We start from the raw sequence: 121,896 nt of genomic DNA, 5'->3' as shown, positions 1-121,896 counted from the left end.
GCTTTTTTTTCTAAACTGCTTGGTACAAAATCTTTCAGAGATACATGCCTGGTGTTCAGTTTTTCTAATTCAATACAAAGGACAATGCTGAGTGCAAAAACCAATAACCAATAACAACTAGGGTTCAAGGTACTGTAGTTAGATCAGTGTAGGATTTATGATTGGTTGCTGTAGGTTACTAGATTTTGCACATTAGTATTTGCATTATTAGATAAGATAACATGCTCCACAAAGAATATATCTTTCATAATGTTTAAACAATCTTCATATTTTAGAGAGATACAGTGATAACATTCACTTTTCCCTTTATTTACTCTATATAGGCTTTAGTTAGTTATCATACATACATTTAATATGGTCCAAAACAAATTCAGTATAAATAATGTATCGGGAAAGGGTATTATACAACTTAATGCAACTCTTTATACAACTGCTCTATGTAATTGGTACATGTGTTTGAATTTCTTATGTTAAAATCATATAGTGTCAGTACAGAAAATGACAGCTTGAATTAGGTATTTGATAAAAATAAGCTCAGAGTGAGAAATCTAACAATGATCTTTGTTTCTTTTCACGTAAGAGTCTTCAAGAAACAAAGATCTTGCTTGTTTCATATGACATTATATAACGTTAATCTTCTCTGATCTAGAGCTGATCTTTAAAATCCACAGCCTACAAGAAAGTTTCATGAGCACTGTTAACTAACACTGGAGAATCAATTTATTCCAAATCGAATTTATGAATCAGAACAAAGCTCAGTGTCTTCAATAAAGCTAGCACAGCAAGAACCGCTCAGAGAAACTAGCCAGTAGGACTGTTGTGAGATTGCTGGATCATCATGGCCACAGTTTCTCTCCTTATGTATCACTGTTCAGTTTTTATATGGTATTTTTTCCTCGCCTATTTACTTTTTTCTGTTAGTCCAAAAGATCCGCCAGCTGGAGTTTTTCTGTATGGTGGGCAGTGGAAATACTTGACAGTACTTAATGTGGTAAGGATTTACTTTCATTCAATGTCTTTTTTAATTCATATAATATTTTGCAATGTAGAAGTGATATTTGCATTGATACATGCTGTGGATGAACTGTAACTGTGTGAAAAGACTTGTTTTTATTGGCTAATAATTTTTACCTCAAGAAATAAGTAGATAGTGGAAAAGGAGTGATTAGTGCAGCCTTTATCAAGCAGAGTTCTGTGAATCCTAGGGTTCCTCCAGAGTTTGCAAGGGGTCTTTGAGCAATAAGCAATTTCTGCCTTTTAGATTAGTAACTGTTGACAATAGTGATCTTTTTAGATATCTGTAAGGAGGGGATTCCACCCAATGATCAAAAATATAAGAAGCAGCCCTTCCATTGACTATGACATCAATTTACCATGGACTGTAGAGAGAGACTGGATTACTGTCTCTGCTTCTTATACTTTTACTGACCTTTTATGTCAATTTATTAACCACTTCAGCCCCGGAAGATTTTACCACCTTCCTGACCAGAGCACTTTTTAAAATTTGACACTGCGTCGCTTTAACTGACAATTGCGCGGTTGTTTGACGCTGTATTTGATCCCCTCTGTGGTTTTTATTTTTTGCGCTATAAACAAAAAGAGAGACAATTTTGAAAAAAAAAAAACAATATTTTTTACTTTTTGCTATAATAAATATCCCCCAAATTTTTTTTAGAAAAACGAATTTCTTCACCAGTTTAGGCCAATATATATTCTTCTACATATTTTTGGTAAAAAAAAAAATCGCAAAAGCGTATATTGATTGGTTTGCACAAAAGTTATAGCGTCTGCAAACTATGGGAAAGATTTATGGCATTTTTATCTTTTACTAGTAATGGCAGCGATCTGCAATTTTTTGCAGTATTGCAACATTGAGTAGGACAGATCAGAGACTTTTGATACTTTTTTGGGACCATTGGCATTTATACAGCGATCAGTGCTATAAAAATGCACTGATTACTGTGTAAATGTCACTGGCAGGGAGGGGGTTAACACTAGGGGGCAATCAAGGGGTTAATTGTGTGTTCCTTAGGTGTGTTCTAACTGTATGGGGATGTGAGTGACTAGGAGAGGAGCCATATCATTTTTCCTACTTAGTAGGAACAAACGATATGGCTCCTCTCCTCTGACAGCACAGGGATATGTGTGTTTACACACACAATTCCCCATGCTGGCGCTTGTGCAGGCGATCGCTTGTGTCTGACGGCGATCGTGCCCACTGGCCACGTGCCACAGGTCCCCCACCGTCTACCATTTTTTGGCCCTCTGGTTGCTGAAAAAGGGTAGGACGTACCCGTACGTGATTTCACCCAGGAGAGCCATTGTGTTGCAGTATATCTGCATGACATGGTCGAGAGTCGCTTAAACACATACTGATTCTCTTTTTCAGAAAAGTATACAGATCTAGACATCTACAAGTTATTAAAGACTCATTCTACCCATGGTATTCTACCTATGTTATTAGGTTCTAGGTGGAGCTAGGTGGGCATTGTCCACCCCTGGCTTCTTATTTCTCCATTCCCCTAACAGCAAGAGCTTTATCTGTTTCAGCCTGGGAAATTTGAGTACATCCACTAACCTTCTGTGTTTTAGCACATCCCATTGTGTTTTACCTAAATAAAAACCCAACAGTGAAAGTAGGACCCCTAATTATTGCTGAAGCAGACATACAGACCAAGGAATTCTTTATTGCTCATTGCATTCTTCAACTTGTGGTCACTCCATTTATTTACTGGTATCTGCACGTAAAATCCTCTGGGTGTACAGTGAACGTCAGCCATGCACAGTGTTACACCCAGTAGCCACAAAAGAGACGCAATGCTTGTTGGTACTGTATGTCTATAGGACCTTTATGTTAACTCTGCCCAAACAAAATCTGATTTACAAAAGGCTTTAGATACAAAATAGGGTGAACTATTAATGAGAAAAGCCTTGGGTGATTTGTACGATAAAGCAAATGCTGAAATATATGCATGGGAATCAATTTTGTTTTATTTATTAATTTTCTGGCTTACAATTTCATCTAAAATGTGAAAACATTCAATTTATAAGAGATCTGCTGACAGGTGTAAATATTCTTTTCACTATTTAGGTGTATTAAAAATGCAATGAGAAAAATACAATGCAATGAACTAATACTAAAATAAAGCCTTTTAAATACAGCTAGTGCAAACACTTTAAATTCATGTTTATATTAGCTACTTGCAGTCTTTTGCATGTCAGAAATCAGACATTCAGAGTTTTTCTGCAGTGCACAGTGCTGTTAATCTAACACTGTGGACATGCTCACATGAAGGGAGAACACATAGATGTGCATTGTGTGCTGCTCTTTTATTGTGTAATTGACAGACTAGCTATGGGTAGATGGCACAGTTGTAGTTCTTAACTGTGACAAAGTAAGTGGTGCCTCCTCTTGGCTGTTTAGTGTGACAGAGGTGTTACAAATATTTCTCTTGCATTCATTGATTGATACAGCTCTTCTCTTCTTGACCATAGCTGGTATAAACCTCATCTCTGATATGGGCGAGTCAGTTATTTCTGACTAGTGTTTCGGGAGTGAGGACCTAGTTCCCTGGAACCTGTTGATCCATAGTTTTTTTCCTGTTTTTCTTTGTTCCTAGGATTTTTTCCTGTGGAGATCTTAATCAACAGACAGGCTGGGTGACAGGCTGGATAATCTAGATCCAGTAGTTATGGCCAATGAGTGCATGCAGACCTTTAGCTAAATGCTGGGTTGGCTGCGACAGCCCCATCCTGGACTGGGGTGGCCAGCAAGTAAAGCGTCTCATGGGGACACTAATGACTGGGAACCTGCTGTCTGTGTCACAGTGCTACCCTGGCCAACAGCCCCCATCCTGGTGGGAGGCAGATCTGTCATGTGAGCATTACCCTCAGTCCTCTTGGATCGGTAAGTAGATGCCTCCCTCCCTCTGGAGGTGCAGTGCAGGGCCTGGTTACTTCTTGGAGTGGTCAACATTGTGGGGTTTTCCTCCTCCCCTTCAGGCCTTTCTGGCTGCAGGCGCTGCCCCCCCCAAAGCCGTCACCATCCGCAGGCTTTGCTATCTGGGGTGCGGTGCAGGTACCTGCAGGTTAAGGGATTCTCACCCTGGGCTCTGGGTTGTAGCTCCAGAAAGTGGGGGATGGCAGCCTGACTTTTGGGCCCATGTGCTCTGGGTGGCTAGCAGCCATTTTCCCCAGAGTGTGGTGGCTATTTTTGCTGTGCCCATGTATGTGTACTGTGGTGGCAATTTTCCTGTGGTTTGGCAGCAGCCATTTTCCTGGGGACTGGTGAGCAGCCATTTTGCCATGGTCCTTTCCACATGGGTCATGGGCCTGGGTTACTGTATGGGTGGCCATTTTCCTGTAGCCATAGGCAGCAAGCATCTTACTCAGTGCTTCATTTGAATTACAATGGGTGGTTTTCCTGTTACCTCAGGACCGATTGGTGCACTTTACATATGGTCTACAGCCTCAGGACAGTGCAGACAGCTCACAGTGCTCCTCCTCAACAGCTGGGCTCTTGGACGGTGGGGAGTTCTTCTGGGGTACCCGCTCTCTCTCTGCTGTGACTGCCCAGGGGTGTTTGTGGTGTCCCTCTTTTTAGTGGACATCCCTCAGCAATGCCAGGTTCCCTATGGAGTCTTATATGCAAGCTTTCCCTCCTGGAGGTGATGGGTTCCTCTGGGGCTTCTTTCCCATTAGATGCACTGTCTGCGGTCCTTGAGTTGTCTCTCAGGTGGAGGTGGTATTTGGGTGCAAGGTAAGCAAGAAGCATGCCCTGCCCTCACCTTCCGTTTTGGAGGCAACTGAGTCAGGCTCTGTAGCCATGGGCTCATCTTTCCCTGCGGGCCCGGATGACGCGATCCCTGATATCTCAAATAGCGAGAATGAGTCCTTAGTTGCCATGCAAGAAAAGGCGCTTGTGGCCCCACTGATTACCTCTGCGTGGCAGCCGTTGAAATCTAAGGATACTTCTGGGGCTGCCAATGAGGTGGCCATCCCCTTTGGTATGCACAAGCCAGCTAGGTCCACAAAGGTTTTTCCTTACCCTGCATATTTTGATAAATTAATTTACAAATATTGGGAATGTCCAAAATACCCTTTGTGTTTCCAAAGTGTTTTCCGGCACAATATCTCTTTAAGGAGGTCCTTCTAAAAAAAATGGACCTCTCTCCCTGTTGTGGATCTCCCCATATCTCAGTTGAATAAAGCAAGCATGATACTAGTGGAGGAGTCTTCCACCTGTAATGATCCCGTGGACCGTAAGGCAGAATCGGTCAGCGCTCATGTCTCCGATGATTACTGAGCGGGCCAAGCTATTATGACAAGGTGTGGATACAGGACAGGTGTCCTTAGTGTATGTGGAACTGGCAGACCAGTTGGTCCAGGGCCTTAAATACAGTACATACAGTATGTATTGCATCCCTGGATGCAGCCCCTCTACTCTCCAAGCTCAGGCTCAGTCTTGGTGGTGGTGCTTCAGCAAAATCTTTGTCCTAAGTGTTGGTTCGCTGACCAGAATTACCCTTCCAGGGTGAACATCTCTTCGATGCTACCACGGATGACATTATCAAGAACCTTATCGGTGGCAGGAGTATCTTCCTCCCACAGTCCAAGCAGGAGATGAAACCACTTTGTAAGCCCAATCCTTCATTCTCTACACACAAGAGGCATTTTTATTGTCCTGGCTCCTCAGGCAAGGACTCCTAGCCCTTCAGTGCCCCAGAGGATGGTTCCAAGCGCTTCTGGCCTCACAAGGCCCCGAAACAAGTGGACAAGTCCTCCTCAGCAAGAAGGCTCATTTCCTGGGTGGGGGGGGGTTGCCTTCACTGGTTCGCTGGCCTGTGGACATCCCTCATCTCCAACAACTGGGTACATGAACTGATTGTGTCCGGCAAAAACATCACCTTCCCCATCTTGCCTGTGGGCTTTGTACAGGGTGGTGCAGGATTTGCTAATCCAGAGAGTGATTGCCCCATTCCCGGAGCTGAAGAGGTTTAGGGGGGTTTTACTCCAGCCTGTTTATAGTACCAAAAAATGGCGGCATGTGACTGATCCAGGACATCCAAGGCCCTGAATTGCTTTGTATGGGTGCAGAATTTCAAGATGGAATCCATCTGGTTAGTAGTGGCCTCCCTTCATCAGGGAATTTCCTAACCTCCATAGACATAATAGATGCATACCTGCACGTCCCCATCTGTATTTGGCATCAACGCTTCTTGCATTTTGCAGTTCAGGATGTGCACTATCAGTTTGTGGCACTTTCCTTCAGCCTGGCCTCTTCTCCTTGGGTTTTTTTCCAAGGTGCTGGCCCTGGTGTTGGCTTTGCTGAGACAACGGGGGATCATTGTGATTGGCTACCTTGATGACCTTCTCCTGCAAGCAGAGACTTATTCTGCATCAATGGACAACATGAAGAACACTATGCACACTCTGCAGGAATTTGGATATGTCCTGAATCTCAAAAAGTCTGCCTTTACCCCTACCAGGAGGCTGGAGGGGTCTGATTCTCAACTCAGTGCAGACCAAGGTGTTCCTCTCAAAGGACAAGCTCCAGAAACTTTGGACTGCTCCTGCCCCACAGACAGTCTTTCCTGCAGTCTTGCATGCAGGTCCTGGGTCTTATGGTGTCCACCTTTGAGGTGGTCTTGTATATGCAGTTCCATAGGAGGGTTCTGCAGAGAAATCCCAGACAAGTGGGACAAATCTCCCGCTTCCCTGGACAGCCAGATCCATCTGGGTGTGTCGGCCAAGGCCTCTCTTCTTTGGTGGCTTTGGTTTCCCTATCCCTCAGTCCAGAAAGTCCATTTCCCCCCTCCACTGGACAGTGGTCATATGGTCACCAGTCAGTCTGGCTGGGGAGGGGCCTTGGGATCAAGGTCGGCTCAGGGTCATTGGATGCCAGTGGAGGATCGGCTGCCCATCAATGTCCTGCAGCTACAAGCAATCATGCTGTGTCTATATCAGAGAACAGATTTTCTCTGAGGGCACAAAGTCAGGACCCAGTTGGACAATGCCACTGTGGTGGCCGATGTCAACCACTAGGGCAACAGTGCAGAAACAGTGCTGGGTACCTCACGCATTCTTCAGTGCATGGAGTTTTATGTGCCAACTCTCTCTGATGTGCACATTCCAAGTGTCAAGAACTGGCATGCAGACTACCTCAGTCATCAGACTCTTGATTAGGGAGAGTGGTACCTACACCTGAACGTGTTATGTCAGATCTGTCTACATTGGGGCACCCTGGATGTGGATCTCCTGGTGTCCCACCTCAACAGGAAGGTGTGGAGGGTTGTGGCAAGGGATCCCCTGATGCATTCAAAGGATGCGCTGGTGGTGCCATGGGGTCAGTATTGTCTCATTTATACATTTCCTCCTCTCAAGCCCCTTCCTTACCTGTTGCACAGGATAGAGACTGAAGGGTCTATCTGGTCACCCCAAACTGGCCTCAACAACCCTGGTATGCTGAGGGGTGTGGCTAGTCACAGAAGCCCCCTGGCGGCTGCCTTTTTGGAAGATCTTCTGTCCCAAGGGTTGATTTTCCCCCCTGCTTTACCATCATTGGTTTTGATGGCATGACTATTAAAAGCCAGGTTCTGAGAGACCACTATTTCCTAATGGATTTGGTAGACTATTGTTCAGGCATATGCCATTAAAGGTTGGACTTCCATCTTCACTGTCATGGCACACTCTCCCATGGGGACAAGTCCCTTTTGGGCATTCCAACATCAGGCGTCTGTGTCTCAGATTTGACAGGCAGCTACCTGGTTGTGTGTGCAGACTTTTACCAAACTTTACAAAGTTGATGTGTTCGGATCTTTGGAAGTTTGTTTTGGCTGCAAGGTATTGCAGGCTGCTGTTTAAGGTTCTTTGTTTTCCCTTGGGGGGTGGGGTGTCAGCCATGTTTGCCTGGTTGCTACAGCTTTTGTTTGCCCAACCCTCGTTAAGGCACTGCTTTGGGACATTCTGGTGGTCAAGAATGAGAAGAGCTGTGTCTGTCAATGAACTTAAGAAAAAATTTGATTTCCTATTATACACTGTAAAATCCATTTTGCTAAGTTTATTGACAAACACAGTACCCACCCCTCTATTTGGTTCTTTTACTTTTTATACTGCTTTGTGACTAATAGAAGAGGAGTGGTTTATACCAGCTGGAACTGCTCATAGGCAGTGCTGTGTTCTTTTCGGTCGAGTGTCCTATAGTAGGTGACACTCTAAAACCCTATGTTCAAGAATGAGAAGTGTCTGTCATTTAACTCGCAGAAAGGGATTTTATGGTGAGTAACAAAAAAATCTAATTTTTAGCACGTAAAACTATCTACTGTACATGCACATATTTCAGTGACATATTTAGCTGTCTGGCTAGGTCAACTTTAATTCTAATCTAGTTGATTAAAGGGATGAAAACTGATGAAAAAGTAGATTAAAAGTGCTATTGTATTGCAGTATTCACATTTGTTTAATCTTTATCATATTAAATGTTAATACAATATTATGAAATATATACAGTATAATTAATATAAAATATTTAAAGCTGAACTCCAGGTTATGTATTTTTTTAGATCATAATATGTATACAAAAGCTGAATTCCAGGAAAAAAAAAAGAAAAATTGCAGTGCCCCCCCAAATGCTGCAAATGTTACATACTGCTTACATCTAGGGGGTAGAGGAAAAGGCTGTAATGCTCTTATTCCTCGCTCCCTTGGCCACCAATGTTCTTCTCTCCCTTGGCATCCTCACATACTCTGCAGGACTATTGGTCTTGCAATGTAGTTGAGGCTACCTTTGGCTGGAGCACATTAGAGAAGAGACTATGGCGTAGCATTCAAAAAAATAGAGGGAGCCTGCTGGAGCATTTAACCCCTGCAGTGTATTAAGCTGTTTGCCTGGAATTAAGCTTTAAAGTACAGTACCAGCTTTTTTGGCTTAATATGAACCTATACCTTTTAAATACCAGTTTAGCACTTGAATGGTTCATTTTTTTTCTTCTACTTTTTTCTTTTAATCATAAAAAAATGAAAAAGTTAGATTCTATACTATTGACAGTGGATCCCCAGAGAATTATTGCAAGTTGTACTGCAATGATTTTTTCACCTCAGTTGGTACACTTGCAAATAAATGTGCTAATCAAATATGTGATGTACTGTATGTGCAATGAATGCCAAAGAATATTAATCGGTGGTTACTAAACCCTACAGATGTGCATGTCAATCTCACTGCAAAATTTGCTTAATGATACATTGAGTGAATGCCCTCCCCCACTATAAGGGAGAGATCACACAATTACTTATAAGTATACCATTTATAAAAGATAATGACAGATACAGATAAAGATAAAGAAAATATAACAAGAATTAACTAAACTAACTAAACCTAACCTAACTAAAGATGCTGTTTCTGCCATGGGTCTCCCCATTATATGGCATGGCGCCGTGGATCAGGACCAGACACATGCCTTATGGCAGTTCTGGGTGAGACAAGTATTGCAAGCTGTGTTTGTGTTATATAGAGGACTTAAATGTAGGAAACGGTCAACACCCACTGCAAGAAATAAGGCCTTCCAAGGAAAATGGCACATTTCTGAAAGAGAGTGGGCTGGCTTGTCCATATATTCAGTTCACATTCCTATAAGATGAGTCATTTAAAATGACCATCCTTGTCTTGTATAGCCCCTTAACCAGGTTTAGCATTCATTATTAGATATTGTGAGCCAACAATAATAAGGAATTATAAAGTATACGGTTTCCCTCCAGCAACTGCTACCGTGTTTGGTGCAATACCAATATCTATATATACAGTATATTTTAAGGCAAGGTTATATATGCACTTATATTGTATAATTAGTGTCTTAAAGTGTATTTTTAGACCAGACTTTCTCAACCAGATTTCCGTGGAACCTTAGGGTTCCTTCAGTGCTTGTTAGGGGTTCCTTGAGCTGTGAAGAATTTCTACCTCTCAGATAAGTAACCACTGACACCAATGATCTTTTAGCTATCTGTAAGATGGACTTCGTCTTAATGACCAGCAATGTAAGGAGCTGTCCCTCCAGTGACCATCACACTAGTACTGTGAGCTTTAGATATAGAAATTTTTAGCAGGGGTTTCCTGAGCCCAGAAAGTTAGTACAAGGGTTCCTTCATGTAAAAAAGTTTGAGAAAGGCTGCCCTAGACAAAACTTTTTTACTGGCTTTAGATAGAGAATGCAATGGATAGCCCCCTTTTATTTTATATTGCTGTCTGTGTCCCTTTGAAGAGATTTATCTTCACTTTCTGTCCAGGGTACACAACAGACTTTGAGAGAACATCTCTCCAAACTGAGAAAAATTATGTTATTCTCTGTTATACAGTTGTCACCAAAACATGGGTACACAGTGGAGGCTGTCCCTTCTGTTCTTGTGAGAGCTGTAACATTTTGGATTTCCTATCACTTTCTGTTCTGGTGACGATGGAGAGGAAGAAACAACCCAGGAGGGTATAGACAAGCAATTGAAATTTGACAGAGGCTATAACACATACAAACTACAAAAACAACATCATTACATTTTTGTGATGAAGATGATGATGACAGACTATAATAAAGAATATACGTTTATTATGGTGATTTTTAATACTATGAGTATTACTAATCAATGAAATAAGCCAGTTTCATTAATGGTTTAATCAGTCATGCACTAGATACTGATTCTGCTTAACATACAGTAACATTACTTAACTATAATCAGTAGGACTATGAAAAAATTATCTTCAGGTTTTGCACTTACATGTAATATATTTATATGTCTTAGGTTTTGCAGACACTGTTTTATGCTGTCTCCTTTTTGACGGATCTCCTGCTTCCAATAAGAGAAATTAAATTAGTAAAGTTCGTTATCTATTGCAAAGACCTTATCTTCTCTGTTCTGGCTTTTCCAGCATCAACTGTAAGTTTAAATCTTATAATGTGTAAAGTGTTTTCCTGGTGGGATTAGCATCAGTGCCAATCAAAATGCAGTCAACTGTGCTTGTGTACTGATATCTTGATTTGTCACTGAGAACTTCTCGCTTATCGCTCCAAGTCAATAATAAAAGTTACTGCTGAGATTTCTTTCCCCATAGCAGGAAAAATGAAGATGAATGTGTGACAAACACACACTTAAAGTGTACTTGTGGCATTTTCCATCATAGTAAACCGGCCAACAACAGCATAGCAGTGGGTGTATCTTTGGTCAGAAGTCAACTTAATTAATCAACTGAAAGTACATTCATCTGAAAGCCTCTGCATACAGTCTGAGTGTAGTTTACTATGGTGGAAAATGCCTTGAGACAGGGCATTTCACTTACCATAGGTAAGCTGCCTTTCTTGCCTCAGGCTAGTTTTGGTTTAACAAATACCAAAGTTTAGAATTGTTTAAACAATTCTTTAAAACGAATTAGATCTCTCTAGTGGCCTTACTCATCCACAAAAATGGGGATTATTTATGAGAAGTGTGCTAACATGAAAATGTCCTGTTACCACCAGCGACTATATAAAATCCTTGTTTTATATCAAACTTCAATGGGAAACATGAAGTTGCCATTGGAAGTTTTCTTCTTAAAAGTCTTTGCACCTAAGCTCCATTTTTGCATAATTATATGGCTGTAAAATGTTGAATGGAAAAACTCTGAAAACGATACAACCATAATGTAATTTTATTCATAAAATATATTATTTTTGAACCTATGATGATCTATTAAATAGACCACACATATAATTGATCAGCCATACCATTATGATCACCCACTTAATATTAAGTAATTCCCCTTTATGCTGCCAAAACAGGCCTGACCTGTCGAGACATGGACTCCAACAGATCTCTGAAGGTATGCTGTGTTACCCAAGCCACCAAGCCATCAGTAGCACATTCTTTAAACCTCTGCCAGCTTGCCTTTTTCTTTTTTTTTTTTTTATAATTTTTTTTATTGCATTTTCAAGACAAACAATACATATACAACTTAAAGACTAAAAGAAAAAGAAAAACTGTGGTGCTTATACAAAGTATCCTACACATCACATGACAAGATATTATAATTTGTGTTATTTATCTTATGATGAGTTAACCTATGGCTCGCTTCTTCTTGTATCTATTTAGAGGTCACTTAAGACGTCAAGTCCTCTCTCCAATCGTAGCCAATAAATTCTCACTGCTCCCCCCCATCATATTATTTGACGTCTCAACCAGCTGTTTCCACATCCTCCAACCATGTACGCCAGACTCTATCGTATTTCATCGGGCACCCTCTGTTGAAGTATGTGTCTTTATATAAAGGAAGGTTATTATTGACCAGACTTTTCCATTGTGTCAATGAAGGGGGGCCGGCTTCTTCCACCGTATGGCAATGTTTTTTCGGGCATAAAATAGCAATAACCCGACCAGTGTGCGTTTTGCCATTGTTGGTACAAGTGTTTCAATTAACCCCAATAGACAGACTTCCATGGCATGTGGTAATGTAGTCGATGCCACTCTATTTACCGTGTCAAGTACCTCACTCCAATATCGCTGAATTTTAGGGCAGTGCCAAAAAATATGAGAGAAATCTCCTGGGGAGATTCCACATCTCCAACACTCTGATGGACATGTAGGGTTCATTTGATGGAGTCTATGTGGAGTAAAGTATGCTCTATGCACTATTTTAAATTGGATCAGCCGATCCCGCATAGAAACTAAGGAGCGGAAAGGGAAATCCCAAACATCATCCCAATCATCATTGTCCAGCGAGGGTATATCAAGCTGCCAGCGAGACCAGAGCTTATCCAGAGGTGGGAGAGACACATAGACCAAATGCTCATAGAGCTGTGAGGTAGGTTTCTCTGCACATCTAGTTCTAAGCGTCTTCTCCAGTCCTGACTGGACAACGATGCAGGAAGCGCGTGGAAACTGCGCAGCAAAAGCATGTGACAATTGGAGATAGCGAAATTGGTAATGATGAGGTATGTTATACATAGACGAAAGGTGTGAAAGGGGAGATAATGACATTTGTGACACTATGTGAGAAATAATTTTTATACCATACTTAGTCCATGCAAAGGGGTCCGGAAGTTTGTAAATGTGTGGCAAAGTAGGGTTCAGCCAGATCGGGGTGTTAGGAGAGATCTCGGTTGATTTGTATTTTTCTATATCTAGACCTGCCCGCCAAGCCCGCAGGGTGGTACACATAGAGGGTGTCAAATGATATGGGGCTCGAGGGCCTCTGAATATCAGGAATTGCAAGGCTTCGAAAGAGCCCACTATCTTGGCCTCTAGGGCTGTGGAAGAGTTAGTTTTGTCAGGGTGCAGCCACCAGGCCACTGTCACCAGTTGGGTGGCTAAAAAATATTTGTAGCAATCAGGAAATGCCATACCACCCTGCGTTGTCGGCCGCATCAAAGTCGACAGCCGATACCTGGGTGGCGAGGAGCCCCAGATAAAGGATGAGAACAATTGATTCATTGTATTAAAAAACGATTTAGGTATCCACTGAGGGGAGTGGCGGAACAAATACGTGAATTTGGGGATAATTTTCATTTTAAGGAGATTCACTCGTCCCCAAACTGACAGAGGTAAATTACTCCACGTTTTAAGTTTTGTCTTAGTGTCCAAGAGTATAGGGGTAAGGTTAAGTGAGATGAAGTCTGCTGCTTGTGTGGATATATGGACCCCTAGGTACTTAAAAGTTTCCACCCATTTTAGTGAACAGTCTGGGGAGGAAGTAGTTTTGGCCGCCTGGTCTATCGGAAAAAGTGTGGATTTGGACCAGTTGACCTTCAGTCCGGTGACTCCTGCAAAAGTGTCTAACACATTCAGAACACCCTGTAAGGACGGGCCAGCATCATTGAGGAACAGTAGCATGTCATCCGCGTACAGGGCCAGCCTCTCCTCCAGCAAGCCAATACGGAGACCTTTAATATGCGGGGACGTACGGAGCGCCTCCGCCACTGGTTCAATAGCTAAGGCAAATAAAGCTGGAGAGAGAGGACAGCCCTGCCGGGTTCCTCTGGTGAGCCTGAAAGGGGCCGATAGTCCACCCCCCAATCTTACCGATGAAGTGGGGCATTTGTACAATACCTGGAGCCATTGAATAAACAACAAGGGAAACCCCATTCTACGTAATGTTTCCCAAAGAAAAGGCCACTCTACGGTGTCAAAAGCCTTTTCTATGTCAAGTGAGGCTATAGTTCTCGTACCCGTGTTGTGATGTTGGGCATGTATGTTGGTATATAACCTTCTGAGGTTGACATCAGTGGATTTATGGGGCATAAAGCCAGTTTGGTCCGAATCAATGACTGAAGGCAGTAGGGGATATAGTCGTAGAGCAAGTAGTTTGGTCAAAATTTTAAAGTCGTTATTTAGCAATGCAATTGGCCGGTACGAGGCGCAGGAGGTTGGGTCTTTAGAGGGTTTGTGTATTAGAGTCAGATATGCAAGATACATTGAGTCGGGCAGTTTGCCATCCTTCAGGCATATATTATATAGCTGGGCCAACAGGGGTGCCAGAAGGTCTCCATGCGACTTATAAAAGTCAATTGGAAGGCCATCCGGCCCCGGCGCCTTACCAGTGGGGAAGGATTGGATGGCATTTAGAACTTCTAGGGCCGTAAATGGCCTAACTAGTGTCTCACGCTCCTGATCTGACAGCCAGCCCAGCGCCAAGGGATCTAACAGGTCCTGTAGCCGCCCAGGCTGAAAGTCAGAGGGCAGGGTGGAGGTATACAACTTTTCGTAAAAAGCAGTAAACGTTTGCAAAACCTCAGAGGGTGAAGTCACCATGTCCCCATCAGCAGTCTGCAGAGTGGAGACAAGTGTAAGTGGTTGGTCATTCTGCGCCAATAGGGCCAGCAGGCGACCATTTTTGTCACCTTGTTCAAAAGTTCTTTGTCTGCCCCTATGAGTTTCAAGTCGTGTAACCTCTGTCAAGTGAAGATTCAGTTCTCTCTGAGCTGCCATAAGTGAGTCAAAATGAGATGGTGTGGGGTCTGAGCTATAAGTAGAGGTGTGATTTGTCACCGACTGTTGCAGTAGTTGGGTCTCCTTTAACTGTTTCTTTTTAATATGGGCAATAGATGAGATATATTGTCCCCTCGCATATGCTTTAAACGCATCCCAAGTGATTTCAGAAGAGGAGGACCCAGTGTTCCGCTCCCAGAAATCAGCTAGCAGGGGGGGTATACTTTCAGTTAGGTCCGGATGGGAGACCCAATGAGCCCCCAGTCTCCACAGTGCAGCACTCCGGGATGCAGGAGAGTGAAGCGTCACCACCAAAGGGCTGTGATCAGACAATCCACTTGGCAAATAAGATGCCTCCAATACATCCGCCAACAATGGGGGATTAGAAAAGGCCAGGTCTATACGTGATGCAGTTTTGTGGGATGCTGAGAAACACGAATAGGCTCTGGTTGTAGGGTGCTTCCACCTCCAAATCTCTTCTAGGGCTACTGCCTGAGCCCATCCAGAAAGATCTGTGCAATGATGCTTTGGTGGGGCAGGTCTATCTAGATCCGGGGACATGATAGCATTAAAGTCTCCCATAATTAAAATTTTCCCAGGGCAAAAGGGTGCAATCTTTTCCATAACCGCATATAATATTACAGGTGAGAAAGGCGGAGGGATATACATATTAATGACAATGTACCTGTGAGACCATAGTGTAAATACAACAATAACAAATTTACCCTGTGGGTCCGTGCACACCTCTTCAATCACACATGGGAAGCTCTTGTGTATAAGAATCGACACCCCTCTTGCATACGTAGAGTATGTGGCATGTATAGCCCTCTGTATCCACGGTTTTTTCAATGTCAGGATTTTGCTGCCCATTAGACGGGTCTCTTGAAGAAGAATGAGTTGGGGGGAGTGGGACTTCAGGTACTGGAAAAGGAGAGCTCGCTTGAATTTTGATCCAAGGCCCCTGACATTCCAGGAAAGGACCGTAAAGGAATCGGCACGGGGATTAGCCATCTACTTTAAAAGGTGAGAACCAATTGGGATGAATGAGAGAGCGAACCATGAACAGCAAAATCCTTGACACAGCACACCATGTGTTAGCAGCATTTAGATTTATCCAATATCGTGCACCAAAAAGGAAAAAAAGGAAGAAAACCTTTAGAACATTTTTAAACAAACCAAAGCACAATGTGCCTTTCCTACTATGCCCCATCTCTCTTCCAAAATGAGGGAGAAGGATGGGGATAGTTTTACCCCTAAACAAAGAAACCTTATAACTGTAGTGACAACCTAAAACTCAGTGCACAACACTATCATGCCAGTCCAGAAACCCTTTGAACTTGACTCGTATGGTCACGTCCTGGACCAAGGTGAGGCAGGTCGCTGTAACTAGCAAATGTCCTCGTCTGAACCTGAGCGAGGGGGAGGGGGGGGGTGTCAAGGCGAAATAAACAGGGACGGATCACCGTTTAGGAGTCAATGACAAGAAAGTCTGCATGATATTTACTGGAGCTCCTCAGACAGGAGGAACTAGTTTCAATTCCATCCGCAAAAGATGTATAGTAGAAGGTGAGGATGATGACGTGGTGTCGCAGTGCAGAAAGATGTGGTAGCTGATAATGAATTGTGCTGGAAGTCAACATGAGGTAGAAGGAGGATCATTATAGGAATTTGAGGTACTTATCTGAACCCAACAGATCGTATATTCAACACCGGTTCAATTTCCATTATGACACTAACGGGTGTCTAACCATGCCGCAGCGGCCTCAGGGGTATCGAAGAAACGGGTGTTGTCCCCATCCGTGATCCTCAATCTGCTGGGGTATAAAAGGCCAAAACGTATTCCCTTCTCTCGGAGTCGACGTCTGACATCTGTAAAAGATTTGCGGCGCTGCTGCACCCCTTGAGAGTAATCAGGAAAGAAAAATAACCTGGTGTTCTCATATTTGATTTCCGGCATGGTTCGGGCCGCCGCCAAGATGCGGTCTCGATCACGGTAGTTCAGTAAATGTAACAGGAAGGGACGTGGAGGGGCCCCCGGTCTTGGAGGAAGTGGCGGGACCCTGTGAGCTCTTTCCACTACAAAGGTGGGCGACAGATCCCCCAGATTAAACAGGGTGGATAATAACTGCTCAGTGAATTCAGCTGGCTTGGGACCCTCCGCTCTCTCAGGCAAACCAAGGATGCGAATATTGTTGCGCCGGAGGCGGTTCTCTGTGTCTATGGCTCGTTCTTGTAGCGCCTTCACTTGGAGCTGTAGGGCCCTCACCTCTCTGGAATCTGACCGGACCACATCCTCTACCATGGAGACTCTGTCCTCCACCTCAGCGATACGGGAACGGAATTTATCCATATCTTGGCGGATAAGACTGACATCTACAGTTAGGAAGTCTATTTTGGCAGTTAGGGTTTCTTTACATGCCATAATGGCCGCCAGGATCTCTGCTCCCGTGGGGGACTCCGCAGCCCCTGACTCCACCACTGTTTTCGCATTCGCCGCCATTTCTGCCGCCGGTAAGGGCCTGGTCACTGACGGAGCGGTAGGAGAAGCCTTGTTTTTTTTTTGAATGAGAATAACGGGTCTTAGGAGGGCCCATCCGCAGTGTGTTCTGCTCTGGATAAGGGCTGTGTGGTTGGTGAGAGGCAGCAGACAGGCACCAGAACACAGTGGGCAGGGTAGAGGATGCACAGGGTCAGGGCTTGCAGGGCACAAGTTCTGCAGGAATAGTAATTTGGGGAAGGCAGCACAGCACTGTTGGGACACGGTACCTGCATGTGGGGGATGCTTCAAGCACCATAGGCCTGGAAGATGGTAGCAGGCCTTAGCACCAGTCCATGTAGGAGTCTCCTGCGGCCTCCGGGTCTCCACACCGATCGGCAGGCTCCCAGGGACCACCTCCGCAGATGTGGATGTAGCGGCCGCCTCCCGCTCCGCCGATCGCGGAAATCGAGGCCGGGGATGCTGGAGGCTCCGTAGGCCCCAAAACGGTGGCCGGCCGCGGCGCCCGGAAACGAATCCTCCGGCGGTTATCCGGCCTTCCTCCCACCGTAGACACCTCCCAGGGACTGCCGCCACGGATGCTGATGGAGCAGCTGTCCGTTGCTCCTCCGATTGCGGCACTTTAGCCCGGGGATGTTGGAGGCCTAGCAGGCCTCAAGATGGCGGCCGGCTGCTGCTGTGTGGAGCCGGTTGCAGCCCCGTACGCGCTCGATCGGCCGGCCGAGCTCCACAATTTTCCCAAGGGCTGGTACAGAGGATGTCTGGGGGTAGCTGGGATAGGTTTCAAGGCTCCCCAGGTTGTGTGTTTTTCAGGATGGTGTTGGATTTAGTCAGGATCGCGGAGCTCCTCAGTAACGCGTCCTGCCTTCTCTACATCCGGACACGCTCCCCCAGCTTGCCTTTTTCTTATGTTGCATCCTGTTGCTACCTATTCCCCAGGTAAGCGACGCACACACACTTGGTCATCTACCTGATGTAAAAGAAAATGTGATTTGTCAGACTAGGCCACCTTCTTCCATTGCTCTGTGGTCCAGTTATGATGCTCTTGTGCCCATTGTGGGTACTTTTAGCTATGGACACGCGTCAGCATGGGCACCCTGACCGGTCTGCGGCTACGCGACCCCATAACATATAGCAGCAAACTGGGATGCACTGTGTTCTGACACCTTTCTATTGGAGCCAGCATTGGAAATTTAAGCTACAGTAGCTCTTCTAATGGATTGGCCTACACAGGCCAGCCTTTGCTCCCCACATGCACCTATGTGTCTTGGCCACCCATGACCCTGTCACCAGTTTACCAGTTTTCCTTCCTTGGACTACTTTTGGTAGGTCCTGATCACTGCAGACTGGGAACATTCCACAAGAGCTGCAGTTTTGGAGTCCTTTTGAACCATTCATCTAACATTACAGTTTGGCCCTTGTCGAGGTTGCTCAAATCTATATGCTTGCCCAATTTTTTGGCTTCCAACACATCAATTTCATGGCCGACATATAATTACTTGCTGCCTAACATATCCCAGCCACTTTCAGGTGCCATTGTAACAAGATAATCAATATTATTTATTTTACATTTCAATGGCTGATCACTGTAGTTACACAAACTAAACCCCAGTATCCCCATAATATTTACAAATGCTATAATTTAAGCATTTATTTTTGAACATTCAGCATAATCTTGGTCTTCTTTTCCCCCACTGTATGGTGTACTGCTTTTGGAGTTTCATACATTAATAAAGAGGATCTTTATTGGACTGCAGCCATATGGTATTTCTCTCTTACCTGTTAGCAGCATGCAAGCTCGGTGAGCATCCTTCCAAGGCAACTGTGTGAAGTGTATGTAGCATGGACTGACCTGGAGCAGTAACTATCTTCTATAATCTGTAAAGCCTTCCAGAGTATTAAGGATTATTTGCTTCATCCATTTTGTCAGAAAACTTTGTTCTTCAATTTCCCTACCATAGTTACTTCTAGTTATACCCAAATCTGTTATTATTAATTTATGTGGCTGACGTGTTTCAGTGTCTCACCTTCACCCTCTCCAAACTTCAGCAGCATGCCGCCCAAGGAACTCATTGAGAAGTGCAAGTATTGCAAATACAGACATGGATAATTTATATTATACATGTGTTGGGTCCCAGTCACACTTTTTATTTAATACAGAGCTTTTTAGAGGTGTTTTAAATACAGTACCAATCATCCCTGAAAGATGCGTTTCTCAAAAAACTGGAACAAAAATACAGCACTTTTTAAAAACGAGCCACACTTTTGATAAGTATGATACTGCCAGTGTCCATATTTTTCAACTGCAGAAAGAATGTCTTTTCAGTATAACTGTCAATGTAAGGCTGTCAGCGTTTGTCACTGTCAATATATATGCAGGACTTTCATTGTCATTTTAACTGTAATTATTTCTATATATGTCAGATTACATTTTTGGTAAATTAGTATTAATTTCATTGCCAGTTTCTGCCAGATTAAAATATATGTACCAAATATATATATTACTAATTCTGCTAATTATTGTTAGTAAATATTTGTGGACTAATGCCCCGTACACACGGTCGGATTTTCCGACGGAAAATGTGAGATAGGACCTTGTTGTCGGAAATTCCGATCGTGTGTAGGCTTCATCACACATTTTCCATCGGATTTTCCGACACACAAAGTTTGACAGCAGGATATAAAATTTCCCGACAACAAAATCCGTTGTCGGAAATTCCGATCGTGTGTAAACAAATCCGACGGACAAAGTGCCACGCATGCTCAGAATAAATAAAGAGATGAAAGCTATTGGCCACTGCCCCATTTATAGTCCCAACGTACGTGTTTTACGTCACCGCGTTTAGAACGATCGGATTTTCCGACAACTTTGTGTGACCGTGTGTATGCAAGACAAGTTTGAGCCAACATCCGTCGGAAAAAATCCTAGGATTTTGTTGTCGGAATGTCCGAACAAAGTCCGACCGTGTGTACGGGGCATTACACTTATCATAAAATAAAACGATATGAATTATCAACTCAGTTACTCTACACATGTACAGTAATGGACAAACATAGAGACACAAGAGCTATGGCTTCATGCATTTATAATGACATAAAACTATGCAGTGTTTTATAATATACTGATGCTTCGCAGACATAGTTCATGATCCCATATATCTTCAGCTGAGCCTAATCCAACATTGATTCTGGCAAACTCATGTTCTTGAAGGCTGTAATAGCACTGTAATTGCACAGGAGAAATCAATAATTGTGCACTGACTTTTTATTAATTTTTAGTCCAATATGTGACATTGAATAACATTCACATTTGCCAATTTTCAAAGCTCATAAGCTGGTTTATATTGTGAAAGCTGAAAGTATTAACCGTCTGTTTCATACATTATTTTTACTTTGATTGCAGTTTGTGTTTTTATCCTTCTGGGCATTGTATACATATGACAGGCAGTTGGTCTACCCTGAAGGTCTGGATAAAGTCATTCCACTATGGCTGAACCATGCCGTGGTAAGTTAGCTAAAAGCTAAGAGGAAGCTTTGCAGCATGCTAATGTTAATTTATCCTATGTCCATCCAAGGGAATATTACATCAAATAACAACGGATATTTAGTAGATATTTACAGATATTTAGGTAATACTCTGTAATATACAGCCATGGCCAAAAGTTTTGAGAATGACACAAATATAAGTTTTCAGTTTTTTCACAAAGTCTGCTGCCTCAGTTTTTATGATGACAATTTGCATATACTCCAGAATGTTATGAAGTGTGATCAGATGAATTGCAATTAATTGCAAAGTCCTTCTTTGCCACGAAAATGAACTTACCGTATTTTTCACTCATTTGGCACTTTTTTCCCCCCCAAAAATGGGAGGAAATGTCTGTGCGTCTTATGCCGCGTACACACGGTCGGACTTTCCGGCATACTTGGTCCGGCGGACCAGAGTGTGCCGGACAATCCGCCCGTGTGTGGGCGGCGGCGGACTTTTCCGGCGGACTTCTTCCCAAAAGCCCGCCGGACCTAGATTTTAAACATGTTTGAAATCTTTCCGTCGGACTCAGTTTCGGGCGGAAAGTCCGCTCGTGTGTGTGCTGGTCCGACGGAAAGCCCGCTCGTGTGTAGGCTGGTCCGACAGACCAAATACGACACGAGGGGATGGTATTGCATCTCGCGCTCGCTGCAATAGGAAAAACAAATCTTCCTATTGCGGCGAGCGCGGGGCATACCAGGCCCTTAGGTCTGGTATGGATTATAAAGGGGAACCCCGCTACGCCGAAAAAACGGCGTGGGGTCCCCCTAAAATCCATACCAGACCCCGATCCGAGCACGCAGCCTGGCCGGTCAGGAAAGGGGGTGGGGACGAGCGAGCGCCCCCCCCCTCCTGAACCGTACCAGGCCGCATGCCCTCAACATGGGGGGTGGGTGCTTTGGGGGAGGGGGCGCCCTGCGCCCCCCCCCCCAAAGCACCTTGTCCCCATGTTGATGAGGACAAGGGCCTCTTCCCGACAACCCTGGCCGTTGGTTGTCGGGGTCTGCGGGCGGGGGCTTATCGGAATCTGGGAGCCCCCTTTAATAAGGGGGCCCCCAGATCCCGGCCCCCCACCCTATGTAAATGAGTATGGGGTACATGGTACCCCTACCCATTTACCTAGGAAAAAAATGTAAGTAATAAAACACGCTACACAGGTTTTTAAAATATTTTATTAAACAGCTCCGGGGGGGGATCTTCCTCCGGCTTCGGGGGTCTTCTTCCGGCTTCGGGGGTCCCTCCACTTCATCTTCTCCCGGCGTCCGGTTGGTTCTTCTCCGCTCTCCGGCCTCTTCTCCCGGTGTCGCAGGTCTTCGGCCGGCCCCTCCGCTCTCTTCATGTAGCTCTATTGCGAGCGGAGGTCCGGACTTCTGGGCTTCTTGGCTTCTTGGCTTCTCTTCTCTTCTCTTCTCCCAGATGTTGACACGACGCTCTCTCCGGCTGGACTGGTCTCTGAGGGCTGCGTTGTGACTTATATAGGCGGAGACCCCGCCCCCATATGATGTCACAGTCCCTGGGCATGCTGGGACTGTGACGTTTTAGGGGGCGTGGTCCGTCGGAAAGTGTGCCGGACCAAGTAGGATAGAAAGTCCGCTCGTGTGTACGCGGCATTATGGAGCGAATATTGACCAGGCCTCCCCCCCAGACAATCCCAAGTCTCCTGCGAGTGCTGGGCGATCTCCCGGCTGGGCCCATCACTCAACCACAGACAGAAGACAGAGCAGCCTGAGCGGCCGAATAGGGTACCCCTCGGGATGCTCTGTCTTCTATCTGAGTGACAGGTTGATGTGATGATGTCCTTGCCAGGAAATGCCAGTCTGTGCGAGGTGGTGGACTTTAACAAAGTCCCGCCTCCTACATAGATGGAACACTGATCCAATGATACATTAAATCAGTGTGACGTGTATCATAGGAGGCAGGACTTTGTTACAGTGGGTGTCGGGATATTCAAATCTGTGACGTGACAGAGCTCTGTGTGGCAAGGCTGCATTTCATTGGCACAGGTCAGGCTGCATTTCATGGGCACCGGTAAGGCTACATTTAATTGGCACTGGTAAGGCTGCATTTAATTGCCACTGGTCAGGCTGCATTTCATGGGCACTGGTAAGGCTGCATTTTATGGACACTGGTAAGGCTGCATTTAATGGGCACTGGTAAGGCTACATTTCATGGGCACTGGTAAGGCTACATTTCAAGGGCACTGGTAAGGCTGCATTTAATTGGCACTGGTAAGGCTGAATTTAATTGGCACTAGTAAGGCTGAATTTAATTGGCACTAATCAGGCTGCATTTCATGGGCACTGGTAAGGCTGCATTTAAATGGCATTGGTAAGGCTGCATTTAAAGCGGTTGTATACCCACAAAAAAACAAAAAAAAAACTTGTAAGGCAAAGGCATAATAAGCTAGTATGCACCGCATACTAGTTCATTATGAAATACTTACCTTAGAATGAAGCACTGGCATCGTCTCCCGATCACTGCTGAGGAAGCTGACATGTTCCCTCGGCGCTTCTTTCTGGGTTCGCAGCCCCGGCGCTGTGAGTAGCCGGAGCCACAATTACATCACCCCCGCGCATGCACATGGGAGTCCTCTTTCTGGTAAGGAGCTCTGATTTTCCGGCAGGATCCACTGACATCAGCGGCTGCATGCAACATGAATATCTCCTAAACCATACAGGTTTAGAAGATATTTATTTTACCTACAGGCAAGCCTTATTATAGGTTTACCTGTAGGTAAAAATGTGAAAGCGGGGTATACAACCTCTTTTATTGGCACTGGTCAGGCTGCATTTAATTGGCAATGGTAAGGCTGCATTTAATTGGCACTGGTAAGGCTGCATTTAATTGGCACTGGTAAAGCTGCATTTTATGGGCACTGGTAAATATTTTAGTACACCATTTGGTTCAGAATATTTTTTTCTTGTTTTCCTCCTCTAAATCCTAGGTGCCTCTTATAGTCAAGTGCGTCTTATGGGGCAAAAAATATGGCAATCCCCCAAGAAACATTTTCACTGCATTTCAGCCACGGGTGTCAGTGTTGACGAGAACAAGGCTGGAAATCACTCTTTAATGCTGATTGAGTTAGAATAACAGACTGCAAACTTTAAAAGGAGGGTGGTGCTTGAAATCATTGTTCTTCCTCTGTTAACCATGATTGCCTGCACGGAAACACATGCAGTCATGATTGCTTTGCACAAAAAGGGATTCACAGTCAAGGATAATGCTGCTACTAAGATTGCACCTAAATAACTGTAGCACTAACCCCCGCAGGAGCTGCTGATTATATATTATTTCCGTAAATCACGTTTTCCACCTAGCCCATCGCAGCCCATAGAAATAGAAATAGTCCATTTTGTACTTTTTCTCTTGCTTTATTAATACAACACAAACCGGGATAGGAGAAGAGTTTTCTGAGATGCTCTTTTGTTGCTTCGTAATCTTTTCTCTGCCTTCTTATGCAAAGACTTAGAACAATGCGGACTATAAAAAAATCACTTTGAATGATTTCTTCAGTGGGGAAGACGGAAGTAGATTTACAACAGAATAGATGGTAAAGAGTCACTCTGAATAACTTCTTCATTCCATACAAGCGAAACCAAAGCACTGCTCCCGCAGGAGGAATACTCTGTTTACCACAGGCCTTCATCTGTAAGATAGACAGCCATCCCATCTTCAGTATACCTAAAAGAAGACACAAAACATTTCTAACTACTACTAGCTACTACACATGTAGCACTAACTCTCGGTGGAGCTGCTGGTTTAAGCGGGTCTGTTACCTTCACTTTGCTTCCCTCTGTTTCACCGGCACCGGGTCTAGGGGTTCCGTTGAGTTTACTGCTGGACGACACACGCACCAACACTGGAGTACGTTTTCAATGCTTTATTGAACAGTCAAACTTTAGGAAGTAGCAGGAAAGAGACGGAAAAGGAAACCTTCCGGAGAAACTCAAATATCTTCTTACAAAATCTTAGCGACAAATGTCCCGGTAGAATTCAGATAATTATGTGGAATGTGTTCCCCTCATGGGACACACTTTTTGCTTGTCTGGATAGGCCTCTCTCACCAGTCTAGCAGACAGTACGCAGCACGAATCTAAAGTCTCTGCCACAGACTTATTTGGGGGGGTAAATCTGCACGATCCTCTGCCACAGGATGTATCATTTCTTCTGCAGTGAACAGTCAATCACAGTGCCTGAACCTTTAAGCCGCCTTTAAACCGGCGACATTATGCTGTATGGTTGCTTCTTTTGGATACGTCCTCCAGCCGAGTCACCAGGCCCCTCTATAGACCAGCATGCTGCGTGATCTCTCCAAGACGGGTCCTCCCCTGGGATCTCCTCGGCTGTCCAGCTTCGTCACACAGGACCAACAGCTCAGGAACATTCCTCGGCCGCGGTGGTAGGCCCCAGACAAGCCTCTGGACCCACCCCTGCGCCGTAGCATCGTGGGCCTCCCGATCGGAGGACCACGAGGTAGCTCCTTAAGGCATACCTGTTGGCCAGGAGGGCCAGCAGGTGGCTGCAAAAGGAAAAAACCCCCTCAGAACATGGCGTCTGTCCCATAAATACCCCCTTCCCAGAATGCAACTCGGAGGACCACCTCCACCGAGCTTGTCTCCGAGACAGAGGAGCATCTATACACTTCGATACGTTACCCTTCCAACACTGACTAATGGTAACAGCGACACCCACCGGTCAGCATGGAAGCACACACAACGTCAGCCAAGCTGGAACAGAGGCGAACTTTTAACCTTCCTAACACACAATTTACTAAATTTACCTAATTTGCGGTAGATTGTAAATCTACCAGCACTACACACACATTACCAAACAGAGGGGGTTATAATCCTCTATTGGGTAATCAATCAAATATACAATATCTTTTCTTTTATGGCATGTATGTTCCTGTTAGGGTCATCACTCCCTCAAAAGGAGTCTAGCAGACTTCCTGCAGAGCGCACCTTGAACAGACATGCTCAGCAATGCATCCGTCTGCCCGTTGGCAAATAAACTTTCTGTTTGGCTCTTAAACAAGAGTCCTTGTAGAAGTATTTGTAGCAAAGAGACTTAGCAGAGACAGCACATTCTAGTGTCCATAACTTTGTCATTGTTAGGCACCATGAATGTGAGTCTCCTGCTGAATAGTTTATTTGGGGAAAACCCATCCTAACCCATCTGCCATCCTGCAGTCAATATGGGAACTGAAATACACTTGTGACCGCACCTCCAGCAGTCCTGCTTACAAGTAATACCTCGGGTCAGGTAACCTTTTGCGAATGTCCCCTTGTCCTTTCACTGATATGGAGTAACTGCGGGTGTTTTGTACTGCCTTTACCACCAACACTTTGTCTTTGTGGATTGCTCTCCCGAGTCTCCACTCACGATGGATGTCTTTGAATCGGACCCAGACCTCACTGTCAGGTGTCCGCTTGGGTTTAGGAACATGGAGATAGTCCCAAACAAGATCATCTTCCCATGCTTCCCAGGAACTCTCAACAGTCTCCATAATCCATTCAGGAACATAGGGATAATCATGGCCCCACTCCTGAGCTACTTTCCTTTGAACCTCCCTCTGAAACCTTGAAAGTCTGGGCAAATCTTTAGCCTTTCCTCTGTCAGGCAAAACACATGCGTCAGAAGCTTTAGTGACCCATTGTTGGTACGTGGCTGCCCTGGTAGGAAGGACAGTAGTTGAAACATTGAAAGGGGGTACTGGGGTTTTAAATGTGCCAGGTAATTTTTCTGACACTCCTGTAGAAACTTCCACTGAGGTAGAACTCTCCAAAAAACATTCTTCCTCATCACTAGACTCAGTCTCTTCAGGGGATGACCATTCAAATAGATTGTCCATAGATCCATATTTTTGTAAAATCTGCGGCGATCCCCAATCTACAGCCCGGCCTTCATCTACCCTGTCCGGCTCACCCAAGGGATCGCCTACAGAAAGTAGGTGCCCGCTACATAACCATTTATTAGATCATCAAGAACTTCAAGGAGAGAGGTTCAATTGTTGTTCAAGAAAGTTCAGCAAGTGTCAGGACCATCTCCTACAGTTGATTCAGCTGCGGGATCGGGCACCACCAGTGCAGAGCTTGCTCAGGAATGGCATCAGGCAGATGTGAGTGCATCTGCATGCACAGTGAGGCAAGACTTTTGGAAGACTGCCTTTTGTCAAGAAGGGCAGCAAAGAAGCCACTTCTCTCCAAGAAAAACATCAGGGACAGACTGATATTCTGCAAAAGGTACAGGGATTGGACTGCTGAGGAATGGGGGAAAGTAATTTTCTCTGATGAATCCCCTTTCCGATTGTTTGGGGCACTTGAAAAAAACCTTGTCCGGAGAAGAAAAGGTGAGAGTTACCATCAGTCCTGTGTCATGCCAACAGTAAAGCATGCTCAGACCATTCATGTGTGGGGTTGCTTCTCACCCAAGGGAGTTGGCCCACTCACAATTTTGCCTAAGAATGCAGCCATAAATAAAGAATGGTACAAAAAACACCCTTCGAGAGCAACTTCTCCCAACCATCCAAGAACAGTTTGGTGAGGAACAATGCCTTTTCCAGCATGATGGAGCACCTTGCCATAGGGCAAAAGTGATAACTAAGTGGCTTGGGGAACAAAACATCGAAATTATGGGTCCATGGCCAGGAAACTCCCCATACCTTAATCCCATTGAGAACTTGTGGTCAATCCTCAAGAGGCAGGTGAACAAAAAAAACCCACAAATTCTGACAAACTCCAAGCATTGATTATGCAACAATGGGTTGCCATCAGTCAGGACGTGGCCCAGAAGTTGATTAACAGCATGCCACGGCAAATTGCAGAGGTCTTGAAAGAGAAGGGTAAACACTAAAAATATTGACTCTTTGCATAAACTTAATGTAATTGTCAATAAAAGCCTTTTATTTTATTGTTTAAAAAAAATTAAAGCCTTTGACACATATGAAATGCTTGTAATTATACTTCAGTATACCATAGTAACAACTGACAAAAAGATTTAAAAACACTGAAGCAGCCAATTTTGTGAAAACTAATATTTGTGTCATTCTCAAAACTTTTGGCAACAGCTGTACATACAGTATCTCACAAAAATGAGTACACCCCTCACATTTTTGTAAATATTTTAGTATATCTTTTCATGTGACAACACTGAAGAAATTACACTTTGCTATAATGTAAAGTAGTGAGTGTACAGCTTGTATAACAGTGTCAATTTGCTGTCCCCTCAAAATAACGCAACACACTGCCATTAAAGTCTAAAACGCTGGCAAAAAAAGTAAGTACACCCCTAAGTGAAAATGTCCAAAATGGGCCCAATTAGCCATTTTCCCTCCCTGGTGTGAATGGGGAGCAGGTGTGTTAAATTTGGTGTTATCGCTCTCACTCTCTCATAATGGTCACTGGAAGTTCAACATGGCACCTCATGGCAAACAACTCTCAACTGAGGATCTGAAAAAAAAGAATTGTTGCTCTACATAAAGATGGCCTAAGCTATAAGAAGATTGCCAAGACCCTGAAACTGAGCTGCAGTATGGTAGCCAAGACCATACAGCAGTTTAACAGGACAGGTTTCACTCAGAACAAGCCTCGTCATGGTCGACCAAAGGAGTTGAGTGCATATGCTCAGCATCATATTCTAGAGGTTGTCTTTGGGAAATAGACGTATAAGTGCTGCCAGCATTGCTGCAGAGGTTGTAGGGGTGGGGGGGTCAGGCTGTCAGTGCTTAGACCATACGCTGAGGAGGCAGACCATACACTGCATCAAATTAGTCTGCATGGCTGTCATCCCAAAAGGAAGCCTCTTCTAAAGATGATGCACAAGAAAGCCCACAAACAGTTTGCTAAAGAAAAGCAGACTAAGGACATGGATTAGTAGAACCATATCCTGTGGTCTGATGAAGATAAACTTATTTGGTTCAGATGGTGTCAAGCATGTGTGGTGGTAACCAGGTGAGGAGTACAAAGACAAATGTGTCTTGCCTACAGTCAAGCATGGTGGTGGTAGTGTCCTGGTCTGGGGCTGCATGAGTGCTGCCGGCACTGGGAAGCTACAGTTCATTGAGGGAACCATGAATGCCATCATGTACTGTGACATACTGAAGCAGAGCATGCTCCCCTTCCTTTGGAAACTGGGCACCAGGGCATTCCAACATGATAACGACCCCAAACACACCTCCAAGATGACCACTGCCAAAGAAGCTGAGGGTAAAGGTGATGGACTGGACAAGCATGTCTCTAGATCTAAACACTATTGAGCATCTGTGGGGCATCTTCAAAGAGAGGGTGGAGGAGCACTAGGCCTCTAACATCCACCAGCTCCGTGATGTCGTCATGGAGGAGTGGAAGAGGACTCCAGTGGCAACCTGGGAAGCTCTGGTGAACTCCATGCCCAAGAGGTTTAAGGCAATGCTGGAAAATATTGGTGGCCACACAAAATATTGACACTTTGGGCCCAATTTTGTTGCCAGCGATTTAGACATTAATGCCTGTGTGTTGAGTTATTTTGAGGGGACAGCAAATTTACACTGTTATACAAGCTGTACACTCACTACTTTACATTGTAGCAAAGTGTAATTTCTTCAGTGTTGTCACATGAAAAGATATAATAAAATATGTACAAAAATGTGAGGGGTGTACTCACTTTTGTGAGATACTGTGTATAAATATATATGTATATATAGATATAGGAGTTCTGCTCATGGACAACAGAGTACTTGTCCTTGTGATGGCATTTCCAGTTTTAATACAAACAACTTACTGTGTATATATTTTGTAAGGATCTTTTTAGTCTTGTTAAAATGACAAAATAGTTTTACAAGATCCATATCATTTTGACAGACAGCTTTTGTATAGTCTACAGAAATCTAACATGTTTTGAAAGCTTGCATCTTTATTAACAAGTGTATGTAAACCCTAACATGGAATTTTCTTATTCACTCCTTTTTAGTCTGTTAAATATACTACTGAATGGAAGCATTATATTATATCTGTTTGAAAAGTGCTAAAAAAATACCTGTCGATGTTGACAGAGCTAATAACTTACAAAAAACCTCCCCCTATGTTATTCAGAAGAGGAAGGGGGGATTTTGTAGTCCATATACACTCTCTGTTCTATTAGGGCAACACTGCTTTTCCATAGATACAGTACAGTAGGTAAGTATTGTCACCAGGGCTGGACTGGGACAAAAATTTGGCCCTGGACTTCATCCAGACCAGCCCACTTTAATTTTGCAAACACGCACAAAAACAGTATATAAACTATATGCAATTGCACAAAAAAACATAAGTAAACACATTCCACATTTAAAAAACTCTTTATTTAGAGAAAAAGATGCATTCCAACATTACATACGATTTTAGAATGACATGTGTAAGTTGTATAAAAGGTATTGGGCATAGGACAGAACATATATCTGTCCTCCAAGTTTTACAACATTTACAACGTTTTCGGATGAAATACGGACATACATGCATGCCTATGGGATAGCGGGTGTCAGCGGATGTACATCCGCTAACACCCGATGTTGTCCGGCTCCACTCTCGTCCGATTCTGCGGACGGAAGAAAATCCTATTTTTCTATCCGTCTGCAGAGCGGATCGGATGAACACGGACAGACGGTCCGTGTTCCTCCGATCCCCCATAGGGGAGAGCGGAGATCTGACAGGGCGGTCCCTGCACAGTGTGCGGGTCCCGCCCTGTCATCTGCCTGCTCAGCTGGGGAAAACGGAGCGATCCCCGCTGAGCAGCGGATAAACACGGGGCGGATCAACACGGATCCGTCCCGTGTGAAAGGGGCCTAACCAGACATTTGTGTGCTTACCATTAGGTTAGGGATTGGTGTCAGGAGTGTTGTTGATTTCAAAGAACTCAGAAATATGTTTTTTAATGTTAGAAGTGTGAATGCAGTCTGTGAGGAAGGACGAGTCTAATCTCCAGGTTTTAGTGTAGTGAATATGTTCAGGAATGTTAGTGGGAATAATACCAGCTTTAGAGAGGAATGGTAGGTCTTCTTGTGATAGGAATAAATAATCTATTCTGGAGTAGGGATGAGCTTCGTGTTCGAGTCGAACCCATGTTCGACTCGAACATCGTGTGTTCGCCTGTTCGCCGAATTACGAACGATATGGGCCGTTTGTGCCAAATTCGAGTGGCGTGTCACGGCCCATAATTCACTGCGGCATCGCAGTGCATTGCTGGCTGATGATTGGCCAAGCATGCACTATGACCCCCATGCTTGGCCAATCACAGATCCTTCTGTACAGAGAGCCGTAATTGGCCAAAGCCAGGGTGGCTTTGGCCAATTATGGCTCAGGAGATTTAATACACGCCCCACACTATATAAGGCCGCCTGCACAGAGGCCCTGTGTAGTGTGTTCTGGCATTGAGAGAGAGATAGATAGACAGAGAGACAGAGTCATTTGATTTAAGTTAGATAGAGTAGGCAGGTGAGTCAGTTAGCTGCACTTACAGTGTATTGTGTATATACTGTATATACATCCTAGGTGTTGTATATATATATATATATATATATATATATATATATATATATATATATACACACTGTATTCAGTTTAGCTAGATCCGTTCCTGTTATTTTCTCCCTACTACTGACAGGCAGGCAGGTGTTTTTACAGTATTTACAGCTACCTGAAGAAAATTGCTGGTGTTCTTCTGATCCTATTAGTCCTATTAGCTACAGTATTTACAGTTAGTGTAGTGCGTCCTCTGCACAGTGTGCAATTAAAGCTACCTGAAGAAAATTAGTGTTCTTCTGATCCTATTAGTACAGTACCGCAGGCAGCTACAGTATTTACAGTTAGTGTAGTGCGTCCTCTGCACAGTGTGCACCTAAAGCTACCTGAAGAAAATGAGTGTTCTTCTGATCCTATTAGTACAGTACCGCAGGCAGCTACAGTATTTACAATCTAGTGTTGTGCGTCCTCTGCACAGTGTGCACCTAAAGCTACCTGAAGAAAATTAGTGGTGTTCTTCTGATCCTATTAGTACAGTACCGCAGGCAGCTGCAGTATTTACAAGTTAGTTTAGTGCGTCCTCTGCACAGTGTGCACCTAAAGCTACCTAAACAAAATTAGTGGTGTTCTTCTGATCCTATTAATACCACGGGCAGGCAGCTTCAGTATTTACAGTTAGTGTAGTGCGTCCTTTGCACAGTGTGCACCTAAAGCTACATGGAGACAATTGCTGTTGTTCTGCTCCTATTAATACCACAGGCAGTATTGTATGTACAGTATGTACAGTATGTACAGTTAGTGCACTGTGTTCTCTGCACAGTGTGCACCTAAATCTACCTGAAGAAAATTAGTGGTGTTCTTCTGATCCTATTAATACCACAGGCAGGCAGCTACAGTATTTACAGTTAGTGTAGTGCGTCCTCTGCACCGTGTGCACCTAAAGCTACCTGGAGACAATTGCTGTTGTTCTGCTCCTATTAATACCACAGCAGGCAGCTACAGTATTTACAGTTAGTGCACTGTGTCCTCTGCACAGTGTGCACCTAAAGCTACCTGAAGAAAATTAGTGGTGTTCTTCTGATCCTATTAATACCACAGGCAGGCAGCTACAGTATTTGCAGTTAGTGTAGTGCGTCCTCTGCACAGTGTGCACCTAAAGCTACCTGGAGACAATTGCTGTTGTTCTGCTCCTATTAATACCACAGGCAGGCAGCTACAGTATTTACAGTTAGTGCACTGTGTCCTCTGCACAGTGTGCACCTAAAGCTACCTGAAGAAAATTAGTGTTGTTCTTCTGATCCTATTAATACCACAGGCAGGCAGCTACGGTATTTACAGTTAGTGTAGTATGTCCTCTGCACAGTGTGCACCTAAAGCTACATGGAGACAATTGCTGTTGTTCTGCTCCTATTTTTTTTTTATGTAATCTTTATTTTATTTTATATTTTATAAAGAACATACAAACACATAGTCTATAATTGGTCTTTCCACATAACAGTGCATACTATACAATGTAGACCTAGAAGTTTAGACAAAAACAAAATATAAAACAGAGGAGCGAGGGAGGGGAGGGAAGGGGGATGAGGGATTAGGTTATCTCCACGCATTTCAAACCATTAAAAAGTCACAATGAGTCATAAAGGGTGTCCCACCCCAGCGGCCTCGGCCCGGACCTATCTTTCCCCAGCCCCCCATCCATGTACTGGGGTGCACGACTAAGCCTCGGGGCCATCAGAGACCCGTTGGGTGGGTCCCTCAGGAGGGGGGCCAAAAGCCTCCAACTAACCTCCAGCAGGAGGGAAGCACCCCCCGGGCCTCCCACAAGGCCAATTCAGCCGCTAATTTCACTAAGGTGCCGAGGCCACCAGGCGAAACCCCTATCCAATGCAACTAGACGGGTAGCGACACGGTAACAATTAAAGAGAGAGACATAAAAACATGCCTTTAATCACTAGTCAGATTAACCTTCAACTGTAGACCTTATAAACCACGTAAAGGAAAAGGAAGAGTACATACATTGCGCTTACCAATAGGGCAGTGAGACATGGTAATCAGGTACGCACATCACCATTCACAGGCCTCCTTAGCTTCAGGGAAGGCTCTGCTAGCTCCAGCAGTGCGACATCCAGGCTAGATGACACAGGGTTGGCTTCAGCGGTGTACTTCCACCACTGGGCCCAAATACCATTGAAACGCTCACTCCTATCTTTGCACCTCGCCACCCACTCCTCCGCCTCTCTGATATCGCCCACCTTCTGTAGCCATTCTGTTAAAGTAGGGATCTGCGGACGTTTCCAATAGAGAGGTATAAGCCGTTTAGCGGCATTTAGTAGATGAGGAAGGGCGCTTTTTTTGTAATGGCTCAGAGGAAGGGCAGGGAGGTGCAAGAGGAAGTGCGTAGGGGAGAACGGGATCTCGATCTGCAAGGCATTTTTAATGGAAGTATGTATTTCCATCCAAAAAGGCTTGATTACTGGGCATTACCACCAAACATGAAGGAGGGTGCCTTTCTGACCGCAACCCCGCCAGCAATGGTCAGAAACCGAAGGGTAAATACGTGATATGACAGCTGGTACGCGATACCAGCGTGTCAGAAGCTTGTAGTTAGTTTCTTCAATTTTAGACTCTATGGAGCTGGAGTGTACTAGTTTGTACATGTGCAAATGTTGTTCCGGTGTGAACTCTACTCCTAGGTCCCGTTCCCATTCCCGTATAAAAGCCGGCTTGCTGACGGTGGAAACTGATCCCAAGAGCCTATATATCTCAGAAATCAGATGGGGAGTGGGCTCTTCCTCTATGAACAATCTTTCTAGTGTGGTGATAGTGTCCAGCCCCCTCATCAAGGCCCCCTTTGTCGCAATGAAATGTTGAAGTTGCTGGTGCCTCCACCAATCCATGGGAAATCTGCCATGACTATTCCGCAAAGCATCTAGGGGTATCAACTTGCCCTTATCCATAAATTTGCCGCAACTATAATTGCCGTCGTTAACCCAAGTTCCAAAAAAGGTCCTCTGCTCCCCAGGAGGAAACCACCTGAAACCCCCCAGCGGTGCCAGTGGGGAGCCCGGGTGCGCCAGAGCGTACAGAGCATTTGTGCAGTCCCAGACCCGTAGGGTGTGAGTGGTTAACGGGGAAGACGTCTGTGAGAGTCCCCTGTATTCACGGGGTAACCAGGGGGCGTATGACAAGTCGCGGCCGGCTAAGCTCTTCTCTAAGGAGACCCACAATTTTGAACCCCCATGGTGGTGCCAGTTAAGGATGTGTTGGATTGCAATGGCTCTGTAATATCGCCGTATATCTGGGAGGCCCAAGCCTCCCATCTCCTTGGGTCTCTGCAATAGGGACACAGTCAGTCTTGGTTTTTTACCATGCAAATGAAGTTAATCATTAGGCTTTGAAGCTGTGTAAAAAAGCTCCTGGGGAGGGGGATGGGCAACATCTGCAAATAAAAGAGCACTCTAGGGAGGATGTTCATCTTAAGTATGCTAAGTTTGCCCAGCCATGTGAAGGAGGTCTTGGCCCCGTTCTGTAAGTCTCTACGCACCATGCTCAAAAGGGTAGGGAAATTATCAGAGTATATAGTATCAAATTGGTTTGTAAGTTGGATACCCAAATACTTAATAGAGGTTTTAGCCCAGCTAAATGGGAAAGCTTGCTGTAGGTCAGTGGTGATCTTTGCGGGAATGGTGATGGGCAGAATTTCGGATTTTGAAAAGTTTATCTTAAAATTTGACACGTGTCCGAAAATTTTAAGTTCCCTCATAAGGTTTGGCAACAACACCAAAGGCTGGGTCAAATGAAAGAGCACGTCGTCGGCATAGGCCGACAGTTTGTGTTCCGTTGACCCCACCGTCACCCCTCTAATTTCAGCGTTTGCCCGTATTGTTCTAAGCAGGGGCTCCATAGCTAGAGCGAACAAAAGGGGGGAGAGGGGGCACCCCTGTCTCGTGCCATTCCGTATGGGGAACCCCAAGGACAAGTGGCCATTTACCTTGACCTTCGCACTGGGGGTCGTGTAAAGTGCCATGATCCATTGGAGCATATGAGGGCCCAGTCCCAAAGCCTCCAGAACCGCCTTAAGGTATGACCAATTTATTCTGTCAAAAGCCTTTTCGGCATCCGTGGACAGAATGAGGTAGGGGGTGGAATCCCTGTGGGAACAGGCCCACTGTATGAGCTGCATGGCCCGGATGGAATTATCCCTAGCTTCTCTTCCCGAGAAGGGTAAGACATGTTTAAGTCGATTTGCCATAATCTTAGCAAAGATTTTTATATCGACATTAAGTAGCGATATTGGTCGATAGCTTTGTGGGAGAGTGGGATCCTTGCATTCCTTAGGAAGTACAGTGATGTGGGCCAGTAATGCCTCAGTGGGAATCTGGTGGTTTGTGGCTAAAGAGTTAAAATACCTGCACATATGGTTTTGTAGCAAGGGAAGAAATTTTACATAATGCGCTTTGGAATATCCATCCGTGTCAGGACTCTTCCCGTTAGGTAAGGCCTTCACTGTCGCGATGATCTCCTGAGGGGAGATGGGGGAGTCAAGGTCTAGCTGCTGCTCGGGTGTCAAAGAAGGGAGTCCAGCCGAGGCGAGGTAGTCACCAATGGCTTTCAGTTTAGCCGTCCGCCCGGTGTGGGAGATATCTTTATCTAAGTGATATAAGTCTGCATAGTAATCTCTGAAGATGGAAGCAATCCCAGAGGAGTGTAAAGTTGCCGTACCATCGGGGGACCGAAGCGAGTGTACATGAGCTGTCAGTCGTCGCTTCCGAAGCGCTCTAGCGAACATTCTGCCGCACTTATTTCCCTGTTCGTAATATATATGTGATAGGTAGCGTAATTGTCTACGCGCACGACGATCGAGGAGGCGTGAAAACAGCTCCCTCAACTCGGTCAACCGTTCGCGAGCCTTAGCATCTCCCTGACGTTTATGTCTAAGTTCTTCTTCTTGTAAGGCTGTCAGTACCCTCTTGAAGTCCATCTGTCTTTCCTTTTTGAGTTTAGAACCCAGTAAGATCAGTTCTCCCCTGAGTACCGCCTTATGACTTTCCCACACAACTCCGTCTGCCATATCCTCAGACACATTTTCTGCAAAATAGTGCGTGATGGTCTCGGAGACATTAGCTACCACAGAGGCATCGTCCAGGAGGTTTTCATTGAGCCACCAAGACCAAGCCCTCGGCGATCCATCTGGAACCCTCAGCACAGCCCACACTGGGGCATGATCTGAAATAGTGATATTGCCTATTTCAGCTGACTGCAATAGCTCAAGGGTGTCATGATCCACGCACAAGAGATCAATGCGCGTATATACATCATGTACCCCCGAGTAGTAGCTGTAGTCCCTATCCGAAGCATGAAGAGCTCTCCACGTGTCCATAAGGACGTTATTCTGCAGTGACTTACGAAAATGCTTGAGAAAGGCTTGGGAGTGAGTGGGGCGGCCGCGGGACGTGTCCATTAGTGGGTCGGGGCTCACGTTAAAGTCCCCCCCAAGAATTAAGTGGCCCTCCCTAAATTCGTTCAGCTTGTCTAGCACAGAATCTATGAAGGGGAGTTGTTGAGCATTAGGTGTGTAGAGAGTCGCAAATGTAAATTTTGTGTTGGCCAAGACCCCCTTCACGAAGACGTATCTGCCCTGTGGGTCAACCTGACTCTCTGAAAGTTGGAATGGGCATGATTTATGAAATGCAATGGTGGTACCCCGTGATTTGGCCACCGGGGAGTTGCTAAAGAACCATTGGGTGTAAAGGTGTGTGGGTATCTTGGGGAGGGATTGTTGTCTGAAGTGAGTCTCCTGCAGGAAAACCACCTGAGCCCCCAGACGCTTTAACTCTAGCCAGAGCCTGTTGCGCTTGTGTGGAGAGCAGAGCCCCCTGACATTATAAGACAGTACCTTTAGTGACGGCGTACCTGAATTTGATGATAACCAATCGGTCTCACCCCCTCTAGGTCCTCTGCGCATGGTTCAGTTGATCAAGAGGCAACCTGAAGGTCAAAGCAATAAATGTTAGCTCTCAAGAGCGTATAAGGCACAGTAGTGATAAAAAGGGGAGAAATGTGGGAGGGAAGAGAGGGGGTTAAGGTAGGGTAGGGAGGGAGGGGGGATTTAGAAAGGGATAGGAGGGAGGGTAGGGAAGGAAAAGGCGAGAAGGAGGGAAAGAAGAGGAAAATAAAACAACAGCACCACAGGGGCCGGACCTTGTCTAACCGGCCCGGTGTATTGCACCGTGGTGAACTACAGAGCTCAACCCGAAAACCGCCCGGGTGAAAACTCGGAGTTCCTCTAGGGACTATCACCTAGTAAGGGGAGGCCTAAGTGGGGTACGTGGGCAACCACCAAGGGGACGAGTAGCCCATTACAACACATAAACAGGGTGAAAAAATTATGTGCAAAAAAGGAAAAACAGCAACAAAAAGAAAACAGAGAATATGGAACTCGAACTCCCAAAAAGTGCAAAAACAAAAACAAGGCAGCCAGGCAGAGGGCTGAGCAACAGACCCCCCAGTCCATCACGGTGCATAATGTATAGCTCAAAGTTGGGTAGTAGTGCAAAGGACCCAATGCTCAGTGTCCTGCAGGAGGAGGTATAGTGTTAAAGCAGTGCATCCATTGGGCCTAGTGTCCCGGCCGAAATACCGATGATGAAGAGGGTATCATGTCCAGAAATTAGAAAAAAAAAGTTGGCAGTAGCTTGCTCAGTCGCTGGTTGCGGAGGTGCCCGGACGCGGGCCATCTGTCTGCCTGTTGCGACCATGGGAACGCCTGCTTCCAGGTGCCTGGATCCATGGCTGAGGTAGCTGTGGTATCGGGATGTCCGGTGTGGTGCGCTAATCCGCGAAATCCACAGGGTTAAGCTCCAAGGTGTGTAAGAAGCGGGGGAGGTAATTTTCGTGCGCAATATAGCCCAGCGGCCATTTTTTGACGCCTGGAGGCTGAATGGGAAGCCCCAGCGGTATGTGAGGCCTGCCGGTTGGATTCCTGCCAGGAGTGGGCGTAGGGCCCGTTGCTGCATTTAGGTGCGCCTTGATAGGTCTTGATAAAAGGACAGCTGAGCTCCATCAAAGTCAAAGACTGGTCTGTTGTGCATCTTTTGCATTATGCGATCCTTTAGTGTAAATTTGTGCAGCTTGCAAATCACATCTCTGGGGTTGTCGGGATCCTCTGATGGGGGCCTGAGTGCCCTGTGAGCTCTGTATATCTCAATCAGCACCGACGGAGGCAGACTTAGGATTTCATGGAACACTCCCTGCAACGTGGGAACAATATCTTTAGGCGCAGTGGCTTCTGGAAGGCCTCGTATGCGAATATTCGCTCGCCTGCTGCGGTTCTCCATGTCATCTAATTGGCACAGGAGGGCCTCAATTTGGTGACTATGGGTTACGGTCTGTTCTCTGAGCTGGGAGATGGCGGGTATAGTATCATCAAATTTCTGCTCCAAAGTCTCTACCCTGTGACCCAGCTCAGTGGTGTCTGCTTGCAATTGTTCAATATCTTGCTTGAAGGCCCTTTCAATCCTGCTGGTAAAACGCTCTAGGTTCTCTTTAGTGGGGAGAGACCATAGGTGCTGTCTGATATCTCTATCCTCTGTCAAATCTGCCAAATATGTACCCCTGTCTTGTGGTGATGTGGAGCGGGGGGACGCAGGGGGGATGGAGTCGCTTACCAGCCTGGGAGAAGAGATAGGAGACAGTGCTGGAGGTGCAGCCTGAATCTCCTGTTGCTGCAGCATGGCCGCTTATTCCGGCGCCATCTTGGATTTTCCCCTCTGTTGACGGGGGGTATCCGAAAGGAAAGAATCCAACGTGGGAGTGGGCTTTTTTCGGCTGAGATGAAGCCCGCCGCCGCTGTGACATGCCCTGGGTGGAAATCGGGGGGTAATCACCCCTGTAGCTGCTGTTATAGCTGTGGACTGGACAGAGCTCGGGCTCAGCACGTCCTCACTCCTCCATAGTCAGGCCATGCCCCCTGTTCTGCTCCTATTAATACCACAGGCAGGCAGCTACAGTATTTACAGTTAGTGCACTGTGTCCTCTGCACAGTGTGCACCTAAAGCTACCTGAAGAAAATTAGTGGTGTTCTTCTGATCCTATTAATACCACAGGCAGGCAGCTACAGTATTTACAGTTAGTGTAATGCGTCCCCTGCACACTGTGCACCTAAAGCTACCTGGAGACAATTGCTGTTGTTCTGCTCCTATTAATACCACAGGCAGGCAGCTACAGTATTTACAGTTAGTGCACTGTGTCCTCTGCACAGCGTGCACCTAAAGCTACCTGAAGAAAATGAGTGGTGTTCTTCTGATCCTTTTAATATCAAAGGCAGGCAGCTACAGTATTTACAGTTAGTGTAGTGTGTCCTCTGCACAGCGTGCACCTAAAGCTACCTGGAGACAATTGCTGTTGTTCTGCTCCTACTAATACCACGGGCAGGCAGCTACAGTATTTACAGTTAGTGCACTGTGTCCTCTGCACAGTGTGCACCTAAAGCTACCTGAAGAAAATTAGTGGTGTTCTTCTGCTCCTATTAATACCACAGGCAGGCAGTTACAGTATTTACAGTTAGTGTACTGCGTCCTCTGCACAGTGTGCACCTAAAGCTACCTGAAGACAATTGCTGGTGTTCTCATACTAATAATACTACAAGCAGGCAGTTGATTCTGCTAGCTGCAGTATCAGTATATATATACATTCCAGCTTTGTGCAGCTACATCTCACTGCAGGCCATTAGTATGTCTGGAAGGCCAACAAGGAGAGGCAGACAGTCAGAAGCCAATAAAAGAGGGCAAGCAGGCTCTGTGTCTAGAGGCAACAGTGCTGGTCTTGGAGACGGTGCATCCTCATCAGCACGTGGTCGTGGGACACGCTTGTCCTTTTTTTCGGCAGCTGGCCATGTTGAGCCACAACATGCGGAAGACTTGGTAGAGTGGATGACCAAGCCATCCTCATCCTCCTCATCCTCTCTCACCCAGGCTCAGGGTACTTAGTCTGGCAAAGCAGCTGCCAACGCGGCCTCTTCCCTCGGGTCAATGGCATCAGTCACTCCTTCCCTAGCCCCACCATGTCCTCCTGAGGAGTCCCCAGAACTGTTTGACCACAGTGTTGGGTACATGCTCCAGGAGGATGCCCAGCGTTTTGAAGGCTCCGATGATGGTACCCAACTAGAGGAAGGCAGTAACGTGAGCCCAGAGAGAGGGGGTGCCCAAGAAGGACAGCAATCTGGCAGTCATGTTCCTGCCAGCTTTGCTCCAGTGATGAGGAGGGAGGGGATGATGAGGTCACTGACTCCACGTGGGTGCCTGATAGGAGAGAGGAGGAGGAGGAGGAGGAGGGGGAGGCACATCGCCAATGAGGCAGGATGCCCTCCAGGGGCCAGCTTAAGGGCAGCACACTCTGCATCACACTGCAGAGCTCCACATGTACAGGGCACAGCTGTCTCTGCACGTTATTACAAAAGTTCTTTGGTGTGGGCCTTTTTTGAGAGGAGTGCATCAGATCCCACCGCTGCTATTTGCAACATATGTCTCAAGCGTATCTCTCGTGGCCAAAATATCTCCCGCTTGGGCACCACATGCTTGACATATGTTGACCTGCCATGCAGTTCGTTGGCAAGCATACCTAAAAGACCCACACCAAAGAACAAAGAGAACCTCTCCTTGCTCCTCATCAGCTGGGATCTCCAACCCCACTATACCTTCAGTCCTCTCTGAGACCTGCACTGAGAGGAATGAAGGTGTAGAATTAGGTGTGTCACAGCCAAGTACTTGGGGGCAATCTTCTATCTGTACACCGACGTCAGATTGTATCAGGCAAATTTCCCTGCCCCAGCTGCTGCACCGCCGAAAGAAGTTTGCTCCCAGCCATCCACATGCCCAGCGGTTGAATGCTAGCTTGGCTAAATTGCTAGCACTTCAACTGCTGCCTTTTCAGTTGGTAGACTCTGCCCCCCTTCCGTGAGTTTGTGGAATGTGCGGTTCCTCAGTGGCAGGTTCCCAAACACCACTTTTTCTCACGGAAGGCGATTCCAGCTCTCTACCGGCATGTGGAAGGCAATGTCTTGGCCTCGCTGGACGGGGCGGTCAGCGGTAAGGTGCATATTACCGCTGACTCATGGTCCAGCAGGCATGGACAGGGACGTTACCTATCATTCACCACGCACTGGGTGACTCTTCTGGCAGCTGGGAAGGATGCAGGACAGGGTGCAGTAGTGTTGGAGGTTGTTCTGCCACCACGCCTCCAAAATACTACTAATGGTGATTCTGCCACACCTCTCTCCTCCACCCCCTCCTCTTCTTCTTCCTCCATGGCCTCTTCCTGTGCTGATTTGACTTCGAAACCAGCGGTGCTCCTTAAGCGTTCAAGGGGCTACGCAAGCACGCAGGCCAAAAGATGCCATGCAGTGCTTGAGCTGGTGTGCTTGGGGGACAGGAGCCACACTGGGGCAGAGATTCTGTCAGCTCTGCAGGGGCAGGTTCAGAGGTGGTTGACGCCACGCCAGCTTAAAGCAGGTATGGTGGTTTGCGACAATGGCACCAACCTCCTCTCCGCCCTCCGACAGGGACAACTGACCCATGTGCCCTGTTTGGCTCACGTCCTTAAACTGGTGGTGCAGCGGTTCTTGGACAGATACCCGGGCTTACAGGATGTCCTGAGGCAGGTCAGGAAAATCTGTGTGCATTTCCACAGGTCATATAATGCCAGTGCTTGGAATTTAACCTGCCCAAGAACCGCCTAATCTGTGACATGCCCACCAGGTGGAACTCAACGTTGGCCATGCTGCAGCGGCTGCACACGCAGCAGAGAGCCATCAATGAGTACCTGTGCGACTATGGCACCAGGACAGGGTCAGGGGAGCTTGTTTTTTTTCCCCACGCCAGTGGGCCATGATCAGGGATGCATGCACTGTCCTGTCACCATTTGAGGAGGCCACGAGGATGGTGAGCAGTGACAGTGCATGCATCAGTGACACTGTCCCCCTTGTCCACCTGTTGGAGCACACGTTGCGTGGAATAATGGACAGAGCACTTGAGGCAGAACAGAGGCAGGAAGAGGAGGCCTTCCTTAGCTCTCAAGGCCCCCTTTATCCAGACAGTGTTCCTGCGTGCTCGCTGATCACACAGGAAGAGGACGAGGAGGAAGAGGAGGATTGTGTCAGCATGGAGGTGGAGCCTGGCACTCAGCATCAACAGCAATCTTTAAGGGATCATTTACAGTCCCAAGAAACCCATGGACTTGTACGTGGCTGGGAGGAGGTGGCTGCGGATCATGTCGTCCTTAGTGACCCAGTAGACTCTGGACCGAATGCCTCAGCAAACCTACGCTGCATGGCCTCCCTGATCCTGCAAAGCCTGCAGAAGGATCCTCGTATTCGTGGTATCAAGGAGAGGGATCAATACTGGCTGGCAACCCTCCTTGATCAACGTTACAAGGGTAAGGTTGCGGACCTTATCTTGCCATCGCAGAGGGAACAGAGGATGAAACATCTTCAGGAGGCCTTGCAGAAAGGTCTATGCAATGCGTTCCCAGAGACTGGGAGGTTACAAACTCCTGTTCCTGGACAACGTGTTGCTGAGGCTTCGGTCAGTCAAAGAAAAAGAAAGCGGTGGAGAAGGTGGCCGTCTGACTGATGCGTTCAGACATTTTTTTATCAAGATCAAGGTATGATCCGTTCCAGCAACCATCGCCAGCGTCTGTTTTACATGGTGCAGGAATACCTAGGGGCAAGATCTGACTTGGACACCTTTCCCACCGAAAATCCTCTGGGTTACTGGGTCTTGAGGATGGATCACTGGCCAGAGCTTGCACAGTATGCAATTGAGCTACTGGCCTGTCCTGCATCCAGCGTTCTTTCGGAACGCACATTCAGTGCTGCTGGAGGTTTTGTAACCGATCACAGGGTGCGCCTGTCCATCGACTCGGTCGATCGACTGACCTTCATAAAAATGAATCAGTCTTGGATCACCACCAGCTACCAAGCACCTGATCCTGATGTAACTGAATAATTTTTAAAATAAAATAAATAAAATAAAAAATAAAAGGTCAGATCCCTTCAAGACTGCCTATGCTGATGCTGAGTGACTATCCTGGTATGCTGAGTGACTATCCTCTTCCTCCTCAATGATCATGCTGATAGCTTGTAAGAATATTTTTGGTTCTAGGCGCTGCCACCAGTGGCTAAGGCCCAATTTTTCAGTCCCTGTTTAACAGGGGCGTGTAATTACAATTTTTGATGCAATATTTTGCAAGGGGGGTTGGTTGCTGCACTCAACTAGAGTATTTGTGAGGGGTTGCAGTGTTGTGGCACCAGCACCAGTGCATAAGGCCCAATTTTTCAGCCCCTGTTTAACAGGGGCGTGTAATTACAATTTTTGATACAATACTTTGCAGCAGGGCTTGTTCCTGTGCTCCAACTAGAGTATCTGTGAGGGGTTGCAGTGTTGTGGCACCAGCACCACTGCCTAAGGCCCAATTTTTCAGCCCATCTTTAACAGGGGTGTGTAATTACAATTTTTGATGCAATACTTTGCAGGAGGGCTCATTCCTGTGCTCCAACTAGAGTATCTGTGAGGGGTTGCAGTGTTGTGGCACCAGTGCCTAAGGCCCAATTTTTCTGCCCCTGTTCAACAGGGACTCGTAATTACAGTTCTTGATCTAATATCTCACAGCAGGTCCCACCAAGAGTAACTTTGAGGGCTTACAGTGTTGTGGCACCAGCACCACTACCACCAAAGGCCCAATTTTTCTGCCCCTGTTCAACAGGTGCATGTAATTACAATTCTTGATCTAATATTTCACAGCAGGGCACATTCCAGCTCCCACCAAGAGTAACTTTGAGGACTTACAGTGTTGTGGCACCAGCACCACCACCACCAAAGGCACAATTTTTCAGCCCCTGTTCAACAGGTGCATGTAATTACAATTCTTGATCTAATATTTCACAGCAGGGCCCATTCCAGCTCCCACCAAGAGTAACTTTGAGTACTTACAGTGTTGTGGCACCAGCACCACCTCCACTAAAGGCACAATTTTTCTGCCCCTGTTCAACAGGTGCATGTAATTACAATTCTTGATACAATATTTCACAACAGGGCCCGTTCCAGCGCCCACCAAGAGTAACTTTGAGAACTTACAGTGTTGTGGCACCAGCACCACCACCATCACCAAAGGCCTAATTTTTCTGCCCCTGTTCAACAGGGGCATGTAATTACAATTCTTGATCTAATATTTCACAGCAGGGCCCTGTGAGGGCTTACAGTGTTGTGGCAACACCAACACCTAAGGCCACAATTTCTGCAGAGTATATAGGGCAGGCCCCTAATTTAAAACATCCAACTTACAAACCACTCCTACTTGCAAACGGAAGGAGACAACAGGAAGTGAGATGAAATCTACCCCTAGGAAGGAAAATTCTCTCCTGTAAGAGTTAATATGGGAAAAATGTGTCTCCTTTCCACTGATGCTTTATCACCAATCCTTGTCTCACTAAAAAACCCAAATTGTCAAAAAACATTTGTCATTGGGACAGAAAGTGAGGTAAAATCTTCTGAAGAGGTGCACAGACAGCAAAACAAATGTCACAGGGGTGATAACCCTTCCCTATGTTTTCCAAAAAGCTTGAAAACAGATTTTTTGGCTGAAGCCAACTTACACTTTAAAAATGTACCAGTTCAAAATTACAAACAGATTCTACTTAACAACAAACCTACAGTCCCTGTCTTGTTTGCACCGCCTGTATACTGCTGTTCAGAGGGCCTGGGGCCCCACGCCTTTCCTTTTTTTAATTTGGGTGCGGGGTTAACCTTAATATCCATACAAGACCCAAAGGGCCTGGTAATGGACTGGGGTGGGGGGGGGGGGGTACCCATGCCGTTTGTCTCACTGATTTTCATCCATATTACCGGGACCGGACATTACATTAAAGCCGTAAGCAGTTTTAAATGACTTTTATTACTTTAAAAATGTCATTTTGTGCAGGGACTAAGCAGGGAAAACACTCGCCACTTTACAGGCATACTATAGACACCCCCCAAGTATGATATTTAAAGGAATATTTCACTTTTTTTTTCACTTTAAGCATCATAAAAATCACTGCTCCCGAAAAAATGGCCGTTTTTGAAATTTTTTTTTGCATTGATACATGTCCCCTGGGGCAGGACGTGGGTCCCCAAGCCCTTTTTAGGACAATACCATGCAAATTAGCCTGTAAAATTAGCACTTTTGATTTCAAACGTTCGAGTCCCATAGACTTCAATGGGGTTCTAACGTTCATGCGAATTTTCGGTCCGTTCGCAGGTTCTGGTGCGAACCAAACCGGGGGGTGTTCGGTTCATCCCTATTCTGGAGTATTGATTGTGAGGAGTGGAAAAGAAAGTGTAGTCCTTAACATCTGGATGTTGGAAACACCAAGAGTCATGTAGTGAGAGTTCCTGCAATTGAATTTTAATTTGGCGTAGCGCTCAATATGGTAAAGAGGATGTGCCCGAGGAAGTGTCGTCAAGTGGATTAAGGGCTACTTTATATCTCCTTCTAGTATGAGGATTCCGGATTGAAAAGAGGCTAGGGTCGTTGTTAAGTTATGGAAGAAACTGACTTGGGCTGTGTTAGGGCTATAAATATTGGCTATCATGATTGGTCTTCCCCAGAGAATACCTTTTATGAAAACATATCGTCCATCTTCCTCTATTAATGAATCAGAGATAACTAAAGGGGGTGTTTGGAGAGGAGGATGGAGAACCCTTTCGTTTTGGCTAAATTATTGGTCGAATGGTATGCATTGGGGAAGTCTCTATTTGTCAGTTTGAGTATGTTGTCTGATTTGAAGTGAGTCTCCTGAAGGAGAATTATGCCTACTTTTAATTTCCGCATATACAGTGCCTTGCAAAAGTATTTACCCCCCTTGGCTTTTGGTTCAATGTTTTTTTAATCTGAATTATATGTGATGGATCAGAACACAATAGTCTAAGTTGGTGAAGTAAAATTTGAAAATATATACATAAAACTATTTTTCAGAAATAAAAAACTAATAATTGCCATGTGCGTATGTATGCACCCCCTTTGTTATGAAGCCCATAAAAAGCTCTGATGCAACCAATTACCTTCAGAAGTCACATAATTAGTGAAATGATGTCCACCTGTGTGCAATCTAAGTGTCACATGATCTGTCATTATATATACACACACCTTTTTTGAAAGGCCCCAGAGGCTGCAACACCTAAGCAAGAGGCACCACTAACCAAACACTGTCATGAAGACCAAGGAACTCTCCAAACAAGTAAGGGACAATGCTGTTGAGAAGTACAAGTCAGGGTTAGGTTATAAAAAAATATCCAAATCTTTGATGATCCCTAGGAGCACCATCAAATCTATCATAACCAAATGGAAAGAACATGGCACAAAAACAAACCTGCCAAGAGACGGCCACACACCAAAACTCACGGACCGGGCATCAAATAAAACGCTATGTCTGGCGCAAACCCAACACATCACATCACACAAAGAACACCATCACCACAGTGAAACATAGTGGTGGCAGCATCATGCTGTGGGGATGTTTTTCAGCAGTCGGGACTGGAAAACTGGTCAGAGTTGAGGGAAAGATGGATGGTGCTAAATACAGGGATATTCTTGAGTACAAAACCTGTACCACTCTGTGTGTGATTTGAGGCTAGGACGAAGGTTCACCTTCCAGCAGGACAATGACACCAAACACACTGCTAAAGCAACAGCTAAGTGGTTTAAGGGGAAATATGTAAATGCGTTGGAATGGCCTAGTAAAAGCCCAGACCTCAATCCAATAGAAAATCTGTGGTCAGACTTAAAGATTGCTGTTCACAAGTGCCAAAAATCCAACTTGAAGGAGCTGGCACAGTTTTGCAAGGGGGAATGGGCAAAAATCCCAGTGGTAAGATGTGGCAAGCTCATAGAGACTTATCCAAAGTGTCTTGGAGCTGTGATAGCAGCAAAAGGTGGCTCTACAAAGTATTGACTTTAGGGGGGTGAATAGTTATGCACATTGACTTTTTCTGTTATTTTGTCCTATTTGTTGTTTGCTTCACAATAAAAAAAAAAAATCATCAAAGTTGTGGGCATGTTCTGTAAATTAAATTATGCAACTCCTCAAACAATCCATGTTAATTCCAGGTTGTGAGGCAACAAAACACGTAAAATGCAAAGGGAGGTGAATATTTTTTGCAAGACACTGTATAAAAGGAGTTGAGACCTTCTCTGAGGAAGATTAAGGCCTTTAGTGTTGAGGGAGACTATTTTAAAGTTCACTGGTTTGGAGTTTGTGTCTGTGAGAGGCATTGTGATTTTTTACGTATTAAATGGGGAGATAGGAGGGGAGTTAGGGAGGATAGAGTTGGGTTTAAGTGATTGGGATGAACCAACAGCTAGGATATACCAGCTTTCCTGCCTTTAATAAGAAGAAGTGTGTTGGTAAGGGTCAGCACAGTAAGTCAGCTGTGTTGTTTTAGGGGGTGTTAGGACTAAAGAAGGGGCCACTAAGAGGTATTTTTTGAAGAATACTATGGAGTAGTAATACTACGATACTCAATAGGTCCTATAGTGAATGGGAATGAGTTTCCCAAAACTTGAGGGAGAGGGTGGGATTGGAATATTTGGTGGGTATTAGAGGATGGGTTATGCAGCTACAGTAGATGCTTTCGAGAGACGATTTTGCTTTTTCATCAGACAAAAGCTGGATGTGCAGACTATAAAATTTTTGTCGAATGTGAACTCAACGTCTGATTTTCATTTCATCAGTACAGTTTTCATACAAAAAAAAAATCGTAAGAGCAAGACTACGCATGCTCAGAAACGAAAGAGTACATACAAAACTATTCAATACATTACATCACTTCTGACGTTGTATTCTGTCGTACGAAGATGTTCGTATTTCTGAGTAGTCTCTTCACTTTCGACATGAGACTAGCATGCCGCAAAAAACAGATGTTCGGTCGTCCGAAAATCTAAGCGTGTGTATCAGGCTTAAGTGTGCTAACTTGCATTTATCTGTAGGTATGATCTGGTAATGCAATGTTGGTTGATGCAGGAATGAGGATTTAGCATGTGTTAAATAGAGTCACTTTTCTTGGGACCTGGGAAGTTAGACAGTGTATTCTGCTGAGTCTATACCGTTCTTATTGCAGAATATGGGATGGAGTTACCTGCTTTACGTTGATAAGAATTAAAGGGAGTCTCCAACTAGGATGAGTAGGTGTATGTATCATAACAAAAGAAACAAAACAGAAGAACATTACCAGGATAACGTAGAGTCAGACTGGAATGAGATGATAGTTCAACTGGTGAAGGGTGAGAAAACAGAACTATTGAAACTTTGTCCATGAAATACATAGCGATTTTAAACTGAACTTTGAATGTGGAGCTAGTCTTTTCTGGCTTTTCTATGAGCTGGTGATGCCGGAACGCTGCCTCCTCCTGGTGATCGTCATTTGGCAGGAGGTGGTGATGAGGGAGGAGAGGAGCATCATCTTCTATATGATGGTGGACCTCTTTGGTGGTGGACTTCTATCGTTTCTTCCCTGTGATGTGGAGAGGGATGCAGGTCTTGATGCCATTCTGGAATTCCTATTGAAGGGATGCCCAGGTGTTCACAGAAAGACTGTATGTCTTCAGGGTGTCTTAGATGTGCTGTGTGACCGGGTGTACCCATTGAGAGACACAATGGAAACTTCCACCTATAAGGGATATCTTTTTCTCTGAGGGCATCCAATAGAGGACGTAGATCTTTACATTTTTGAAGGGTGATCTGGGAGAGATCCTGGAAAAGTTTGATCTCAGTGCCATGGAAGAGAATTCTTCCTCTATTCCTGGCTCTTCTTAGGATTTCTTCTTTGAGTTTGAAGTTGACGAGGCAGCCTGTTAGATCCCTTGGAGGGTCTGTGTCTCTACCTTTGAGCCACAGGGCTCGGTGTAAATGCTCCATTCCTACCTGAGTGTGCAAACGTCTTCCCCGTAGGTCAATATAAATAGCAAGGGTCGCTTCAGTGAGATGATCGGCTTCCACTGATTCGGGCATACCTCTTATCCTGATGTTGTGCCTGCGCCCTCTATTCTCCACATCTTTTAGGTGTCTATGAAGATCTCTTAATTGGGAGGAGTGGGCATCTAGAGTCTGCTGAGCCTCATGGATAGCAGTATCATTTAGATCAGTTGTTTTTCCACATCCTCTAGTCTAGACATCATAGCCTACATGTTCAGACAGAGGTCTGATATTTTGGCAGAGAGGGTGTCTTTTATATCCGCAGGAACTGCTTTTAGGTCGTCAAGGCAGAGGGACTTGGCGGCTGCAGTGGTAGATTCAAGACGCGGTGTGTGGGCAGTTCTCGGCGGGCTCCTGCTTGCTGCTCTGGATGCGCCTGAGGCCTGTGTAGGAGGTGTCGCCTCTCTGGAACGAGGGTGGAAGATTTCTGCTGACCTGTGTGCCCGTGTGCCCGTCACAGTTATATTTCCCCACATTTGCTGATTAAATCTCCCTCTATAACTGCGAGAAGAACTGAGGAGTATCGGCGTGGAGAGATTAAGCAGCCATCTTCTTCAGAGTCCAGGCCACGCCCCCTTATTTTTCTGTATGAAAATGTGTTAACTGAAAATATACTTTAACTCTGTCCTCATGCACCTCTTTTATTATTTCACTTATTCTCCTCTGTATTTTTCTCCTCCTTCCTTTTTACATCACTGCGTGAAGTGGGAAGGCTAACATCATGCAGGAACATTGCTACAGCCTCATTGGCTGCCTTTCAGCAATGCAGCAGCGCTGAGGCTGAGCCGGGTTTGCACTATGAAGAGAGGTGATGGAGACAGGAGACAGGTCTGTCCCATGCTGGCTGGCCGGACAAACCCGCCCCCCCTCGAACTGTAGCTGCTGACTTTAAATAAACAGACATTCACCTCTCCAGGTATCCAGCATCGCCCTCACCCGAGCTGGTTCTTTCCCAGTCTTCGAGGCACCAGCATCTTAACTTTGGGAAGCCGTGACTCCTTGCGACTTCACAGCCAGCTTCCCACTGCGCATGGGTGAGCCCAGTGAAGTGACTGGCCTCAGGTGGTACATAGAGATGAAACAAATCCTCCTACATAAATTTTCCCTGTTTATCTGCAGTCTTTTCTTCTCTACATCCATTCAAAGTCCAGAATGTATAACACGTATCTGAGCTGTCTAAGAAAAGGGTGCAGGAGCTAAAATCACACTCTGCAGAGCTTAGTGAGGAGAGATCTGAGTGCTGATTGGAGGGAAGAGACACACCCCCTTCACACACACATCACACAGGAACAGAACTGTGGCTGTCAATCAGCTGGAGGTCCCCCCACTGTCTCCTTTTTTTCTTTTGGTGTCAGGAAAACTTGTCAGAAGTCATTTATGCTGATAGCAGAGGAACCGAGAAGCAGACAGAAATGCTCTGGATTGACACAAGAACATAATATAGAGGGGTATGCTTTGTTCGTACTTCATGTCTGAGGTTTACAATCACTTTAACTTTCTCAGCTTAATAACAGCAGAAGCTAAAGTTTAACACTGAGAAAAAAACAGCCAGAGGTGGCAGGGCAGTTGAGACCTTGCAAAGTTTCACACTTGTCACTAGTACCTTCCACATGCAGGTGTTATCATCTGCAATGCCTGCAAGCAGTATATTAGCACAGGGGTGCTACTACCACTACAACCATTAGAACTGAAAGAAAGGGCAGGAGAGGGGTATTGGTAGGTCTAGATGTAGAGGATGGTGCAAAGTGCTGGAATTCCCACATAATAGGATATTTTGTCAGTCTAGGACATGCATTTTGCTTGTCTTGGACTAGAAGCATACAGCTCTGGGGCACTAACCTTGTCGATGTTCACATGCCCTCCCCAAACACAACTCCCACTATATACCAGAAATATACTGTAGTTTGGGAGACACAGCATAAAACAAGCTAATTATGTGCATGTGCTCTCTTTTCTCTGCCTTTGGTCAGAACTGCATACACAATGGATGGGAAAAATTAAATGATCATGATATTTTGAAAATGAAAGGATAGCTATATTTTTTATTTTTCTGTGAAAGCTTCTTCAACTGATCATTAGGCTACTTATCTGATAGACAGCCCAATGGCAACCCGAAGGCACGTGCATGGCAAGCTAACAACGTTGCTGTTAACTGAGAGGCAGTGGCTTAGCAATGCCAGCTTGCAACATGTAGTACTGTTACTGGGAAGATCTCCAGGTAATGACTCTAGTGCTGGATACTGTAAGTGGCGGAATGATGATAAAATGCTTCCACAATAAAAGTAAAATAGGTCAAAATGAACTTACAACTGTTGAGGCTGCAGTTGCCCAGCAAGGGGGAACACATGTGTCCCCCCTTAGTGCGTGGCTAGAGAAAACTCCTGTCTCTTTGCAGGGTCAGTGCAGTTGCTTTCTATGCCTGGGGGGTTCCCATCCCGGGTGCTTTGTGGGGTTCTCAGGTGGGTGAACAATTTGATAAGAGGAGCCAGTGCTAGTAGTTCAATTGTAGTTGAATCGGCAAAGGCGCACAAAGTTATTGTTCAAAGGATTGGCACGAGTAGTCTGCTTTAGTAAAACAAGCAATTCCTTTTTTTCCAGCAAATTAAATGCATTTTGTGACTTTATATTGCAAATTCCTAATTTCAAGGTAATACAATTTGTGCCTAATATTAGCTGGTAGTGTGCTCCACATGTGACATGAGAGTGTCTATATGTTGTGTCCTTTTTTTTTTTTTTTTGAATTGGGAACTTAGCTTTATCAGTACACCTCGAATAAACGCTTCATGCGCATTCTACACCACTCCTGGATTGGACACGAAGCCTGCATTCTTTCTGAAGTATTCTGCTATTTGATTAGTTATTTCTTGGGAGTAATCTGGATGTTGGATAATATAATTATTGGTTCTCCACAGGAAAGAGTATTTTTGGTGCGGGGAGTCTGAAATAGAAATGGTGATGGGGGCATGGTCCGACCAAGTTGTGGTGTGGATCACAGATGCGCTAATCTTTTGCAATCACCATTTGTCCGTGCAGAAGAGGTCAATTCTAGAATAGGTTTTATGGAGTGAAGAGAAGAAAGTATAATCTCTCTCCGCCCCATGTTGACAACGCCATACATCAAACAGGTTGTGCGTATGAAGGAAAGATTTCAATAGGGATTCTCTACGTTTTGCTGCGTCCATTTGTACTTCCGGAACTAGGTTGAAATCTCCACATAAGATTAAGTGACCACGCTGTGTAAGCTGAATTTTTTTTCATGAGCTTACGAAGAAAATGAATTTGGTGCACATTTGAAACATATAGATTGACTAGCGTATAGTCTGTTTTGTTAATGGTGCAGATCAAGATGAGATATCATCCATTGGGATCTGAGATAGTTTGTTTCAATTGGAAAGTGACCGTGTCTTTGATCGATATCAAAACATCTCTTCTCTTTGAGGTGAAGGATGCGGTGTATACATGTGGGAAGCGGATGTGTTTACAGGTCGGAGTAGCTGTGGTAGCAAAATGCATCTCCTGTACACACAGGATGTCATATTTGGTTTCTTGGGCTGTTTTCCAGAGTGAGTGTCTTTTGGCTGGGTGATTAAGCCCATTTGCATTGAGGGATAGAATAGTGACTGTCATTAGTGGTGCGGTGTGTGTGACTCAGGCGGTCACAGGCGCTTACAGCTAGTTGTGATTAGATGGGAGATGCGGCATTGTATCAGGTGATGTCTCCATTGTGTTTCCCATTGGTCTTGGTCTTCTTCGATGATCTCTGAAGGAAGGCAGAGCGAGAGCTGCAAAATAACACAGTTAACAGGAGGAAAACTGAACAAGGTCAAACTGAACTTGTAGAGGAATAGATGAGGGTGAACTTATCACTATTGTGATGAACAGGTGGAGTAGTGAAACTTGTGGTTCAACTAAACCACTATGGGGGTAACAAAAGTCTAGAGCTTATCAACAAAGAGTCTTATAACTGGTAGCCGGGGAGAGGCTCATCTGAGTGTGGATATGGGCCCATTTTTGATCAGAGCTTGTGGGCCTTATCAAGTGGGGTGCTTCCCATTAGTACGGCTGGAAGAATTGTTGGAGCCATGTAGATCCAACGTTGGGTTGGAGTCGTGCGGGAATTCTGGTATTATTCCCCAGGTATGAAGACGTCTCAGGCCACTCTTAAGATTGTTGATCGTGTGTGTGGCGATCCATTGTGTGTAACTAGTAGTGTTGCTGGGTATCTCCATTTGTATAGTATCTTGTGGTTGTGGAGGCCTTTAGTAACTGTATTCAGTTGTTTCCGCAATTGTAAGGTATATTTAGGTCAGGAAAGAGCAGGATGTTTTCATAAGGCGCGGGAAGCCGTGGGCCATTTCTGGCTGTTGTTATTATTTTCTCCTTAATATGGAAAAAATGTACTCTCATCAGCACATCCCTGGGGACAGAGGCAGCAAGATGTGAGGGCTTGGCAATCCTGTAAATTCGATATATTATAAGGTCTCTTGGTGAGGTGTCAGGAAGGATCATGTGGATCAGCTCCTTTGCAAAATTAGGGAGATCAGGTGGCGAACTGGATTCAGGAATACCTCTCAATTTTATATTGTTCCTCCTGGATCTGTCCTCTAAATCTGCCAATTTGGCCCGTACCTAGGATTGTTCTTCTTTTATTTCATCGTATGTGTCGATGATAGCGTTAACAGCTGTGGTGTATTCCTCCATACTGTTCTCAATGTGTGATACTCTTCCATCCATAACATGCATATCTGTAGTTATTTTGGTGAATAAGGATGAAATATCAGTCATTAGAGAGGACTAGAGGGAGAGCAGCATCTCTTTTAGGGTAGTATCTAACACAGGTTGCCCTGTAGTAGGGAAGGAGGCCATGGAGGATTGTAAGGCCTGGTTAGATTGGAGGGGGAGAAAAAGCCTGGGCCTCAATTTGCGGGTCTGGCGGCTGTGAGCTCAGCCTCATGCGGGCTTTTGCGGGGCTGCCTGTGACAGGATTGGCCTCTGATCTGTGGCTAGATGTCTGGGATGTAGGCTGTGGTTCTTGATCTCCCGGAATCTCGTCAGGGAGATCAGTGTATACCTCGGGAGTCGCGGTCTCAGCCGTGCCGGCGCCATCTTTAAGCTGATTAATCTTAGAGGGAGGCTTGATAAGGAAGGCCGTCAGTTTCTGAGGGCGATATTCATTTATCCTCTTGCAGGACATGGCTCCTTGTGTTCGTCGGATGGTGAGGAGGAAGGATGGCTGTAGATGGATGTTCGGATCGGGCCTGTGTCGCTCTGGTAATCTCCCCGGGCTGATGAGCTCAGCGTCTAGGCATCCATCATCGGTGCTGACAGACCACGCCCCCTTTGGAAAATATTCTTTATTGGCCACAAGAGTAGGGTAGAGTGTAGAGTTTGGGCCAGTAATATCATGTAAGTGGATCGCATCACAAATGCCATAACATGGTTCCTTTCTCAAACTACATCATCCACAGTTCAATACTGCCAGCATACAAGTCTCTTAAGCTCCCTCTGCTTGTCAGCTCCCCCTGCTGGGTGGAGGTGATTAATGTTAACCTATTCAGCCTGATAGTTTGAAAGGAACACAGAGAGCAATTGCAATTGCAGTCTTAAAATGTAATACTGAGACCCTAACTATACCACAGGCCAATGGAAAGTCTAACACACAGTATGCCAGCATTTGGGCCTGTGATCTCCCATTGGAGTTCTCTCTTCCCACAAGGTAGCAAAAACTCTTCAGAAACAGCAGCAGGGTAATTATTATTTCGGGTGGCCAAGAGGCCTTTCACCACTAGTGTAGGTCAAGGTCTGTCCCCTTAAGACCAAGTGAGAGGTCACACCACACAGGAGGCTCCTGTCTCAAGCTGGCATTGCTGAATCGGTGGACTGCTCCTACTCTGGAATTACCTCTGCAGCACAGTAGATTGAAACGCTCTTGCTTGTCTCAGCATCCAGATGCGGCATTGCAACTTAGTCCTCTCTTCAGCTTGGTTCAGCAACCCAGCACAGCTCAGTCCTCTCCTCACTGGAGTCAGCTGTCCTGTGCCAGAGAAGCAACTGATGATCAGGTCAGGTACAAAAGCATTAGAAGAAGCAAAGTCAGGGTTCTGCACAGAGTTGGTAATGGATGAGCAGGTCAGGAACAGAAGGAGTGGGTCAGGTGCAAGCTAGGGTCAGTGCAGGTGGATTTTAAGAGCAGGTCAAGCAAAGTCAGGTTGGTAAAAGATAGTCAGGCAAGAAGTCACAGATCATAGATTCACAAGTAGTGCTGGAGTAAGTCAGCACTGGCTATGCGCAGCTGACTAGTTTTAATAGCCCATTTGGTGCCAGCATCAGCAACAGGCTCACACACACTTTCCTGCACACATGCACTTACCCCTGCATGACCTTTCTGACAGTACTAAACAATGCATGGGCAGTATCCATAGAAATAGCTACAAAATTGACCGGCAAAAGATTTGGGATTACCCGTGACCTGAATTTAACTTTTTCCCAATCGTACTCTATCCAGAACCCCGCCTCCCTCGCGCCCCATGGGGAGCGCATCCGATGCGCTCTGTGACTGCTGTGTCCTGTGGGTTAAGGGCCAATCACAGCAGTCTTTTACTATGTGATCAGCTGGTCACATGTAAACAGACCTGACGGTCATTGGCAGTTTTTTCCTCCCATGCTGTGTCTGTGTGAGGAAAGGAGAGCCGTTAACAGGCAAGACTGTCAGAACATTGTTTACCCTGATAAGTGGCCTGATGATCAGTGCAGCCCCAACAATGTCAATCAGTGCCCATTAGTGCCGCCTAATCAGTGCCTCCTCATCAGTGCCCATCAGTGCCACTGCACCAGTGCCGCCTCATCAGTAGAGCCTCATCAGTGCAGCCTATCAGTGTTGATCACTGCAGCATCATCAGCACACATCAGTGAAGAAGAAAAATTAAAATTTTATAACAGAAACAAAGAAAACCTAATTTTTTCCAAATTGTTTCGGTCTTTTTTCATTTGTTTAGAAAAAAATAAAAAATCCAGTGGTGATTAAACATCACCAAAAGAAAGCTCGATTTGTCTCAAATAAAAGTTAAAACTTTCATTTGGGTACATTGTTGCATGACCGCGCAATTGTCATTCAGCCCTGGTTCACATTGATGCGATTTGACATGTCAAATAGCATGTCAAATCGGCGGCAATTGCCGGAAATGGCACTGTCCTAATCGGTGCAACGCTGCATTTATGCCACCGCACCAATTTCAAAAAGTAGTTTCTGTACTACTTTTCGCGATTTTGCGATTTCCATTGACATCTGTGCAGAAACCCGCACAGATGTCTGTGAAATCGCCGCCGAAATCGAGACTGACATGCGGGAGTGAAATCGTGCGAGTTCAGCTGAACTCGCACGGCTTCTTTCTCGCAGCTCAGTGTGAACCTGGGCTTAAAGTGCAACAGCACTGAAAGCTGAAACTTGGCCTGGGCAGGAAAGGGGTGAACGTGCATTGTATTAATGTGGTGAAATCGTGCCCGGCACATAGAAATCTCCTGTACAGGACACAGACAGAGAGAGAAAACAAACCTGACAGGGATTTTACCTATTGCCTCCTTTATCCAAAACTGAAGAAAAATGTTTTGTGTTTGCATATACTTTAAAGTGTTACTAAACCCACAACAGTAAAATCAGTCTGTATATGCAGTAAATCATGCTAGTTATACTCACTGTGGAGCCTAAGGGGTTAATCTTCAGAATTGTGTAAAAAGTCTGTTCTATCCTGTCTTCTCTGATGCTCCTCTTCTTTTACTGTCCTCTATCCACCTGCTGCTAGTATAGCCTTGGAAAAAAGAAATTGCTAAGGAATGGAATGTGCAGGACAGCCAACATCCTATATTATAAACATAGAGAACATGCAACTAGTGCATTAGGAGCCCCCCCCCCCCCCCCCTGGACCTTTTAGGCAGAAAAGAGTATAAGGATATGGAAGTATATAAAAGGCAGTTATGTGCCACTTTATTTGGATACAAAATGGTGGGTATTGCCAACAGACAACAATCATTTAAAAGTTTTTTACACACCAATAGAATCCATAATACATGAATATACATATATATATCAAACCCAAGGCTGATAATCAAGGCACTGCCAGAGTCAAGCTGAGGTCAGTCCATAGATTTGTAGCATGCATCCCGACATGTTTCGGGAATTTTTATTGGTACGTATTTTCCTTCATCAGGGGAGATTTACATGGGGTGACTTTATCTTTATCTGCAACATAAATATGATACATAATATATGTGCAGTGACACTTTAAAACAAATAGTATCATGAAGTTAATTTATACAATGTTTTGAGTCGAAAGGTACTTACATATGGATTTCATAGGGATAACATGGAAGAAACATAAAAACAGTGGCATATAAACCACGTTGGCTGGTTACACCCACTGTTTAAACTAATCTGGGGTCCTTTTTCATGACTTTTCAGACAGTGCCCTCTGCTGGGTATATACCAGGGAGTCTCTTCTATGTGTGAAGCACCTGGCTGCTCCCTGATTACACGTCTGCAGGTCCCTGCCTGAGCTCTTTCAGCCAACCTGGTTTATATGCCACTGTTTCGACTTTTGACTCAAAACATTGTATAAATGAATTACCTGATATTATTTGTTTTCACGTGTCACTGCACATATATTATGTATCATATTTATGTTGCAGATAAAGATAAAGTCACCCAAAGTAAATCTCCCCTGATGAAGGAAAATATGTACCAATAAAAATTTCCGAAACATGTCGGGATGCATGCTACAAATCTCTTTGGACTGACCTCAGCTTGACTCTGGCAGTGCCTTGATTATCAGCCTTGGGTTTGAAATATATGTATATTCATGAATTATGAATTCTATTGGTGTACTTTGTGTAAAAAAACTTTTAAATGATTGTTGTCTGTTGGCAATACCCACCATTTTGTATCCAAATAAAGTGGCACATAGCTGCCTTTTATATACTTCTATATCTTTATACTCTCTTCTGCGTAAAAAATCTAAGGGGGCAGCTCCTAATGCACTAGTTGCATGTTCTCTATAATAGTATAGCCTTGGTGGCACCCCGCACATGCTCAGCTTGGTGTTTATTGCTAGAAAGTTTTTTTTTTTTTTTTTGGGAGAGTGCATGTGATCAGCAGAGGGCCAATCAGCCCTGTCCAGACAGAGTGTTAGGGGTCATGCAGCCTCATAGGACAGTCAGAGGAGAATAAAAACTCCTCCTACAAACTAGAACCAGTGCTTGACCAGGCACTGATAGAAGTCATAAGATTGCTATATCTACCGGAGGGCAAATAAGGCTTTTGCCTTTGGCGGCATTTTTCAGGGGGGCGGTGCCACTCCCCAGGCGAACACGCTATGGCTGAATTACAGCTACAGCACAGCCATCCAGTTCTGGGAGGGCATCTATTGCCATCCTCCCAGATCCACGTTCTGTAATCGCCGCGTCCTTCCAACACAGCTGATCACAGATCAGGGTAAAGAGCCAATCTTTACCACGTGATCAGCTGTGTCCAATCACAGCTGATCACGATGTCAACACACTTGCCGGTCATCGGCATTCCTTACCTATGTAGAGGTGAGAGCTGGTAGAGGTAGAGGAGAGGAGAGGTAGAGTACAGTGTTGCATGACTGCGCAATTGTCATCCAAAGTGAAACAGAGCTGAAAATTGGCCTGGGCAGGAAAGGGGTGAAAGTGCCCAGTATTGAAGTGGTTAAATAGTGCCCTGCAGACAGGAAGTAAACAGAAATCTCATGGACAGGACACAGACAGAGAGAGAAAACATACCTGACAGGGATTTTACCTATTGCCTCCTTTACCCAAAACTGAAGAAAATTGTTTTGCGTTTGCATATACTTTAAAGTGTTACTAAACCCACAACAGAAAAATCAGTCTGTATATGCAGTGTACAGCTGTCTAATCACAGCTGATCACAATGTAAACACACTTGCCAGTTGTCGGCATTCCTTTCCTCACGCTGTCGCAGCGTGAGGAGAGGAGAGAGCTGGTAATTAGCCAGTGTGAAAGGGGACATCTACAATGATAATCAGTGCACTTATCATCAGCGTCCTGATGATCAGTGCAGCCCCAACAGTGCTCATCAGTGCTGCCTATCAGTGCCCATCAGTTCTGCCAATCAAAGCCGCCTATCAGTGCCCATCAGTGCTGCCTTATCTGTGCAGACTTACCTATTCTGAGGGTGCTCTGGTCAGGTCACATGATCAGCCTCCAGCTTCAGAAGAGAGGACGGACTTCCGACAACAGATGCTTTATAGTAACATATAGGTAAATTCACCGCACAGACATTCCAGGAATTGTTGGTGCTCTCTTCCCTCCCCTGAAGCTGGCTGCTGGGGAGATCACGTGACTGCACCAGAGAGCTCGGAAATAGGTAAGGGTGTGGCAGCCGTTTTAAGCTTAGTTAGTTCTAGACTTGAAATCCACTTTAGCCACTTCCCGCCCAGCCTAGTATCAAATGACGGCTGGGAGGGACCTTTGTGGTATCGGGTGGACATCATATGACGTCATTGGCTGTGGTGTGACACAACCAATTACAAATCACTGTACCGGGCCACTGCCAGTACCATGTGATCACTGTGACCAATCGCAGCAGATCACATGACAATTGTAAATAATGGATGGCTTCCTTTCATGCCATTCATTCTGTAGAACAGTAAAAATGAAAAATGGTTGCTTATAACAGTAAAATTCTCTAGTATAAGCAATCATAATGTGCAAAAAAAAATCCTGATCACTTCCCCAGAGAAGTCCAACGTTACTATGGTAATTCTGTATTTCTCTGGTGACAGTGTGTTAAAAAAAGAAAATTGTAAAAAAAAGAAAAAAAGTAGTAAAAAAAGAAAAAAAAATGTTTTAATTGTTATAACATTTTTTTTTCTTTCTTTACTTACTGTCACCAGTCAGTGTCCCTGATCTGTGCCACACAAGCTATATGATGATGCTGTACTGCACTCATGACAGTATATAAAAAATAAAAAAAAAAGTGAAATTTTTTTTTTTTAAGTTCTTTATTTTCCCAAAAATTGTGACAAAAAACTCACCATGCCTCTTACCAAATAGCTTGGACTGTCTACTTTCCGAAAAGGGGTGATTTGGGGGATATGTATATTGTCCTGGTGTGTTCGGGCCTCAGGAAATGAGACAGGCCGTCAGTACATCATGATTGATCAATTTTCAGATATACACTATATTACCAAAAGCATTGGGATGCCTGCCTTTACACACACATGAACTTTAACTACTTGCGGACCAGCTCATGCTGATATACGGCGGCAAAGTGGTTCATTCCTGTGAATCGCCGTATGGGCGCGTCTGTACCTTTAAGGGCGATAGCAGACGCGTGCGCCCGCTGCACGGCAGGGAACCCGGTGCGCATGGCCGGCAGGCGTGAAAGCAAGGTCCATAAAGACATGGATGAGCGAGCTTGGGGTGGAGGAACTTCACTGGCCTGCACAGAACCCTGACCTCAAACCGATAGAACACCTTTGGGATGAATTGGAGCAGAGACTGCGAGCCAGGCCTTCTCGTGCACATTAGAAGAAAAAAGTGAGGCCTCCATCATATCAGAAGTAGAGTATGGTGGTCCCATCCCTGATGCAATGGAACAAAAAAAACACTACCCCCTCAATGGGACTGTAATAGACCACCAATACTGAGATAAAAAATATATCTTTAATATGACAAGATAAAAAGGTGTGTGCAATCTACACTTTACATAAATACATAAAACAACAACAAAACATCAATACAAAAAGTACAAAAATACAAAAATGCAAATGATTATATGTACTCTCTGGAGGGTGATGTACCCTAATACCGTATTAGGGTACATCACCCTCCGGAGAGTACATATAATCATTAGCATTTTTGTACTTTTTGTATTGATGTTTTGTTGTTGTTCTTGTCATGTATTTATGTAAGGTGTAGATTGCACACACCTTTTTATCTTGTCATATTAAAGATATATTTTTTATCTCAGTATTGGTGGTCTTTTACAGTCCCATTGAGGGGGTATTGTTTTTTTTGTCTCGTCCACATCAGTGCCTTACCTCACAAATGCGCTTCTGGAAGAATGGTCAAACATTCCCATAGACACACTCCTAAACCTTGTGGACAGCCTTCCCAGAAGAATTGAAGCTGTTATAGCTGCAAAGAGTGGGCCAACTCAATATTGAACCCTACGGACTAAGACTGGGATGCCATTAAAGTTCATGTGTGTGTAAAGGCAGGTGTCGCAATACTTTTGGTAATATAGTGTACTGTATATACAATAGTTTGCTTTTTTTTTTTTTTTTAACATTTTCAGTGTTTTTTTTGTTTAATTAAAAAAAAAACAGTGGTGATTAAATACTATCAAAAGAAAGCTCTATTTGTGTAAAAAAAAAAGGAAAAAAAGTTAATTTGTGTACAGTGTTGCATGACTGCGCAATTGTCATCCAAAGTGAAACAGAGCTGAAAATTGGCCTGGGCAGGAAAGGGGTGAAAGTGCTCAGTATTGAAGTGGTTAAATAGTGCCCTGCAGACAGGAAGTAAACAGAAATCTCATGGACAGGACACAGACAGAGAGAGAAAACATACCTGACAGGGATTTTACCTATTGCCTCCTTTACCCAAAACTGAAGAAAAATGTTTTGCGTTTGCATATACTTTAAAGTGTTACTAAACCCACAACAGTAAAATCAGTCTGTATATGCAGTGTACAGCTGTCTAATCACAGCTGATCACAATGTAAACACACTTGCCAGTCGTCGGCATTCCTTTCCTCACGCTGTCGCAGCGTGAGGAGAGGAGAGAGCTGGTAATTGGCCAGTGTGAAAGGGGACATCTACAATGATAATCAGTGCACTTATCATCAGCGTCCTGATGATCAGTGCAGCCCCAACAGTGCTCATTAGGGCTGCCTATCAGTGCCCATCAGTGCTGCCAATCAAAGCCGCCCATCAGTGCTGCCTATCAGTGCCGCATATCAGTGTCCATTAGTGCTGCCTATCAGTGCCAATCAGTGCTTCCAATCAAAGCTGCCGATTGGTGCCCATCAGTGCCACCTATCAGTGCTGTCTATCAGTGTCGCATATCAGTATCCATCAGTGCCGCATTTCAGTGCAGCTTCATTAGTGCCTCCTCATCAATGCCCACCAGTGTCACCTCATTCTCCTCCTCTGCCCTGTTGACCCTGTTCTATATCCTGCTGACCTCATCCTCCGCCCCTTGGACGAATCGTGTCTCAGGGTCTGATGAGGAAGCCGCAGCTGTTCATTGTGAATGGCTGCAGCTTCCTCATCACACCCTGAGACAAGAACGGTATACCCCTGGTCAGAGGGGTATTATTTGCCTATAATTAGGCAAATTAGGCGATCGTCTAAGGTCTCGCACTCACAGGGGCCTCATGGCCACCTAATTTGCCTGTAATCAATCACCCATTACAGCGCCGGTGACTCCCGCTGGCACTCTGTGGCCCAGGGATTGACTGACCAATCGGTTACTGCACGATGGCCCTGGGCCAATAGCAACCTCATCATGGAGCCTCCGGTCCAGTGGCAGCAGGTGCTTCAAGCGGGCCAGCAAAGCCCTCTAGGTGGCAGCAGTGTCTGGATGACAGCACCCAGCTCCAGGTGTCATCTCCACAAGGCGTGCGGGCAGCATGTCCATGTGGGGCCCTAAGGCAGCTGAGGTAGCTAATCTGCTCCTTCAGCTCGTGCTGCACACCTGCCCAGCGGCCTATTCAAGGTAGCAATCCCCATAACTGTGAAGAGGAAGATTTGATGCTGCCTGGCCGACCAGACAGAAATTAAGTGCTTGTGCAGCCCCCCCTGTGTGCCTGGATAGGAGGAGCAGCGGGGCAGCTACATACAGAGGAATTGATTTTTTCATATTCCTCCTCCAGCCGCTGAATGCTTGCAGGAGAGAGAATAGGAGAACCAGGCATGCAACAGGCTGCAGGAGAAATATGGAAAAATCAATTTCTCAATATGCAGCCGCTCCTCCTATCCAACTTCTTTGGCTGACCCCCCCAATGCTCTCCAGCCCCTCCTTGTGTTCCCTGGCTCCTTCCCCAGTGCTCTCCGCCCCCGTGCCCTCCCCCCACTGTGCTCTCCAGCCCCCACCCCCTGCTCTCCACCCCCTGTTCTTTCTGTCTGCCCCTGTGCTCTCCAGCTACCCCCATTGCTCTCTGCCCCCCAGAGCTCCCCAACACCCCCTGTGCTCGCTGTCCTCCCAGTCTTCTCCACCCTCCACAGTGCTCTCCACTCCCCCACAGTGCTCTCCAGCCCCGCTGTTCTTTCTGCCCCCCGGTGCTCTCAAGCTCCCCCTATCGCTCTTTGCCCCATCACTCTTCACCCCCCAGCGCTCTCCGGCACCCCCTGTGCTCTCCCTCCTCCAGTGCTCTCCGCCCCCACAGTGCTCTCCAGCCCCCCATGCTCTCCACCCCTGTTTTTTTTGGCCCCCCTGGTGCTCTCAAGCTCCCCCATCGCTCTCCAGCCCCCACCCCTGTGCTTTCCTGCCCTCACTCCTGTGCTCTCCACCCCCCCCTGTGCTCTCCACTCCCCCAGTGCTCTCCAACTCCCTCAGTGCTCTCCAACTCCCCCACAGTGCTCTACAGCCCCAGTGGTGCTCTCAAGCGCCCCCATTGCTCTACGCCCCCCCTAGCTCTCACCAGATCCCCTTTGCTCTCCCCCGCAGTGCTCTCCACTCCCCCCAGTGCTCTCCAACCTCCACAGTGCTCTCCAGCCCCCATGCTCTCCATCCATTCTTTCTGCCCCCCCTTGTGCTCTCAATCTCCCCCATCGCTCTCCAGCCCCCAATCCAGTGCTCTCAACTCCCCCCAATGCTCTCCATCTCCCCCACGGTGCGCTCCACTCCCCCACAGTGCTCTCCACTCCCCCACAGTGCTCTCCGCATCCCACAGTGCTCTCTAGCCCCCCTGTTTTTTCTGCCCCCCCTAGTACTCTCAAGCCCCCTATCGCTCTTCACCCACCCCATCACTCTTCGCCCCCCCCAGAGCTCTCCAGCACCCTTGTGCTCTCCTCCACCAGTGTGCTCTCCATGCCCCCCAGTGCTCTCCAGCCCCCTGTGCTTTCCACCCCTGTTCTTTCTGGCCCCCCCACCTGTGCTCTCCAGCCCCCACTCATGTGCTCTCCGCCCCCCCAGTGCTCTCCAGCTCTCCCAGTGCTCTCCACTCCCCCCACAGTGCTCTCCACTCCCCCACAGTGCTCTTCAGCCCCCCATGCTCTCCACCCCTGTTCTTTCTGGCCCCCCTGGTGCTCTCAAGCTACCCCATCGCTCTCCAGCCCACACACCTGTGCTCTCCAGCCCCCACTTCTGTGCTCTCTGTCCCCCCAGTGCTCTCCAGCTCCTCCAGTGCTCTCCAGCTCCCCCAGTGCTCTCCACTCCCCCCACAGTGCTCTCCACTCCCCCACAGTGCTCTTCAGCCCCTCATGCTCTCCACCCCTTTCCTTTCTGGCCCACCGATGCTCTCCAGCCCCCTGTGCTCTTTGCCCTCCCAGTGATCTCCGCCCCCCAGTGCTCTCCACTCCCCCACAGTGCTCTCCGCATCCCACAGTGCTCTCTAGCCCCCCTGTTCTTTCTGCCACCCTAGTACTCTCAAGCCCCCCTATCGCTCTTCACACACCCCATCACTCTTCGCCCCCCCCAGATCTCTCCAGCACCCTTGTGCTCTCCTCCACCCCTGTGCTCTCCATGCCCCCCAGTGCTCTCCAGCCCCCTGTGCTTTCCACCCCTGTTCTTTCTGGCCCCCCCAATGCTCTGAAGCTCCCCCATCACTCTCCAGCCCCCACACCTGTGCTCTCCAGCCCCCACTCATGTGCTCTCCGCCCCCCCAGTGCTCTCCAACTCTCCCAGTGCTCTCCACTCCCCCCACAGTGCTCTCCACTCCCCCACAGTGCTCTTCAGCCCCCCATGCTCTCCACCCCTGTTCTTTCTGGCCCCCCTGGTGCTCTCAAGCTACCCCATCGCTCTCCAGCCCACACACCTGTGCTCTCCAGCCCCCACTTCTGTGCTCTCTGTCCCCCCCAGTGCTCTCCAGCTCCTCCACTGCTCTCCAGCTCCCCCAGTGCTCTCCACTCCCCCCACAGTGCTCTCCACTCCCCCACAGTGCTCTTCAGCCCCCCATGCTCTCCACCCCTTTCCTTTCTGGCCCACCGATGCTCTCCAGCCCCCTGTGCTCTTTGCCCTCCCAGTGATCTCCGCCCCCCAGTGCTCTCCACCCCCCTGCTCTTTGTCCCCACCCCAGTGCTCTCCAATTCCGCCAGTGCTCTCTGCTCCCTTCTCGCCACCCCCCCAGTGCTCTCCAGCTCCCTCCCAGTGCTCTCCACCCCCCCATTATCTCCACTCCCCCAGTTCTTTCCCCTCCATCCCTACTCTCTCTCTCTCTGCCCATTTCTTTCTCTCCCCCTCTATCCCTTTCTCACCCCCTCTCTCTTTCTCCCTCCCCATCTCTCTTCCCCTTCTCTTTCCCCCCTCTCTCTCTGTCTCCCCCTCTCTCTCACTCCCCCTCTCTCTCGCTCCCCCTCTCTCTCTCTCCCTCCCTCTCTCCTCTCTCTCTCCCCCTCTCTCCTCTCTCTCTCTGTGCTGTGCTGGGATCCCCCCACTCTGCTTCCTCTGTGGATGTGGAATGACTCAGTGACACCCCTCCCTATTCTCCCAAGGCACAGGGAAAATTCCTAGCGGGGTTGTCACCTTGCTGGCTCCCAGACGTTTTATTGACTGCATATGGGTGAGGCGGGTGCCCTGAAAGTGGTGATGATAAACTGTGTGCTAGATCCTTGCATCTTTCTGCAGCCATTTTTATTGCTTGAATTTTTTTCCCATTATGGACATGAGTGAGGCCTCATGTCTAGGTTTTGCCTAAGGCCTAACAAAGCCTAGAGCCACCTCTGCCGCTGGTGGGGTGGGACCAATTTAAATGGGGGGGGGCATCCAGTTTTAGTCTTGCCTAGGGTAGCACAAAACCAAAATACACCACTATATATACTGCTGATGAGAAAGGGTATTTAGCAGTTTATATTTACTAAAATAATAGCATTTCCATGTTCTGTGTACTGTGGGAGACCAGATAAAGTGAATGCAGGGTCCTGGGTTTAGTAACACTTTAATTTAGCCATTTAAAGGGTATCACTTAAACTCCAAACTCTCTGCATTGGTCAGTGGCTAACAATACAACATTCTTGTATTTCAGGAAAGGATGAAACTCACAGGGGGAAGCTGTTGAAAGATTTAGATCCCTCAGGGGATTTACCTTCCACAGGAGAAAAGAGAACTATTTGATGTCTTGGGCCTCAGTGATTCGTCATGTGAGATAGATTTGTTGCTAGGATATATGTTATCATAAAAAATGATAGGTATCTTTAGCAGTTCCTCTTTTAAGAATCAGTCCCTCTCAGCAGTCCAAGTCACGGTTCAGTGCTGACGCTTCAAGCAGTACTCTGCTATCCTGTGAAAATGCTGAAAGTTCCCCTCTGTAAACAGGCCTAAAGTAGTACCCCTGAAAAGAATTACTGCAATTTACTAAACAAAGTTATTTATTCACACACTGTAGCAATTAGCAAAACGTCACCAGCCCAGCTGAGGATCAGCTGAGGACCAAGCGTGGTTTCTTGGAGTTGTAGTGAAAAAAGGCAGAATTAGGATTATCGGTAAGAGTAATGAAAGCCCACCACATGTAAAGTTTATTGCAGATGAGAGTGCATAGTTCCCAACATTTGAAATAAATGTTTAGGGACACTTTTTTCCAGAAAGCCAGTGTAGGTGGAATAGTATGTTACTTAGGGGTGTGGCATTAATTTTGTGGGTGTGGCAGAAGTAATACATTTTGTAGCGTGCGAAGCAAAAAATGTGCATGGTATAAATTACGCTAAAAATTGGGTGTGGCTTAAAGGGGTGTGGTTAAATAGAGTCTGAGATTTTCTTGCCCCCCCCATGCAATTTTTCTCTCCACCCTAACATCCCAAAAAACAAATAAACACAAACACACACAAACTTATGTAAGAAAAACTTTAATAATGTAAACCATAATAACTGGTCCACACTCACTAATTGGTTGCTGGAGGCTACAACACATCATTACCACTCATTGATTGGTTGCTAAAGATTACTGCAGTTAGTACAAGAAATGGTCAGAGACTGCAGACATAGTACAGAGACTTTAACTGTGTCACTGCCAAACTCCCACTGACTGCCCATGATTTTAGGGATTCTGCCCGGGACAGGCTCAGACCGGGACATTGGTCTGATTTCTGTGAATGTCCTGGGCAATTCGGGACTGAAGGCAAGTATGAGAGTGCTGCATTTGAAACTGTTGCTACAGCGAGTAATCATCACTTTAGTGCCATTTGTTCTCAGTCCCTTCCCACATAAGAAGAGGGCAGATATTATGTATTGCTTATTAGAGTCTTTGATAGCCACTGCTTTTTAGAATGTGCTTCCAGAACCTGCATTTTGTATACTGTATATGATTGTAGCAGAAAGCAATAACGGCGCTGTTTATGTGAACCTGCTCTGGATTTGCATCTACCGTCAGCTATTACCTTGCCGTGGGTCTGTGTAAATACACAGTGCCTGAAATTGCTAAAATGTCTTTGCAAGTATACAGTATGTGGCTGTAGAAATGGACTAACGCACTGCTGGCCAAGTCCTGGAAAGGCTGCAGAGTGTAAACTGCCACCAATGAAAAATAACCAAGTACTTCCTTCTGGGGACTCCTCACCAGCCATTAGTTCTGCACTTGTGGCCCAAAAGTGGATCAACTGATCTCCAGTGTTCCAGGGCTTTGGACAATAAGCAGTTTTCAGTATTACAGAGACACAACTACAAATCTAATTTTTGTACCCAAAACTTTATACACATATCTGCTTTCCTACATTCGGCAGTCCTCAATATATTTGTATTCCATCTTCATTTTAGACATTATAAATTCCAGTATATCTTATTCATAAAGGCAAGCTGTTTTCTTTAGAGTTAACATAGATATTCAGTTGGTTCCATCTATACTTCAATAGTCCAAACATATACATAATGTACATCTGATGCTCAGCACTCCAAGCAAAGATAATTAGTAAAACAATTGTCCTAGATCCAGAAAAACATTGTTTCCCAATTGTAAAGCACCACAGCTTTAATTATTCTTGTTTTGCAGACTATAGTACATTGTATATCTTAGCCACTCTAACATATTTATACCCTTTGATGTCTCATTTTATGTGCTCCAGTTACAGACTAAAAACTAGATAGAATACACAATCTAAATTCAGTTCCTTCTTGCAATCCTATATGTCATTATTTTGGTCTGCACATACAGCCTTTTATTATTCAACACCAGCCAACATAAAAGTGTAAACTGTTCAAACTTAATCCCACATTCCTTATCTATCATGTTATGTGATAGTTTATATCCTACCTTCCAGATGAAGAAAAGGGAATAGCAGTCTCTTGATTCAGGTGTTTTTGTTTGCCTCTATAGCTAGCACAGTGTAGGGAAAATTCCCAATCAAGTTATGTTGTTTTTCCTCCAGTCTATTCACCTTTACTGTACTCTCAGGTATTAGAACTGCTGCTCTGTACTTATGATGCAGCCTCCGTGTGGTGCAGTGTTATTATGGGATTGCATTATGGGGGCCCAGACCTCCCTGGAGCTGAAATCCAGACTGTTATCACCCAGGTTCGTCTGATACTGGAAAACAGCTTGTCAGACTTTAAAGTGAAGCTCAAGTCCCCCCCAAAAAAATTAAAAGTCAGCAGCTACAAATACAGTAGCTGCTGACTTTTAAAATAAGGACATTTACCTGTCCAGGGATCCAACGCTGTCCTCAACTGAGCCAACTCTTCTATTGGCTTTGGGTCGAGGCGTGTGCATCTTAACTAAAGGAAACCAGCAGTGAAGCAGTGTGTACTGTCCCTTTAAGAAAAAAGAAAATGCCAAGTGTTCCCCTAAGGATTCTTAAAATACCCTTATCCAGGTATGCAGCGTAGGTAGCCAGGAAGTGAGGGGGAAGTGAGCGTGTGACCACTCCTGCTGAGGCCATATGTCCTAAAAATTGGGAGGGTACCTTGGGATGGCAAAGCCTCTTGTAAGGCACTTTGTCTCTACATCTTGTCCCCTAGAAGAGGGGGATCTTCAATGGGCGGCTTATTGGAATCTGGAAGACCCTTTTAGAATAAGGGAGCCCCCAGATATCCCCCCCCCCCCAATGAGTGAATACAGAGTACATAGTGCTTTTTGTTACACATTGACAATAAAAGGAAAGCACCAACACTGTAGAAAAAGTCTTTAATCAAAAAGATAAGCCACTAGGTGAAAATCCAACATTCAGGTTCCCCAGTGATATAATGTAGATCCACATTACCACAATAAGAGAAGTCCAACAATGTAGACCTGCTACCACTATGAATTTGCTCTTTGCCTGATACTCATTAGATATGTGGCTTCTGTACTTGGACCTTGCATCTCGGACCCTCTGCTTATAACTGGGAGCTGTTAGGATGGTTCAAGTGCTGCACTTACCCTCCTGAAATGCTATACAGAAAAGAGCTGAAACAGACTTTTGCAACTCAGCTCAGGTATTAGAGTAAATTAAAGTAGTTCTTTCCTCTGATTAAGGCTCCTAGCTAGAGGATATGGCAATCACTACCTCTGGTCACTAGGGGCGCTTACATATGAGCAGGATAGGCTGTGCTAAAGTCTAAAGGCATGACCAAGTTAAATCCTTTGGTGATTGGAGGAGAGTCATGAATGAAATAAGTAGAAAAGCTGTGTTTCTGAAATATTCTGCAATTCCACGTGTGTAGAGCAGCCATGAACATGCATCAGCTACCATGGAAATGGCTGAGAAAGGTGCCTGAATTGACCCAGGAGACAGGAGTGGCAGTGCAAACCAACACCTTGCATACAGGTCTATGTTTTTAAAAAACGTATGGCTTTGCCCTATACTGAACTGGGGAATAGGAGTCTCTGCTCTACTGCCCTGTGCCCCTTTTGTGACACTAGAGATATCAGGATGGGCAAGATGTAGCAGCTGCTGGGTTTTTCTGTTTGAGGAGTCACTGGAGGTGATGGGATTTAGGGACCTGAAAGTGTCTGGAGCAGTGAGAACTGCCTGGGAAACTACCATGTTAGCAAATAGGTTGGGCAAGCAAGGCCATATAGTCTGCAGGTTTCCCTGACCCCCACAGTGTTGTGTCTGGCAAGCCATATACTGACTCCCCCAAGCAGCAAGACGTTCAGTCAGTCCAGGAGGAACTAGAAGATGTGAAGAATGTTGCAGGGGCATATTGTTGCAGAGAATAGAGAAGTCTATCATGGACTTGCTGATATCCTTGGAAAAAGGACTTTACCTTGTGGCAATCTGACAGCCTATCGATTCGGGTGGAGTGCTCACCACTTGTTGCAAAAGTGGACCCGATGCATGTGTTACCTGGCACAGAGCTTCTGTTTCTAGAAAGGGATGTGGGAAACTGGGGGATCAGTCCTCTTTACCGATGTGGCTGAGGAAGCGTAGTGGTGTTGACCACATTCCTTTCTATGCCAAGGGTAAAAATGAGAGGCGCATTCATGCTGGTGGCTAGGGCAAGAAAAGGGGGGACTGACTCTGACATCCCTTCCTTGAAGGTGACAATGTCTGCATTTGAGCGTTTTGTCAGGTGTACCAAAAGTTCAGTTATGGGTAACTCATTTATATGGACAGAGTGGTGCTTGTGCATCCCAATTCTAAGGACACCCTTCTCCAGATGTGACGTAACCATCCTACCACAAGAGTTTGGGTCAGCCTGACTGAGCTGGCAGGAGGGTTGAGCTCTGCATGTCCCTTTTTAAAATGCTATACAGAATGGAGCTGGACCTCTGCTTTGTAGCTCAGCTTCGGTATTATAGCAAATTAGAGTCGTTCATTCCTCTGGGTAATGCCCCTAGCATGTCCAATGTTCCCTGTGGAAAGGGTCGGGGACTTTTTTCCCCCCAGTAGATTGTGTTTTGCGTGCAATAGACTTCAATGGAATTGCACCAGAAACACAAGTGTTGTGTTTTTTTATGCGTTTTGTGTGCGTTTTGTGTTTTTTAAATTTTTCCTCTTTAAAAACACTGTAAATAGCCAGTTGCTAAGGAAGGAAGGAAGCCGGCCGTCGTGTCCTTAACAACCTATGAGTCATCAGCTGTCAGCAGGGTTACTCGTTGACAACTGAATGTAAAAAAAAGAATTGCCAGCAAAAAAATATGTTAAAAGCGTGGAGTCCCCCCCAGATCTGTACCAGGCCCTTCGGGTCTGTTAAGGATTTGGAGGGGAACCCCACCCCAAAAGGGTCCCCCTCCCACCCCAAGGCACCTTATATCCATTGCAATGGGGACAAGGGCCTCTTCTCCACAAGTATAAGGTACATTGTACCCCTACTTATTTACCAAAAAAAGTGTCACATAGAAAAAACACAATACCCCTCATTCACATATGGGGGGGCAGGATCTTGTTAAAGAGGTCTTCCAGATTCTGAGAAGCCCCCCGCCCACAGACCAGGGAAGAGGCCCTTGTCCACAACATGGGGACAAGGGGACAAGGTGCTTTTGGGTGGGGGGGGGGGTAGAGCCTGTCCCCTCCTGTTCATGATCTGCTGGGCTACATGCTGGGATAAGAGTCTGGTATGGATTTGGGGGGACTTCCCACCATTTTTTTTTGGCATGGGGTTCCCCTCAAAATTGGTCTGGTATGGATCTGGGGGGGTGGATCCCACTCTGTTTTGTTCATGAATTTTTTTGCCAGCCATTTTTTTTATATCCATACAGCGGGGAACCCTGCTGACAGCCAATGACTCATCGGTTGCCAAGGACGCGGCGGGCACCTTTCCGGCCAGCTCCTTAGCAACCAGCTATATATTTTTAAAGTGAAAAAAAAAACACAAAATGCAAAATGCATTAAACTGCATGCAAAAATGTGGGTTTAAAAACGTAAAATGCACTGCAAAACGTGCCTGAAAAAGCATCAACCGCAATCGCATAGATGTAAACCTAGACTAAGAAGATTGGGTCCAGGTCCACAATTTGCAGTGCAGCGCCAGTAGATTTACCATTGGTGTTTGCTTTCTTTTGTACACCTGCAATGTACAAACTGGAATAAAACTGCAAAGGCTTCTTATAAATAACAAAACTGTGATTTATATATTTTTGGTGAATCTCTTAAAGAGTGTAAGGCTGTGCCTTTTTTAAATGTCTCCTACTGCATTTATTTTAACAGACAAATAATGGAGGTAGAATGTTCAAGTAAATGCACATATCATATTCACTTCAATCTATTAAATTCCTTCACATTAGATAAAATGTGCCACAGTTTCAGGATTCGCTGTTTAATGGAGAGTGCTTGTGTCTATCTTTAAAATAAATACCTATTACCCAGACAAGTGGGACTGCATTTGATACAGCCATATCTCCATATTGTGACATTCAGAAAAATCTATTCAACTGAATAAGTGCTACTGTGCTGATGTGATAAGGCTTAAATTAGTAAGGCCTTACATAACTAAGAAAGAGTGAAAAAATATCATTGTTATTTAGACTACTGCAGTTCATCATTATGTTAACATTGATTGAAATATCTAAACACCGGTGATCATTTACTTAGGGCATTTCCAATTTTGCAGCCAAATTAGGATAACGCTTACTTTGCGTTTGTCATATGTCCCCATTCACAAAGAATAACTTAAAGCGGTTGTAAAGGCTAAAGTTTTTTTTTTTACCTTAATGCATTATCTGCATTAACCACTTGACCTCTGGTAGGTTTTACCCCCTTCATGACCAGACCATCTTTTGCTATTCAGCACTGTGCTGCACTGTGCTGCTTTAACTGGCAATTACACAGTCATGCATCACTGTACACAAATGATTTCTATATCAATTTTTTTTTCACACAAATAGAGCTTTTTATTTTGTGCTATATAAACTAAAAAAGACCCAACATTTTGAAAAGAAACATCAAAACAATACTTTCTGTTATAAAACATCCAATAAATCAAATTTCTTCATAGATTTGGGCCAAAATCTATTCTGCTACATGTCTTTGGTAGAAAAAAAAATCCCAATTAGTGTATATTAATTGCTTTGTGGAAGTTATAGTGTCTAAAAACTATGGTATATACACTATATTGTCAAAAGTATTGGGACACCTGCCTTTACACGCACATGAACTTTAATGGAATCCCAGTCTTAGTTCGTGGGGTTCAGTATTGAGTTGGCCTACCCTTTGCAGCTTTAACAGCTTAAACTCTTCTGGGAAGGCTGTCCACAAGGTTTAGGAGTGTGTCTATGGGAATGTTTGACCATTCTTCCATAAGCACATTTGTGAGGTCAGGCACTGATGTTGGACAAGAAGACCTGGCTCACAGTGTCTGCTCTAATTCATCCCAAAGGTGTTCTATCGGGTTGAAGTCAGGACTCTGTGCAGGCCAGTCAAGTTCCTCCACTCCAAACTCACTCATCCATGTCTTTATGGACCTTGCTTTGTGCACTGGTCCAAATCATTTGGTGGAGGGGGGATTATGGTGTGGGGTTGTTGTTCAGGGGTTGGGCTTGGCCCCATAGTTCCAGTGAAAAGAACTCTTAAGGCATCAGCATACCAAGACATTTTGGACAATTTCATGCTCCCAACTCTGTGGGAACAGTTTGGGGATGGCCCCTTCTTGTTTCAACATGACTGCTCACCAGTACACAAAGCAAGGTCCATAAAGACATGGATGAGCGAGTTTGGGGTGGAGGAACTTGACTGGCCTGCACAAAGTCCTGACCTCAACCCAACAGAACACCTTTGGGATGAATTAGAGCAGAGATTGTGAGCCAGGCCTTCTTGTGCAACATCAGTGCCTGACCTCACCAGTGCACTTCTGGAAAGTTGGTCAAACATTCCCATAAACACACTTCTAAACCTTGTGGACAGCCTTCCCAGAAGAGTGGAAGCTGATATAGCTGCAAAGGGTGGGTCAACTCAGTATTGAACCCCACAGATTAAAACTGGGATACCATTAAAGTTAATGTGTGTGTAAAGGCAGGTGTCCCAATATGTTTGACATTATAGTGTATGTTTGAAAATAGATCAATCCTGATGTGCTGATGGTCTATCTCATTTCTTTTATTTTCATCCTTAAAAATGCCAGGACAGTACAAATAACCCCCCAAACTACCCCTTTTTGGAAAGTTGACAGTCTAAGGTATTTAGTAAGAGGAATGGCGAGATTTTTGAAGTTGTCATTTTTTGTAAAAAAATTTTGGAAAATGAAGAAATTAAATAAACTTCACTTTTATTTTTACATACTGTCACCAATGCAGTGCAGTGTCATCATGTGACTAGTGTGGTGGTGATCAGGGATACTGACTTGACATGACATGGTGACATGATGTTAAAAAAAATGTAAATCATTTTATATTTGAATTTTTAAACATTTTTTAACATATATATATATACATATATATATATATATATATATATATATATATATATATATATATATATATATATATATATATATATATATATATATATATATATATATATATGTTAGAAGGCCAGTGTGCTGGCCTGAATTTATGGGAGGAGCCCGGAGGGTATTTAAGCTGACCACTTCCCCTTCCTCTTTGTCAGTTTCAGTTAACGATACTACATGTCACTGTGCTGACTCTTCCCAGCTTACTTTGTGTTCATAAGTCTGTGCGTTCGATTACAAGTGGGTTGCGGCGTCTTCGTCGGCGGTTCTCGCTTGCTGTTGCAGGTAGGGTTCAAACCTTTTTTTTTCATATGCAATGTTACCATTGGATATGTTTCCTATACCTGCAAACTTAGATTTGCAGGCTTGCTCTGCCTTGCTTGTCATCCTATCCACAAACATACGATTTGTTCGTAGATCCAAGCCTCTGAGCCATTGTTGGTTGTTCTCTGATATCACTCGATACAGGCTTCATTTTCTCATAGGATTCACTGTCTATGGGGTTGCCGTCTCATCCATTTGGAGATCAGCATGTATTATTTGCATGGGTTCTGTGTCTGATTGAGGTGGTAATTAGACCCACATGGGGCCTTGTCTGCACTTTGATTAGCCTGGGGGGCTGGGCGGTTGGAATGTGTTCGGTTTTAGAAGTAAGGTGTGGTATACACGCTGCAACCGATTTGTATTGGATTCACTTCATACATCTTACAACCGATTTGTATCAGTGCCATCTCTTTACAGCCGATTCATATTGCATATCTGCTACAATCCGATTCCAACCTAGTCGCATCGGCAGCACAACGGTTCGCATCAGATGCATCCCGCTCACTGATTCTTATTAGTCCCTGTTGTACCCCACAAATGGTTCGTTGTTTATGTAATTTTCTACTGACTGTTTCGTATTGCTTTCATGTCATACGAATCACAGTCGGATTCAAGCCTAGTCGCCTCGGCGGCACAATGGTTTGCATCGGTCTTATCCTGCACACCAATTTGTAGTGGTTCTTACCATACCCTATGGTTCATTATTTATTTTTTGTCCGATTCACATCACCTCAGCAGCTACATGCATCACAGTCCACTCCGAACCTAGTCGCACAAGCGGCACAACGGTTCGCGTCACGAGTATCCCACACACCAATACATAACAGTCCCTATAACAAATCGACGATTCGTTACGTATGCCACTTCGCAGTTCCTTCCTACATATACAATTTCTGCTATCCTTTTCTTTTTCGCCTATCAGTAGGTGACCTTTCTTGCAATCGCTGCAAGCTACGCATCTCATCATAACTCTTTGCAATCGCTGCAAGAACACGCATCTCAGCATATACCCATTTGCAATCGCTGCAACATGCATCTCAGTATAAACTCCTTGCAATCGCTGCAAGAACACGCATCTCAACATTTACCCATTTGCAATCGCTGCAACATGCATCTCAGTATAAACTCCTTGCAATCGCTGCAAGAACACGCATCTCAACATTTACCCATTTGCAATCGCTGCAACATGCATCTCAGTATAAACTCCTTGCAATCGCTGCAAGAACACGCATCTCAACATTTACCCATTTGCAATCGCTGCAACATGCATCTCAGTATAAACTCCTTGCAATCGCTGCAAGAACACGCATCTCAACATTTACCCATTTGCAATCGCTGCAACATGCATCTCAGTATAAACTCCTTGCAATCGCTGCAAGAACACGCATCTCAACATTTACCCATTTGCAATCGCTGCAACATGCATCTCAGTATAAACTCCTTGCAATCGCTGCAAGAACACGCATCTCAACATTTACCCATTTGCAATCGCTGCAACATGCATCTCAGTATAAACTCCTTGCAATCGCTGCAAGAACACGCATCTCAACATTTACCCATTTGCAATCGCTGCAACATGCATCTCAGTATAAACTCCTTGCAATCGCTGCAAGAACACGCATCTCAACATTTACCCATTTGCAATCGCTGCAACATGCATCTCAGTATAAACTCCTTGCAATCGCTGCAAGAACACGCATCTCAACATTTACCCATTTGCAATCGCTGCAACATGCATCTCAGTATAAACTCCTTGCAATCGCTGCAAGAACACGCATCTCAACATTTACCCATTTGCAATCGCTGCAACATGCATCTCAGTATAAACTCCTTGCAATCGCTGCAAGAACACGCATCTCAACATTTACCCATTTGCAATCGCTGCAACATGCATCTCAGTATAAACTCCTTGCAATCGCTGCAAGAACACGCATCTCAACATTTACCCATTTGCAATCGCTGCAACATGCATCTCAGTATAAACTCCTTGCAATCGCTGCAAGAACACGCATCTCAACATTTACCCATTTGCAATCGCTGCAACATGCATCTCAGTATAAACTCCTTGCAATCGCTGCAAGAACACGCATCTCAACATTTACCCATTTGCAATCGCTGCAACATGCATCTCAGTATAAACTCCTTGCAATCGCTGCAAGAACACGCATCTCAACATTTACCCATTTGCAATCGCTGCAACATGCATCTCAGTATAAACTCCTTGCAATCGCTGCAAGAACACGCATCTCAACATTTACCCATTTGCAATCGCTGCAACATGCATCTCAGTATAAACTCCTTGCAATCGCTGCAAGAACACGCATCTCAACATTTACCCATTTGCAATCGCTGCAACATGCATCTCAGTATAAACTCCTTGCAATCGCTGCAAGAACACGCATCTCAACATTTACCCATTTGCAATCGCTGCAACATGCATCTCAGTATAAACTCCTTGCAATCGCTGCAAGAACACGCATCTCAACATTTACCCATTTTGCAATCACTGCAACAAGCATCTCAGTATAATCTCCTTGCAATCATTGCAAGATCACGCATCTCAACATTTACCCATTTTTGCAATTGCTGCAACATGCATCTCAGTATAAACTCCTTGCAATCGCTGCAAGACACGCATCTCATCATAACTCCTTGCAATCGCTGCAAAAAACACGCATCTCGGCATATACCCATTTTGCAATCTCTGTAAAATTATGCATCTCAGTACAAACTCCTTGCAATTGCTACAAATACACGCATCTTACCATTTACCCGTATACAATCACTGCAAAACATGCATCTCAGTATAAACTTGTTGCAATTGCTGCAAATACACGCATCTTAGTGTTTACCCACTTGCAATCGCTGCAAAACATGCATCTCAGCATTTACCCATTTTTTGCAATCACTGCAAAACACGCATCTCAGTATATACTCCTTGCAATCGCTGCAAAAACACGCATCTCAGCATTTACCCATTTTTGTAATCACTGCAAAACACGCATCTCAGTATATACTCCTTGCAATCGCTGCAAAAACACGCATCTCAGCATATACCCATTTGCAATCGCTGCAAACATGCATCTCAACATATACTCCTTGCAATCCCTGCAAGCACACTCAGTAGTGCTCATACAGCCCACTTCATTTTTTAGTGGCACTTAATCGGTCACTCGTCTCCAGTGGCATTCATACGAGCCACTCATTGTTTTCGTCTATCTTTTCTCCCTCAGGTCAGTCGAGTTCAGGTTCCATCCTGTACCAGGTTGGACGTTATTTCCCAGGTAAAAAAAAAAAATGCTATGTTTGCATCTTCACCAGGGCCAGTCGCATACAAGGGGGTACAAGGGGGACACATAAAAAAAAAAAAAAAAAAAGAAAAAAAAAAAAGTAAAGAAATCTTGTTGCACTCATGTCACCCCTACTGCAGGTGTTCCCGGTCGACCGAGTTTCGATCATAACCAGGACCTCGCTACTAGAGCGTCAGTCAGGGCCTAGTTCATGGGCTTTTCTATCGCATCATTCTGCAGCACCCTTTCACTATACCGTTACTTCACATACATCATTGGACGTGATCTCCAGGCGTTAGTTCTGTCACATATGTCTATACATGACACTCTGTTTTCGAAGGGCGACCCTTCACCTCGCAGACAAGGTCGCTTAACAGTAGACTTGCTGGCAGTGCAAGTGTTAGCAGGCCGAGCACACGTCACCCCCTACAGACCGCAACATTTCTACGTAGGCCGTACCAGACTTCTACTTCTCGCCCCAGTACGCCCTGGGGTTCTGGTCTTCAGGTTTGTGCTTGCCACAGACAGGCACCCGAGCTATCGGTTATCTGGCCAGTCACCTCCTGGCCCACCTCGGTCGCCACGCACTCTTCTGAGTTTTCTAAATTTCCACTCAACATAAGTTCTGCACAACAGAACTCTGTCAGCTCCTGTCTATGCCTATCATTCCTTTTTTCTGTACTTCTTCCTTTTTCCTCCTCTCTGAGTTTTCTCTTTACCACTCCACTCTCTATCCTATGGCTATGACTCCTCTTAAATATGAGCACCCAGCCCCCTTTTTGTCTTCTGGCAGCGAGGACTTCACACCCGCCCCTCTGTTACCCCCCCCAAACGGCTCAGAGCGCGGCTGCCTGCAGTCCCTCAGGGGACGGAACATCCCCAAACTCATAGCTGAGTCGCAGGGATATTCCCTTTCCTGCTAACGGCCAGGAAGGCAAAGCTTTTCAGGCTCCTCTTCCCGCCTCCAGCTGCAGCTGGGCCCAACAGGCATCCCTACAATCCATGCACTCTTTGGTCTCCCCCTTAGCCGCAACAGTTCGGACGTCCAGACCAGAGTCACACCTTTGAAAGTTCGCCCATCCATGGCCCTCCCGGACCTGCTCATGGTCCCGATGACAGCTTCTCCTTCTGCAGGTACACCAGGCTCTGCACCTATCGTCCTCCCCATTCATCTTGTCCCGACCAGCATCAGGGAGGATATATTGGAGGGCAAAGACGTCAATTGGCATCCCTGCTCATCTCAGTCCATGACTTGGCTGACAACAAATCATACGCCTGGGGGGGATGTCTCAGTGGTTGTCAAGTCGAGAGACCCCAGCCTCAGTCGTAAGCTGTCAGCCACTGAGTTCACCCTGGCCTTCGGGATGTTCAGAGATGTACTTTGTTCAGCCACCCTCAGCAGTAGGGAGGAGCGGGACTTATACCTTCATGCAATGACAGATCTTGCTTACAAATATGGAGGTTTTGCCGTCTACGACCATCGGTCGTTTTTCAGCCAAAGCAGCAGCGAGACTTGCCCAGTTCCAGATAAGCTCTGACTGGAGCCTCACAGACACGGAACTCTTTTGTCGCCACTTCGCCCACAAAGCTGACGGTTTTGCCCAATCCCACACTTAAACCTGTCACACCAGGCCCTATGTCACAGGGTTATCCATTATCCGGACGATTTTCTGCTTATCGAACACCTAGACATACCCCCCCCCCCCCCCCCCGGTAGATCTAGACAAGCTAAGAGAGGTCTTCAACAATCTCAATGAACACATAGTGGAAGGCCCAACACATTTCATAAGTTTCTCAGGCATCGTCCTGGATACGCACGCCATGCAGCCTAGCCTGCCTTCTGACAAATTAGCTTGTGTTAGGTTGGTCATTCAGGAGTTTACCCAGTCACAGGAATGTACTAAAAGACAGCTGCAGTCCTTGATAGGGATGCTCAATTTCGCTATGAGAACAATTCCTCAGGGGCGGTCGTTCATCTCAAGGCTCTTAGTCTTTCTTGCCCGAGTGCAGGACCCGACCAAGTCCTCAGACTAGACCCAGCAGCAATAGCAGACTTGGCTATGTGGGACGAGTTCCTCTTCAACTTCAACGACATATCAATGTTTTTCCCTCAGTATCAGCTCAGTCGCGCCAGGTAGTCACAGATGCTGCAGCCTCCATTGGCTTTGCTGCAATTTTTGGCCATCACTGGTTTGCCAGACCTTGGCCCCCGGAAATCTGCCTGATTCCTGGCTTCCCTCGATCTTCGTCATTGTTCGAGCTGTACCCCATCGTGGCAGCAGCCCAAGTCTGGGGCCACACGTGGACAGATCAGACAGAGCTCTTCACCACAGACAACCAGGTTACAGCTGACATCATTAATAAGGGTAGATCCAAGTCGCTCCCCGTCATGTCCTTCCTGCGCAGTCTGCTGCAATTGTCACTACATCACCAAATTTAACAGTTACTGTAAGCATATCCCTGGCAAGTGCAATACCGCAGCCGATGCACTGTCCCGCTCCAATTTTGTCTTTCTTCCAGGAGGAACCCGGAGCCGACCCATCATCCACTCCTATCCCACCTTGGTCTCAACTAACAATGGATTGATGCCACACATTGCCAATGCAACCCGGCTCATCTACCACTCACTGTCTAGCAACACACTAAAGGCTTATCCTACGGCCTGGAACACCTACCGTAGGTTCCTTGCCACTTGTCCCGGAACCACAGTAGATGACGTCACTCATGTCCTAGCCTTTATATCTTATTGCCACACACAGCTAGCTCTCCCTCATACCCCTATCGGGCTGTACCTGGCCGGTATCCAAGCCACTATGTCCTTTTATCTTTCGGAAAACGCAACAAACCGGACCCGGAGTGGATATAAACTTCTTTCGAACCAGCAACGCCTGGTGCCCAACAACGATCTTTTGACCGTCTGCTCTTTCACCCAGCCAGCCAGTCTCCAGCCCGTTACTGCCTTTTCAGGTCAACCCCCTGAGTGGAAATCAGTTTATTAAACATATTTGGGTCCTACTGGTCAACTTAGGCCTAGACCCTGGGCGGTATTCTGGATATTCCTTTGGATCGGCGCAGCCTCAGCCACATCTCAGCATGGAGTACCAGACCATGTGACCAAGAAGCTAGGCAGGTGAAAGTCTGCCTGCTTTACCAGATATATATATGTTCCCTCAAGATGGCCCTTTCTCCAAGCTCACTCAATGAGGTTAGAGGCAATAAAGATACTTCCCTACCTGGTTATTTTTGGCCCCTTTTCTTGCCATACCTACCAGACGACCAAAAGCCACACCTCAGGTCTATTTATGTTGTGAGTCTTGTCGCGTGTTTATGTGATCCACATTTGTCTCGGTCTTAGGGCCACGACCATAAGTTAGAAGGCCAGTGTGCTGGCCTGAATTTATGGGAGGAGCCCGGAGGGTATTTAAGCTGACCACTTCCCCTTCCTCTTTGTCAGTTTCAGTGAACGATACCCTCCCTCCCATTCCCCTTTTTACAGCACTTCTCAGCAAATTCTCCTCCACAATCATCCATTACTTATCTTGGGTATGGCCCCTTTTCTTGCCATACCTACCAGACGACCAAAAGCCACACCTCAGGTCTATTTATGTTGTGAGTCTTGTCGCGTGTTTATGTGATCCACATTTGTCTTGGTCTTAGGGCCACTTTTTTTTTTTTTTTTTTTACACTTTGATTGCTATTACAGTGATCATCACTGCAGCAGCAATGTTTTGAACTGTTATGAATGGGTTACATTCATAACAGCCGTGATTTACTATTGTGTGCTGTGATTGGCCTGCAACTATTACATGGTACTGGGTGCTGTGATTGGCCCAGGTACCACATGATAGCGGTGGGCCAATCATAGCATCACTATAAAAAACACAGCTGTTATGAATTAAATTAATTTATAAGAGCTTTGTTGACATTGTGATTATGTGATCGAATAGCGATCACATGATGCCTGGCTGCTCAAAGCGGGCGAGTACCAGGAGTTGCAATCCACTGTGTCCACCACGGGAGCAGCGTGCTGCGCGCTCCTAAACTGGAAGAAGGTGGATGACGCACATGTAGTACATGATCCAGCTTGCCCTTGTCATAAGATTGACTTTGGATTTAATGTAGGTTTAATACCACACTGTGATGTCCAGACAAAAATGGGAGGAGGGGTGATCCTCACTAGGGCAGGAAAGCGTGTACAGTATTAAAAAAAACATTGTTCGAGGTTATAACCATTCCCCACTCTGCTAACATGTATGTTAGGCCCGAGTTTGCCTGAACTGTGGTGCTCTGGGCGGAAAGCTTCAAAGCAGGTGTCTCCCAGCAGCTGCCAACAGGTTCCAGTGATCAGCTCCACTTGGCCACACCTACTGGGAGGGTACTTAAGTTCCAACTTTGCTACTGCTCCTCGCCTCAGTGTTTTGGCTGCTCCTGCTTGTTACCCTGTTTGTCGTGCTGCTGCATGACTCTGTAGCCTTTTACTCTTGATCTTGCCATTGCCCTGTATCCAGTATCCTGTTGCCCATCCCAGTTTTTGTTTTCCCCCTTACCATCTGCTCCCTGCTCTCCCCTACCTTGTGTGTATCTCATGTGTACATTTATATATACAGAATATAGTTAAGTGTGGTTGGGATTGTTGGTTAGGCTTTTTGTCATTAAGTTTTTGTTTTCATGTGTTCTCATGTTTATTGCTGTTGTTGTGTGGTACTCTTGTCCACTGTAAATAAATTTCACTTTAATGATATATATACATGGTCTGGTCCCAGTTTCTGTGTGTAGCTACATATATCTGGTCCCCCAGCTGCTGATTCCTGATAATGTATTCAAAGGGGTTGTAAACCCTCATTTAAAAAAACCAAAAAAATGAAACATGTCATACTTACCACCACTGGCAGTTCATTTTGCACAGAGTGGCCCCCGTACTCTTGTTCTAAGGTCCCTCAGTTAGTGCTGGTGCGCTCGTTCCCGGCCGGGTCAGGTAAGTAAAACGGGGGCTCGGGGGGCTGCAGCACCACAGAAGGTTTTTCACCTTAATGCATACAATGCATTAAGGTGAAAAACCATGAGGGTTTACAACCCCTTTAAGTTGTGTCTGTGTTCTCATTGGATAGATTTCTATGTATTGTTCTAACAAGGAAAATCTCTGCAATAGGGGCACAGACAACAATAAAAACTTGACAGAGGATCTTTTTATTTCCTGCTCTATCCAAAACTAAATAATAAGTCTTGGTTGGAGTTGGGCGTTAAAGCTGAAATTTTGATATGCTTTTTTTTTTTTTTTTTTTTTTTTTTTTGCATAGTTACATTGGTCCAGCTTAGAGTACATATAAGTAATCACATCTCATACCCGACGGATCCCTGTGTAAGTTGCAAAGCACTGTTCTAGTCGCTGCTACTAAAGTGATACCAGCAGCAGTGGAGGCCACTCATGCAGGGCGCAGGGGCGCCCCCCTAATCCATGTGCCCGGCCCCTAATCTACATGCAGGGAGCAAGACGCATGGATTCCAATTTTTTTTTATTTTTAGAAGCCAATTGGCTTCAAAAAGGGTGGGCTTGGGTCGCAGAGCACCTGGAGCCCACCCAGTTGTGTGAAATTAGCAAATTATTATTCGCAAATGTCTTCTTTTTTCTCCTCCCGGTCAATCAGAAAGCATGTCCTAAGACCCAATTGGCCAGGAGTCCTAAGACCCAATTGGCCATGGGTCCTAGGTCCTGATTGGCTGGGAGGAGAGAAGCAACCACCGGAACTCGGGAAGAGATGCAGGGCAGGGGAGCCGCGACCTGAATGGGGTAAGTGCAGGGGTTGGTGGGGGGGCTTGGTGGGCGACTGGTGAGCGATGCGGCGATCGAGCGACGAGTGGAAGCAGCAAACGAGCGAGCGCCAGGGAGTGTGGGGGGTGGTTTGTTGGCTGGCTGGCTGGGGAGGCCGCGGGCCGCCCCGCCATGAAAATTGAGCACCAGCTGTCACTTATCAGCAGTGTCCTGGGTCAAGTGCCAAGCAATTGCCCTCCTGCATTGTAACCACGGGGATTGTTCACTCCACACTGCTACTCTTCAGAGAAAACCTTGTATTTTTTTAGATAAATACAAGGCATTCTCTGATTGGACAACATGGAGAGGTGGGGCAGTGCATCACAATCTGTACCTTGTCTGATCGGAGAACACTGCATTCTTTGAGAAAAATGCAAGGCATTCAATGAATGGTGGCAAAACCCTGTGGATACAATGCAGTAGGGCAGCTGCTCGGCACTGGACCCACAAGACCACGGTGATCACTGCACAAATGGCAACTACTACAGTGATTTTTAGGTTACACAGGGCTCTGTCTGGTATAAAATATGCATACTTACATCAAAGCTGGACCAATGTAACTATGCAAGAAAAATCATACCTAAACCGTAGCGTTAAAGTAAAAAAATGTAATATCCACTTTAATTCAAAGTTCTCCTGTTTTTGTTTTTTTTAACATGTAACACTTATCCCAATACAGTTTAGTATTACCATTACACATTTTCTAGAAATACATCTTTATCTTTCGTGTTTCTTCAACAGTATGCTAAAAGAATCTAATCTCAGTTCAAAATTTGCATATCAGTGGTATAATTTTCTGCACACTATCTTCATAATTCATTTATTTTAAGATCATATTTGAATAGTGAACAACATAGCATATTTTTAATGTATTTTTTAAAATATCCAGTTGAATAACAATCCATCTGATGCAACACAAATGTGATTTTGTTTGTTTTCCAGCACACAGCTGTGTTCCCTATTGCTGTCTTGGAAATTGTAACATCACCACATCACTATCCTCCAAAGAGAAAGGGACTCACTCTCTTGGGGATTTGCTCAGTAGCGTATCTAAGCTGGCAAGTAGAAAGAATACAGAATACTTATACAATTTGTTTTCCTTTGAGAATTTAAACATAATAATTTCAAAAAGTTTAATTTTTCTGCACTGTATACAGTATTTCATTAACATTATATTTCACTTACTGCCACTGACAGAATGATTGCGTGTAAAATTGGTATGTCAGTGCATTTTTCATCATCAAGAATAACATGATTATCTCTTTTTTGTAATCCAGATCCAGAGGTTAAACTTATTCTGATCAGGAGCTGCCAAAAAAGTAGAACAGCCTCAAATTTACCAGCAGCCTCGGAGCTGATTTTTATATGCAAACAGCTAATTGGTGGGGTTTTCCACGACAGAAACCCTCACATCAAACCACAACTTCAGTAGCTTCTTGATGAGATTATTGAACATCCCTTAAAGTCTTTGTAAATCCAAAATGTTTTTCCTTAGTTTTGTATAGGGTAAGAAAGGGTTATCAAGTTTTATCAACACACTCCTGTCTTCCACTGGAGAGACTTCCTCTCACTTCCTGTCCTGGAGACCCATCTTAGAGAGTTCTTTGTGTACTGACGAGCACCTGGTACCTAAATTCATCTAATTTGAAGGCTTTTGTGAAACATTTAATAGTTAAGAGCATCAAATACATTTTGGGGGAAAAGACCCCCTATTCTTCAGGGCTTTAGCAATGGTTAATAAAATAACCACAGAATGCACTAGCAGACGGTGTTAAAGCTTGATGAAGACCAGCATCTCCTGACAGTAATAAAGGCAGTCGCCTGAGGATCTTAGAGAGTTGTCTCAGAAACAGGTATCTCAACTAAAGGATTTTCCCTCAACTTTCCCTCAACTTTCTGCTCTGATTACATCCTAAATTTCTCCATTGCTTTTTTTTTCAGTGGCAATGGTCACCAGAACAAAGCGAGAGAGTGAATCTCCCCAAGGGGGACACAGACAGCAATACAAATTTAACCGATTTCCCTACTGTATAAAAAAAAAAAAGAAAAAAATAATTGCCTTTACATACCCTTTAAGGTACCTGGAATCATTGCTATTAGAAAGACTGAATACCCATTCAGGAATCCCTAGCAGACTAGCATCCCTAGCATTGAACTCCTGAAAGCTGATGGCTGGATTGTCATTGCACTTCGCTTATATAACGCCAGTGTAAAGGTAAATAGGTGGATACATACAGATAGTGTAAGCAGTCACTTCTTGTTCTGCACATGCTGCCCAACAACAAATCTGAGAGTCAATTTCCTGTGCCCTGCACTGCAGTTAGTGGTTTCAACCACCAACCTCCACGTCACAAGTCACAGTAAAACAATTTGGTAGACCTTCACCGTGCCACATCCAATTGACTATACATGAAAACTATAGGAACCCTATAAGTTTAAAAATCATATTTTTTTTTCAACAAGATTAAAAATATGTTCACATTAAAAACCAAGATTACCTGTTATAGCTACAGTATTGGGAATATAATGCTATATGATACTTTGCGCTAATTCCATATCTCCATTTCTAGGTTGGGTATCGCTCTGGTATTGGTTAATCCATACATTTTATGTATCAAGAGTGTTGTTATTGGATTTTAATGTGAAAATATTTTTAATTTTGTTGAAATGAAATATAATTTTTTATATACTCAAGTTGCCCTATGTTGTGCCAACAAAGTCTGCTTCTTCAAACTTATAGGGTTCCTATAGTTTTCGTGTATATACAAGACACAGTAGTGACACTGAGGTTGGTTGGAGGAACCAATGATCAAAGCAAGGAATATAGAACACTGCAATTGTTAGAGTCTGTTCAAAATTCAGGCTTTGCATTCTCTTTATCAGAGTGACATTTATTGGTGGGGGGAGGGTGGCAGGAGGGGTGAGTATTTACATTCTTCTTTTACAGGGAGTGTTTTTAGTGGAAGTATTTTTGCAACAAGTTCACTTTAAAAAAGGGCTTATGCCGTGTACACACGACAGGACTTTTCAACCGGACTGGTCCGACGGAACAAATCCGTTGGACAATCCGACCGTGTGTGGGCTTCATCGGACCTTTAGCAGACTTTTGCTGTCGGAAATCAGATGGACTTTAGATTTGGAACATGTTTCAAATCTTTCCGACGGACTCAAGTCCGGTCGAAAAATCAGTTCGTCTGTATGCTAGTCCGACGGACAAAAAAGGATGCAAGGGCAGCTTTTGGCTACTGGCTATGAATTTCCTTATTCTAGTCCCTTCGCATGTAATCATGTTCAAACGAACGGACTTTTTTGTACGGACTTTAGTCCGTTCGTGTGTGGGCAAGTCCGGTCGTTCGAAAGTCCGTCGTAACTCCGTCGAAAGTCCGTCGGAAAGACCGTCGGACCTTTGATACTGAAAAGTCTGCTCATGTGTACGCGGCATTACAGAGACCATGATTACTTGCAAGGAGCTCTTTTTTTTTAGTTCAGGCAATCCCATGTTACACCAAGTCAACACACCTTGGAACCCTTCTGTGTCAGAATCCTTACATTTTTTTTTTTCATACTGGATAAACAACTTTTTCTGTGTACACAAAAGGCCTATTTCTCTCAAATATTGTTCACAAATCTGTCCAAATCTGTGTTAGTGAGCACTTCTCCTTTGCCGGGATAAATCATCCACCTCACAGGTGTGGCATATCAAGATGCTGATTAGACAGCATGATTATTGCACATGTGTACCTTAGGCAACCCCACGCCAAAATATAAAAAAAAGAGCGGTCCAGGAAGCCAGACGCCCGCGTCCTTAACAACCATGAGCCATCATCTGTCAGCTGGCTTCTCCACTGACAAATGAATATAAAGATAAAGAATGCTGGCAATTGCCCGGCAATAGAAAAATGTTTAAAAAAATGGCGTAGGCTCCCCTTCCCAGTCCATACCAGGCTCCTCGGGTCTGGTACGGATTTTAAGGAGAACCTCGTGCGAAAATTTGAAAAAAGAACGGCGTAGGGTTCCCCCCAAAATTCATACCAGACCCTTATCCGAGCATGCAGCCCAGCAGGCCAGGAAAGTGGGGGGGAGAGTGAGTTCCCCCCCTCCTGAGCTATGCCAGGCCACATGCCCTCAACATGGGGGGGTGCTTTGGGGCAGGGAGGGCTGTGGTTGTGGCCCCTAGATCTTGCCCCCCCATGTGAGTGTACATTGCACTCTTACTCATTCACTTAAAAAGTGTAAAAAGTGAATAAAGCTAGTACACGAGTTTTTGACATCTCCTTTATTAAAAAATGAAAAACAATGTCCCCCAGATGTAGATCCATCTCAGACCGTCCGCCGCACCGCCAAACCCAAAAAAAAAGAATAACAAAACCCGTCAAATGCATCCTGCAGACTGCCAGCTACTGTGTCTGACATTTCTTAAATAGCTAAAGGGGTGGAGTCACCCAATGATATCAACGGGTGACCCCACCCCCTTGTGATGTCACTGACAGGGGCCCCACTTAAGTGGAAACCCCACTTAAAGTGAAACAATAAAAATGAAAAATTCCTTTAAATATATTGCCTGGGGGCCCCCTTAGTCTGCCTGTAAAGTGGTGCATCTGTAGCATGTTCAGAACATGCTACAGCAAAAGTGACATTTCAAAAGAAAAAAAATGAACAAAATCACATTTAAATTGACTTGCGGTTGCAATTGCAAAAAGAAAGATCCATACCAGACCCTTTTGCAAGGCAGGCCAGGAAAGGGGGGGCGAGTGCGTACCCCCCCTCCTGAACCATACCATACCACATGCCCTCCACATAGGGGGGTGGGTGCTTTGGGGCAGGGGGGCTCAGGGGGAAGACTTAAGAGGGCTTCCCCTTGTTAAAGGGGGCTTCCAGATTCCAATAAGCCCCCTGCCCACAGACCCCCACAACCACAGCCCAGGGTTGTGGGGAAGAGACCCTTGTCCTCATCAACATGGGGACAAGGCAGGGGGGGCAGATTCATCCAAATCTCCAAATAACCAAAAATGAATCAGAATTTGTATTCGGACCAATACAAATTGCACATGTCTACAATGCTTCAACATCGCTGTGAACTTGGCCTAAGGCAGCCATCACATCTAAGCACTGGTATGCTGAAATATAATACAATTTTGGTTTTGGTTTAGATAAAGCTAGTGTTTGCTAAACATAGCTAGTGATTGCTACACATGAGGCATGAGATACTAAAGACAAATAGATTGTTGCACTTTGCAAGAGAATTTTCCCCAGAGCTTAGGGAATGCAGTGAAATTTTCACATTGCAAAGAATGCCCAATTACTGTATGTGTAAGGAAAACAACAACAAAAAAATAATAATTTTTGCTAGCATATAATTTAATGATGGAAGTCAGCAGAGCTTCACCTCAGCTACTAAGCTGTGGGGAAATTTCCCTCACAGATTAAACAGTCTGTTCACCTTTAGTAAATCAACCACATACAGTTGCATGTAGTAGTGAATGATTACACAAATGTGGGTTATTGTGCTTTCATTAATGATGAGTTAGTATTACATGCTACACTCTATTGTTCCCTATATGTAGTAATCAATTGTAAATCACTAGCAATCATGGGCAATTTTAGGAGCATTATCACATTAGCAAAAATCTCTTTTGCACAGACAGCTTTTATTACTCAGAAATATCTTTCAGTGTCTATTTCGCCCTCCACAATACCCTCTGAGCCCTCATAAAGCTGTATTCCCACCCCTTTTATCTATTCATCACTTTGTCTCTGGCAAGCTTTCATTGAATTTCATAATGATGTCTAAACAGTGACTGATTTTTTGGCCAAAACTACTGTAAGAAGGTTAAAAAGAATCTATATATAGGAAATATTTACTGTATGTTTGTGAATTGAACATTTTTAGAAGTATCAAGAGATTAAAAAAAACCTCAACCACCTTAGAGGACTAAAACTATTATTTAAATATGCCTAGGCAAATGAGAAAAGTTTCCAAACATAGCCTTTTATTTGTTTAATTGAAGACCTGCTATCCCAGAGACTCAACATTAGGAATAAGGCCAATATTTGAAGCTACCGTGGGTTTGCAGGGGATGCAGAGGGTTCAAAATTCATGGTCGTGGCAAAATAATGTGATAATTCACCAGACCATATTCTTTGAGAACATAATGCCTAACTTTTGAACTTAAATCAGCTGTGTTAATGAAATAAATTGGGATGGTTTTGGATTCTCCTTACTTAAATTATAAATATGTACTATCTTGTCTGTTCCTATAGTTAGCTAGTCTATCAAAGCTTTGCTAATATTAATGGTGATAATAACACTATTGGCTATAAAAATAAACACAATGCTTAGAGAAGCAAAGTTATTTATTTACAAGGAAAGTAGAACATTAACATAGAAATCTAAAAGAATATTACAGAGCATATAGAAATAAAAGAGCAGAGATGATACGTTATGTAAGTCCGTCTTCAATATTCTGTATCTTAGCTGGGCTTAAAGCGGAACGTCCGTCATTTGTTTTTTAAATCTATTAAATCCTCTGCCCTTGTTATTACTTTGGATAGTAAAACATTTTTTTTTCTGCCAGTAAATATCCAAAGGCGGCCTTAGGCTTTGTTAGGCCTTAGGCAAAACCGAGACATGAGGCCTCACTCACGCCCATAATGGGAAAAAAATTAAAGCAATAAAAATGGCTGCAGAAAGATGCAAGGATCTAGCACACAGTTCATCAGCACCACTTCCATGGCACCCTCCTCACCCACTAGACATATGCAGCCAATAAAATATCTGGGACCCAGCAAGGTGACAACCCCTCTAGAAATTTTCCCTGTGCCTTGGGAGAACGGAGAGGGGTGTCACTGAATCATTCCACATCCACAGAGGAAGGAGAGTGGGGGGATCCCAGTACAGTGCAGAGAGAGAGGAGAGAGGGGGAGAGAGAGAGGAGAGAGGGGGAGGGAGAGAGAGAGAGAGAGGGGGAGTGAGAGAAAGAGGGGGAAGGGGGGGAGAGAGTGGGGGGGGGAGGGAGGGAGATGTTGGAGGGAGAGAGAGAGGAAGGAGAGAGAGTGGGGGAGGGAGAGAGAGGGATAGAGGGGAAGAGAGAGAGAGGGGGGAGAAAGAAATGGGTAGGGAGAGAGAGAGGGGCGGGTGAGACGGGGAGGGAGAGAGAGGGGGAAAGGGAGAGAGAGAGTAGGGATGGAGGGGAAAGAACTGGGGGGGTGGAGAGCACTGGGTGGGAGCTGGAGAGCACTGGGGGTGGAGAGATGGGGGGAGCAGAGAGCACTGGCAGGGTTGGAGAGCACTGGGGTGGGGGCAAAGAGCAGGGGGGGTGGAGAGCACTGGGGGGCAGAAAGAACAGGGGTGGAGGGGGGGTGGTATAGCACGGGGGCGGAGATCACGGGGGGGCAAAGAGTGCGGGGGGCTGGAGAAAACTGGGTGGGGCAGAGAGCACAGGGATAGGGACTGGAGAGCACTGGGGGGGCAAAGAGTGCGGGGGTGGAGAGCACTGCGGGGGAGCTTGAGAGCACCGGTGGGCCAGAAAGAACAGGGGTGGAGAGCATGGGGGGCTGAAGAGCACTGTGATGGGAGTGGAGAGCACTGTGATGGGAGTGGAGAGCACTGGGGGAACTGGAGAGCACTGGGGGGAGTGGAGAGCACTTGGGGGTGGACAGCACAGGTGTGGGGGCTGGAGAGCAATGGGGGGAGCTTGAGAGCACTAGGGGGGCCAGAAAGAACAGGGGTGGAAAGCACGGGGGGGCTGGAGAGTTCTGAGGGGGAGTGGAGAGCAATAGGGTGGAGGAGAGCACAGGGAGTGCTGGAGAGCACTGGGGGGCGAAGAGTGATGGGGGTGGGCGAAGAGTGATGGGGGAGCTTGAGAGTACCATGGGAGCAGAAAGAACAGGGGGGCTAGAGAGTACTGTGGGGGGCGGAGAGCACTGTGGGGGAGTGGAGAGCACTGTTGAGGAGCTGGAGAGCACTGGGGGAGCTGGAGAGCACTGGGGGAGTGGAGAGCACTGGGAGGCGGAGAGCACATGAGTGGGAGCTGGAGAGCGATGGGGGAAGCTTGAGAGCACCAGGGGGTCCAGAAAGAATGAGTGACGAGCACGGGGGCTGGAGAGCACTGGGGGGAGTGGAGAGCACTGGGGGGAGAGCAAAGGGGGGGCTGGAGAGCGCTGGAGGGAGCGAAGAGTGATGGGGGCGAAGAGCAATGGGGTGAGAGCATTGTGGGGGCAGAGAGCACTGTGGGGGAGTTGGAGAGCACTGTGGGAGGAGTGGAGAGCACTGGGGGGAGTGGAGAGCACTGGGGGGGAGAGCACTGAGGGGGTGAAGAGCACAGGAGTGGGGGCTGGAGAGCACAGGGGTGGGGGCTGGAGAGCGATGGGGGAAGCTTGAGGGCACCAGGGGGGCCAAAAAGAACAGGGGTGGAGAGCACGGGGTGCTGGAGAGCACTGTAGGGGGTGGAGAGCACTGCAGGGGGTAGAGCACAGGGGGTTCCGGAGAGCGCTGGGGGTGAAGAGTGATGGAGGGGCCAGGCAGCATCAAATCTTCCTCTGCACAGTCATGGGGACTGCTGACTTGAATAGGCAGCCGTGCAGGTGTGGAGCAACCGGGTGAGCGGCGCGGGCTGAAGGAGCAGCCTAGCTACCTCAGCTGCCTTAGGGTCTCACATGGACATGCTGCCCGCACGCCTTGTGGAGATAGCACCCTGAGCTGGGTGCTGTCATCCAGACACTGCTGTCATCTAAAGGCCTTTGCTGGCCCGCTCGAAGCACCCGCTGCCACCGGAACGGACGCTCCATGACGAGGCCGCTATTGGCCCAGGACCATTGTGCAGTAACCGATTGGTCAGTCAATCCCTGGGCCACAGAGTCCCAGCGGGAGTCGCCGGCGCTGTAATGGGTGATTGATTACAGGCAAATTAGGCGGCCGTAAGGCCCCTGTGAGGTGACCTCCTAATTTGCCAAATTATTGAGCTTCCTCAGTAAATACCTTATACAGCCCACTTTCTGTATCATGTCTGGTAAAAAGCCTAGGCTCATGCACAGCTCTCTCTCTCTCTCTCACTCTTGAGAGTTTTCCAGGAAGGGAGGGGGGTGAGTCATAAGAGTGCCAATGAGAGCTGCAGAGTTGGAGGTGTGCCTCTGTGTAAATCCAGGAAGTGAACAGGCAGCAGCTTGAGCTGCCCACAGTTAAAATGATTGCAGTCAGACTCAGTGCAGGGAGATTTCTGCAGCATATTTAGCAAGTACAGAATCACAGTATATATAAAATAATATGCAAAGTGGTTGGAGGGAAGCTTCAGAATGGCAAAGTTTTTTTTATTACAAATTATGTGAGCAGACTGCAGTTCCTCTTTAAGGAGAAAGAGGCCGTTCATCGATGGCCGTCACACTCTTAACCACTTGCCGACCGCGCTATAGCCAAATGACGGCTACAGCGCGGTCGTCTAGTTGTGATCAGATGTGTCCAATCACAGCTGAACATGGATGTCAACAAAGCCGGTTACCAGCACTCCTTTAATCATGCTGACAGCATGAGCAGAAGAGAGCCAATAAACTGGCTTCTCTAAAAGGGACATCTACACTGATAATCAGGGCACTGATTATCAGTGACCTGATTATTAGTGCAGTCCCAACAGTGCCCACCAGTGCTGCCAAACAGTGCCCATCAGTGCCTCCTCATCAATGTCAACTATCAGCGCTGCCTACCAGTGCCCATTAGTGCCACCTATCAGTGCCACCTATCAGTGCCCAGCAGTGCTGCCTATCAGTGCCCATGGTGCCACCTATCAGTGCCCATCAATGCCACCTATCAGTGCAGCCTCATCAGTTCCTCCTCATCAGTGCCCACCAGTGCCGCCTCATCAGTGTCCATCAGTGCAGCTTATCAATGCCCATAAATGCTCATCTGTGCAGCCTGTCAGTTCCCATTAGTGCAGGCTCATCAGTGCACATCAGTGAAGGAGAAAAAATACCCGGTTGCTAAATTTTATAACAAACTATGAAAAATGTTCGTTTTCAAAATTTTCAGCCTTTATTCGTTTATTTAGAAAAAAATAAAAAACCTAGTGGTGTTAAACACCACCAAAAGAAAGCTCCATTTGTGTGAAAAAAAATGATACAAATTTCATTTGGGTACAGTGTTGCATGACCGCGCAATTGTCTTTCAAAGTGTGACAGCGGTTAAAGCTGAAAATTTACCTGGTCAAGAAGGAGGTAAAAGTGCCCAGTAGGCAAGTGGTTAAAGCACTCACAAACTCTACCCACTCTGATGCCCTTGTGTCCGCCCTGTATAGTTTTCTGTCCAATGAGCGACAATCCATAAACTATAAGGGGCTGTTGTTTCTAATTACAAGTATAGTATTACACTGAAGATCCTCCAGAAAGCATGGTGCTGTCCTTCACCATGTGGCAGTGTTATAAGCTGCAAACAAGCAAATGCCTTTACCCAGGTAAACATGCCAGTCCACATTGTTGCAGGCCAGTAAATCAGTCATTTTAATCTCTGCATCACCAGGAGGTGTGAGGTGAGGCCTTATATTCCCATAGCCCACCACCAGGGGGTATGCAAGGCTCCCTTTCTACAACCCCTGGCAAAAATGATGGAATCACCAGTCCCTGAGGATGTTCCTTCAGTTGTTTATTGTTGCAGAAAAAAAGCAGATCACAGACATGGCCAAAAACTAAAGGCATTTCAAATGGCAACTTTCTGGCTTTAAGAAACACTAAAAGAAATCAAGAAAAATAATTGTGGTGGCCGGTAACAGTTAGATTTATAGAACAAGCACAGGGAGTAAATTATGGAATCACTCAATTCTGAGGAAAAAATTACGGAATCATGAAAAACAAACAAACAAAATAACACTCCAACACATCACTAGTACTTTGTTGCACCACCTCTGGCTTTTATAACTGCTTGCAGTCTCTGAGGCATTGACTTAATGAGTGATAAACAGTACTCTTCATCAATCTGGCTCCAGCCTTCTCTGATTGCTGTTGCCAAATCATCTTTGCAGGTTGGAGCCTTGTCATGGACCATTTTCTTTAACTTCCACCACAGATTTTCAATTGGATTGAGATCCGGACTGTTTGCAGGCTATGACATTGACCTTATGTGTCTTTCTTCAAGGAATTTTTTCACAGTTTTTGTGTAAACCTGTGCATTTATTGAAGATTTAATGACAGCCATCTCCCCAGTGCCTTTACCTGACATGTAGCCCCATATCATAATTGACTGTGGAAATTTGCATGTTTTCTTCAGACAGTCGTCTGCATAAATCTCATTGGAACGGCACCAAACAAAAGTTCCAGCATTATCACCTTGCCCAATGCAGATTCGAGATTCATCACTGAATATGACTTTCATCCAATCATCCACAGTCCACGATTGCCTTTCCTTAGCCCATTGTAACCTTGTTTTTTTGTGTTTAGGTGTTAGAGATGGCTTTCTTTTAGCTTTTCTGTATGTAAATCCCATTTCCTTTAGGCGGTTTCTTATAGTTCGGTCACAGATGTTGACTCCAGTTTCCTCCCATTTGTTCCTCATTTGTTTTGTTGTACATTTTCTGTTTTCAAGGCATATTGCTTTAAGTTTTCTGTCTTGATGCTTTGATGTCTTCCTTGGTCTACCAGTATGCTTGCCTTTAACCACCTTCCCATGTTGTTTGTATTTGGTCCATGTTTTAGACACAGCCGACTGTGAACAACCAACATCTTGTGCAACACTGCGTGATGATTTATCCTCTTTACCTACATACTAACAAGCAGATTTAATCTGATGCAGGTGTTAGTGTTTGTAATGAAAATTTACAGGGTGATTCCATAATTTTTTCCTCAGAATTGAGTGATTCCATAATTTATTCCCTGTGTTTGTTCTATAAATCTAACTGTTACCGGCCACCACAATTATTTTTCTTGATTTCTTTTAGTGTTTCTTAAAGCCAGAAAGTTGCCATTTGAAATGCCTTTAGTTTTTGGCCATGTCTGTGATCTGCTTTTTTTTCTACAACAATAAACAACTGAAGGAACATCCTCAGGGACTGGTGATTCCATCATTTTTGCCAGGGGTTGTAGATGAAGATATGCACCCTTTTGTTATACACACCCTGCTGTGTAAACTGATTCTTCTGGTATTTCAAGATGACATGCAGCAGACCAGATGGCTCTTTGATAACCAGACAGTAAAAATCCATAAATGTCTGATGAGCATGTTGCCTTCCAACAGGTAAGCCATAAGCCAGTCCCATCACTATAAAGTTAGGTCACAGCAGCCATTATGACAATGTACTTTATCTGTGATAGGAAACGCATAGGGAGTGCTGCTGACAAACTGCAGGGATTAGTGTAGGGCCTGTAGACAGTCTGTCCTGTCCATATGCACAAAAGTGATAACTGGCTGCATGTGTTTTTTCACAGTGCATATTTCCTAATTGTTGCTGGCTGCAATGTTTTTTTCACAGACTTTTTTTTTTCAAATGCTAACAACAGTGGAATATGCCTGGGCAATGTTCAAATGTTCATCGATACAGCAGCTTTAGTTTTCTTTAGGAGAGTCTGTGATCAAGTGATTTACAAGTAGGAGACTGTGGGAGTCAAGGGCAGAGCAGGCTGCCTAAATTTGACTGCGCTATATAAGTACCAGAAATAAATATATTACACATAAGAAATGTGTTAGTTGCTCCCCTCCCCACCAACAAACCCCCGTGAATCGAACCTATCCTTCCTGAACATGTATTACATCTAATAAATATCTTATGTCACGTACACACGACCGGACTTTACGGCATACTTGGTTCGACAGACCGGAGTCCGTCGGACAATTCGATCGTGTGTGGGTTCCAGCGGACTTTTTTTCCCCAAAAGTTTGATGGACCTAGAAATGAAACATGTTTCAAATCTTTTCAATGGACTCGAGTCCGGTCGAAAAGTCCGCTCGTCTCTATGCTAGTCCGACGGACAAAAACCAACACTAGGGCAGCTATTGGCTACTGGCTATGAACTTCCTTGTTTTAGTTCGGTCGTACGTCATCACGTACGAATCCCTTGGACTTTAGTTGATTGTGTGTAGGCAAGTCCGTTCATTTGGAAAGTCCATCGCAAAGTTCGTCGTAAAGTCCGCAGGACAATGTCTGCCGTAAAGTCCGCTCGTGTGTTTGCGGCATAAGGATCCTTTCCTATGCTCATGCCTCAAATTACTCTTTCTCAACTGACTAGCAGAGGTTGAATGTAATGTGTAATGTGTAAGCTTAGTTAAATGGTCTTTGGTATTTTGGTTTGAATGCCCAAGTTTTTAGAATTCAAGTGCTATAAAAAAATCTATATATAACTTTATGGCTCCTGAAGCTTTGATGCATTTAATTAAGCTACTACAAGGAGCAATGTAAGACTGACACTATACGTAATTATTCTGTTAGGGCCCTTTCACACTGGGACGGTTTGCAGGCGCTATTGCGCTAATAATAGCGCCTGCAAACTGACCCGAAAGTGCCGCTGCTTTCATTCCAGTGTGAAAGCCCCGAGGGCTTTCACACTGGAGCGGTGTGCTGGCAGGACGGTAAAAAAAGTCCTGCTAGCAGCATCTTTGGAGCGGTGAAGGAGCGGAGTGTATACCGCTCCTTCACTGCTCCTGCCCATTGAAATCAATGGGACGGCGCGGCTATACTGCCAGCAAAGCGCCTCTGCAGAGGCGCTTTGCGGTGGTTTTTAACCATTTCTCGGCCGCTAGTGGGGGCAAAACCGCCCCCGCTAGCGGCCGCATACCGACGGTAAAGCGCCGCTTACAATAGCGCCGCTTTACCGCCGACGCCCGCTCCAGTGTGAAAGGGCCCTTATGGGTGTGATGGGCAAACCTCGGAATAAAGAGTACCCGTCCAAATTGAAGCCTAAACTCCATCTTTCCTTTTACTTTAAATAGTTTGTTTGGGTCAAGCTGGTCCAAATGAATGGTTTCCGTTACTAATTGCTGCAGCTGCTGTCAGTGCTCTGTTAACTGTATGTAGCATCATCTACATATAGTATGCAGTGCTGTGTTTCGGCAGTATGGGGACTGTCTGCTGCCGGAAGAAAACAGAGTCAGGTTGATTTTCAGCCATTTAAAGGATTGAATCTTTATCAAGGCATACAAGACTTCCTCTGAGTGGTTGAGGTAGAGCATGTGATGTCATCTGCCTTCCTCTCTACCTCAGCCATTCAGAGGAAGATGGAATTAGGCTATAAAAACAAAGTAAACTTTGACAAAGGACAAAATAAAGAGTAAATGTGTCATTTATTTTTATTTTAAGCACTATTCTATGCTTTTACCAATATGATGCCTAGATAAAATGAAGGCGATTACTATTGTTTTGCAAGACTGCATTTTATTGTTACCTTACCTTTATCATGATATTTATATTTAGCAAAACAAGACAAAGCAGCATTGAGTATATTAAAGAATCCACATGGGAGCTCTCTGCAGGTTTCCCTTGAATTATGGATGACTAAGAGAAGTCAATAAACCAAAGATTATAGACAAGACAGCCACTCTGTTTACTTGTGTGTCGCTTATGATTATACATGTACATTACATTTACTGGAACGTGTTTTTTTTACGTTACACATATTAAACTCTGGGTAAAATTTCATGCTAATAACTAAATTACTTGTGGAAAATGTAATGCAAACAGCTACTTTTTAGTATTTAGAAATGTATGGCAAATACAGAAAGGTAAAATTTAAAGTGGTTGTAAAGTCAGAAAGTTTTTTTTATCTTAACACATTCTATGCATGAAGACAAAAAGCCTTCTGTGTGCAGCAGCCCCCCTCAGCCTCCCCAATACTTACCTGAGCCCCCTCTCTATTCAGCGATGTCCATGAGTCTCTCGGCCAACGGGACTCTCTGTCCTGATTGACTGAGACATGGCAGCGGCGCCATTGGCTCCTGCTGCTGTCAATCAAAGTCAGTTAGCCAATCAGGAGAGAGGGGGGTGGGGATGAACCGCAGCTCCGTGTCTGAATGGACACAGGAAGCTGCAGCTCGGCTCTCGTGCCCCCATAACAAGCTGCTTGCTGTGGGGGCACTCGACTGGTGGGAGGGGCCAGGAGCAGAGAAGCGGGACCCAAGAAGAGGAGGATCTAGGCTGCCCTGTGAAAATCCACTGCAGCAGAGCAGGTAAGCATAACATTTTTTTTTAACCGCTTCCCGACTGCCTCACGCAGATATACTGCGGCAGAAGGGCACGTACAGGCAGATTAACATACCTGTACGCTGCCCTTTAAGAGGTGACTTGCACGCGCTCGCACCGGGAGCTCCATGATCGTGGGTCCCGCGGACTCGATGTCCGTGGGGATACCTGCAATCGTCTCAGGGTGAGGAAGAATGGGGAGATGCGAATGTAAACAAGCATCTCCCCGTTCTGCCTAATGACACTGTCACTGATCACAGCTCCCTGTAATCTGGAGCAGTGATCAGTGATGTGTCACACACAGCCCATCCCCCCACAGTTAGAATCACTCCCTAGGACACACTTAGCCCCTACAGCGCCACCTAGTGGTTAACCCCTTCCCTGCCAGTCACATTTACACAATAATCAATGCCATTTTTTAGCATTGATCGCTGTATTAATGCCAATGGTCCCAAAAATGTGTCAAAATTGTCTGATGTGTTCGCCATAATGTCGGAGTCACGATAAAAATCGCTGATCGCCACCATTACTAATAAAAAAAAAATCAATTAAAACGCCAAAAAACTAGTCCCTTTTTTGTTGATGCTATAACTTTTGTGCAAACCAATCAATAAACGCTTATTGCGATTTTTTTTTTTTTTTTTTTTTACCAAAAATAGAAGAATACGTATGGGTCTAAACTGAGGGGGAAAAGTTTTTTTTATATATTTTTTGGGGATATTCATTATAGCAAAAAGTAAAAAATAATGTGTTTTTTTTCAAAATTGTCGCTATTTTTTTGTTTATAGCATAAAAAATAAAAACCGCAGAGGCAATCAAATACCACCAAAAGAAAGCTCTATTTGTGGGAAAAAAAGGACGTCAATTTTTTTTGGGAGCCACGACCACGCAATTGTCAGTTAAAGTGACGCAGTGCCGAATCGCAAAAAGTGCTCAGGAAGGGGGTAAAATCCTCCAGGGCTGAAGTGGTTAAACTAGACTTTACAATCACTTTAAGTCATTGCACCTACTATAGCAATATAGCTAAAACTCTGCAAATAAGCTTTACATTTTTATATAAACTAAACCAGTGTTTTTCAACCTGTTTTCAGTCATGACACCCTTTAGAATTGTGCACCATCCGAAGGCACACCAGCCTGAGGGCTCATTCACACCAGGAGGTGTGTCCTAGCGCAGTCGCTTTTTTGCGCATTTCCACGTGTTGCATTTTTTAATAGGCTGCTCTATGCTCATGAAACACAGAGAAAAGATGCCGGCATGATTTTTTTTAATTGCGCTGCACCAAAACACATGGTACTGCAGTACTAAGCATTTTAACGGGTGCAAACGCATATTTGCTAGATTCATGGGATGTCATTAATGATTAATAGCACCCATGCCCATCTGCAAAAGGCAGCGCATCTATGTGCAGTGCGGGAAGACACACAATTTTGCATGTGTTAATGCACAGCACACCCTGAAATGTAGTTTGTGAGGCAGAATTAAGTGGCCTATAGGTATTAAACCCCCCCACACACAAATCCTCCCTCCTAGCACAAATTCTGTTCCCCTTCTCCCCTCCAAAATTCCCCTCCTATCACAAAACCTCTATCCCACAACATCCCTCTCATCACTACAGGAGAAGTGACAGTGGCAAAGAGGAGGAGAGAGCCAGAGGAGGTGTAGACTGTGTTCCTCACCTCCAGCTCCTCTCCCACCTATCTGTAACCAGAGGTAACATAGCACACACTGAGATTGGACTTTGCAGTGTTTCATTATCTCCCTCTAGCCACAATTTTTTCTGCCGGGACAGGAGCAGTGTGGGGAGGAGATAGGGGGAGGCAGGGGCGTTGCTAGGGGGTGGCTTTTGGGGCTATAGCCCCGAATCTGGGGCCAATAGCCCCGAGTCTCTGCAGGGGTCCCCAAAGGGGAGGGGAGGCTCTCTGGGGACCCTTATGTAAGTGGGGGGCTCTCTGGGGACCCTGATGCAAGGGAGAGGCTCTCTGGGGTCCCTGATTTTAAGGCAGAGGCTCTCTAAGGACCCAGATTTAAGGGGGAGGCTCTCTGGGGACCCTAATGTAAGAGGGGCTCTCTGGGAAACCTGATGTAAATGGGGGGCCCTCTGGGTACCCTGATGAAAGGGGGAGGCTCTCTGATGACTCTGATGTAAGGAGGAGGCTCTCTGGGGACCCTGATGTAAGGGGGGCTCTCTGGGGACCCTGATGTAAGGGGGGACTCTCTGGGGACCCTGATGTAAGGGGGCTCTCTGTGGACCCTGATGTAAGTGGGGGGCTCTCTGGGGATATATATACACACACACGTATATTACTTTATATACATGTGTATGCCCGCCCAAGCGTATGACTTTCTTTACTACGCTGCTATGGGCTCTAGCCCCGGATCTTTTGTAGACCTAGCAACGCCCCTGGGGGGAGGTAATTAAGTCCTGTACAGTCTGATCAGTGCGCAATCCTGTGTTAACTTCTGTGTACAGATAGGAGGGAGAGAGCACAGCCTGCACTTCCTTCTGGCTCTCTCCTCCTCCTTGCTGCTATTTGTACTCATGTCTGCAACCCAGGAAGCTGCGTGGGCCACCCAACCTGTCCTTAGCAACCAATGATGTCATCAGTTGGTAGGACGCAGGCGGGCGACTCACACAGCTTCCTGAGTTGCCAAAAGGAGTACAGATAGCAGCAGGGAAGAGGAGAGAGCAAGGAGGAGGCTGTGCTCTCTCCCTCTGCCTGTACAGAGAAGTGGGTTGGGGCAGTTTTATGTCATTTTGCCATGGCACCCCTGGGGACATTTTGAAAAACACTAACCTAAACCATAACCTTTTCCATTTCAAATTAATTTTAAAGCTGATCTGTCTTCTCCGTAGTGAAGTTATATTGATATTTCTGATGCCTAGTTATGTTTTCAAATGTACATTATTTTTTACTTGTGAATCCCAAGAATTTGTATTTGAAATCACTTGCCCCTACTGTATAACTCGTATTAACAGCCCATGCAGGACACTTCTTTGTGCAGAAGCCGTGTAGTGGGTGTTACTGTGTGGGTGAAGCATGGTTTCTGAAACCTCTCCTCTAGACCAGTGCTAGTACTACACTCTGCAGCTAGACTGTTTGGCTGGAGACAACCTTTGAACAGAAATTGGAGCCAGTAAAAGCTAAAAAATAATATGGCAAAGACCTTTTAAAAAAAAAAAAAACACTTGTCTTTTTTACATGACAGTTTTTGGCAGTTGAGCTTTGAATACATTGGTTTCCAGGATTGGGATTTTGCTGAAGCCATTACAAATGGTCACATTCTCCCAACTTTGTTCATTTAATTTCCGGGATATATAAGTATTCATGTTGGACCCAAATCACAGTTGGCAGTTTTACTTTTACTTTTGTCTTTCTACTTTTATTAAAGACACTGTTGGTTTAAATATGATTTAATTTTATATTTTTCTTATTTGTAGGGTTCTGTGGATTTACATTGCTGATGGCAACTGGGTTTACCCTTTTCTGGGATTATTAAATCCAGTTGGTTTTATATTATTTTTATTAAGCAGTAATATACTGGCTGCATTGGTGTACATTGCTGGAGACACTCTGAATTATCTAGTTTGGGGTAAGTTAAAAAAAAAGTCAAAGTTGGCTATACCTTTTTTTTCTTTGTTTTGCACAGTGTGGGGAAGGTTTAGGAACTGCACTTCCTGTCCTCCTGATGTATTATTATTTAACAGGAAGTGGGGAGAACTCTCCATTGGCAACACAGACAGAAATTTAAATTATTTTTTATTATTCTTTTACGAGTAGAGGAATGTTAGAGTCACTGTCATTTTTTTTTCTGTCTGAGTCCCTGCTGCAGATTTTCATTCACTTCCAAGAGTTGTGATCCTTCTCCACTCTAAATAAAATAGATTTAAAGCAATATATATATACTAAGATATGTACATTTTAAATAGAACAGGAAATCCGCTTTTCCCCATATTTACCAAATCAGGCCTAAACTGGTTTCTCTTGGCTGGAAATCATTCAATGTATGGTCATGTTTACAGCAGGCAATGTTGACATAGTAAATGTCAGTGATTTCTTTTCAGTTTATCCAAGAAGAAAGGATGACTAGTGATTGCTAAAGGGCCTTTTTACAGTCTAAATATATTTGTTAGGAAATAAATGATAAACTCCGGGGCGAACAGAAAAGAATTTTAAATAAACTTGGAGAGTAAAAGCAGTAAAAAAATCCCCCAGAAATTTAAGTTAATGTATTTTTTTTTTTTTTGTTTTGTTGTATTTTACCTCCAAAATTGTTTAAATGGCAGTTTAAAGCAATTTTAAAGTGTTTCTAAACCCACAACAGTAAAATCAGTCTCTATATGCAGTAAAGCATGCTTATTATACTCACTGTGGAACCTAAAGGGTTTACCCTCTGGATTGCGTAAAAAGGATGTTTGATCTTGTCTTCCCTGAGCCTCCCCTTCTTCCACTGTTCCCAATCTATCTCCTGGACAAGACAGAGCCTTTGGAGTCACTCTGCACATGCTCAGTTTGGTGTGTATTGCTAGAGAGTTTTTTTTTCTTGGGAAAGTGCATGTGATCAGCACAGGGCCAATCAGCACTGTCCAGACAGAGGTGCAGGGGTCCTGCAGCCTCATAGAACAATCAGGGGAGAATGAAAACTCCTCCTACAAGTTTTAACCAGACATTGATAGACATTACAAGACTGCTATATGCTACTGATGAGAAAAGGTATTTAGCAGTTTAAATTTACTAAAATAATTGCATTTCATGTTCTGTGTACTGTGGGAGACCAAATATAGTGAATGCAGGGTCCTGGGTTTAGTAATACTTTAAGTAGCAGGCTGGGACAATCTCGTAATGTAGTTGTTCTAATGATACAGAATGGCCCTTATTCAGTAGACTTATTCAACAAGGCGAAAAACAAACATCCAAATATATTTTTCAAAGATGTGACATCAGGGAACTGAAATCAGGTTGCTATAGTTTGCAACACTTTGTGCATCAGGGTTGCTCTGTGAAATTCCTTATTGAATCAGCACATATACAGTATGTTTCATATAAAAGTATGGTGCTTTTAAAATATTTTAAATTATGTTTTTAAAGTTTACATTTTAACAGTTTCTGTTTTTCCCATAATTCAAGCAGGAGAAGCTCGACACAAGAAAATGAAATCGTAAACCTCCTTGGCAATGCAGCAAGCCCTCCAGGAAGAGGGGAATGGATGTGTTAACATATCCCTTTTATATAATGTAGAGCTCAGTAGCAATCAGTCATAACTGACAGCATGTGAAATTGGTCTATTAAAGAACAAAGAAACAGTCAAAGCATAAACCTTGTCCACCTATTGAATTGAAAACGACACATTTTTGTGCCTTGTGAACTCATTATTCCGATTTAAAAATGTATTTAACAAAGAACAAGTTCAAGTCAGTCTCCGGTCTTCTGCTCCAGGAAATATTAACTGAAAAATCTTCACTAGAGGTATAAGCAGGTTGCAGACCACATTAGAAATGTACAGGAATAATTAAGCATTCACATCTCCACATTAAGGAGTAATAAGAAGTGACAACTGCTTGCATTTATGAAGCACTGTCCGTTCACACCGTAGAAGAACATACATTTGAAGATGCAGCAGATTTATTTACGTAGTGCCAAAATGTATACATGGGAAATATGCCTTAGCATCACTCCATATGACCAATCAGCAATATAGAGACTTGCTTAGTATACTTTTTTTTGCTTTTAGTGTTTATTGAAGTTGTGGCATTTGTCAGTTGAATGACAAGTGGTGGCGCTTACTATTAGTGGAAGGTTCGACTCCACTTGAGCAGAAGTTGATGCTCCATGTACATTCTAGGCTAAGGATCTTATTATGTAGCAAACATCAGATTACTTTAATTTAAGTGGCTTCTTAATGAAAGTGAAAAATACATGTATGTAAAAAACAAAAAAACATAAGCTGTCAAGTCTTTTTACGATGTATAATAAAGATTGTACACGCTAATAAAATTGCATACAAATATACTTCTATTATTTCTAAAAGAATATGGAATTCGTTTAGTCTGGTAGCGGAATTTGTTTAGTTTCGTTTTCGTTAAATTTAGTTTAGTTTTCGGTAAAATTGGTTTAACTTATTAATTCTCTAGTGAATTTCGACTTTTAAGAATAATTAGAATTTGGATCAGTTGAAAAACGATCAAACAATTCAAATTCTGTGTGAAGAAATAGCTGGTTGTTAAGCAGCGGGCCAGGAAGCCGGCTGCCCGCGTCCATGAGTCATCATCTGTCAGCTGGCTTCCCCACTGACAGATAGATATAAAGATAAAGAATGCCGGCAATTTCCCAGCAATAAAAAAATGTTTAAAAAATGGCGTAGGGTCCCCCCCAGTCCATACCAGGCTCTTTGGGTCTGGTATGGATTTTAAGAGGAACCTTGCGCCAAAATTTTAAAAAAGGATGGCGTAGAGTCCCCCCCAAAATCCATACCAGGCCCTTACTCGAGAATAAGCCTGGCAGGTCAGGAAAGGGGGTAGGTACGAGCGAGTGTCCCCCCCTTCTGAACCATATAAGGCCACATGCCCTCATGGGGGGATGGGTGCTTTGCTCTGTGCCCCCCACCCCAAAGCACCTTGTCTCCATGTTGAGGGCCTCTTCCCGACAGCCCTGGGCTGTGGTTGTCCGGGTCTGCAGGTAGGGGGCTTATCGGAATCTGGAAGCCCCCTTTTTTGCCATTTTTCTATCTTTCGGGTCGGCGGGCATCATGATCGACATCGAAGGACACTATTTTTTTTTCTTTTTAATAAAGGACTTGTGAAAAACAGTTTCCTGCTTTTCTTACTTTTTGACACTTTTTTGGTGAATGGGTACAGGTACGATGTACACAATACCCATTTGCATAGGGGGGGTCGGGATCTGGGGGCCCCCTTGTTAAAGATTCTGATAAGCCCCCCGCCCGTATACCCCAACAACCACAGGCCAGAGACCCCCCTGCCCCAAAGCACCCACCCCCCATGTTGAGGGCATGAGGCCTGGTATGGTTAAGGAAAGGGAGAGCGCTTGCTCACCCCCCCCTTTCCTGACCTGCCAGGCTGCATGCTCGGATAAGGGTCTGGTATAGATTTTGTGGGGGACCCCACGCCATTTTTTTTTAACATTTTTCTATTGCTGGGCATTCTTTGACCACTGTCGCACTGAAGCGCCACTTAAACAGCACTAAGGCGCCGGTAATTTTTGCGGTGCTTTAGTGGAATTTCAGCAGCGCTTTTGGAGCACTTTTTGGGTGCTAGCGGGGTGTTTTTTAAAAGAAATCCAAAAACTTTTTTTTTTTAAATCCACAAAAACACTCGTTTTGCGGCACCTTCGAAACGCTTTTAAGGCACTTCGGAAGTGTTGCCCATAAATTTCAATGGGCAGGGGCCTTTTTGGAGAGTTTTTTACAGTGCTCTAAACCCGCCCCAAAGATGCTGCTTGCAGGACATTAGAAAAAGTGTGAAAGCACTCATGCAAATGAATGGAAGGCAGTTTTCAGGTGCTTTTTCAGAGGCTATTTCTAGTGCTAAAACGCCTGAAAACTGCCTCAGTGTGAAAGGGGTCTTTACTGTATCTTTATATTCATCTGTCAGTGGGAAAGCCCGCTGACAGATGATGACTCATGGTTGTTAAGGACGCGGGCGGCCGGCTTCCCAGCCCACTGCTTAACAATCAGTGTATATCCACTTTAGTGTGCACGCAATGTGAATGACAGCAGTGAAATTTAAAGAGGTACTTCTTACTATGAACATTAGGCAAAGTTCTTGTGAAGTAGTTATCTGAGTGAGCAGCCTTTAGCCCTAGTTCTTCAGCCGGCTTCAGCCGGCTAGCGTTGCTACCCAGTCTTTACAGTGGTACACATGAGTTTAATCCCAGTAAGGTCTACATGCAGTAAGTATTTCTGCTAGTTAAATGGCCAGTCTCTATGTGCTCAGTCCATGCTACCCTGTTTCCCCCAAAATAAGACCCAGCGTGATTGTCGGTGATGGCTGCAATATAAGCCATACCCCCCAAATAAGCCCTAGTTAAAGTCCTTTTAGGTCTTAATTCAACGGTAGGGCTTATTTTCGGGGAAACAGGGTAGGGCTTATTTGGGGGGTAAGGCTTATATTTCAGCCATCACTGACAATCACGCTAGGTCTTATTTTCGGGGAAACAGGGTAGCAGCAACAGGTTAATGGCAGCAGTATTCTCTCACCGGTTCCAGTGATACAGCAACAGGGGTCTCTGCCTGGAGTGACACCTGTTCTCAGCATGTGGCCATAGGCCTTTGGCAGATTGACATGCACACCGGAGCAGCGATGTGCATACCTTAGTATCTTTGTAGCAAACAGAAAGTTCCTTGGTATTCAGACTGTGAAAATACAACTCTTTTTCCCCTTATACCCAGCTTGCATTGACAATTGTAGTCCAATGGTCCATATACTGCCATAGTAAAGTTTCTTTCCCAAACTTTATCTCCCATAATTCAGTGCTGTCAGCCATCAAGTCTTTTGAGCTCCTTTTGCTTGTCAGCTCCCCCTGGTAGTTTGAACTGAGGTAGTGTTAACCCATGCAGCTGAAGTCCATTGAAAGCACAGAGAACACTGTTGCACAGTGTCCTAAGTAACTCCCCGTCTCTAGCTACACATGATGCAAATGTCATATCTCTTATGGAATGGACCTATGTTATATTCCTATTAAAAACAATTCTAATGATTTTACAGGCTACGTTGTCTAGCATTACAGTCATCCTTGCCACAAAATTACTGCAGCCACTGTATAAAGCTAACAGGTTATTTTTAAAGATAATACTTTCTAAGAAAATAAATCCAAAGAATACAATATAACAAAGAAACGATAAGAGAATTATTAATGTTGAACTCAAAATAGCCAAACAGGCATGAAGCTGTTATTTCCTTAGGAAAATATAAGTGGTGTAACTATTGTAGGTACATGAATTAAAGCTTCAGCATCCTCAAGACTGCAAATACCTCCTAAAATGTGTCAGGAGTAATGGTAGCCTTTGAATACAAAGGATTGCTCTACAAGGGTTCTTAATGTGCATGTGGGGTAGTGTTATCACAGAAAACTTGATGACATCATCATGCTAAGATAATAAGTCTTGACATATGTAATAGGTATGGAAACACAGTTTATGAATGTTCTATTTTTCATTTTCATACTAGTTAGTGATGAGAAACAGGTAACACGTTTGCAATTCTAGGTTAGGAGCAAGCGTCTCCTTTGCTTCTTATTATTTGACTTACATGGCACAGCACTTTAGACAGCCAGCTAAAACTCGAAGATTAATCTGAGGCCAAGCCAGAATCTGCCTTGTAAGGGGCTAGCAAGCAGCATTTAGGGATTCAGTACAGCATTAGACATGTGCATTTGTTTTCGTCCGAATGCATTTTCGTCCAAATTTCAGGTATTTTCGTTATCATTTTAACAAACGATAACGAAAGTGCAGAGTCCGAAAAACGAAAGATCCGACATAAAAAAATGCTTTATTTTAGTTTTCGTTGCTGCAACAGTTCGATATAGATAGGAGATTCGACATGATGATGACAATAACAATCTGTGTCCATCAAACCTGTGGTTGAATGTGCCTAACTTTAACTCTATTAGTCCAAAATTATTCTACATAGAGAGAAAAGATTCGACATAGAGAGAAAAGATTCAACGTAGGGGAGAAAAGATTCGACGTAGGGGAGAAAAGATTCGATGTAGGGGAGAAAAGATAGATAAAAATAATGATGATGATGAATGTTATTGGCTGATTGTAACCAAAGAGTAGGAGCAGTAAAATAGCTAGAACTAAATACACACGTACTTTGGCTTACGGTGTCTGTTGAAAGTTCTAAGAAGATTCGACGGAGCAGGTAAACTATACGGCGTCGTACAGTTTAGCTGCTCCGTCGAATCTTCTTTGAACATTCGACAGACACCATAAGCCTTCAATGACAGATTTGACCTCAATTTGGATTTTCGGACGAATGCAATTTTTTAACGAAAAACGAAATAAATAAAAACGAATTTCGGGAGTAACTAAATAAATTTATTTTTCGGACGAAAACGAAATTCCGAAACAAAATATTTCAGTGTGCACATGTCTATACAGCATTACTATGTCTAGCTCTAATATTCTAAGCCCAAGTCTGATGTTGGCTGACAATATTGGTAATTCATAGGTGACAGCTACCAGCAACAGTCAGCATCAGAACAGTGGTACAGGCAGCCACTGAATACTCAGCTTGTTCTAAAGCTTTCTGCTGAGAGTGGGTAAGATATATGTTGTGTGTCTAAAAAGTTTGATAACTGGTATCAGAAAACAAACAAAACAGAAGATACCAACATATTACCTTTATTGGCCTTCAAAATAATCGCCATTCTTCACAACACACATTTTTAGGAACGTTCATAAAGCTTCTGGAAATTGTCAGCAAAGGCCTCTTTAGGAATCAATCAGAAAACCGCTGTCACACAATGCTTGAATTGCCAACACGTCCCCAAACTGTGCACCTTTCATGACGCTCTTCAGGCAGGCGAAACAGAAAGAAGTCCACAAGCGCCAGATCAGTGGAGTATGATGGATGATTGTGAACAAGTACGCCGCTTGTATTCTGCATTGAACTAGTAGCACCAGGTCTCATCCCCTGTGACAATGGTTCACAGAAAGGATGGATCCTGATCACACATTGTAATGAAATCTCCAGAGGTTTTCATCTGTTTTGCTTTCTGTTCGTCTGTCAGCTTGTGCGGCACAAACCGATTACCCAAATCTTTGTGGACGATGGTGCGCACTGTGTCCTTGCTAATGCCCAATTCCTCCGCCATCAATTGCCCAATTCCTCCGCTGCACTCACTCAATTATGTCTAGGGGTTCTGCTTGTCGACGGCCGACCTGAACGTAGCTCATCTTCAGTCGTTTTCTTCCTGTCTGCTCAAGGCTTCCGTCCTGTACACTTGCACCAACATTTGATGCATCTCTGTCGTTATTTACTCCAATTCATAGCAGAACTTGATGTTCACTCATTGCTCCATTGTACTCCATTGACCCTTGACCCTGGAGTGTGACCCTACCTCTCACACTGACTGTGTTCGACTGGCCGAAGTGGGTTTACCCTGACAGTCACGTGTTCTCCACATAAGATGGCGCTTTTTGACCTGCCTCTGGATCACCATGTGCATGCGCGCGCACTTAGCCCATGTTGCGGTTGAGATATCGTATCATTTACTGAACTTTTTAGACACACCTCTTATGTTGGTTTAGGAGTTGAGTTGATTGCAGACATATTAGTGCACTTGCAACAAGGACAGCCTGCAATACTTTTTTCACATATCATATATTCAGAACTTAACAGTGCAATTCCAGATAATTCTCTATACTGCACAGGATCTCCAGACAGGAAATCCATGCAGAACCGTCATACCAGGTATGAACACACTAATTGAACAAATCTAAAACTTTGTAAAAAAAAATGTGCTAAAACAATTAGTCTGAAATACTGCTAGTTTCCTGCAAGATACAACTGATTTCCTGAACAATATGCAACAAATACCACCAAATACACTTCTAGTGACTATGTATTTGGAATCCCTCTGTGGCAAAATTCCTTGGAAGGATGGGATTGCTGCATGTCACAGATTTTTATTACCCTTACCAAACCACAAATACAGTGCTGAGGATGTTACACAGCTCAATAAATAATTCTAACACACACCTAGATTGTATTTCACTGTTGATAGTGATAATTATCTTCAGTGTATGGGTACTGCTATGGGAAGTAAAATGGTACCACAATATGGTAACTTATTTATGGCAGACTCGGAGAACCAATACCAAGGCTTTATTCACACCAGGGTGCAAAAATTGTGCAGCAATGCTGATCAAATCAAATTTTCCAGCAAGCCCGTTCAGGAGCAGCCGATTCTTAGATTGACTGCTCTTGAATGGGAATGGCCATAGATGCATTGAAATTAGGCCAGTCCCTGTTGAACCAGATGAATTTAAGTTTATCTATGGTCAACTTTGCTTCCCCCTTTCATTCCATAGCCCACTCCTTTCCTTACCCTAAAAACTGTCCATGTCTTACTATTTTGCTAAAATTGTGGGTATTAGTACTGCTGGGACCAAGAAGAAGGGAAAACCCTGCAAGTTTGTTCTGAAAATCGAAAATTTAGTGCAAATAAAAAGTGGCAGAAATCAGGCTTATCAACAGTAGTGTAAGGGGAAGCTAGCTGCTAGAATAGCAGAAGCTGGCTACTGTAAAACATATTTATATTATGTAAACTAGTATAGCCCTTGAATTGGTATTCTGAAGTGAACAGATGGCTGGTCTTTTCAAGTTTTCAAGTATGTTCTCTTTTCAGAACTAGTCCCATATACATGAATTCAAGTACTCAAGTAAAATTAAAGTAAGATGAATTAAAATATATGTAAAGCCAAAATGTATTTTTTTATTTTGAATAGAGTAGGGAAATGGTTAAACCCCAGTTAGTTTTTTTGCCCTCTGCATCCCATTGTAGTATGGCAAAAGATGGCATTGTATCCCATCTACCGGCCATCTCCTGTCAAAGGGGCATGCTGGAGAAAACCAGCATGCAATCAGCACTTGCAGCCGGCTGCAAATGCTAATAAGTGTATTCCGGTGGGGGAGAATCCCCATTGTCAAAATACAATAGCATGGCAGGGGAGATCCCTGCTTTACATATCTATGTGTTGATGCAGGGATCTGTCCTTTTTTTTTTTTTTCAACCCGCTAGTTGAACAAAATAAAAAAATTAAATATTTATATCCATCTTTGGGATGCAACATTTAAAGTGTGAGTAACATTCACTTCAAGCTGTCTCTGAGCACCCATTCAATGATATTGTCTTCCATGTTGGAATATGTACTACTGCAGCCTATCTTTGCTACTCCCTTACAGTGTATTTCAGCCCTAGAAATCTTTTTTAATATGAAGGATCAAAATATTCAACCATTAATATGAACAAGAAGTCTCACATAGGGATCCCAGCCATGAAGCTCTGAAATTGAATGCCTGGCACTGTACAGCCATTGTCTGAAACCTCCAGAAATCTTTAAAGTTGTGCCTTCGGCCCCAACTAGGGATGAGCCCGATGTTCGAGTCAAACGTAAATTCGACTCGAACATCGGGTGTTCGCTTGTTCGCCGAATAGCAAACAATTTGGGGTGTTCGCGGCAAATTCGAAAGCCGCTGAACACCCTTTAAAAGTCTATGGGAGAAATCACAAGTTCTAATTATAAAGGCTTATATGCTTGGTATTGTCAAAAAAAGTGTTTGGGGACCTGGGACCTGCCCCAGGGGACATGTATCAATGCAAAAAAAAGTTTTAAAAATGGCCGTTTTTTCGGGAGCAGTGATTTTAATAATACTTAAAGTGAAACAACAAAAGTGAAATATTCCTTTAAATTTCGTACCTGGGGGGGGGGTGTCTATAGTATGCCTTTATAGTGGCTCATGTTTCCCATGTTTACAACAGTCCCTGCACAAAATGACATTTCTAAAGGAAAAAAGTAATTTAAAAGTACTCGCGGCTATAATGAATTGTCGGTCCCAGCAATACACATAAAAGTCATTGAAAAAAACGGCATGGGATTCCCCCACAGTCCATTACCGAGCCCTTTGGGTCTGGTATGAATATTAAGGGGAACCCTGAACCAAAATTAAAAAAAAAAAATTGCATGGGGGTTCCCCCCAAATTGCATACCAGGCACTTCAGGTCTGGTATGGATATTAAGGGGAACCCCGCGCCAAAATTAAAAAACTAATGGTGTGGGGGTCCCCTTCAAAAGCCATACCAGACCCTGATTTTAAGGGGAACCCCCGTGCCAAAATTGAAAAAAATTGGCATGGGGGTCCCCCCAAAGATCCATACCAGACCCTTATCCGAGCACATAACCTGGCAGGCCGCAGGAAAAGGGGGGGTGAGAGAGCGCCCCCCCTCCTGAACCGTACCAGGCCACATGCCCTCAACATGGGTAGGGTGCTTTGGGGTAGCCCCCAAAGCACCCCCAAAGCACCAGCAGGATAACATGCCGCCGCGCGCCCATGGAGGCGCGCATCGTGGCGATCGGTGGATCCGTGTGTCAGTCTGACACACTGCTACACCGATCTTGGTAAAGAGCCTCCGGAGGAGGCTCTTTACCACGTGATCAGCCATGTCCAATCACGGCTGATCACGATGTCAATAGGAAGAGCCGTTGGTCGGCTTTTCCTCACTCGCGTCTGACAGACGCGAGTAGAGGAGAGCCGATCGGCGGCTCTCCTGACGGGGGGGTCTGTGCTGATTGTTTATCAGCGCAGCCCCCCCCCTCAGATTACCACACTGGACCACCAGGGATCGCCACTAGGACCACCAGGGAGAGGGGCAACATGTGGATGGCCAGGTATGTACCCCATGGCCATCCACATGTGCCCAATATGCCCAGTCAATGCCCAATCTGTGCCAATCAATTCCCACAAATGGGCACTGATTGGCACCATTATATAGCACTGATGCCCAGCAATGCCACCCTTAGGGGCATCAGTGCCATCAGTCAGTGTCATCAGTGCCTCCCATCAGTGTCCATCGGTGTCACCTGTCAGTGCCCATCCATGCCAATCAGTGCCCACCTATCAGTGCCCATCAGTGCCCATCCGTGCCACCTATCAGTGCCACCAATAAGTACCCATCAGTGCCACCCATCAGTACTTATCAATGCCACCTACAAATGCCCATCAGTGCCGCCTATGAGTGCCCATCGGTGCCACCTATGAGTGCCCATCGGTGCCGCATACCAGTGCCACCTATCAGTGCCCATCAGTGCCACCTATCAGTGCCCATCAGTGCCGCCTATCAGTGCTCATCATCAGTGCCATTAGTGCCACCTCATCAGTGCCACCTCATTGGTGCCACCTCATCGGTGCCCATCAGTGCCGCCGTATCAGTGCCCGTCAGTGCAGCCATATCAGTGCCCGTCATTGAAGAAGAAAACATACTTATTTCCAAAAAATTTTAACAGAAACAAAGAAAAACTTGTTTTTTTTCAAAATTTTCGGTCTTTTTATATTTGTTGCGCAAAAAATAAGAGGTGATCAAATACCACCAAAAGAAAGCTCTATTTGTGGGAACAAAATGATAAAAAAATTGTTTGGGTACAGTGTTGTATGACCGCACAATTGTCATTCAAATTGCGACAGCGCTGAAAGCTGAAAATTGGTCTGGGCGGGAAGGTGTCTAAGTGCCTGGTATTGAAGTGGTTAAAAAATTAAAAATAAAACAGCCCCACATAGTCTTCTTCTTCTTCTCTTGCTCCGCCGATGGACCGAAAAAGAAAAAAAAATGTGACCAACCCGCCTACATGGGAGGCACCCGCCGTAATGACGGTCCTCTCAGGTGACAGCTCTTTTATAACTGAGGGCAGTGCCATATGGTGACGTTGCTCAGGGACATCCCTATTGCTTCCCTGTAGCGTCAGAGTGGGGCGATCCACCCCCTCTGACACTTTTTAAAACTTTTTTGCATTGATACATGTTCCCTGGGGCAGGACCCAGGTCCCCAAACACTTTTTAGGACAATAACTTGCATATAAGCCTTTAAAATGAGCACTTTTGATTATTCATGTCCCATAGACTTTAATGGTGTTCGCGTGCTTAAACAAATTTTTTGCCTGTTCGCATGTTCTGCTGCGAACCGAACAGGGGGTGTTCAGCTCATCCCTAGCCCCAACTCCCTTTGGATTAAAGTTCATCCGCTGCCTAATGTTGCAGCATCAGACAAAAGGTCCACAAGAATTGATTTTATAGGTAGGTATACCATCTTCTGAAAATATGAAGTACACTGAATGTGCATCTATCCTTTATGGATGGGAACTCTGTTAAATAAGGCAGTTTGTCGGGGCCTACATTACAGGATAAATATTAATTAGTCAGAAATTAGTAACTGCAGAGAAAATTAACACTTTGTACTTGTTTAAAGTGGTTGTTAAGCCACCATAGTATAAGCATGCCATCTCCTCTGTTAAATAACATTATGTGTCCCTGTGCCTGTGCTGTATAAAAAAATGCTGATTATACCTTATATCAGAGCGCCTCCCGGTGCTCACGTGACTCCTCGTCTCTCTCCTCTGCCCGGCTGACAGCTATAGTGGGGACAGGGCCAGGAACTCCCATGAGCATCGGGAGACGAGGCACAGGGACACATAATGTTATTTAACAGAGGGGATGGCTTGCTTATACTATAAATATGATATCAGCAGGAGGGGAGGATCATGGAGTGGACGGAGCTGACAGGCAGGGAGGGGAGGGGTGAGGAGGACACAGGAGAGCAGTCAAGGCTCAGCAGCAGCCAAATTACACAGCACAAGCACTGTGCTGTTATTCATGCTTTAAGGGAACAGGGTTCTTTTTTTTTTTCAGAGTAACAAACACTTTAACATTACCAGATCAAAACTAATACACTTATATATAATGCTATTATTAGTACAGGCAGATATTTTAATCCAACTGGCTTAAATTTTAGATGTTGATCTGCTACTAACTAGAAAACCCAGCACTGCCTGCTCACTGGTTAGACATACTGCACCAGTCTAATTGAAAAAACATATGAGTCATTTTCTATAAAAGGGTAGAGGGGATAGGATTTCTTTCAGCTGTGAGTGCTGTGAATGGATCCTAGTAGCAGCATATCAACATGGGCTATATGTAGCAGTAGTAGATTATTGTGTAGAAAGGATGAATAGTCTCAACCTTGCCATCTGCCGGCTGCAGTTGGTAAATATGAAATATGCATATGCAATCATTTGTGAATACCTAACTAAACAGAAGTTAAAATTTAATTTTTTAGTCTTGAATATGATAAAAATCCTAAGACACTATTTTATCACTTTAAGGCTGTAAAGAGAACAGTGGGACATGCCAACTTCAGTAACCTGTAGTCCTTAGAGTAGTTTTAACCATGAAAAAATTATTACTAATGAGTTACTGTTAATTGCTACACTTTGTACATTTACTTTGCCTTGGTAATGCCTAATTAAGCTGCAAGCAGAATTTGAAATATATTTTGCAAAATATATTTTTGTGAAATATTGAGAAAAGAAATGCAAAATGAGTTAAAATCGAATTTAATTGTGACATACATAGTTAATATCTTGCATATAGAAACTATTCTTTGCATTGTCAGTGCAAAAGAGTTTTTTTTTTTCAACTAAAATGAAGGGAACAGTGATTCATTCACTCTTCACAATAACACAGTCTAACAATACAAGCATCAGTAATTTCACTTTAACTAGAGCATATAATGGTTTGTATAGAAGCAAACCTTTTAAAGGATTATGTTCTAGACATATTTTGACACCTTATGTTATCAATTCATTTAAATGAAAATTCTTTCCAAAGATCAATGGTTAACATAATCAATAGAATCTACCACATTGCTCTCCAAAACCAGGTGCTCTCATATTTAGGGATGGGCCGAACGGACCCCTGTTTGGTTCGCACCAGAACTTTTGAACACCGCAAAAGTTTGGACCCGAATAACGAACCCCATTAAAGTCAATGGGACTCGAATGGCAAAAATCAAAAGTGCCCATTTTGAAGGCTTATATGCAAGTAATTGGGCATAAAGTGGTTATAGGGGTACTATGTTTAGAATCTGCTACAGCAATAATTGCATTTATAAAGCCAAAAAAATGACATTTTCCCTGCAAGCTGCCTTTATTTTGCTCAGCAACAGCTGGGGAGCTAGTGTGTAAGATAAGGCCACAATGTAGTGCACTGGAAACAAGATTAGAGATTTTTTGGATACATTCTGGTGTCACTTTGACTTTGGATAGAAGTAACGGGTGCGTAAAAATTGGTCTTTGGGTGTTGGTGGCGCCTTCCCACCGTAACCCTATAGAGGTAATCTTAATAAAAGCAAGAATTGGCCTTGCTGTAAAAAATTGCAATAATATGCACCTGTCTAACAGGTGCAGAAAAATTGGTCTTTGGGTGTTGGTGGCGCCTTCCCACCATAACCCTATAAAGGTACTCTTGATGAAAGCAAGAATTGGCCTTGCTGTAAAAAATTGCAATGATATGCACCTGTCAAAAAGGTGCAGAAAAATTGGTCTTTGGGTGTTGGTGGCACCTTCCCACCATAACCCTATAGAGGTACTCTTGATGAAAGCAAGAATTGGCCTTGCTGTAAAAAATTGCAATGATATGCACCTGTCAAACAGCGCCTTCCCATCGTAACCCTATAGAGATGCTCTTCATAAAGGCAAAAAAATTCCAGTGATGTGCACCTGTCAAACAGGTGCTGAAAAATTGGTTTTTGGGTGTTAGTTGTGCCTATGAAACCTACACCAAAAACATTCTTTCAGATGAAATGATTGAACACCCTCAAAGCTAGGCAGCCTTGAAGTCCTGCAGAGATTCCACATGCCAAAAAGACTTAATCAGTGACATCGGCATCGGGGGCTTTATAGCTGGTAATCCAGGACTGATTCATTTTTATAAAAGTCAAACGGTCCACGGAGTCTGTGGACAGACGCGTTCTATGATCAGTAACAAAACCTCCTGCAGCACTGAATGCCCATTCTGAAAACATGCTGGATGCAGGGCAGCCCAACAACTCAATAGCATACTGGGAAAGTTCTGGCCAGTTCTCTATTCTCATGACCCAGTAAGTCAATGGGTCGTCAGCTGGAAAGCTCTCCATCTCTGTTCTGGCCCGAGGTAATCGTCCACCATGTGATGCAGATGCTGCCGATGGGATGTGGAAGCTGACAGCCCTGGGCGGCGAGGACTAAAAAACTTCCGATATGCCTCACTTAGGCGGACGCCTTCTCCACCTCTCCTCTCCTGACCAAAAGAAGACTCAAAACTACGTTTTCCACAACACTGTAACCTACTGGAGTCAGGAAAAACGTTCAATAAAATCCTCTTTAACGTGTCCTCAAGAGATTTTATCTTCTGCACTCTCTGTGGGGACAGGATGAGTTCCGAGACCTTCTCCATGTAACGGTGGTCAAGGAGGGTTGCCAACCAGTAATCATCCTTCTCCTTTATGCCACGTATTCTTGGGTCCTTTTGCAGGCTTTGAAGCATGAGGTTTCCCATGCGCCTCAAATTTGCTGAGGCTTGAGAAGCAGACTCCTCGGAGTCACTCAGGATGATAGCATCTGGAACTTCCTCCTCCCAGCCACGTACTACTCCCAAGGGTCCTGGGGTTGGAAAACCGTCACTTACAGATTGACGCATGTGTTCCTCTTCTTCTAAGCCTATGAAAGTGCCAGAATCCTAATCCTCCTCCCCTCTCTCCTCCTGTGTGTTCTGTGACATAGGAATGAGGGTGTCTGGATAAAGTGGGCCTTGAGAGGAAAGGAAGTCCTCTTCCTCCTGTTGCTCTGCCTCCAGTGCCCTGTCCATAATGCCACGCAGAGTCTGCTCCAGCAGGGATTGTGTCACTGATGCATGCACTGTCACGGCTCACCATCCTTGAAGCCTTCTCAAATGGTGATAATACAGAGCATGCATCCTTAATGATCAGTCATTGGCGTGGGGAAAAAAGCAGAGGCGGCCTGAGCCTGTCGTCGTGCCGTATTCGCACAGGTACTCATTGACGGCCCTCTGCTGCATGTATAGCCACTGCAGCATTGCCAAAGTCGAGTTCCACCTGGTGGGCATGTCACAAATCAAGCGGTTTACAGGCAGGTGGAATTCCCACTGAATTTCAGCCAACCGAGCACTGGCTTTGTATGACAGCCTGAAATGGCTACAGACTCTTCTGGCCAGCTTTAGCACATCTTGCAACCCTGGGTATGTATTTAGGAAACACTGCACCACCAGACTGAGGACATGTGCCAGGCATGGCTCATGTGTCAACTTTCCCTGTCTAAGGGCAGACAGGAGGTTTGAGCCATTATCGCACACCACCATTCCTGGCTCCAGCTAGCATCGTGTGAACCACCTCTGGGCTGTCCCTGCAGAACTACAAGAATCTCTGCTCCGGAGTGGTTCCTGTCCCCTAAAACACACCAGCTGAAGCACTGCATGGCACCTTTTAGCCTGATTCATGGAATAGCCCTTTGAACGCTTAGGGGGTACCTGATGTTCATAGGACAATTCTGTAGAGCAGGGTATGGAGGTGGCGGAGGAGGAGAAGGATGAGGAGGAGGGGGTAGAGCTCACAGGTCTGGCATCATCACCACCAGCTGTATGGAGACGTGGGGGCACAACAAGCTGCGTCACCAAGCCCTGTCCTGCATCCTTTCGAGTTGCAAGCAGCGTTACCCAGTGTGCTGTGAATGAAATATTTTATCCCTGCCCATGCTTGCTGGACCATGTGTCAGCAGTAAGGTGGCTTTTACAGCTGACTGCCTTGCCCAAAGATGCCAGAACATTCCCTTCCACGCGATGGTAGAAAGATGGAACTACCTTACGTGAAAAGTAGTGGTGACTGGGAACCTGCCATTGTGGTACAGCACATTGTGCAAATTCACGGAAGGGGGCAGAATCCACCAGGCTGAAAAGCAGAAGTTGGAAAGCCAACAGCTTTGACAAGCTTGCATTTAGACGCTGGGCATGTGGGTGGCAGGGACTGTATTTTTTTTTTCCGCTGCAGCAGATGGGGCAGAGAAATTTGCCGGCTACAGTCTACAGCTGGTGTTGTGCTGGTAGCAGGTGTGCTGCTAGGACCTGGGACACCCTGTGCTATACCATGATCCCTGTCAGTGGAGGCTGCTGAGAGGTAATGACTCAGTATAGCAGGGGCAGACTGAAGTGGGTAAGGAGGAGGAGGGACAGATCTGTGCCCCTTTTGTGTGGCTTTTAGGTGCTTTTGCCGACGGGCTGAGTGGTTGGATGTTAAATGCCTTGTTAAGCATTTGGTACCCAAATGGCTGGTGTTTTTTGTCACATTTGATGTGCCTGAGACACAGTTTGCAGATAGTAACAGTGCGATCTGCTGCAGATGTGCCAAAAAAGGCCCAGACAGCTGAGCTTTGGGGATTGAGCCGGGAGATAACAGCTGCAGAATATGATGGAATAGGGTGGCTGCTCTCTACTCTTTCTTGATGTCAGCCTCCTTAGGGTTGTGTCACCTCACCTTCAGTTTCCTCCTCTGGCACCCAAGTCGCATCAGTGACCTCATCATCATCATCATCTCCATCTCTTCCATCATCATCATTACCACTGGAGACAACTTGGCAATACGCTGCGGCTGGGGGGACATGAATGCCAATTTGTCCACCAGTGTTCTCCCCTCTCTCTAGGCTCATGTTCCTGTCATCCACAACCTCAGAACTAACATCTGAATCCAGTAATGTCTGGGCATCATCAAGGAGCAAGTGGCTGACACTGTGGTCAAATAACTCAGCTGACTCCTCCATGGTTAATGTTGGAGCTATGGCAGGAATAGATGTGGACAAGGAGGCAGGTTTATCCACTCTGGCAACTTCAGGGGACTGCACACTTGTCTCTGTGACAGGATGAGGAGGATGAGGAAGGTTTAGTATGCCAGTTCACCATCTCTTCTGCATGTTGTGGCTGGATAGCACGGGCAAACTCACTAAACAGAGGAAATGAAGCCTTGCCCGAGGACTGAACACCACGTCCACCTTTGCCTGTGGACACATTTGTTGCTGGCCCCCTTACAGTGCCAGGGGAATGTCTGCCTCTCCTTGTTGTCCTCCCAGACATTATTGAGAGGGAGGGGTGGTGCTTATAAGCAAATGTAAAGAAGAAGTGGAAATCTGTACGTAGATGCACTTTAATTAATGTAAAGTGGTGTCCGGTGTACTTTAATTTTAGTACTCACACTACACAGATACTGTCACGTACCTGGTGGTGGAGCCACAGATCTTTTAAAGGCAAGTATCAAGGAGTAGCCTCTCGTGTGCCTCTGGTTCGAGAGCCCCTGATAGAGAAGACAGGGACTCAAGAGCGCAGGGGGCCACAAGTGCTTGGTAAGTGGCAGGTGTAGGGTTGATCCGGACCTCTGGTGCAGCAGCAGGAGAACTATCAGGAACACTGGATCCACTGGCAGGAACTCAGGAACAACAGGCAACTGGGAGGTGTTCTGTAGTACAACTGAAGCACTGGAACAACTGGTAGATGAACCGGAACTCTTGGCAGGAACACTGGAACTGTTGACTGGATAGGGAAGCACTGTAGCTAGCATACACCCACGAACCAGCAAGCAGCAGGGAGGTGTTCTGTAGTACCACTGGAAGCACTTTACAAGTCAGACAGGCCGGGTCAAAACACAGGTAAGCAGAGCAGGTACAACACGGAACCAGGAGAGTAGTCAGGGCACGGACCGGGTCGGCAACAGACAGGCAGGTAATAACTGAAGGATGAGGCAGGAGAATCGTCAGACAAGCCGAGGTCAGGGACTGGCAGCAAACAG

General features: G+C 45.1%; 1 protein-coding gene across 3 annotated transcripts; it reads left to right on the top strand.

Annotated features, from left to right (window-relative positions):
* The first annotated feature begins 711 nt into the window (after positions 1-711).
* On the top strand, positions 712-105,453 carry ADTRP (androgen dependent TFPI regulating protein). Of its 3 annotated transcripts, none has more exons than XM_073631063.1 (6): positions 712-991; positions 10,786-10,920; positions 20,841-20,942; positions 85,296-85,411; positions 102,942-103,093; positions 104,632-105,453. In XM_073631063.1, exons 1-6 carry the CDS (start codon positions 839-841, stop codon positions 104,661-104,663), a joined length of 690 nt encoding a protein of 229 aa, XP_073487164.1. In that variant the 5' UTR covers positions 712-838; the 3' UTR covers positions 104,664-105,453. The 3 variants fall into 3 exon arrangements, with proteins under 3 accessions (XP_073487164.1, XP_073487163.1, XP_073487165.1); XM_073631062.1 differs by having other exon boundaries at positions 104,629-105,453; XM_073631064.1 differs by lacking the exon at positions 10,786-10,920 and having other exon boundaries at positions 104,629-105,453.
* Positions 105,454-121,896: the final 16,443 nt, after the last annotated feature.

Source organism: Aquarana catesbeiana, linkage group LG05, assembly GCF_042186555.1.
Source record: "Aquarana catesbeiana isolate 2022-GZ linkage group LG05, ASM4218655v1, whole genome shotgun sequence".
Classification (NCBI taxonomy): Eukaryota; Metazoa; Chordata; class Amphibia; order Anura; family Ranidae; genus Aquarana; species Aquarana catesbeiana.
Note: the sequence above shows the minus strand (reverse complement) of the source record. Positions and strands in the feature narration are given on the sequence as shown.

Coding starts and splice junctions, on each gene's coding strand:
- ADTRP (XM_073631062.1), top strand. CDS start 839: ATGGCCACAGTTTCTCTCCTTATGTATCACTGTTCAGTTTTTATATGG. Junction 85,412..102,941: donor TCAGTAGCGTATCTAAGCTG/GCAAGTAGAAAG, acceptor TCTTATTTGTAG/GGTTCTGTGGATTTACATTG. Junction 103,094..104,628: donor TCTGAATTATCTAGTTTGGG/GTAAGTTAAAAA, acceptor CCATAATTCAAG/CAGGAGAAGCTCGACACAAG.